The 143813-nt window shown below is 40.6% G+C and overlaps 5 protein-coding genes and 1 long non-coding RNA gene across 11 annotated transcripts in view; 2 read left to right on the forward strand and 4 right to left on the reverse strand.

The window, feature by feature from the left end:
* Positions 1-13892: 13892 nt before the first annotated feature.
* ACADSB (acyl-CoA dehydrogenase short/branched chain) lies at positions 13893-52129 on the reverse strand. The gene is made up of 11 exons (XM_036827912.1): positions 52006-52129; positions 30805-30964; positions 30490-30590; positions 27780-27986; positions 27057-27227; positions 25556-25681; positions 24260-24352; positions 21021-21110; positions 19961-20098; positions 17817-17916; positions 13893-16737 (listed from the first exon to the last, which is right to left on the reverse strand). The coding sequence occupies exons 1-11, from the start codon at positions 52045-52047 to the stop codon at positions 16667-16669; spliced, it is 1299 nt and encodes a 432-aa protein (XP_036683807.1). The 5' UTR covers positions 52048-52129; the 3' UTR covers positions 13893-16666.
* Positions 52130-52258: 129 nt separating this feature from the next.
* On the forward strand, positions 52259-67442 carry IKZF5 (IKAROS family zinc finger 5). Of its 2 annotated transcripts, XM_036827913.1 has the most exons (5): positions 52259-52379; positions 53894-54042; positions 60384-60566; positions 62574-62756; positions 63363-67442. In XM_036827913.1, the coding sequence occupies exons 3-5, from the start codon at positions 60434-60436 to the stop codon at positions 64304-64306; spliced, it is 1260 nt and encodes a 419-aa protein (XP_036683808.1). In that variant the 5' UTR covers positions 52259-52379; positions 53894-54042; positions 60384-60433; the 3' UTR covers positions 64307-67442. The 2 variants fall into 2 exon arrangements, with proteins under 2 accessions (XP_036683808.1, XP_036683809.1); XM_036827914.1 differs by lacking the exon at positions 53894-54042 and having other exon boundaries at positions 52268-52379; positions 63363-65784.
* On the reverse strand, positions 64452-91301 carry PSTK (phosphoseryl-tRNA kinase). 2 transcript variants are annotated; one of them, XM_036827909.1, is made up of 7 exons: positions 91134-91300; positions 78461-78946; positions 75791-76082; positions 75341-75539; positions 71612-71687; positions 70981-71074; positions 64452-68141 (listed from the first exon to the last, which is right to left on the reverse strand). In XM_036827909.1, exons 1-7 carry the CDS (start codon positions 91188-91190, stop codon positions 67942-67944), a joined length of 1404 nt encoding a protein of 467 aa, XP_036683804.1. In that variant the 5' UTR covers positions 91191-91300; the 3' UTR covers positions 64452-67941. The 2 variants fall into 2 exon arrangements, with proteins under 2 accessions (XP_036683804.1, XP_036683805.1); XM_036827910.1 differs by lacking the exon at positions 70981-71074 and having other exon boundaries at positions 67926-68141; positions 91134-91301.
* On the reverse strand, positions 86934-91085 carry LOC118882337. The gene is made up of 2 exons (XR_005016763.1): positions 90936-91085; positions 86934-86981 (listed from the first exon to the last, which is right to left on the reverse strand). It is a non-coding gene; the product is annotated as an uncharacterized LOC118882337 (long non-coding RNA).
* An 82-nt stretch (positions 91302-91383) lies between the features above and the next one.
* C16H10orf88 (chromosome 16 C10orf88 homolog) lies at positions 91384-107896 on the forward strand. 2 transcript variants are annotated; one of them, XM_036829482.1, is made up of 6 exons: positions 91384-91703; positions 92482-92685; positions 93507-93579; positions 95692-95898; positions 102115-102569; positions 106329-107896. In XM_036829482.1, exons 1-6 carry the CDS (start codon positions 91540-91542, stop codon positions 106561-106563), a joined length of 1338 nt encoding a protein of 445 aa, XP_036685377.1. In that variant the 5' UTR covers positions 91384-91539; the 3' UTR covers positions 106564-107896. The 2 variants fall into 2 exon arrangements, with proteins under 2 accessions (XP_036685377.1, XP_036685378.1); XM_036829483.1 differs by lacking the exon at positions 91384-91703 and adding an exon at positions 91956-92384.
* Positions 107897-132573: 24677 nt separating this feature from the next.
* Positions 132574-143813, reverse strand: part of LOC118882458 (ATPase PAAT-like) — a 16722-nt gene continuing 5482 nt past the window's right edge. For 2 of the 3 annotated variants that reach the window (XM_036828176.1, XM_036828175.1), the window contains 2 exons: positions 138496-138950; positions 132577-133721 (listed from right to left, as the gene is read on the reverse strand). In XM_036828176.1, the coding sequence (XP_036684071.1) occupies positions 133487-133721; positions 138496-138950 (690 nt within the window). In that variant the 3' untranslated portion in view covers positions 132577-133486. Of the gene's footprint in view, positions 133722-138495; positions 138951-143813 lie in introns of all 3 variants that reach the window. The other variant, XM_036828174.1, reaches the window with a different exon arrangement.

The following is a 143813-nucleotide window of genomic DNA, read 5'->3' on the forward strand; positions in this document are numbered from 1 at the left end:
CTTAAGACTTAGCCCTGCTCATTAAAAAACTGCAGTCTCATGTCCATTTTGAGGTTCGTGTGTCCCGAATCTCAGCAATGGCCCGGCCTGTCTCGTGTCTCTAACAGTCTGTGGCGTGTGTGTGTGTGTGTGTGTGTGTGTGTGTGCGCGTGTACAAGGGAGAGTGCAAGGTCTCTCTTGACTTTTTCCTTTTTCCCTCTGGTGCTGGGGGTGGTTATGAGTTGGGGATGAAGGAGGGGGAGGCCTGGGCAGGTGCTGTCTCTCCCCTCCTTGACTCTGTGCTCCTTCTCTATGTGCATGTTATGAATGAGGGCTGGCTGCCAAGGGGACTTGCTTCCTGGGCCTTGGGGGTCTCTTGCAAGAGTGGCTGCATTTTACTGCTGGCTCTTTGCATTTCCTCCTCCGTGCATACCTCTTTGTCCTCAAGGGAAAAGAGTCTATAGAAAGATGGTATAACACAATCTCATCTACCTCCCGTGCCAGCTCTCAGGCCTGTGGGCACAAGCAGGATCCATCTTCCTTAACTTTTTGGAACCAAGAACTCAAGATGGGGTGGTCCTGACCCTCTCTTGGGGGTTCCCCCATTGTGCCATGGTTTCCTGGGTCTCTTTTCTCCTGCTTTTATGGGGAAAATCAACAATCCGCTGGCTAAGTAAGGTGTCCAACTGGGAACAAAATGCCAGGCTGCCTTCCTTGTAGAATCCTCAACCTTGGATTTGGGGTGGTAAAACACCCCTTCCTCCACTCTGGTGGGTGGCCTCCCCTCATTTTGAAGGTGGTTTACTGAACTGGTGCCTCTCTGAGGCCCCGGGGGAAGGTGGCTGGTCCTACCCCTGGGGGTTTTCTGAACTCAGAATATGAGGTACTTAGGTATGGTGACCTTATAATTGATTGCCCAAATTGGAAGGCTCTTTTGAAAATGAAGCATGGCACTATTAATAATCATTCCGAGACAGCAGACATGACCTGGGACTGTCTGGGGAGACGGAGACGTATGGTCCCTGATCCTTGAGCACCTCTGGACTCTAGCTCCAGTTCTGGAAAAGGGAAAAATCACATCCTACACCCTCTATACCATCAATCAGTGTGATGTCGGCTCTGAGCCCCATCCCAACAAATTGACGGGTATCCAGCTTTGTTCAGGGCTCCTTTCTCAGGAGCTCTGTCTGGGTTCTGGGGTCTCATGCAGGATCAAAGTGCCTCCGTCCTCTGCCATACCACCTGCCTCCACGAGACGTCTCTTCTCCTGGTCCCGGGCCCTTCCTTCCAGTTGGCTCCTCTGCCGCGTCTGGAACCTGCTTGTGGTTCAGCATCTTTTGTGAGGCCAGAGGGCTCTGCCCAACATCCAGCCTCTTGGTGTCCCGAATACCTTTCCCTCTGGCACACATTTCCAGGGTGCTAGTCTAGGCCACATGTGGGGCATGGAAGGCCTCTCTTTCCTCTTCCAATCTGAAGAAACCCCTCTTTAATTTGGGGCAGATTCATTTGGGGCAATTCCCTTCAAGACTTATTTTCCACATTGGATTTAGGTTTCTCCTTTCCTTCAAACCCCTTTTGTCCATTGAAAACAGGGACAAAAGTCGGGAAAGTGCTGCTACCAGCCTTGTGGGAGGTACAGAACATAGAACCTGCGTAAATGGGGAGAAGAGAAAGGAGAAAATGCCAAAAAAAAGAGCAATAGCTCCCCAAATTAATCTTTCCATACTGCTTCAAAGCCACAAGTTCTTGGAGACCAGTAAAGTGTGCTTGGCCAGGTGCCCTGGACGCCACTTGTTCTTCTGTGGAAGCAGCTGCTCCATCTTCTAGAGCCACAGGAACCTATAGAACTTTCTGCAATCACTGAAATGCCCTATATCCACATGGCCCAATATGGTAGCCACTAGCCAAATATGACTAATGAGCACCTGAAACAACTGAGGAATTGAATTTTTAATTTTATTTAATTTTTTTTTTTAATTTTATTTAATTTTAATTTAAATAGCCACATGTGGCTAGTGGCTCTCATACTGGACAGAATAGTTCTAGAGAAATCACTGAAGAGGAGTGATAATAACCCAACTTAACATTTAAAAGATTGTCTCAGGCTGCTATGGAAAATGGCTTGGATACTGGGGAAAGTAGAAGCTGGAAGCCAATTAGGAGGTGACTACACTGAACCCAGAGAGAGATCACGCTTCAGATTGGACTAAGGTACTAGTAGAGGTAGAAAGATCTAGAGGTATTAAGAATTATTTTGGAGGTAGAACTGGTGGAGGAGGCCCACTGGTTACTGGGTTTCTGCATGCCACTCTGAAGACCCCGTTTGCAGTTAAACAGATCCACTCTCGATGGTCATTTCTGAACCACTCATTAATCGTCACAGAGCCCTTGAAAGAGGACATGTCTTCTCTCAGAGGGGGATGCAGCTGGTTGCCATATGTACTGGGTTGAATAGTGTCTCCCATAATTCATGTCCACCGGGAACCTATGAATGTGACCTTACTTGGAAATAAGATCTTTGCAGATGTAATCAAGTTAAAGCGAGGTCATACGGGATTAGGGTGTGCCCTAAATACAACATGACTGGTGTCTTTGAAAGAAGAGGAACGTTCGCATAGAGCAAGGAAGGCCATGTGATGATGGAGGCAGGGATGGAAGTTGTGCGGCCACGAGCCAAGGAGCTCCTACGATTGCTGGCAACAACCAGAAGCTCAAAGAGGCAAGGAAGTGTTCTTCCCTAGAGCCTCCAGAGGGGATATGGACCTGCTGACACCTTGACTCCAGACTCCTGGCCTCCAGAACTGTGAGAGGATGTATTTCTGTTGTTTTAAGCCACCCAGTTTACGGTGTTTTGTTGCGGCAGCCCCGGGAGACAGTCACGCAGCCAGCCTCCACTCCCTGTTCCTGCCTAGCAGACCAAGATTCTGCTCTGGTAACTACCCTCCTCCAGTATCCATGTACCTAAGGAAGTGGACCTTTCCTGGGTGGGTACTTCTTTGCCCTAAAGGTAATACTACTTTCTTGCCAGGGATGATTTTGGAATGAGTATGGGACTCAAAATTGGCCCGGAGGATAAGAAGAGAAATCTGTGGAGGACAGTTCTTCCATCATTCCTAGAAGCTCTTCTTCCCCTGGACATTATTGTGTTAAAGGGTAACACCTGCAGCTGCGGCAGCACCCTGGCTACCTGCCTGAGGATGATGTCCGTGGAAGGGCGGCAGAGTATAGAGATGGGAAGACCCTGGGCCTGATAACTTTGCTGAGCTGCTGAATCAAAACAGCCCTGAGGCCCCCAGGTCTCTGGGGTTCCAAGCTCTGTGAGGTGACTTAGACAAGGCTCATACCTCCTCCATCCAAGTGGTTTATCAAACTCCAAACCCCCTAAGAGTGTTGGCAAATGCCATTGTCCCTATCTGGTTGACTTTCCAAAGGATGTTTTAGTGTCCCCAGCAACTCCCAGCTGGCCCCCACTTGAATGAAGACAGTGAGTAAAAGAAAGGAGATACATTTACTAAGCAGCTACTCTCTCAAGAAAAAACACTAACCAAAGAGCGCTTCCTATCTGGCCATCCATCCTGCAGATACGTTTTCTCAGCATCTGGCCTCAGCTTTTTTGGAGGCTGGGGCAGGGGTGATGCCTTAGTCTGTTCAGGCTAAACTGGGTGGCTTATAAACAACAAACATTTATTTCTCAGTTCTGAAGGCTCGGAAGTTCAAGATTATGACGGCATCGGATTCGGTGTCTGGTGAGGACCTGCTTCCTCATTGACAGCCGTCTTCTCACTGTAACTTCACGTGGCTGGAGGGGCAAGGGGTCTCAGCCGGGTCCTTTCATAAGGGCAGTAATCCCATTCAAAGCACCTTCTAGAGGCCCCACCTCCTAATACTTTAACCCACTTTGTGGGTTAAGATTTCAATATATGAACACAAACATTCAGTCCATAGCAGATGGGAAAGATTCTTTCTCTCTTACCCCCAATTAGGTAATTCCACCAAAACTTTTCATGGTTTCTTGCTTCTCCCTTCTGTCCCTGGCTGTCTCAAAAGTTCCTCTCATCCAGAAAAAAAAGTGTATCTCCTAATTTCAGAAGTCCTCACAACCCACCTGACTTTTAATTCCCTAAACTTATTTTGACATATTTCTCCTCCTTTTTTCCTCCCTAATAGGAGTAACTGAGTCCTCCTTTGGTCTAAATGTACTCAGCGCCCATGAACTCAGGCTCAGCTGCAGGCAAACCTTCAGTTCAGTGCCTGGAGTATCCTATCCCACAGATGTGCTCCCAAGTCCATTTTTCTTCTCCAGGGCCAGGACTGCTGGAGGCTCTCCCTTTGAATGTTCTTCTTCTTCCCTCCCACCCCCATAGTCAGCATCATGGGGCACTTCCTGACTCTTTCTAGCTTCCTGAGCTTGCCTCCTTGCTTGTTCTTAAGATTTTGATTCCCTTTTACCCCACATCTGAAAGCCAGTACCTAATGATCCTTGGCTCCAGGTCTCATCTCATCCTTCCCTTGTCAAGAATAAAAACGTTGGGGGGGGAATTCCCTGGCGGTCCAGTGGTTAGGACCCTGTGCTTCTACTGCAGGGGGCTCGGGTTTGATCCCCGGTCAGGGAACTAAGATCCCGCATGCTGCACAGCGTGGCTGAAAAAAAAAGAATAAAAGCACTGGACTCCTTTCCTCAGAGTACCTGCACCTCTACCCAAAGGCTATCAGCTGCTTTTAGGATAAAGCTGGATGGGAAAAGGGGGCAGAGCCTCCACTTTCTCTCTGGTCTTGAACCTGACCCCCCAGTCAAGGCTGAGAAGCAGAAGCTTTGCTTCAGATATCACATGCCTAGTTCATACACTGGGAATGGCCGTGGTGGTATCCAGCTCTGCTTTCCTTGTGTCAGGAACCAAATCTTAGAACTAACAACCTATATGAAGATGTGGCAACAGAAGCAATTTTTAAACTAGATAAAAGAGTTTAACTTATTTCATCACAGTTCCAAGAATTCGGCAAGGTGTCTCGGAGCATTTCAGAATGATGTATTCCGCAAGTATTGTACGGATATTCTCAATGTTAGTACTGCACTTAGACCTGGGCAAGGGGACCTGCTGCCCCAGGCCCTGCATTTCATAAACACACAACAGTCCCTGTATTCACGGGGATCTGGTGCTCATGCTGGCACATGGTGACCTGAGCCCTAAGCATCCACTCTCATGACTAACACCTTTCAAGTCATGGGGGACCGCATCTCCTCCGCCCAAAGTGCCTGAAACAAAAGGAGCCTGAATCCTGATGAGGACAATATCAGAGAGAGATACTGCTTTGGAGGTGAGGAGGATTTGCTTAGGGAAAAGACAAATTCACTAACTTGTCAAATCCTTCCTCTTGGAAAACAAGAGTGGCATAGATCCTTGCACAACCGATGGTCATTTCCCAAAGCACAGAGCTTCCCTTTTCTGGCTTCTCTGTGTTCCAATGGACAGTTCCAGAAGTTCCCATGAACTGGCATAGCTTTCCAACAGTTTTACATGGTGGCTGACAACATTTTGTAATACTAATAATTCACACGACTTTTATGTATGTATGTCTACATGTAACATGCATGGCATGTGACACCAATTCATTACATTAACTGATGGACACTGAACACTAGAATTGTGAATGGTCTTCTTTTCTATAAAAAGTATTTAAGGGCTTCCCTGGTGGCGCAGTGGTTAGGAATCCACCTGCCAATGCAGGGGACACGGGTTCGAGCCCTGGTCCAGGAAGATCCCACATGCCGTGGTGCAACTGGGCCCGTGTGCCACAACTACTGAGCCTGCGCTCTAGAGCCTGCGAGCCACAACTACTGAAGCCTGCGTGCCTAGAGCCCGTGTTCCACAACAAGAGAAGCCACCGCAATGAGAGGCTTGCGCACCTCAACAAAGAGGGGCCCCCGCTCACCTCAACTGGAGAAAGCCCGCGCGCAGCAACAAAGACCCAACGCAGCCAAAAATAAATAAAAATAAAATAAATTTATAAAAAAAAGTATTTAATAACTAATTGAAATTTCAAAAATCAAAATTAAAAATTAAGTTTTATTTAAATAACAAAAGATTTATATAAGTTGGAATTTTATTTGGCCTGTAAAATTTATTTATTTATTTTTTATTTTTGGCTGTGTTGGCTCTTCGTTGCTGCGCATGGGCTTTCCCTAGTTGCGGTGAGCGGGGGCTACTCTTCATTGCGGTGCGCAGGCTTCTCATTGCTGTGGCTTCTCTTGTTGCGGAGCACGGGCTCTAGGCGTGTGGCCTCAGTAGTTGTGGCTCGTGGGCTCAGTAGCTGTGGCGCGAGGGCTTAGTAGTTGCAGCACACGGGCTTAGTTGCTCCACAGCATGTGGGATCTTCCCAGACCTGGGATTGAACCCGAGTCCCCTGCATTGGCAGGCAGATTCCCAACCACTGCACCACCAGGGAAGTCCCTGGCCTTTTAATATTAATAATTTTGAGGGCTTCCCTGGTGGCGCAGCGGTTGAGAATCTGCCTGCCAATGCAGGGGGACACGGGTTCGAGCCCTGGTCTGGGAAGATCCCACATGCCGTGGAGCAGCTAGGCCCGTAAGCCACAACTACTGAGCCTGCGCGTCTGGAGCCTGTGCTCCGCAACAAGGGGGGCCGCGACAGTGAGAGGCCCGCGCACCGCGATGAAGAGTGGCCCCCGCTTGCCGCGGCTGGAGAAAGCCCTCACACAGCAACGAAGACCCAACACAGCCAAAAAAATATATATATAAATACATAAAAATTAAAAAAATAATAATAATTTTGAGTACTTTAAAAGAAAAATAACTTTTGGAAACAGATGAAAAAGAATTTAAATTTTAAATTTTGCATTAACTTCAATTTACATTTTTTATGAAGGTACAGTCTTTAATTAATTAATTAATTTCACCCTCTTTATTAATTAAAAAAGTAATTACTGATTAAAACAATAAGACTAGGGGAGTTCCCTGGTGGCCTAGTGGTTAGGATTCTGGACTTTCACTGCTGTGGCCCAGGGTTCAATCCCTGGTCGGGGAACTGAGATCCTGCAAGCCATGTGGTACAGCCAAAACTTAATTAATTAATTAATTTTTAAAAACCCAGCAAGACCATAGCTGGGCCTCCGGTGGTAGGCTCGCCCCAGGCCCAGGGACATCAGGGCCTGGCCTCCTCACCTTCAGAGAACACTTGCAGAAATGCTGGTGGGGGAGATGTTCCCTCTTACACAGGGCATGCTGAAATTACTGTGGGAAACCCATAAAGTGAGGTAGTAAAAATGCGAGAGGAACTAGGGGCTGGAAAAATGTTAGAAGTTAAGGGCATAGGACAATTTCAGAAGAACATAAGAGAAAAATGAGTCTTGAGAGAAATTACAGAAAAGCCTCAAAATCAACCCACCTACCTGAGAGCACTCTCTTCTGGATGGTACCAAGGAAGCATGAGGATTTTCTTTCAAGAGATATTCCTTTTAGATGCCTGTGGACTATTCTGACTTTTGCATAATCACATGAAGCTCTTTCCTCTAAGGGGCCAGTGGTGAACACTACAGTATTTGATTTGGATTCAGCTTCTTCTTCATCTATATTATTAGTCAGAGATGATGAAATAAACTTGTTTTGAAATTTTTACTCTTCTGGTGATTGCCCTGGATTGCTGAAGCCCAGTAGAAATTTCAGACCAAAAAACCTGCTGGAATGAGGCAAACATTTGTATAAACTTAGGGTCAACTGAGGTGAGAAGTGTACTAACCCCAAGACAGCAGGAATGTCCACCAAATGATGCCTTCTTAGAACACGACAGTAGATGAATGGAGCCTACATTTTTTAATGCTGAAAAAACAACATCCATGCCTTTCTATATCTAGCCAGTTTTTTTTTTCGTATAAATTTTTTTAAAATTGGGGTATAGTTGCTTTACAACGTTGTGTTAGTTTTTGCTTTACAACGAAGTGAATCAGCTATATGTATACATATATCCCCTCCCTCTTGGACCTCCCTCCCACTACCACCCCCCCAATCCCACCCATCTAGGTCATCACAGGGCACTGAGCTGAGCTCCCTGCACTATACAGTTTCCCACTAGCTATCTGTTTTACACATGGCAGTGTATATATGTCAATCCCAATCTCCCAATTCATCCCACTCCCCCTCCCCCTCCCCCTCCCATGTCCACACGTCCATTCTCTACGTCTGCATCTCTATTCCTGCTCTACAAATAAGTCAGAAAGAGAAAAACAAATACCGTACATTAGCACATATATGTGGAACCTAGAAAAATGGTACAGATGAATCTAGCCAGCTTTTAATGTTGGTACGTTTCAACCTGAGTAATTCCCAAGACTTCTTGCCCATTGGACAAGTGCAGGGTTGTTTCAGTCTCAAAAATGCCCTTTATTACAAAATATACTTAAAATGAGCTTAGCAGCAATCAATAAGTATATCCTTAGCCTTTGTCTACTTGGAAAAATCAATTGGGTTGAAAAGATGGAGTATTAATGTGCAAAGGAACTGTACATACATCATACAGTGATAGGTTTCTGTTGTATGACTGAGTGCAAAATAATGCAAGGGATTCACAGAAGCTGTCCACTCAACCAGATGTGCTCCCCCCAGACTCCCCAACCCTGCAAAGGTGCAAAACCTTACAACTCTGGTATTACTTTATTGTGTTTATATCTCCAAGAGGAAAAAATCCATTTCTCTCTAAGAGAAATTATTAGATTTAAAAACACCGAATCTAAGGTGATTTATCTCATCAGTAGTTTCTTCATTAACTCTCTTGCTAACAAAGGTAAGGTCTCATTAACGCAAGCCCCACTGAGTCTCCTATTTTGGGGTGGGAGAATTGCAATGAACACATTGCCCAAAATTGCTTTTGGTTCCACAGAACTAGGTGCACAGCTTCTAGCTGGAGCAAGGCTTCTCACTAGCGCCCTAGACTGGTCACCTGCAATAAGCAAGTCACCTCTGGACTTGGTAGAAGGGAGGGGGTGGTGCCCTGCCCGCTTCTTCCACTCTGCCCCTCTAAGCAAGTGGGGTGTCTGGGGAGTTCTGCGTTTGCTTAGTCGTTCCTGCTATATTGGGGCGCTGCAGAAGTTGAAAAGGAACATGGACTCTGGGGCTGGAATCCCTTGAACACTACTCAAGTTTTAGTATGTGATGAAAATGCTCTGGGGGATTCTGACATAGGCAGATTCCAGGCCCAGTGATCTGACCGGTAAATCAGGAAATCTTCCTTTTTACAAGGAGCTCTGGTGCTATGGGGGAAGAAGGCCCAGGAGAAGGCTGTTTCACTGTTCCCAAGACCTTCACCTGTCTTTATACCACTAGTAACTATTTACATTGTCTCCTAGACCTCAACCTCCTACCTTAATCCTCCTGCAATTTAGACATAAATTTCCCAGAGGCGGCTGGACATCTTTCTGGAGGAGATCTGAAAATAAACATCATACCTAATGACGAGGAAGTTCTGGGACTGGTAGTCCCTGGTCTGCACTTTTAAGACTAGAAGTTATTCTAAAACACAGTGAGGACGTTAGTATGGAGGATAGAAGAGGTGCAATGGTAGAAACTTGATAAATGGTAGAATTTCCACTTATGGGAAAAGAACCCAAGAGTCAGCCAAAAGTAGACATTTTGTCAAAAAGCAAAGGAAGCAGCATCTTAGAAGTGGGGTATCCAAAGCTACGTTCGGAATGGATATAATCAGCCACGAGTTAAGGGTAAAAAGATAACTTTAAGAACATGGTTTAAACTCAGACAAAAGTGAACGCCAAGCAAAAAGGGATTAAAGGATCAGGCGATGAGTAGGAGGGGTTGGTGCAGGGAGAATGCAGCAGCGGCTCACGGAAGCTTATCCTTTAAGGATGGGGAGACCCGAGCACTTCTGTAGATGGAAGCAAGGAGCCAATCAGGCTAGATAGGCTACAAATGAAATTCAGAGAGAATAATAGTAACCCGAGTTCCTAGGGGAGGTCTTCTTTTCTTTTTTTTTTTGGTGTGACACCCAGACTGACCAACTTGAGTAAAATCGGACTTAGGAGGCACTACTTTCATCATGGGCTGGCAAACTTTTCTTTACGCCTCGTGGGCAAGAGGCAAAATTAAGGAGATTATGCATATATTTATATACCATTTAAAATGTTAAAAAAAAAAATCTAGTTTGGAGGTCATAGGCCCTAGTTTTGCCCACCCAATTTAAACCTGGGTCCTTGAGATGTTTTGAAATTTTTTTTTCTTGTCCAAGAAAATATTATGTTTGAATACCTCAGATTGAATCACATAAAATCAAATTACAACTAAAGACAAGATGCTAATCCCAAGGCCAGTGCGGATGGTCCAGTTCATACCCGAGTGTGAGAAGTGCACCCAACCCAACCCGGGGAAGTCCCCGCTCAGCAAAGCAAGACACACCCTGCTTTTCGTGGGAGGGTCTTTCAACGTGGTCAGTGCTATTTACCCGCAGAGGTCAAACCTTCATGGGATTAGGTGTCAGACCCCTTTTCTGTCCTCTCTGTGTCAGAGTCTTGTCTCCCGTGTGGCCGAATGGAGCTGCCTACGTGGCTGTGGCCATTTGAGAAAAGCAGAAAAATTGGTTAAAGGGGAATTGATGCACAAGAGTGAAAAATTTCATAACCCTATACACAGTTTTAATTTATTTTCAATTACGCAAGATTATATTTACTTTATTACAATTGCACAATATTATAAAATTATAAAAATTCAAACAATCTAGATGATGCCAACGATTCTCATGCCATCTTCTTGGCCCCCACTCCCAGCGCAGACCTCAGTGTGACGATTGTATTTTCCCATTTATTCTAAGAATTTATATACATGCTTCGACTTACAGAAACATATAGATTTGTACTGTTCTCCACAAATCTTATGTGATTTGTTATTTTCTTAAACAATATAAGCTGGTGATGATTTAACCTCAGAACATGGGTCTTATTCTTTTAAACTGCTGCACAGGATTGCGTAGTGTGTATGTCCATGATTTATATATTCTCCTACCTAGCCATTTCTAATTTTTCACTACTACAAACTACGCTGTCCTTAAAGTCCCTGACGTGCCTTCTTGCCCATCCTCCCAGAAGCACTGACTAAAACAGCTCAGTTTCCCATACTTTTATCGACAATTTGTAATTTATATCTTTATTTTCCAATTAACCAAGGTTACTTAAAGTTATGATGAGCTTTTTTGCATCCTATATTTTGGTTATTTACTTCTCATTGTGTACAGTCAATGTTGCCTGTAAGTCTGTCTTTTTGGAATTTGTAGAAGTTTCCTTTGTGGCAAAATTCTGAATTAGACAATTCATTTGCATTTGAAAAGAAAGTTTTCTCTCTCTCTCTCTATATATATATATCAAACTTGTTAATTATGCTACCCAATCCCTCTCTATCTGTTATTACCATTTCCTACTTGACTTGTTGATTTCTAAGTCAGAGGCTGTGATTATGGCTTTGTCAATGTTTTCACTGTATTTTTATTTTTTTTGTTGTATATAGTTCCTAACTATGTTGCTAGAGATATAAACTTCATGACTATTGGACCTTCTTGGTGAAGTCTTCCTGTTTTATTATGAGATATACTTTTTTTGTCCTTTAAAATTATTTTTGCCTTTAATTCAGTTTTTTAAAAAAATAAATTATTTATTTATTTATTTTTGACTGCGTTGGGTCTTCGTTGCTGCGTCCTGGCTTTCTTTAGTTGTGGCGAGCGGGGGCTACTCATCGTTGTGGTGCGCGGGCTTCTCCTTGCAGTGGCTTCTCTTGTTGCGGAGCACAGGCTCTAGGCACGCGGGCTTCAGTAGTTGTGGCTCACAGGCTCGGTAGTTGTGGCTCATGGGCTCTAGTGTGCAGGCTCAGTAGTTGCAGCACACAGGCTTAGTTGCTTCGTGGCAATGTGTTCCCTGCATTGGCAGGCGGATTCTTAACCACTGCGCCACCAGGGAAGCCCCTAATTCAGTTCTGATTGCTGTTCCTGCTTTCCTTTTAGTAGCATTTGTATGGTCTTTTTCCTTCTCTTTATTTCAACTTTCCTGTGCTGCTTTTTTTTAGGTGTTTCTAACGTTATGTAGCTGGGATTTAAATTTTCCTTTTGTGCCATCTTGACATCTTTTATTTATAACAGGTGAGTTTTACTCATTTATACTTATAAGTCCTACTATGTTTGGCTATATTCCTGCCTTATTTTTACACTTACCATGATTTCTTTGAAGAAAAAAAAAAGTTTTGTAAAGTTGGGTTTTTTCTCCTTTATAATGTGAGCTGTCCATACGAGCGATGGCAAAGCAAACATCCTACAGCCACCCACTCAGACCTGCATCCCGCTTGTCTTTCTTCCTGCCTCAGGGCGGCTTTTTGATGGCCGTGATGGAGATGATTTTTTTTTGGTGGGGGGGTATTTCCGTAGTTCCCTTTTCAGTACTTTTCTCATCCCTCTACTGCAGCGGTCCCCAGCCTTTTTGGCACCAGGGACTGGTTTCGTGGAAGACAATTTTTCCATGGACGGGGGGGTGGGGGCATGGTTTCGGGATGATTCGAGTGCATTACGTTTATTGTGCACTTTATTTCTATTATTATTACATTGTAATAATATATAATGAAATAATTATACAACTCACCATAATACTGACAGGAGGTGGAGTTCAGGCGGTAATGTGAGCAATGGGGAGTGGCTATAAATACAGATGAAGCTTTGCTCGCTCACCTGCCACTCACCCCCTGACGTGTGGCCCTGTTCCTAACAGACCAAGGACCGGTATCGGTCCATGGCCCAGGGGTTGGGGACCCCTGCTCTACTGCATCTTCCTACTGCCCTATCCACCTACTCTCCCATTCTTTCTCTGAGAACACAGATGTTCCCACCACACCTATTTATTTCTTTTACAGGCCATGTTCTCAGCTAGCTTCTCTGCTTGAAAAGATCTGAAACAATCCCTGAAGAATTGTTAGCTAATAAAGGGCTAGTTGGCAGTGGCATTTTACCGGAAGACTCCTGAAAATTAACAAACCTTAAAGACCCAAAGGAATGAATCTGGGAGGGCCTTCATCAGCCAGACTGCCCAAGTTTGAATCATTTCTGTCGTGTATCAATAAGCAATTTATTTCTCTCTTCATGCCTCAGACTCCTTGCCTTTACAATAGGCTAACAAGAGCACCTACTCTATAGGGCTGTGAGTTACTATGTGCCAAGAGCATAGAATAATGGCTGGCACATGATAATAGCTCAAGAGAGCTTAGTGCTATTTTTATCATTCTAACAGATCTAAAGAAATACTTTTGCATAGGGTTGCCCTTGGTGGTTTTCTATGTGTGAGGAGACACCAATGAGAACAGAAAAAAGACACCTGACATAAATACATTTCGATAAGAATCTGGTCTTACTCATCTTTGCATGGCAGCTTGGAGTCCATAGCACCTTGGGCCCTTGGTCACAGTGACTGCTCAGCACAGGTCACTGAATGACAAATGAAAACAGGGACTAATATCTAGATTTCTAAAATAATGTAGGAAATAATGGGGAAGAGATAGGCTGAAATCTCCTATAAGGTTAGACAATAGCATATTACTGAGTAAAAGGTTCAACAATAAAAAATTTCCAGAAGCACTACTATAAACATGGGCAATAAATATCAGCTAGATAAGAGCTATACTGTGAAGACGTGCTCAAAAGAGGTGACCTCTGTATTGAAGAGTTGCTTATTTTGTTTTTTAAAAAAAGGGAGTCCCTCTGGTAAAATTTTATTTAGCATCAAGAATTTAAAGTTAAATTATAAGACCTCTTCCCTGAAAACAAACAAAATTGGTTTACATGAGAGTCAAGCTATCAGCTTGGTAAACAGAGGTGTTGTGTCTATCTTGCAGGAAGGTTACATTATTTTCTTACTTCTTCTGTATGTATAACAAACAATTTTGCTTTATTAGAGTAGCAAAAGTCTCCAGTTAGTGCTTTATTTTTTCATTCTCCATAGAATACTGATTTTGTAACACTGATTACAGTCTGATACGTACCATTACAACAAAAGTTTCACTTTATGAAAGATCAGCAAAAATACATCAGCAAGGATATAACTAGTGCATTTACTAAAACACATCATAATCATAAAACCAAGTGATCACACACAATAATCTTTACATTTGACATACCAGCTACATCCTAGGAGAGCCAGTGTGTTTGGCAGGTGATTAATATATGTAAGTAACGACACTGATCAATCTGAACACTTCCGAAATGTTAATTCTTTATCAGTTAAATCTAAAATAAATCAATAGAGTATTGAAACATAACAAGGATGAAATCCAAAATCTGTTGAACAGAGACAGTACTAAACAGTAGGAAGAGCACTGAATTGGGACCTAGTACATTTGGATCCTTGTCTTATCTTTGGCCCTGGATGGATGACCTTGGGCAAGTATTCTGGGCTATATGAATCCTTCACTCTTAAATGAGAGAGTTGGCTGGATGGTTCTCTAAACTCTTTCTAGATTTAGCTTTCCATAATTCTAAAATCTTTGACACCAATTCATTTTTGTGTTGTAAAGTGAAATGTCTAACAATACTAAGTTGGCAGTTGGGTTGAGTCCAGCTCTGCCACACAAATACAACTTGTTGCTTGTGTTCAAGTCTCTTCCTTCTGAGCCCCATGACAGCCCTATCCTCAAATTAACAAACAGTAATGACAGGCTTCAGGAGGTAAACAAGCTTGTCCTCCACTAGACACAAACTCAAGACCGCCAAAGTCATGGTTATTAAGAAAAGCTATAATGGAAGAACTATGGGGAAAACCCACAACACCCTCTTTGGTAAATGGTACAATAACACAATTCACTAACAGAAGAAGGCAGGTACGGATATTAATTACAATACATAATTAATTTTCAACTATTTGTGAACCTGTACAAAAAATATACACACAATTAGAACTGTATCAATATGAACTATAAATTCAAGGTCTAGATGTACACGGGAGCCTCTCCCATGCTGCTAATGTGAAGGAGGCTTACTGTAGTTTCACGTGTTTGTAACTCTACGGGAGGAAGCTGGGATTCTTTTTACTAACGTTGGCTTCTTTTCCGTTATCTGAAAAGTCCACCTCTCTCACATAATCACAGAAATTAAAGATGTCCAAGCCCCCTTTTAGGGCATTTCCTCCATCCCCTACTTTCCTTATCAGATTACTGTCTTTTTGTTCTAAAACACTGAACAACTGGCTTCCATCAGCCCTATCTGAAAATCAAGTAGACTTTCTCTCTTTTGATCTAAGGTCTAAATTTGCCCGTATTTCTTCCTAATATTTTAATGTAATTCCTATCTCAATTGTATTTACACAATTCTGAATATTTAACTATGGTATCCATTATAGAAATTAACCCAATTCAATGAACATGAATGCGCAAAGCAAAATTACTTTGAAAATGTCAAGTTTTCTTAATAAACATTATCCTTTCATTAAAGTACTAAAGTGCTTCCCTTTTGACAGCAGTGATTACTTTAAGCAACTGTATGAGCCTTGAAACATTTTCCAACATCTCTAACCCGTGCCCCCTTCCGGAAAATATAAAACACTCACCCTTCACTGTCCTCCTCCCTCCTGAGGGGACTGAGGACCTGTACTCTACAAGGTCTCTTCTGATTGAGAATCCCTGATACTGAAGAAATGGCATCGCCAGCCGTATATTATGTTGAGCTTTGCCTTTCCATAATTTGACTGTAAAACAACAGATTTATTTTTGCCTTCCCAGAAATGTCATTTTTTATATTACCAAATATGCTTTTCGAACTCTACAGCTCCCTTCTATCCCTCATTCCTTACAAGATTTTAATACACTTCTTTATGGGGACAAGACATCTCCTCTTGAGAATCACTGAACCAAAATATAATTTCTGAATTACTATTCATGATAAAGCTCAATAACTAACTTTGAGAAAACAGTATTCAATTTAAAGACAGAAAAAAATGAATATTACAATATTGAGTATATTCTAATTATTAAACCAAATTATTTAAACTTCATACTTGAAAACTAACGTAGAGACTTGTTTTTAAAATGATCTACTGAAACCATAATGAAATGCACCTTTCATACTGGTCAATTATAGTAACAAATTATATTGCTTTCCTTTGTTGAAATGCTTTCTTCGATTACATAAACTACAGGGTTATACCCTCATTTTCCACTCATTTTCAGATATTCAGAACTAAAACTTTTAGATTTTTCTAAATAAATTTTTATCAGTTGCTACCTAGTTTAGCAACTTAGAATCGAATCTATTTCTTCTATAGAATTGCCAACTACCACAAACGTCTCTCTGACTGATGCACAATGACAGGGATATAAAATACCCATGTCTGCAAGAAATACTTATATTGTCTTTATTTTTCCAAATTCTAACAGAGTGAAATTCTGTATACCCTGAAGCTAAAATGATAATGCATATAGAGTTTTAAAAATAGTTTTGGAGAAAATATGGATGCATTTCTTCCCAAAATGATTTAAAAATGATTTTCTGCGCCTAAGTTAAGCAGATTGGAAAGAGGAGACAGGAAAGGTCTACCTCCAGATCCAAGGTGAAGGGCCTAAATAAAATCATTCAATGCAGCCCCCAACAAGGCACAATAGTTTAAAATTTTACACCAGTGACACCAGGGAGGGGTCTCCCTCCCGTGGCTGTCAGTATTCTGAATCTATGCGCTTTGCAATGGTGTTCAGCTGGATATTTGAAGTTCCTTCATATATTGTACCTTAATAAACAAAGGGGAGAAAAGGAACAATTAGGAGTGGAGGCATGGTTAAGAGTCTATACAAGAAACAGCTCTGCAAACATTACCTCTGCATTTACTGTAAAACTTTACCAGGAACACTGTCCAATGTCCCCTGAATATGGTACTACTTGACAAGGTAATTCTGCCTAAGAGATAACAATTTTCTATTTGGTTTACAGATTTCCAGAATCAGTATTAAACAGTTGAAGTTTTTTGTTCCTAAACTCTCAACACACAAGCCTGGATGGCTCCTCAGGAACAGGCAGCTTTCATAGCTGCTGTTTCTATTTTCCCACCTGGCAGTGGCGCAGCGGAACGCTCAGGCTTGGGTAGGCACTTAGCGTCTAAAATTAGAACTGAGCGTCAAACAACAGCATTAAACTAATAGAAAATATTAACATTTTTAGTAAAAGAAAAATTAAGACAGTAGATTTTGTTGTGGTTTTACTGAAAGGCCTTCAGAGGCCTTGAGGCATTTAAAAAGGTAATTTGATGTTTTAAAAAAATATATATAAAAATCTATTTTTTTGAAGGAAGAAGTAGGGGAAAAAAACCCAGCCACAGGGCTTCCCTGGTGGCGCAGTGGATAGGAGTCCGCCTGCCAATGCAGGGGACACGGGTTCAAGCCCTGGTCCGGGAAGATCCCACGTGCCATGGAGCAACTAAGCCCGTGCGCCACAACTGCTGAGCCTGTGCTCTAGAGCCCGCGAGCCACAACTACTGAAGCCCGCGTGCCTAGAGCCCGTGCTCCGCAACGAGAGAAGCCACCGCAATGAGAAGCCCGTGCACCTCAACGAAGAGTAGCCCCGCTCGCCACAACTAGAGAAAGCCCACATGCAGCAACGAAGACCCAACACAGCCAAAAATAAATAAAATTAAAAATTAAAAAAAAAAAAAAACCCAGCCACAAGAAAAGGAGAGCCAATAAACATAATAACTGAAGAGATTAATATTGCCTTTGCTTACGTACCAGTAATAAAAAAAAATCAAACAGATACAACAGCCTAAAACACCTACAGAGTCAAATAAAACAAAATAAAGGTAAAAACTCTATTTACCAATCTTCGCATCTCGGAAGTATTTTTCCACAGGGTAATTTTTGGTGTAGCCTACTCCCCCCATCCACTCGATACATTTGCCAGTTATTCGGCCCGCAATCTACCAAAAAGCAGCAGTAAATCACATGTTGAAGCCACATAACTTATGCATTACAAACACTCTTGTAGAATATTCTTAGTAACATGGATTCACTGTTATTGGCAGTTGGAAGGATTGACGTCATTTTATAAATTAGCATTTCTCCTTAGTCCCATTCTCTATACATACCATTTATGTAAAATATCCTATTAATTCACAAAATTCTTACTTTCTTAAGAAAATTAGGGTATTTGTTTAGACTCATACTTGTCGACAGGTATCATTTACTCAGCAAATGTTAATCAAGGGCCTTCTTATGTCACCCACTCTGCCCGCCACAATGGTGAGGCGTGGTCAGTCACTCACTGCCCTTTCGGTCCTGCTGGTCATTCAGAGAGACAGACATGGAATCGCGATCACCGAAACTGAAAAACTGTATGGGGCAAGAGAAGAACCTGCTAGGGAAGCCGCCATGACTTAGATGGGGGATAGGTGAGGAAATTCCAGCCTCGCTGAGAACTAAAGGATGAGTTAGGGGACATTTCAAGCTGAGGAATGACACGTGGCAAGGCTCCAAGGGGAAAATGGGTTCGTCAGCCTCAAGGGCCTGAGGACCAATGGGCTGGGATCAGGGTGACCTGTAAAAAGGGAATGGGGGGCAGGCGGGCCGCACATGATGGTGAACAACGTACTGGCCCCCAAAGATGTCCACAGGAGAATCCCCAGAAAGTGTAAATGTTCATCACCTACATGGCACAGAGACTTGCAGGTGTGATTAAGTTAAGAACCTTGAGATGGGGTGATGATCCCAGACTATCTGGGCGGGTCTCATGTAATCCCAAGGGTCCTTATAAAGGAAAGAGGGAGGCAGAGAAGACGATGTGACCACGGAAACAGAAAGCAGTCAGATCTGAACACGCTACACTGTTGGCTCTGAAGACGGAGGGAGGGGCTATGAGTCCAAGAAACAGAGTTGGCTCTAGAAGCTGGAAAAGAAAATGAAATGGATTCTCCCCTAGAGCTTCCAGAAAGGCAGCTCTGCTGACACGTTAATTTTATCCCAGTGAGACTCATTTCAGACGTCTCACCTCCAGAGCTGTGAGATAATAGAATTGTACTGTCTTAGGCCACTAAATTTTTGGTAATTTGTTAAAAGTAGCAATAGGAAACGAATAAAAAGGTCCCATTTGTTGTGAGGAGACACTGAAGGGTTTAAAGCTGGAGAGTGGCATGGCCTCCTGGACACCTTGAAAAGGGACACTGGATGGGAGAAAGCAACAGGGGAAAACGAGAGGTTAGAAGGTGACTCCAGTGGTTTGGTAAAGAAACGGCACAGCTTGGACTAGACAGGTGGCAGTACGAAGGGAGAGAAAAACAAATTCAAGAAATATTTAGGGGGTTGAATCCTCAAAACTGAGGATGGATTCAACTGGGGGATGAGGGAAAGGAGGGCGTCAAGTGGACTCAGGTGTGCGACTGGGGTCGGGGGGAGGTGGGGAGGTAAAGCGGAAGTGGGATCTATTCGTCTGGGACTCAGAAGGGAGGCTGAGGCAGAAGATTAAATCTGGGGGCTGAAGAGGGTAAATAAATATCTGAAGCCAGGGAATGACTAAGACACACTGCCGCAGCTGGGAGAGAGCAGCCCGGTGACGAGGCTAAGTTTCCACCAAAGTCCAGTGTGTTACGTGTAGGATGCATATGCATGAGCGGGAAGCATCAACACATGGACAGTCCCTTCTTGGGCATTTTTATTTCACATTATCTCCAGGGCACTCACTTCGTCCCAACCATCGTCCAGCTGAGGCTCATCCAGGGATTTACGGTGGGCCTTCTACCTGAACTGGGTGACTGGGTTTCCACCTAAGAGCCTATGAAAACATGGAGGCCTCACAGAATCAGAGCACCTCCCTACGGCAGCTTTACTTTTTTGCATTTCTGGTGTAGGAACTAGAAAGTTCATGTTATTTTACTTGAGAAACAAATGCGTAACCAACATTTCTAAATGAAGAGGTTAATAAATAAATATCTTTAAAAAAATAAAGACTTTTTTTTTTTTTTTTTTTACCTCTGATGCATAGTACTTGGCCATAGATGATTCTTTAATGAATGGCCTTCCAGCTTCTAAAAGCCTTGCAGCGTTGTATGTGAGTAATCTTGCAGCTTCTAGCTGGGTGGCCATGTGCGCCACTTGGTGTTGGAGCCCCTGTAACATTCAGGCCCAAGGTAGAGAACTGTGATTTCCGAAAACAGCTCATTGTCAAAGTCCTGCCTAGATGTGGAACACTGACAGATTCAAAATATACCCGTTCAAAAACTCACATTCATTTTGCAAAAACTGTTTAAAATCTGCAATCTAAAATAAACCACTACAGGGACCTCCCTGGCGGTCCAGTGGTTAAGACTCTGTGCTCCCAATGCAGGGGGCCTGGGTTCGATCCCTGGTCGGGGAACTAAGATCCCACATGCCGCAACTTCTGAGCCGGCGCGCCGCAACAAAGACCCAGCACAGCCACGATAAATGAGTGAATGAATGAATGAATAAATAAATAAATAATAAAATAAACCACCACGTGTATTGCTTCTTTAAAAAATTTCAAAGTTCAGGTAATTGTTAACAACTGCCAAGATTTAAAAAATAAATGATCACAAAATTAGGTTTAAAAATTTGACTTATTTTTAATAATGTGCCAAACACTTAAAACATTTACCTGATTCTGAATCACCCTAGATGGTACAGAGTGTTATCTTTATTTTACAGATGAGGCAGTTGAGGTTTGGAGAGGTGAGGTAACTTGCTCAAGGACTAAAGCTAGTAAGACAAAGAACCAGGATTTGAACCCAGGAAGTCTGACTACAGACCCCATGCCCTGGAACTCTGAAGCAGTGAGGAGGCAGCTCCTAAGTGCTCACCAAGGGATCCTGCATCATGCCATAGCCAGGCCTCAAGGACTCCTGCTCTGTCCCTGGAGAAGGTCAAAGCAGTCACAAGTATATGCACCAAGATCTATTCCTTCCTCTCCCATTAAAATCCCCGAGGGGATTCCCTTACAGCTTTGTAACGAAACCCTTCATTAATGGGGAGAGGGAGAGCACAGCACTGTAGAAAGATGGTAATAATTATATACCTGAAAATCAAATATTCTTTTGCCAAATTGCTCCCTTTCTTTAATATATGGAATAGTGTAGTCAAAACATCCTTGAGCCAGTCCCAGCATCTGTTTGAAAAAAAATCAGAATTTCTTATTTTTTATAAGTTTATGCTCTTAATTATTCAAGTTATGAATGCTTTTTACAGGCAAATTGAAAAGTTGGGGTAGGGAAAGGACTAGAGATACCGAGATGGTGAGGTCTAACGTTAATGACCTTCATCCACTGTATTTATAGAACTTAAGTTCTAGTAATTGGGAGAAAATTTGAGTAACTTCCTGTGAAGAAGAGCACATTTGATTCCAGGAGCTAAATCTCCTGGCGTGGCTGTGCTCATGCACCCAAGGTTACTTTTTGGGATTCTTCTCCCTTAAGCTTGAGGCTCCAGGCACAAAGTGAGCCTCAGAAATTCTGCTCAAAGACTGGCCTCAAAGACCATAGAGTAGCTGCCTCTAGTCCTTCTAGAAGTCAAGTGTGCAAGGTCACTTCTGGTCTTCTTTTGTATATGATCAGGATTAACAAGAGCTTTGGTGGGTAGGGCATCAGAACGTAAGAGAGCAGCGTTTCTCAACCCTGGCAGCACATGAGAATCATCTCGGGGAGCTCAATAATGGGGGGGGTGGGGGGTGGGTGCGTGGGTGGTGGTGAGTGTGGCTTAAACACCAGCATTCTAAACACTCTTTAATGTTTTAATGCACAGCCAGAGTTGAGGACAACTGCACAGAGGAGCTGGTAAAAACATCAGTTTATACATTTCAAGAACTAATCATGATGTGGTGACAGTTTTTGCTGGACTGTCTCATTGCAAACTAATCTCCGTAACAACTGAATGACTCAAGCTTAGAAATTGTTTCTAAATTCTAACATTAGGTAGCCATTAAATCACTATCTAAATACAGATGGCCAAGAGGCACATGAAAAGCTGCTCAACATCACTAATGCAAATCAAAACTACAATGAGATATCACCTCACACCGGTTAGAATGGGCATCATCAGAAAATCTACAAACAACAAATGCTGGAGAGGGTGTGGAGAAAAGGGAACCCTCTTGCACTGTTGGTGGGAATGTAAATTGATACAGCCACTATGGAGAACAGTATGGAAGTTCCTTAGAAAACTAAAAATAGAATTACCATATGACCCAGCAATCCCACTACTGGGCATATACCCAGAGAAAACGATAATTCAAAAAGACACATGCACCCCATGTTCATTGCAGCACTATTTACAATAGCCAGGTCATGGAAGCAACCTAAATGCCGATCGACAGACGAATGGATAAAGAAGATGTGGTACATATATACAATGGAATATTACTCAGCTATAAAAAGGAACGAAATTGGGTCAATTGTAGAGAGGTGGATGGACCCTGAAACTGTCATACAGAGTGAAGTAAGTCAGAAAGAGAAAAACAAATATTGTATATTAACACATATATGTGGAATCTAGAAAAATGGTACTGATGAACTGGTTTGCAAGGCAGAAACAGAGACACAGATGTAGAGAACAAATGTAAGGACACCAAGGGTGGAAAGGGGAGGGTGGTGGTGGGATGAATTGGGAGATTGGGATTGACATGTATATACTAATATGTATAAAATAGATAACTAATAAAAAAAATCACTATCTAATTATGTCAAACCATGTGGGTTTTAGAAAAAGGAAAAGAAAAATCAATAGTTAAAGCTTTTGGGGAAAATGCCCACAAACTTATCAATATTTCATTAGTATTCATTCAAATTTTCCTTTAGCCTTTTATTTTGAACTTTCTGGAGACTGGAATATTACACTAAAAATTAAAGGACAAAACCCAAACCAAACCAAAACAAAACCCCAAAAGTAAATTAAAGTGAGACAGCGACTCACTGCACTTTTGGCTATGAGAGAAGATGATGTCATTAAACCCTTATAACTAAAGTTTACAATATGCCAACAATATGGTATATTGACACAAAAATTGTAATTATCAGTTGTCAGTCAAAACAGGCTTTTCCAAAACAGTGTAAAATGTTTTCACTATAAATACTGAAAAACTAAATTCTTTACAACTACAGAGTCTTGAGGTTGGATGCCTCCAGTTCACTGTTACATGTGCCTCTTTCTCCAAAAAGCATCCACAGTATTAACCAAGAAATAATAACTATCAGACCTTACCTTTTTCTCTCTTTTTCTGACCTTAACTTTTAATTAGGTTATAAGATAACTTGGAGTAATTAGACTAAAGCCCAGGCTGTGCATTTACTGCCAGACATCTATATTATTTACAGGTCTGGGAACAAGGAAATCCAGTGTTGTAGTTTTTAATGTCATATCTGATGAAGTTGAATCACAGAAAAACTTTAAAAAGAACAGATAAGTCAGATCTCTTTACTGACCCATTATCTAGTTTTGTGTGAAACATGGGTTAAGTTTTGATCTGAGAATACTTTGTTAGCAAATTAACAGCAGCAAAAACAAAACACTAGAGTACAATTACAATTTAAATACTCCAAAGAGCTAATATATGCAACATCTGCAAAATCTAAAAGCTGTAAGTTTTTGAATTTTGGATACTCATTGATTAAAAATAAATACATTACAAAAATGAAATAATTCATAATAAAACCAAAGACTTTATTCATTTTGTGATTCTAGAAAATAACTGATATCACCTAATAGAAAAATTTAATATGCTATAAGGGCAAATTTGGTAAAAAATTGAATAGTTTTCATCATACGTATGTGTTTAATTGTTGCCATTTTAAGTGCCATATCAAAAAAATTGTCTGATTTTCACATGCAAAACACTAAGCAACAAATCTTTTATTATCTATAGAGACTCTTACTACACAATAGAATGTTACTTATTCTTAATTTGAAAAATTTCAGAATGAATCACATACTTTGAAAAGCTGATTTAAAAAAATACCACATTTAATCTATAATGTACTTAAGAAGTTATCGATCCAGGTATTAGATAATACTTTAATGCTCTCAAAGCAGAAAAACTGTTACCACTAAGCCATTGTTTGGTTCTCAGGACATTATATAATTGACCAAAGTGGAATTTTAAAGAAATCACAGCCAGAAGCTATTCTTTTACCTCATGGAAGGGAAGGGTGCCATCTTGTGTTCACAAGCTTCCAAATACTCATTGGTTTTCCTGCATTTTTTCTTTTTACATTTTAATTGACTGTGTGTGGAAGAGTCAAGTTAAAGGGATAAAATTTGACTCACCTGTGCAGCAATTCCTATTCTACTTTCATTAAGACCCCCGATGGCATACTTATAGCCATGTCCAATTTGTCCCAGGATATTGGCTTCTGGAACCTGAAAAGAAAAACATGCAGTTATTTCTCAATTTAATTTAACATAATTCATTTTGGTAATATATTTTTTAATGCACATATATTCCCAATTTCTGTGATAATTCTCTAGCATGCTACTTATTAAACTCCAAGGAAATTATCTGCTATGTCTCTGTCTCCCTCTAAACTGTTTCCCACATGCTCTCAGAAGGATAGGACTCAAGTCCATGCTGTTCACTACTGCATCCTCCAGAGCCCAGCACAGACATTCGGTGAATCTAGAAAAATGAAATCTCATACAATTAATCAATAACATAAATGAGTAACAATTTTCCCCGAACTCTTATCTGTATGCTACAATGTAAGATAAAATATTAGGAATAACAGAAAACATATAAGGGTAGTAAACCTTTCTTCTGTTGAGACTATTATCACAACAAAAATCAACTGAGGGCCGTGTGTGTGTGTGTGTGTGTGTGTGTGTGTGTGTGTGTACACAGGCATGTGTACCAAACAGAAAGGAGGAGAGAAGAAATACATAAAACTATTCAACCGTTTACTTGAAAAAAGATCTAGACTAGGTAATTTTAGAAAATACACTTAGCTTCTTAATATGGGCAGTTAGGAGAGAGAGTGGGCAGAATGGAGAAAGAAAAGGGAAATTAGGAGAAGAGAGACAGTTGGGGTGCAGTGGTGAGGCTCACATGACATCCATAAGGACACCCCGTGGGCACACACACAATCACCAGTGAGCAAAAAGGTCACATTCTAATGAGCGGTAGAAAATCCATCACATCCTGTCCGACCTATGTAAAGTTCTAAAACACAGCATTCTAGTTATCTCTTCCTCATTTTTTTTAAGACTTGACTCTAAGCTGTGGGCGCTGCCTGGCTGTTTCCCACTCTCACTGAGCAACACCCCCATCTTGTGGCCTTGCTGGGCCGACACCACACTCCTCGGAAGCTATGTGTGATGCGCAAGTACCAGGTTTATGAAGTATAAATGAGATTAATCCTCGGGCTGGCTCTTGAGGCCAGCTGCTGGGCAGACAGGTTTCCACCTTTGGCCTAAACTCTCGTGGGAAGTACATTTAGGTCATAACCGAACCTAAGATCATCGTTCAAGAGTTTTACAAAGTGCTCTCCTACGCACGCCTAATAGCGCGACGCCTTTCTCACGCAGCTATACTTCCAGGCAAAGCCATTCCACATCTAGGATACCCACCTTGACATTTTCAAACGTTAATGGGCAGGTAGAAGAAGCTCTGATTCCCATTTTGTTCTCTGGTTTCCCTATATGAAGGCCCTCAGTATCACGATCTACCAAGAAGCAGGTAATTCCTTTGTATCCCTGAAATGAAGATTTAAAATGCTATAAACACTTTGACTGATAAGATCCCTTGTTTCCAGAGTTCAAAGTAAACAGAAAACGAAAAACAAACCTTAGGGACTTCCCTGGTGGTCCAGTGCTTAAGAATCCGCCTGTCAATGCAGGGGACACGGGTTCCAGCCCTGGTCTGGGAAGATCCCACATGCCGCAGAGCAACTAAGCCCATACACCACAACTACCGAGCCCGCGTTCTAGAGCCCGTAAGCTGCAACTACTGAAGCCCGCGCGCCTAGAGCCCATGCTCCACAACAAGAGAAGCCACCGCAATGAGAAGCCCACTCACCACAACAAAGAGTAGCCCCCGCTTGCTGCAACTAGAGAAAGCCCGCGCGCAGCGACAAAGACCCAGTGCAGCAAAAAAAACAAAAAACAAAACAAAACAGACTTTAGGAGTAAATACTAATGGACTCAGAATTGCAACATGTGTATTATGAAACAAGAAGGATGGGAGGGCATTAGGTTCAAAATCAAGAACCTTAATATTTATTTTACTCTTTCAGAAACCATTGTGGCTATTAAAATTATTAAGTGGGGGCTTCCCTGGTGGCGCAGTGGTTAAGAATCTGCCTGCCAATGCAGGGGACACGGGTTCGAGCCCTGGTCTGGGAAGATCCCACATGCCGTCGAGCAACTAAGCCCATGAGCCACAGCTACTGAGCCTGCGCGTCTGGAGCCTGTGCTCCGCAGTGGGAGAGGCCGCGACAGTGAGAGGCCCGCGCACTGCGATGAAGAGTGGCCCCCACTTGCCGCAACTAGAGAAAGCCCTCGCACAGAAACAAAGACCCAACACAGCCAAAAATAAATAAATAAATTAATTAATTTTTTAAAAAATTAAGTGACACTAAAGTATTACATGATGAATTCCACATTTTAAATTTAATTTTATTACATATTTTAGTTTTAAAATTTAATTCAATTAAATGCTACACTAGACAAAAAACACAAGATATCTTTATCATTTTGCTATATGTCTATTTTCCAATTGAATAAAACATTCTTAAAAATAAATGTACTATTAAATAGGTACTTAAATTCTTCATTATTAAATAGAAAATCTGAAATTCTACAAAATTTAAGATTAGCCTCCTATATAACAGATTAGGAGATTAATTAAATGGTCCTCCATGTAGCTAATGTTTATTAATGTTAATTGTAGTATTTATTTTAGGATATTAGTAAATCAGAGGATGAAAAGATGTCAGTTGTTTAATCTTTTCAGTACTGAGGAGAATGAAGAATTTAAGACTAAGTCCTAAAAAGGAAATGGAAGTAGGAAAAAGAAATGAAGAGATAAGATTAGGACGGAAATGGGGAGCAGCTTTGTTTTCAAACTTACAAGAGTAAGGTCTACATTTGCCATCACCACGAAGAGCCCGGCATCCTTGGCGTTGCTAATCCACATCTTTGACCCGTTGATGACATAATAATTTCCCTTTTTATCAGCTTTGGTCTTCAAAGCAAATGAATCGCTACCTGCTCCAGTCTCTGAAAGGCAGAAACTGCCCATCTACACATGCAAAGAAAAAAATGCCAAATTGATACCTATATTTATACTTCACATAACAAATACCCACTTATAGCAAAATAAACATTTGAAAATCAAACTTTTAGCTACTTCTAAAAGCCTGTACGTATCAAAATAGTAATGGTATTCTGACAGTATTATTTTCCAAACTATACCCCACTATTTGCCTAAGGCAGATTTAAAGACCTAAGCACACATATTCAATGTTAAGTTTAATTAAATTGGTTTTCATAATTACAGGAGAAAGACATCTCAATGTAAATGAAACTACCAACAAAGGTGTTAGACAATATAATTGGGACCAAAAAAGAAATAATTTTATTGTCCAATGATAATTCCCTAAATTTCCAAGTGGCAAATGAGAGGCAGAGTGTATTTTTCTAGTAGCATTAATTTATTGAGCATTGCTTGAGTTATTAATGGTGCTGTGTTGTGGTCCTGAATAGAAAAGCCAACACTGCGGCTGCTTTTCTCCTGAAAATATCCTATATTTAGAAAAGATCAGATCCATTTCAATAACTCATCTCAACTCACTTGTTCTGTAGCTAGCTTGGGCAAATAGATAGCCTTCTGTTCTTCTGTTCCGTATTTTCCAATTAGCCTGTTAATTACTGTGTTCTGGATGTCACATACCAGAGCCACAGATGCATCAACTTTGGCTAATTCCTCTATCACTAGGATAGAGGAAAAAAATGAAGCTCCTGTTCCTCCATATTTTGTGTCAATTTCAATACCCATCAACTAAAGGAAAAATAAGGAAACATAGATTAAGAAAGCTATTTTTATATGGGACAATTGCTTGCAAGAACAAGTTCAAAAATAATTTGTAACCACATCAGCTTAATTTTAAAATTCTGTATGTATATCTTAATTTGGTATGGCTCTTTCACTCTAAGTAACAAAAAAATCTATAACAGAAACTAAATATATTTGCAAAGGATAAAATTACATGCTAGAACTCATTTGTTTCCTTTTGCGATCTAAAAAACAAAAATAAGAGAGGTAAAATGTTTTGAAGGATACTGGAATGGAATAGTGAGAAAATATATAATTAGGAAACTGAAGAAAGCAGTGGAATATCTAGTTTCATTTAGCGTAATCTCTTCGAGTCAGCCCCCCACCTTGACTCTTTCATCCGAGATAATAAATGAATGACCATTCCTTTTGGGCCATTTTAGCAAGTCCAGATGGTTAGCAGACCACATGTGGTGGTGTTTCCTAGAACCACACTAGACAAGGCCCAGGTACCTGGTAAACATGGCCAAATACTGGGCAAGGCTTTCCAGTAGCTGCCTGACTGTTCAGTAACCAGTCCTAAGTCTGGAACATGAAACGTCCATAACACTCCGTTTTTAAGTGTCCTCATTTCAGAAAGAGAATGTGTGCACACGTAATTCAAGACCCAAAGCTGTGAACAGGTAAAAGGGCAATGCTTCTTTCTATCCTCTCCACTCTATAGAGTTACACGCGCTGCAGCCTGGGTGTGGCTGCTATACTCTAAGCTGATGGGAAACTTAGCTGATATGAAGTTAGAACCACATGGGGGAGGATAGAAAGGCTGAGAGAACCAGAAATGATGTTCTATGAGGAAGAATTCAAGGATTGGGGTGTGCCTGAAGACTGGGGCCAGCATGAGAATATCGGACTATCATATCTTTAACAGCTGTCAGAGACACTGCTTCTCTAAAAAGGTCACCAATTTCCCCTACACTGGAAATATTTGTCAGTTATTATGGCAGGTGACCTCTGTAGAAGTGGGACAACAGAAGCCAGGAGTCACACGAGGCCGAGAATAGCTGGTGCAGGATGTGCAACGCAGACCCTCCAGGGGGTACGACATCCAGGCAAGAGCAGCTGTGGAGGTGGCAGGCAACTCGTCGCTGCGTGTGACCCTGCCTGCGAGAACTGCCCCTCGGGAGAGTGTGGCTCAAGACCTCTCAGAGAAGCCTAGACGTTCTGCGAACAATGAAGATGAAATCTGGCTGAGAAGCGGACTCACAGATGCTCTTTGACCTACTGTGGCTCCACATAAGATTCCATCTTCCCAAGTCCCATTGCTAAAAGAAAGCTGGACAAATCACTACAATACATGGTATTAAAAAAAAAAAAAAAAAGCTGGTATCTTTTAAACAGTAAGAAATAAAACAGGGGGGCTTCCCTGGTGGTGCAGTGGTTAAGAATCCGCCTGCCAATGCAGGGGACACGGGTTCGAGCCCTGGTCTGGGAAGATCCCACATGCCACGGAGCAACTGAGCCCGTGAGCCACAACTACTGAGGCTGCGCTCCAGAGCCTGTGAGCCACAACTACTGAGCCCATGTGCCACAACTACTGAAGCCCGTGCTCCACAGCAAGAGAAGCCACCACAATGAGAAGCCTGCGCACCGCAACAAAGAGTAGCCCCCGCTCACCGCAACTAGAGAAAGCCGGCACGCAGCAATGAAGACGCAGCCAAAAATAAATAAATAAATAAATAAATAATTTAAAAAAGAAATAAAACAGTTACGTGGAAAAGGCTAATTTTCAAACAGGATAACAGGATAAGATTTAAGCCAATGGCTCTGAGTAGGAGCTACTAGTTCTGGGATAGCCTTGGTATTCCAAATACAAAATCTTCACACCTATAGAGAAGGGAGAGATGAAGAGTGCAGTGGTTCTGAAATGTTCTCCTTGGGGCTCCCATGCTGATAACCTCTCCCTTAGAAATCGGCTGCCCTGGTTAATGTGGAATTCAGATACCACCTCTTGCTCTTAAGTTTTCCACATACATAGGGATTCAGGTAGATGTTCTGGTACGAAGTTTAAAGTAGGGTTTCTTAACCTTGGCATTATTAAGCTGGATAATTCGGTCTTGGCAGGCTGTCCTGTGCACTGTGGGATCTTTAGCAGCATCTCCAGCCTCTATCTCACTAGATGCCAGCAGCACACCCACTTGTGAAAACCAGTGTCTCCAGACATTGCCAAATGTCCTTTGGGGGACAAAAATAGCCCCCGGTTGAATACCACTGGTCTAAAGAAATCACTCTTGCTTCTAGCCTTTTACTTAAAAAGCACAGTATTTCTAATTTAAAATGTTAATTCAATTAAAAATTTTTAACTAGGATCTCAATCTAAAAGAGATCTCAGATAATTCTGATTAGGAAATTATGCTATCATTACAATTCCTAAATTTAAAAGTATGCATACATTTTAACACTGGAAGGTATTTATGAAAGTCTGAAATTGGAAGAATCATTAATTATATACCCCTTGTTGAAATAATCCTCGTATTACTGATTTTTCCATTTTTGAATTTTCATCCATTTTTGAAACCAAAGGAGCAATTTGTTCCTGGGCAAATTTTTTAACTGTAGGAGAAAAAAAATACCGGTAAGTCTTTATTTTATTAATATGACATGTATCACTTTTTTCAAAATAATTTTTTAAAATTAACGTCAAAAATTCCATTCACAAACTTAGATGAACACCTCTGCCAATCATGTCACATGTCATGTGATCTCACATTGTAGGCCCAAGTCACGACCAGAGGAATACCGTGGGGAAACTGAGAAGCTCACTCACCTGTGCTCTTTATCATCATCTCCTCATCTGTAAATGTTTGCAGAGGGGCATAGGGTAGGCCCTTATTTGTTGTTTTGAGTCCAGCTTCTGACTGGGAAGATTTTAGGACATGAGGAGGATTTTTCCAGGAAGACAGGCAAATTGGGAAGTTTCTTCTTAGCTGTAGGAACAGTCCCCATTGAATAAGGAACACACACACAAAAGGGAAGAAAAGTACTGGAACATCAGTTTCTTTGGGAATAACTTTATAACCCATTCTTATAACTTCTTTCAGCAAAATAAGGGAGATTGGGACTTCCCTGGTGGTGCAGTGGTTAAGAATCCGCCTGTAATGCAGGGGACATGGGTTCGAGCCCTGGTCCGGGAAGATCCCACAGGCCGTGGAGCGACTGAGCCCATGCGCCACAACTACCGAGCCTGCGCTCTTCCCATGAGCCACAACTACTGAAGACCGCATGCCCTAGAGCTCATGCTCTGCAACAAGAGAAGCCACCGCAGTGAGAAGTCCGCACACTGCAGCAAGAACCCAACACAGCCAAAAATAAATAAATAAAATAAATTTATAAAAAATCATAATAATAAGGGAGATTAACCAGGCACATTAAGATTCACCGCCTTGTAACCAAAATCGCAAATTGGTTTGTTAACATATATCTCCTTTATCTGGCAATGAGCTGTTCTGAATAAACACATTTCCCAGATAATTAACTTCTACCTTCAAGGAAACAGAACTTTCGAGGTGGAACTCATTCTTAAAATGTCACATTTCTCTAACTTCTTGGATAAGGAAACCAGACTTCTAAGAGTACTGACTGGCCACTGTGAAGAGAATTCTCTCGTGGGGCAGGAATGAGTGAGGGCAGAGGGGCAACTGAGGGAGCAGAGCGCCCCAGCCCACCCTGCCTGGCTGCAAGCAGCTGTGCTTGTTTGGTTTCCATGGCCAGTTTTGTTTTTTCAGCTTCTCATTAGTAAGAGAGCATACGGGTTAAGAAGAAAATGGGCTCTGGAGCCTGAAAGAACTAGTTTCAGTCTGATACTTACTATGTGACCTTGGGCAAGTGGTTTTTAAACTCTCAGTTAAAATCTCTCAGTCTTAGTTTCCTTCCCTGTAAAACGTGGATAATAACCTTTTGGAAAGTTTTGTAAGGATTAATGAAGCAATCCACAACAAGGGTTTAGTGTGGTACCCACCTTACAGTAAGAGCTCAGCAAACGGTAATGACTAATTCTACTCTGATCCCTAAGAATATCGTAGTGATGGTCATAACAGAAGGAGTCATGGTTGTAACTTAGTTAAACTGCAAGGCTAGCTCTTCCTGTCATTAGTGTGTCCCCCTGTTGCAGGGCCCCAAATCCTTCAAGTCAGCAAAGGATTTGCTACAATTTTGTTGAAAAAAGAGACCATCCAATTTCGAATGCTTGTTATACCTTCCCAATATTATTCTGTAGAATTCTAGTACAGGGGAAACAAATGAGGAATTAGTCTTTCCCTGAACATAAAACAAAACAAAAACATGCCAAGTGAAAGAAGCCAGCCACAAAAGATCATATATTATATGAGTCAATTTATAAGAAATTTCCGGAACAGGCAAATCCATAGAGACACAAAGTAGAGTGGTGGTTGCCTGGGGCTCAGGGTAAGAATGACAAGGGACTGCAAAAGGGCACAATGATCTTTTTGGGGTGATGGAAATGTTCCAAAACTGGATTGTGGTGATGGTTGCACAGCTCTGTATATTTACTGAAAATCATTGTATTATACTCTTAAAAACAGTGAATTATATTGCTCTGTAAATTATGTATCAATAAAGCTGTTTAAAAAACTAGTGTTTTCCTTTCATTCACCAAAAAAAAACCCAGAATACACTGAGCATCTGTCAAATGCCTAAGAGTACATGTAGGGATGAAGTTCACCAGCTTCTGAGAAGCTTAGGATCTAGTTAGGACAAGACACAGTTCATGGAACAGGCAAGAAACAAAGCCAAGCTTTGCAGATTAAAGCAAATGTAGTAATATGCTGCAATATATTTTCTCAATAGTTCTGAGTGTACGCTGAAAAGCTTATTGATAAAAAGAGAAAAAAAGAAGCAAGAGTCACCATATTTGAAACCATTGTTAATCTCTCCTACATATCAGTCAATCTTTGCAGGTCTGTGCCTTAGATATATCCTGCTTTGGATTCACCTGGGAAAAAGGAACACTGGCCAGTCAGAAAAAAAAAAGTGTCTGTCTCAATTTTTCTAGCTAATTTTGTTTTGAGAATAAGGAGACAGATAATTCAGGGCAAAGTTGCATGGAACATTTTTTTCTCATTAAAAGACAGAGCTGGGACACGAAAACTTTGGACTAGTTAAAAGGAAGCGGGGGGGACTTCCCTGGAGGTGCAGTGGATGAGACTCCGTGCTCTAAATGCCAGGGGCCTGGGTTCGATCCCTGGTCAGGGAACTAGATCCCACATGCCTGCCACAACTAAGGAGCCCACCTGCCGCAACTAAGATCCTGTGCAACCAAAATAAATAAATAAATATTAAAAAAAAAAGGAAGGGGGAGACATGAGATACTGTCCTCTTCCTGATGAAACAGATGACATGAATGAAAAAGCAGGGTAAGGAGAAGCGAGGTAAGAAATGCAAGTGTGAAGGGGCCTAGGTGAGGGGGCGTGCAGGGGAGTGGTGCCAAGTAGCAGAGGGAGAGAGTGATCAGTAGCAGCAAGCACAAAGAGAAGAAGAATGCGAGAACGGATGCAACTAAGTGTGGGTGCGATTTTGCTCAATGGCTGGATGGGGCCCTCAATACGTATCCAAATGAATGAAAGAATGGGCCAGGCCATCTTCTCCACAAAATGCTCATGAAACTTGCCTATTACATTTCAAAAGCTGCAATACATTGCGCACATTTCTTATTTCTAGGGGAGATTTACTTCCCTAAACTCACTACAGAATTCGTTGTGTCTCTTTGTCAATATATCCCCTTTCTACCGAAGTTTATCTTTAGCAGAATGCCCAGCACTGAGAAACAAGCCAGTGGGTCTCACTACACCCATTTTTCCCTGCTGACACAATTGTGACCCCCTTAGTCTCAATATTGCTACTGACAAAGTAGATGACTGTTCAACACATAGCAATTACTTTAGACATAAGAGAAGCAAATGTACTTTAAAAAGTGGTATACAAGTGAAGGGGGAGATTATTGAAGATACTTATCATAAAATACAGTGGCTATATATGCTAAGTGAATGGAATCCATTTTTAACCGAAGCATTGAAAGATAACACCTATCCTTTTTGGCAGAAAAAAAATTTCCTTTTAACATGACAGTTTCTAATAAAGGAGATGTTTCCTTGCCTTGCCTTTAACCGCTCAGCCCAAGGTTTCCACGATGATTTTCAACTGTCCCCTGCCCTTCAGTGTTGACCTCAGCCTCTGCAGATTTGGTGCCCACTCCATCAAAATGATTTTCCACAGTTATAAGCCATTGTACCACATCATCACATTTTTTTGTATAGAGCAGCAATTGCTACTTGAATGGAATAATGGTTATTTATGCCTTGCCAAATACTTTTCGAAGCTTGAGTCTGATCTGTTTCCTACTCAACTGCCTAGAGTTCTGTTGCACTTAGAAGTCCTGATGATCAAATCTGGGGTCTGCAGACTCCTCAAGGCAGGACAACAAAGTCCACGAACTTGGATGGGGGAAAAACTATATTTTATTTCACGAACCTCTAACTGAAATGTAGCATTCCCTTTGATTATGAATGTAGGCAAAAAGTCACAGTAGTACTGAGTTATCTGTGACTGTCACCAAAAGAAGTTACAGATCTTTTTATATCAAATAACAGTTGAAATATTGTTGGTGCTCATCACTACTGCAAAATTATAGTAGTTATTCAAACTGCTGTCAGGTCTTATTTAAGAAGCACATAGTCCTATATCGCAATGTAAAATATTTTTATCACTTTTATTGTAACTGATTTCCTTTGTGATCCTATATATTTAACTTTATGCATTTTAAAACATTTTGAGAAAAGGTCTATAAACTCGACTACACTGCTGTCTACTTTCCACAGATGGCACAAAAAAAGGTTAAGAACAACTGACTGCTGAGCGTCCTGGTGAAACTTTTGCTAAACTCATTGAGTGAATCACAATCCTTCTCCATTACGTTCCAGCTGACAAAGTACTGTCCGAAACATCCTTAAAGTGCTTCAAGTCAAGAAGCTTCCGCATGTCTGAATGGTAAAAAGAAGACACAGGAGAGGTGCTGCGATCAACTGCGAAGACCCACCTCGGCTTTTCCAAAGGACAAGTTCTGATATAACAAGAGGGCTTAACCTTAAACCCCGATAGTCATTGGTTCCCACCACATGTGCCCTCCTGGCTCTCCTCACTGCATGTGTGCATGAATGTGTATTCTTTTTTTCATATTTTGATGCCATTCTAGTACCAGAGTTCACAGGGTTCATTCTAGCCAGATTTTCTTATGGTAACTTCTGACAGTGAGAAAGCTGGCTATGACTCATGATCTAGGATGAATTTGCTTATTCAAACCTAGTCCACACATAAAATCGTCTCAGAACTGCTACACACCACTGTGAGAATCAAATTAATCAGAGTGCTTGTGTCCAGTTCTGTCTTTAGCCTCATGGCTCCCAGTCAAAACATTGTTTCTGAAAGTTCTTTCTCCCTGTATCTCAGCGTGGTTGTGTGATTCACTTGTAATGATTCTGGGACCAATTCCAACATTCGAGAGGCTTCCCCACACCAACAAGCGGTTTTCCAGCGCCAGCTGAGTGTCCTACTATTCAACTCAATTCTGACACTATCTACCTGTGAAAGCAGCTCTTTTGCCCCATTCCTGTCCCCCTCTAACCTTCAAAAACCTAAATACAGGAATGAGAGCACTAGTCAATTTAACCAAACTCCTGGCTTGTGCTCTCCTGAATGCATACCATGCCTTGCCTAACCTGCTGATTCTTTCCTAGAAAGAATAACTAGCTCTCTACCCCCAACATCCCCCATAGCAATCCTGCAGGCAGATCACTGGGCAAGATAACATGTGAAGAGAACCAGACAGCCTGCATACAATGGAGAATGATGCAGAATCCAACCTCCTGCCTCAATGATTCACTGAGATTCTTCCCCCTTTTTTCCCTTTAAAAACTGTCATGGCTGAGCAGAATCTTCAGAGCTGGTCTCGGGACATGAGCCCACCTTTTCCCCAGATTCCAGCTTTTCTGACTAAAGCATCTTTCCTTTCTTCTGACACTTGCCTCTCAATTATTGGCTTTTAAGTGGCGAGCAGCCGAACCCGAGTTCAGTAACAGATTTTAGCACCCAACGTGGGGCTGCGCTCTTGGGGCGTCTAGTTGCTTCTGGCAATCCTGAGTTGGAGCTGCCAGCTGCAGTGACTTGCAGGGTTGACCTCAGTGAACCTGCTGCTCCTGGCTAGCCAGCCCTGAGAGGGGATTCTCAAGTAAGTTCCAGCAGCTGCTGGAAGGAACTATTCATGCCAGGGATTCTCCCTGCCTCTCCCCGCCCCTGCTTGGCCAGCTGCCAATTTTCACTTTCGGTCAGTGGAAATGGAAATGTGCACTTGGATGAGCTTATAAGCTCTGGGAGCAGTAAGTAAAGACTGGACTTGGTTTTCTCTGCCTGTTAAGAGAATAAAGTTTTCTTGGATAGCTGCTTTTGATAACAGATTGTGTGAGTTTCTTTGCCTTAAGTGATCTGTATTTGCTTTGACATCTTTTACAGACTTCTCAAATATCTACTTAAAGATCCTTTGCCCTCCAGCTAACTTGGGAGGGGCCTTTCAGAGGGGCCTTGAGGCATTTCAGAGAGAACTATTTAATAGTTATCATTTGGTATGTTAAATTACATGGAGAGCATTATCACATGAGTGATAAAACTATTTAGAATATACTGTATGGATAAATGCTATTATACAGACATTCTAAAAATTATATAAAATTTCTGAAATCTGTATATGTCCTGGTATAATATTATAATTCTAGTTGTTATCTTAAAATGTCGTATGTCACAGCAACTTGGTTAAGCTTCTTTGTCAAAAACACTGTAATCAGATCTTTAACCTTGCCTTTTTAAGTCCCTTATCATTCAAAGACACTTAAACTGATGCTTTGCAAAACTGCTTCATCTTCAAGAAGATTCATAGAAAGGACTTTTTGACAAGTACGGGTTTTTGATAACTTTTAAGTCATACTGCTGAACTGGGTAAGATATTCAAAAAGTCTAATGGAAACTCTGATTTCATAAAACTGTTAACAAAAAAGGATTAGTTACATAAACTTTGAGTAAACTGATATGGTTATAATTTTTTGGTTTTGTCTGAAATACTACTGCTTTTTAATCTGTATTTTTCCAGATATAAGGAAACCTTTCCCTTAAGCTCATTATGACCTTACCAGCAATTTGGTTAACTTATCCATTTGTAAGCAGAATGGAAACATTTACTTTTTCTCTCTGTCTGATCCCTCCAGAGACTGGAAACTCTTAGGTCCCAGCAGCTTTATCAGGGAAATTAGGAAGGCCCACCCTCCTTTACAGGTGCAAAATCTCAAGGTATCTTGGGAACCTCAGAAAGCGAGGAATTCATCACAATCTGTAAGGCAAACCTATGCCCCTAGTTGGTGACACCTGGAGACCACAGTGTCAGATCAGACAGGTTAAGGGCTCAGCCCCCCGACGGCCCACACTCCACATCCCCACACACCAACTGCAAGCCCAGGTTATCACCTGGGCTTCAGACCCACTAGCTATACATGGGAAGTCCCCAGTCCACCTCCTTGGGTTCATTTGATTTGCTAAAGCAGCTCTAGAGAATTTAGAAGAGCATTTTACTTATGGGATTACTGGTTTATTATAAAAGGATACTACTCAGGAACAGCCAGATTGTAAGCAGATAGTGTAGGGGGTCCCCAGAGAGAGAGAACCAGGCATGGCTTTCTTGACATAAGAAGCCACTTTTGGCCTAAGCCATTTTGTGATCTAAGCTTGGCCACAATGCTTGCACTAAAACATGTCTCAGTAACTAATGATCTTAAGGAAAGTGAGTGAATGTAGGAAAAAAGGAAAAGAAGTCAAGAATCCATAGATCTGTGATAAAATAGTCCCAAGGTCCTCTTCAAGGGATATACATAACAAACTGACACGTATCTTTGAGTTCTGCAGGAACTAAGGGCCCCATCCAAGAAGAGGATGATGTTGACCTTTTCTGACCCTTCAGTCAACTAAAGCTTGGACTCTATCAACCTTTGCCCCAATTCTATGCTAATTCTCCTCTGCTCCAGCCTCCTCATGAATATGCAGGTACCCTTAACATAAAACTTCCCCAATTTTGCTGTTGGGAAAGATCTCCTTACTTAGCAGCAAATAATAAATCCTTCTTCCCTGATCTTTGGCTTGGTTGTGAGAAATGGAATATTTCCTGCCATATCAGTAAACAAAGATATCAGTCATCAGCGCCTGCAGCCCTCCAAGTGAGCTGGTGAGCCCTGAGGGAACTCAGGAAAAAAGATACCTGCCACCTAGCAGTCATCAGACTGCAGCCACTCCTACGGTGAGCCCTGAGGAGACTCAGGATGTGAAATACAGGATACTGGTCCCAGCTAGCTGAGGTGCATATCAAAGGAATGATTTCAGTGAGCCCAGACTCTTGCAATCTTCCCATACAGTCCACAATTGTGTCTTCTGGCTCGACACCCACGAAGAGGTGAACACAGTTTTTCGGGTAACAGGATAAAGAGATGTATAGGGCGCAAGTATATGGGGACAGGTATCAGAGCTTCCATGCTCTTTCCAAGAGAACCACACTCACAGCACCTCAATGTACTCACCAACTGGGAAACTCAGAACCCTGTCCTTTTGGATTTCTATGGGGGTTTCACGTGACCCTGATTCAACCTCTAGCCCTCTTTCCTCCCAGGAGGTTGAGTGGGACTGAAAGTTCCAACTCTCCAAGCCTGTGGTTCATTCCCCTGGCAACCAGCCCCCATTCTTGGGTGTTCCCAAGTCGCCTCATTAACATAAACTCTGGAGTGGTTGAAAGGAGCTTGTTTTGAATAACAAGACACCCATTTAACCTTTATGGCTCTGAAGTGATTTCAGGAACTGAGGACAAGAGACCAAACATTATAACAAAAGATGCTCCCATTGCTCTTGTTACCTAAGAATCCCAAAGTTTTGGGAGCTGTGAGCCAGGAACCGTGGAGAAAGACCAAAACATACATTTATTGTTACAGAGAAAAAACCACAGGTCCAAAATGGCATCAACTTGTGCTAAAGTGCAAGATATCAAACCTAGATTAATACGTGACCTAACTGCAGTTTTGGCCTTCCCCGGAAGTATAATCTTAATCAACCAATTGGAATTTTTGGTCAGTACCAATGAGACTGTCTGTCACTTGGGCCCTCTCCATCCCCCTCACCAAGAGGAAGCAGCAGCAATGTACCTGATAAAAGAAAAAAAACACCTGGGTGCACACCTTCTCCCAGATGTCCTGACCCCAAACAGCCCTTTCTTTTCTTTTGCCCAACCCTCCTGTTTATATAAAATCCTTCCATTTTGAACAGCTCTTAAGAATGACCTTCTAGGGAATTCCCTGGTGGCGCAGTGGTTGAGAGTCTGCCTACCAATGCAGGGACACGGGTTCGAGCCCTGGTCTGGGAAGATCCCACATGCCGCGGAGAGACTAAGCCCGTGAGCCACAACTACTGAGCCTGCACGTCTGGAGCCTGTGCTCTGCAACAGGAGAGGCCGCGACGGTGAGAGGCCCCTGCTCGCCGCAACTGGAGAAAGCCCTCGCACAGCAACGAAGACCCAACACAGCCAAAAATAAAATATAAAATAAATAAATAAATTTTATATATATATATATATATATATATATTAAGCACAAAAAGTAATTTGCAAAAGGATTTATTCAGGGAGACAGCATTTATGTACACTTTAAAAACACACCAAATGCTAGTATATATTCTCATTGATACACAGATATAGTCTAAAAACATAAACAGGAAGCATACACATCAGCCTCAGGAGTGTCGTTATGTTGATTTCTCTTGTGTTAGGATTCCCACTCACCTTGTGTGAACCTCACAGGAGTTGAGGTATGTTCAGTAAGTCAAGATTGAGTCATGGCAGAAAATGTGGAGTCCCAACGTCTTAGTGTGATAAATTAAGAGTGTTGAGGAATTTGTCTGGTAAAGCCTGAGGAAAGACATCACTGAAACAGAAGGAGCAACTGCTGGAGACAAGACCCCTTGGGCACCGTGACCATGACACCTACTGGCCGACTCCTTAGAAAGAACACTGAGATGACTTGAAGGCTCTTGGTTGGAGGACCCGACTCCTCGCTGCTGGGCTGTTGCAGATGGACGCTGCCAGAAGGCCCTGCTGGATAAGGCGACTTTGCCTCCATGCTTGTCTCCACACCCGCTGCTGGACCAGGACTGCCACTCATGCTGAGACATCTCCTTTCGGACTTCTCCTGGGAGGGCTTGTTATCCCCTTGCCTAGTTTCCCTACTTGACTAACTCGTGTGTGTGCTAATTGTGTGCAATAAACTGAGTGAGATCAGCTACCTTTGTCTGATCTCCGGTCCTGTGATCCAAACTGGCCTCACTGCTGGGCCCCGGTTACAAGTTACTTCTGTGGAGAGGGTGGAAGTGCAGGGTTTATGTCAGAATTGTTTTATTTCTTAAAAAAAAAAAGACAGCAAAAGCACGTTGTGTGGAAATGGGTGCCAGTTATATTATTTCCCACACTTACCTGTGTTATGAGAAATATTTAATAATAAAAATTTTGATGTTAAGATGTTTTAAAATGAATAAATACCTGAACCACGTATTCTTTGGGCTTTCAAAGTAGGCTTGTTTTTAAAAATGCTAGCTGTAGGTCTTAAATAATATGTTCAGCATCACACTACAGAACAATTTTATGGACTTCTTAAGAACCTAACTGCAAAATATAGTTATACATAATTAAACTAAAGAAACTAGTTTATCCTGGGAACTTTTACCAATGACTCTGTTAGTGTCTTTGAAACAAGTCCCCCTGAGATTTAAATCAGGGGTGCCACTCTTGGCTACATACCCAGATCACCTGGGAGAGCTTAGAGTAAAAGATTTCAGCCCCACCAATTCGGACTCTGATCTAACAGACTCAGGATGAAGCCTGGGCTTCTGCATTTCTAAAATGCTCCCTGAGGTGTGTGAGTGAAAAAAAAAAAAAAGTTGCCTGCCAAATCAGTAAACAAAGGACGTTGCAGCCATCAAGCCATCACATTACAGCCGCCCCACCGGTGAGCCCTGAGGAAACTCAGGAGAGAGCACAGGATACTGGCCCCAGATAGCTGAGGCGCGTATCAAAGGAATGATTTCAGTGTGCCCAAAACTCTTCCATCTTTCCATACATAGAAAAGTGATAAATTCATTAACTTGAGATGTCTGGTTTTCTTTTAATTATCAGCAATCTTTTGATGTTCCTACCACCCGGTCTTTGTTGCAAAAATCCCTATAGATCTTGGCTCGTCCCTTACCTCTTTGGAGCAGTCCCTCAGAGTGATGAGAGGCTGTCTCCCCAGCTTGAAGTCCTCAGAATGTCCGATGAATAAAACAGAATTCCCATCTTTTACGCTGTGCATTTTTTCAGTTGACAGGTGACTCTCATATGTAGCATGAGCTGGAATCTGTGTTTACATGCTTGACTCATGTCCACCCCTTATAACTTTCAAAAGCCAAAGTATTCGCTTGTTGTCCAAGGTAAATGATCCACGACTGCGCCTTCCCTGCTCCCCCTCCACCATGCCCACAGTTGTCTTACTTCAAACGTTTTGGTTTGAACAGGTAACTGTGTTCAAAAACTGTTGCCCTATTCACATCCAGCCCACTTTCAACATCCTCCATAGGGGATAGGGGAGATTCTTATGTATCCTTCTGGTATTCTTCATATACAAACATAAGCAAGTAGAAATATAGTTGCTTATTTTCCTCCTGGTCCTTCTAAGAGAGCATACTACGTACCATATTCTGGTCCTTTTATTTATTTATTTATTTATTTCCCCATGTAGCAATATATTCTGGAGATGTTTCTAACATGTAACACAATTCCCTTTGTTATTATAAGTAATGCTGTAACAAGGGAGCTCTTTGTTGTGAATGTCAATCTGTATCTTGATTGTGGACTTGGTTACACAAATCTACAGGTCATAAAATACCATAGAACTATATGTACACATTTCTTGGGAAGAAAACTTCTCTATTGGCTTAGGTTCTAATGGTAGAGGTTGGGTGGGGGGATAGGAAATGACTGACAATAAATGGATTTATAGGAGAAAAGACAGTTTCTTTATATCTACAGATGTACTTTCAGGAGGCTTTGTTTAAATTTAGATAATGTTTCTTTCTTGTGGCTGCTGAATGGTCAAATGTTTTAGGTTTAGAGTAATCTTCATGCCACTTTGGTGGGCTATCATTTCCTTGGCATTACAATAATATCAATTTCCTGGTTTCAATAATTGTACTACTGAGATACAACCATGGGAGAATCTGAGTGATGGATAGGGGGGACCTCTCTCTACTATTTGTATTTATGCAACTTCCTATGAATCTAATTACATAATGCATAGTAAAAAGTTTCTAAAAAAAATGCTGCAATGAATAACTTTTGATGTACATTATTTCACATCTGTAGCACAAGCTAGAAGAGGGAAATCTGTCAATGTTAAAAATAAATTCAAAATACTGACAAATTTTCTCTAATTGTCCTTTGTAGCAGTTAAACCATTCTCACGCCCACTAGCAAATATATAATGGTGCCTGTTTCCCTAGAATCTTGCCAAAACAGCTTGTAGGCCAATTTTTTGATTTCTGCATCCATCTCATAGGTAAAAAAACATTGTATCACAAAGTGTTCTTATAGCTGTCTTTCATTTACGAGTTTGCACCCCTTTGCATACATTTAAGAACCATTTCTAATTCTGTTTTTGTTTATTCATGTCCTGTGCTCATTTTCCTATTCAGTTTTTCTTTTTTTTTCCTATTGATTTCTAGGAGCTCAATATAAATTAAGGAAATTAGCTCTTTGGTGACAGGTGTGAGCAAAACACAAAGAGCTTCCCTCATCATCCAGTTATACGAGGGTAAAGTCGCAACCCACTGTAGTCTCCCACCAAGAGTGCACCCTAAACGTAATTCAGACTTTTTTTTAAACCTGCAGGTTCAATGAAGCACTCTGTGCTTTCTACAAAAGGGTCCCTAGATGGATATATTATCTCAGGAAGAATTTCAATGACCCCAGATTCTTCCTGTGCATTACAAAAAAGCACTAAAATCATTAACTTGAGATATTTGTTCCTTGTGATTAGTATTAGTCTTTTATCAAGATGTATGTTTGACTGCATGTCTTTCCCAGCTGAAACCTTCGTATATATGCTGGCTCCTCCCCTACCTTTTTGGCAGTTTGTTTTGAGCTACTTACTGAGAGGCTATCTCCCAGGTTTAGTCCTCAGTAAGTCCCTGAACTCACAACTCTCATGTTGTGCATTTTTCTTTAAGTTGACAGAGGAGTTGCAAATTTTTTTCAACCACTTTGTCATTTGTCTTTTGATTTTGCGTATGGTTTGTTTTGTCATGCAAAAGGTTTTGATGTTTATGTTGTCAAAATTATTAACCTTTCTTTGATGGCCTCCAGCTTTAAATTAGGATGACTTCCTTACTCTAATAAAGGGATTTACCCATGTTTATTTTTAGAATTTTATGCACTCTATTTTTACATTTAATCTGAGTTTTTATATAGGCTAAAGATAACAGATGCATGAACAAAATTTTTCTTCTAAGTCCTTTTTGACTTAAGAAGTCCAAAAAGCTCATATGATGATTCCAGAGCTAGATAATTAGAGTGCTCACTCTTGGTAAGCACATTTTGATGGTATTTTTAATGTCCTCTTACAATGAAGCAACTTTACAGATCAAGAAAAGGTAAAATAATATTACGTTATAATTAAATGTGAAATGTTAAAAAAAAGACAACAGGCCCCAAATGAAATCACTTGTGCTAAGCCCACATCACCAAACTAGACTTAATACCTAAATTAATTAGTTTCAACTCCTCCCAGGAGTGGACTCTTAGACCAGTCAATCTGGAATTACCCGGTCGGCACTAGTGAGGTCATCTGCTTGACAGACCCTGCCGTCCCCTAAAGGAAGGTGACTTTGCCGCAATCATCTCTCTGCTAGCAACTTCCTAGTCCCACCCACTCCTGCCTATAAGTCTTTTATTTTGTATAGCTCTTTGGAGCTTCCTTCTGTTTACTAGACGGAATGCTGCCCAATTCATGAACTGTGGAATAAAGCCAATAAAATCTTTTAAAATTTATTCAGCTGAATTTGTTGTTTTAACCGTAAGATACTCAAAGAAGGATCTTTTAGCTTAATAACCATTCTCCAAGTTGCTGGAAACTAAAGAATATTTTAAAATTAAATTAACACAGTGAGATATAATTACACACCTATCAGAATGGCTGAAATAAAAAAATTACTGACAATGCCAACTGCCGGCAAGGATGAGGAGAAAACTGGATCTCTCATACACTGCTGATAGGAATGTAAAATGGTAGGGGGTCATGTTGGAAAACAGTTTCGTGGTTTCCTACAAAAATGCAGTTATTAGGGCTTCCCTGGTGGCGCAGTGGTTGAGAATCTGCCTGCCAATGCAGGGGACACGGGTTCGAGCCCTGGTCTGGAAGATCCACATGCCGTCGAGCAACTAAGCCCGTGAGCACAACTACTGAGCCTGTGCGTCTGGAGCCTGTGCTCCGCAGCGATAGTGAGAGGCCCGCGCACCACGATGAAGAGTGACCCCCACTCGCTGCAACTAGAGAAAGCCTCGCACAGAAACGAGGACCCAACACAGCCAATAAATAAATAAATAAATTTATTTTTTAAAAAAATGCAGTTATCATATGACCCAGTAATTGTACTCTTGGGTATTATCCTAGAGAAATGAAAGCTTAAGTTCAAATAAAAACCTGCACACAAATGTTCATAGCAGCTTTATTCACAATAGTCAAAAACTGGAAACAATCTGGATGTCTTTCAATAGGTGAATGGTTAAGCAACCATGGCATGTCCCTATCATGGTATGGGGACCCACATGGAACCTCAGATTCCAATAAAGATTATTCCAAGCCGAAGACATTTGAGATTCAACAGATGCAGAAAAAAGTCTTCTTATCTGACTAAAAGGAGCAACGACTGGGAAATGAGGCTACTGTAAATCCCCTTTTGGGGGGTTTTATGGAAAAGACCAGTCATACTTAAACACTGTTATCAACTTTCTTACCTCCTATCTTTCAAAAATCTGTTAGGTCTTCCTAAAGAACCCTATTTGTTTTTCCCATAGAATCAATTTCTCCCCCCTCCCATTTCCCTACTAAGTATATAAACCTTTAACTTTATTTAATGAGGCTACTTCTTTTGTTGACTTCCCTATGCATATCAAATAAACCTTCCTCGGGTTAATCTGTCTTGTCATTTTAATTTGCAGGCTCCACACACTAAACCCAAGAGAGTAGAAGTTTTCCCCTCCTTTACAATGGAATACTAGTCAGCAATAAAAAGGAACCAGTATGATTCAGGCAACAACTTGTTTGAATGTCATATAATTATGTTGAATGTAAAAAGCCAATTCCAAAAGGTTACAAATACATGAGTCCATTTACCTAATAATCTTGAAATGATACCCTATACAGGTGGGAATAGATCAGTGGTTATCAAAGGGTTAGAACAGGTGGGGTGGCGGAGTAGGGCTGTTGTGTAGTTATAAAAGGGTGAAACAAGGGCTACTTGTGCTGACGGAACTGTCCTGTAGTTTGACCTGTAGTGGTGCATACATGTGATAAAACCGCACAGAACTAAGTGTATAAATTTATGTGTAAAACTGGAGATACCTGAAGAAGATTGATGGTTTGCATCAATGTCAATGTCCTGGTTGTGATACGTACTATAGTTTTGTACGATTTACATTTGGGGCAAACTGGATAAAGGGTGTGCAGGATCTCTTTGTATTAGTTCTTATAACTGCATGAGATTCTACAATTATCTACTGAAAATAAATAGTTTTAAAGAATTGTATCACTCCTCCCCCACACCCAAAAAAGTAAATTAAATTCCTTTAAAATTAGAGAAACCAAATGTTGTAGCTTTAAAATTATAGGAATTGGTATGGCTTATGAGAATTATATCAATGATTTAGAAGAATTAATGAATACTTAAACATTTTATTTCTTATGCCAAATACTGTGTACTGGTTGTTTAAAAGACATATATTTAGGAGGTATTCAAAAAGGAAGTAGTAGTAGAAAGAAGGTCCTTCATGCCAAGTTTTATATATAAATACGAGATTAAACACCAATGTGCTTAATTATGCTCATTGCTTGTTACTGCTTGGGGTAATTAACCTAAGCAAAATGAGAACAGTGATTTTCTGATGTTTTATGCTCCGTGGATGTAAGGGTTAACATTGCATATAAAAAGTTCTGCAATAGGCCAATATTTAATACAGAACTTAGATTTGACAGCTGTGGCTCATTGTGTAATCAGTAGATGTCAGAACTACACTGGCACACTTTCTCCTACTGCCTTAGGTGCTGAGATAGGCAGAGTCATGCCGAGTCATTTCCCTTATAGCAAAGAATGAGGAGGAGGAGGAGGTGTGATGAGGATTTGCCTATAAAGGGGAGCAGAATATGCCACCCCTAAATATGCCACTTTGGCACACTGATCATTTTTTAAAATTAATTATTTATTTTTGGCTGCGTTGGGTCTTCGTTGCTGTGAGCGGGCTTTCTCTCTAGTTGCAGCGAGCGGGGGCTACTCTTCATTGCAGTTGTGAGGGCTTCTCATTGTGGTGGTTTCTCTTGTTGCAGAGCACGGGCTCTAGGCACGCAGGCTTTGGTAGCTGTGGCGCACGGGCTTAGTTGCTCCGTGGCACGTGGGATCTTCCTGGACCAGGGCTCGAACCCGAGTCCCTGCATTGGCAGGCGGATTCTTAAACACTGCGCCACCAGGGAAGTCCCTACACTGATCGTTTTGAATTAAAGATACTTAAGAAATAGCAGTGCAAGAAGGATACTGACCTCCTCTGTCCCCCCTGAAAACAGGAAATAATCTCCCCTGTGAAAGGTACTCTCCCTGTACCAGGAGGGTAGAAGGCATCCTCATCACCAGAGACAAGGAATTGAGGGCAGAAAAGGCTGTATAAACAAAGCTTGTTACTTCTTCACTAATTAGCTACCCCAAGCCCAAACCTCTTTTTCTTGTCAATTCTTCACAAATGTACTGTTTCTTTGTCTAAAGAGCATAAAAGCTGCAGGTTTTGGTCACTTCTTTGAGTCTCTATTTTTTATGGGCTCCTTTAAGTACAAAATTTGTTTTTCTCCTGTTAATCTGTCATGCCAATTTAATTATTAGACCAGCTAAAGAACCTAGAAGGGAAAAGGGGAACAGTTTTCCTCCCCTATACTTATTAATGCTGTTTTATCCTTCAGGGTTTATATGTTCTTTTGTTCAGTAAATTACACAATGCTTATTTCTCTATGCCCTAATAGTTCAGGGACTCCCAGTCTTCTACTAAGCAAAACTTTACTGAATTCTGACTAAACCTGGGATGTCCATTTTAAGATCTGACTTAAGTACTGCATACCTGACTTTAGATTTTAAAAGTTGATCCTGGGACTTCCCTGGTGACGCAGTGGTTAAGAATCCGCCTGCCAATTCAGGGGACACGGGTTCAAGCCCTGGTCCAGAAGATCCCATATGACGCGGAGCAACTAAGCCTGTGCACCACAACTACTGAGCCTGTGCTCTACAGCCCGCGAGCCACAACTACTGAAGCCCACGTGCCTAGAGCCCGTGCTCCGCAACAAGAGAAGCCCCCGCAATAAGATCGTGCACCACAACCAAGAGTAGCCCCCGCTCGCTGCAACTAGAGAAAGCCCGCGTGCAGCAACGAAGACCCAATGCAGCCCACCCCCCCCCCCCAAAAAAAGGTTGATCGTTTGTTTTCATATGCCCGAGCCAAAACTTTGGCACCAGAATCTCTCTAATCCCTGCTTCCTTTCTCCCGAAACAGTAGCTTCTGTTCTCAGGTGTTCTCGAAAACTACTAAACAGGTAACCTTTCCCTTCCATTAGTCTCAGGCTCCTCATTCCAGCCACTAGTAGTTCCTAACAATATCACCACCTTCTAGAAGAATAGTAGACTGCCTCAGGAGTGGGCTACATAAACCAAGACAGGGCACAGTGCCAGGAACCAGCATAAAGGAGACCTGTTTGCCATCCGTGTGACCTTAGCCAAGTCAGCAAGTTCTCTTTCCCAAACTACCAGTGTACAAAAACGAAACCAGAGACTAACTTCTCTTCATTTCCAAAGGAATCTTAAAAGATGGGATTATTAATGAACTTTTTTTTTTTTTTAATTGTGCAATTAACTTGGGTCCAATACCTTACCAGGTACTGGGGATTTCTTTGACCCACCCTCCTTTTCAGGGAAACCAGGCTGGTAGCAGAAAGAACAGTTAAGATAGAAGTAAGGACACCTGAGTTCCAGACCAGGTGTGGCGTATTCCAGTGCCCCCAGGTGAATACCAAACTGAGTCAAGGGAGCCCTAGAACCTCAAGCTGTTCTTCACGCCTCAATGGACCAAGTTCACACGCTGCCTCAGTTTTCAATCCGTATCTCCATAAAGTGACCCTGGGTTAGGGGGCTGTATTTTGAACTTCTCAAAAAACACCTGCCTCTGCTTTCCTTGGGTTGTTTCCTTTACACGGCACAAACTCTGCTTGTACTTTTGCTCTTAAGAAAGGACTGAAATATCCTTCTCCTTCTTTTGCTCCAATTCTGAATAAAGCATGTTTGTCACAAAGCCTCCTCTGATATCCTACATTTATTCTCCTTTTGCTTTGCCTTTCTTCAACATTTACCCAGAATGGTCTGTAATGTACTCCAAAGGTTCAGACTTGTACCCTCTTGTGCTTTCATTCCCTCAGATGCCCCATCACTCATCTGTGGCTTTGCCTGTCTCCTACTTCTCTAGCTCTTATTTTTCTGCTGGTCTCCAGATCCTCCTCCTGCCCAGCTTCCAAAACTCTCCAGGGGTACATGTTACTGACACTTTTTAAAGTGTAAAAGAGAATTAATTAATTTTCCTTCTGTTCCCCCTAAACTACATTTCCTCCAGACATCCCAATCTTTGCCCATCACTTAGCCACTCCATTTAGAAAATGTGGAGTCCATCTAATTCCTCCATCTCAAGGTAATTATCAACTCTTCTCAAGTCTTTCTTTACTAATGTATCTCCCTCGCTAACCGTCAGTGGTATCGCCCTAGCTGAGGGCCTCATTACACCACAGGTGAACTTTTGAAATGGGTCTAAGTGGTATCTGTGCTTTTGAGCTCCTTCTGCAAGCTACTGACCATTTAGCTTGTAAAACTCTTTGGCAAACAGCACCTCAGAATCTCAACCGCTCCTGCTGGAATCTTGAAGATCAATTCGTATAGTCCACAAACTGGGTACAGCAAATAGGTTGAGAGTTTTTTACCAGGTTGTAAGGAGAATGGTCCCTTCTTCCCACCCTTCTGGAGCACACAATAGTACAGGTCTACACCAGCGGTACTCAATCAGGGGCAATTTTGCCTTTGGTTGTCACAACTCCGGGGTGCTAAACATCCTACAATGCACAAGACAGCCTCCCACAATTGAGAATTATTTGGCCTCAAATGTCAATAGTGCCAAAATTGAGAAACCCTGGTCTAGCACTTAGGAAAAAAGGAATCAAGACAAATGGAGCCCAAGATAGGGTGAGTATTCGAGGATCCTGAGAGAAAGGAGAGAGAATCTTACAGCTGCCAGATAAGATCTTTATGGTAGTCTTCCTGGCACCAGAGAGAAAGAAGGATGGTAAACAAATTATAAAGAAACACTGTCATTTCTGTACTGATGAGTAATAACATTATAAATGATTGTGTTTTAGTAAACAAAAGGTCTGTTATGCATGACTGTGGGCAACCCTGTTTGGGCTACACGCACTGTTATAAGAACAAGTACGGACCTAACCCCTGAACATGATAGGGTCTTGCCAGCTGAATTCATTCCAACCCTCTGCAAACGTATCACATCAGCTATCCTGGCATAATTATTCCTCAAACAAGCAGAGTATACTCCTACCTCTACACCTTTGCTTATACAACCCTTAGCCTGGCATCTTCATTCCTCTGCGGCTTTACCTAAACCTAAGACATCCCTTCTTTTGACGCTCAGTTCAAGCCCCACCTCCTGTAAGCATACCTGTCCAAGCTATTTATTTAGCACTGGCAATATCTCTTGCATGGCAATAATAAGCTAACGTTTAATGACAGCTGACTCTATGCTAGGCACTATTTTAAGTGATTCATACCTACATATGAATTAATTTAATCTTCACAACGACCCCATGGTATATGTACTATTATTCTCCCCATTTTACAGATCAAGAAACTAAGACCCAAAGTGGTTAAGTAAGCTGCCCATGATTATACTAGTAGGAAGTGACAGCCTGGGTTCACAACTAAGCAATTAGCCTGCAGAACTCATGTTCTAAACCACTATGCTACAGGCAACATGCCATCAATCACATTTGCTAACTTATGCAAAAGAGCTCTAAAAGCTAAGCAAGACTGAAAGCCACAATAAAACCAAAAATTCCCAACAACAGGTCTTTGATATCTCTGAGGAAGGGGACGCAGGAGTGCATGAATGTGAAATTTAGAAACAGACCAGAGTTAGAACACCAGCTTTAACACTTTCTAGTTGAGTGACTTTGAGCAAGTCACTTAATCTTTTTCAGCATGAGCCTCTGTGTCTGAAAGATTAAACCACTTTTTAGAATGGTTGTGAGAATTAAATGAGATGATACAGGTGGGGCACCGAGCACATGCCTGCCACACAGTATGTGGTCAATAAATGATGGCTCTAGAACAAGAAGGACTCAAATTGTGAAATACAGAGAACGTTCTTTGCTAAACTATTACACAACAGTTATAAAATAGTATTAAACAGTAATCATAAAAACGTATTTCTTTGCAACAATACACTAATATGATTTTACTAATTTCCTTAATACCCCAAGCCTGTAAAAGTCAAACAACATTATCTCTAATGAAACAAAAAGAACCTTGCCGCTGGGCATCAGACTAAAACAGCAAAGAGCCTTTAACTCATCAAAGAGAAATGCAAATAAATATAAAAAGCAAACAACCAGCAGTGGGAAAATTCCCATAAAGTGTACCGATAAAGGGGAATGTATTCAAATGTGTGACAGTTCTGGAAAGCATGCCATAAGATGAAGGGCTGAATGTTCAGTGTAATGAGAACCCGACGCCAAGAGCTGTTCAAGAATCAACAGTTTTTGCAGGTCCGGAGAGCAGAATTAGGTACAACTGGATATTCCCGGGAGGCAGGTTTCAGTTCAAGTTCTAAGAAGTGAGACAGGAAAGGGTTCCCCAGTGCTACGGTGAGCCTAACCATGCAAGATGTAATGTCCCAGCTGTGAGATGAGGGGCAGAGGAAACTGTCTTTCTGGCCGGTAACTCCGACCAAGTCCGAGGTCCCTTCCTAACTTTGGAGCAAGGCGGAGGAAAGGAGGACGAGCGAACACTGCACAGAATGAGACTGTGCTCATATTTCAACAATCTTTTTGGGGAAGGGTTGGGCGGTGAAATGTAACCATTGGGGAAAAGCGACATCAGCGAAATAACATCTCTACAAAATGCCTCGAAAGATTCAAGACTCGGTAGCTTTCAGGACCCAATGGCCTGCAAAAGATATCTTGCAGCTGCGTCTCTCCGACTCCATGCAAGGTGATTGCTCCGTCAAAGAAGCTTCTAGACCAGCCCCTAGCCCCCTTCTCACCAGCTGCCACTCTCAGTCCTCCTTACAGAAACTAAGGCCGGCTCGGCTAGAGGCCTGGAGAGAGGTCAGGGTCGGGGCCGGCCCGCGGTGAGGGGTCTGAGAGAGACCCGGAGGAGGGAGGGAAGCGCGGGCCCGGGACGTGGACCGAGCGCCCCAGTCCCATCAGGGGAAGACCCCGCTGCCGAGGCCAAGGTCATCCGGGGCCCCCAAGACGCCCGCTGCGAGCGCACTCACCAGCGCGCCGCCGCGCAGCAGCCGAACCGTGGCTCCCTCCATCTGCGCCCCAGGACAAGCACCGTCAAGGATCCCGGGAAGCGGCTGTGGCCGGCCTCCGGGCCGTACACCAATGCCTGGGGGCGGGTGGAGCCAGAGCCCCGCCCACACACACTCCCTTGTCCCGCCCCCGAGCCCTTACGGAAGGCCGAGATAGACAAACAGCTTCCTCTCCGCTTTCGCCCTGCTCACGCGAGAGTTAGGAAAGGCCGTGGGGCGGGAAGGGAACAGGAGACACAACAAACATGGCGGCGGTGACGAAGACGGCGGAGGCGACGGCGACAGCAGCGGCGTTGAACAAGGCGGTAGGGGTTACTCGGTGCGGCTGTCAGGAGGTAAGTAGCTGGTTACCGGCTCGGACGACGGTGACACGGCTGAGGAGAGCGGTTAAGGAGGAGAGCGGTTAAGAAGGAGCGGCGCGAGGAGAGAGCAGGGTGTTCGCGACGGGCTGACTCCGCCCTGAAGTCAGCCTCAGCGAAGGGGCGGGCGTGGTCGGTTGGTCTGCGGGGGTCACGCTCCAGGACCTTCCTGGCCCGAGGGCGGAGGTTGCGGTGTCTGGCCGCGGGAGCCCCGAGGAAACGAACGGTCCCTGCGGTGGCGTCGCCGTCTGGCAGGGGCTTGGCGGCTCCTGGGTAGGGAGCTACCTCTCGCTCTGACAGGTGGTCGTGGCGGGGGGCCGCCCCGAAATTTGCGTCTTCACCGGGTCCCGGGGCCAGGGGATCAGCCGAGGTGCGGGTCTCCTAGGTGTTCCGAATCCTGGTGAGGATGCCGCCCCGACGCCAGTTCCGGGCTGCTCGTTGGGACGACTTTTTAAAGCCTCCTTCTTTTATCTGACGGTCCTTCCTAGATGCGTTTCTACTGCTTGTGCACTCTAATTTTGGGGAGATGTGAGGTTTGGGGAGGATTTTGCAGCGAAGAACTGTTCAGGTTCGTGCAGGATTTAAGTCTTTTAATAAACTGTCCGGCGTGCGAGTAGTCAAGCCATGCATCTAGTAAGTGCTCGGTAAATTGAATCTAAATAGAAGTTAAACCGGTTCCAGCTGCCACTAACCACGTGGCCCATTTAGTGTCCCCTTAGTGTGCTGTTTAGGCCCGAAGAGGAGTGACAAGTGGAAGAAGTAAAGCCGTTTTAAATTGTGAGCTCTACAGAACTTCAGTTTGGAAGAAACACAACTTCCTTAGAACAACTTTTTAAACGTCTGGACTAACAATTTTACAAATCCCGTTTAATTTTGACTTTATGTTGTGCATTCAACACAGCTACAGGTTAATACAAGTTTGGGAGTTCGTTACAGCGAACTGAGACGTTTTGTGTTTTTTGCCCCCAGGGGTCCCAAGTGTTTCCCAAGAAAACCCTAAGTGTTTTGAGTTGCGATAGAGAGGATAATAACGATGGGAATCAGATGTGCTGTTATTGGGCGTGCCTGGTGGGTTTTCTTTTTTAAACCTTTTCTCACAAATGTTTCCCTGTGGGGCTAGGCTAGTACCTTGTTTTTATGCAATTGTAGCTGTTCAGCAGTACTAAGCCTGAGCCCCTGAGCCTTTTAGAAGTGTACTACGAACAAATGAAGTTAATAACTTAATTTGGAAAGACAGTGACATTTTTTGCCAAAAAATGAAATCCACCAGTGGAAAAAAAAAAGATAGTCGTACTGATGCAAGTTACTCTTTGGTGATTATTTGGAGCTTTTGCTGAAGTGAACCTGCTGCTTTGTTGTTTATCTGTTAGCTTAGTTTTCTTTTCTGGTAGTGGTAAAATTGGCACAAGTTATTTTGTTAGCTTATTAAACCCGTAGATCCTAATTTTTTGTCACAAAGGTTTTGATTTATGGTGTATTTTTCTTTGCAGACCTCTGTATGGCTTTTCAATTTTAGTTGAAATTCCCTCCATGGCCTTTTGGAGTCCTTTGGTGTATCTCCAGAGTAAATTTCGATTACTCTACATTTCATCCATGTTGGAGTGGCAAGAAAAAGGAGGAACTGATTTGGGGTGAAAAGGTTAGATGGTGTAACTCTTCTTTTTTATTTTTCCCAGCTTCTATTTATTTGTTTTTACTTTTATATTATGTTTTCTGATTTCTCAGCACCTCATAATGTCCCTTTTTGCCTTCAGAGAATTGTTTTTGATGGTTATGTATGTAATCAGAGGAAATGTGTTCTAATTCTTTTTGAAGTCTATGTTATTCTCTGTACAAACGAAACCTCATTTGTTAGACTTCTCCATTGATGTGTATTCTGTGGCAGAGTAAATCTTTCAGTGACCATAATTATTAAGCTATAAAAGTAAACACATTCAATAGAACTGCAGTCACTTAATGTGTATAGGCCTGCCTAAACCCCAAATTAAGTTACTGTATAAGGAAGTTAGTTGTTAGTTACCTTATGTTTAATAACCCTACCAGAAATGGTAGATGAATAAAATAGATCCTACTATTGCCTAATCATGTTGTTCTCAAAATCTAGAGTTTGGGAGGAGGGTAGGTTAAAGAGCCCTTTCGGGTTCTTACATCACCTCTATTTCATAGTTGTGGTTGTCTTCTAATTTGCATCATGATGCCTCTGTTTTACGTTGTTTGCTCCTGGTTAAGAGGGGTTGGTTGTGTGTGTATTGATGGACAACTTCCCTTTTATGAGACTGAAGATCAGAGGACTTGAATATCAGAACCCAAGGAGGGTTAAGAATAGTTTAAGTTACCTGCTTAAAGATAAAGACGTTTTTGTGTTCTTTGGGGATATCAAAGCTTATTTCTCAAATGCTTCTTTCCTTCACTAGCATGGGTAGTCTCTGGTTGTTTTCTAAGAACCTTATTTGTGAGGTTTGAATGGATAGTTTGGGAGAGCTATTGGCATAAAAATAATTTAGGTGCATTCTAGCCAGTTTCTTTATAGACATGTATCTATACCCCATGGAATACCATACCAACTTAACTTTAATCAGAGGGATCACAGGGAGGACTCAGAAATTATGCTGTATCATAAGAAATGATAATCATAAAGTATGGGAATGAGAGCATTATAGTTTGCTGATTCCTAACGTAGATTTTTATGTTACATTCACAAAGATTTTAAAATTTATCACTGTCTTAGATGCATCTCTAGATACCAGTTAATTTATGGAGTTCTTAGATTAAACATTTGGTCCTAAGACTGATGATTACTTTATTAAAGACAGGAAGATGGTTTGGATACAAAACTTTTTTTTTTTTTTGATATCAAGAAGTCTTCTGTAGTTTCACAATTATTCTTTTTCTATTTATTGTCCTTAGAATACTGACTTGAGATGGAGAAAGCTGGGATTTGAACCATAGAGTCCATCTGGATTTAGGCATCTTTCATGCCTACTCGTCTGTTCTGCAGGCTAGAGCTCTGCAAGGGCCTGTAATGCTGCATGGCGGGGAGGTGATGTAGGTCACGTGGGCACAAAAATGCTCAGGGATGGAAAGACAAATTTTAAATCGTTGCAGAATGTCTACAACTATAAACCATATCAGTATATTTAAAATTCTTAAGAATAGAGTTCCTTTCAAGTTTACAACGTTATCTTCCCTTTTTTCATTGGCATCCTTTATTGTTGTTGTTTTTTTAAGTCCATCATGCATTTTGATTGAAAATCGGCATACAGTTTTTGGCGGGGAACACGGTGAAACTTATAATGTGACAATGTGATAATAGCCAAGACTCAAAATATGCCAGTCGTTCTCTGTGATTAGGCTTACTTGAGTTCTTAAAACTTGAGATGCATGTATAAAAATATCATTTTCTTCTTGCTTAATGGCAGTCCTGTGCCTTTTTTTCCTGCATTATCACATGTACCTTAGCAGTGTTATGCTTTCTAATCAGGATTTGGTAAGATTTATCTTGCTTATTGAAGCCTATCAAAGTATGTTCAGATATTTTCCAATGGCAACATCAGTTTTCATGTGAACTGATTGGCAAGAGGTGATGCAAAGTTGCAATGAAATACCAGGATTTCTTTCTAAATTACAGCTTTTATAATTAGAACACAGACAATCTATAGGGCCTTACAGCTTTTACAATTTAAAAAACAACTTCCCAGATCTTATTCTTTTCTTTTTTGGGGGGGCGGGGGGAGAGGTATCGCCCTGTCCTTACACCTTTTATTACTTTTTTCCTTTTTATATTGTGGGGTCTTTACCTGCTGCAGTACCGTGTAGAATGGTTGTTGTGATGCAAGCATGCTTGCCTTGATTCTAAAGGGAATGCATCTAAATTTTCTCCATTAATTGTGATGTAGATTTTTGGAAGCTAGCCTTTAGCAGCTTGAGGAAGTGAAAACATTCTAAGTTGGAGTAAATAATTGCTGTGTTGTTTCCTTGCACCCAGTGTTGCCATTGATACTCAATATCTGATTGTTTTTCCTATGTGGGTGGGCTGTTCTTCCTCACTAGAAAGTTTCATATTATTCTCTTTGTCCTTGAGATTTTAAATTTTCACAATAATGTGTCTAAGTGTTATTTATTGTTATTTATTCTATTTTGCACTCTATGAACCCTTTCAGATTGAATTGAAAGGAATCTTTAATTCTGGAAATTTCTTGATCATTTTTTTAAAAAGCATTTCTCTTCTTTATTTTCTCTGTCTTTTCGAAACTCATTCTCCATCTTTATCTGCTATATTTCTTACCTTTTTATGTATACTTTTACATTGCTTCCCATCCCTGTATGTTTTGAGGTGTGGGTTTTCTTTTTCAGTTTTATTGAGATATAATCTTATTATAGATTATTTTTTAATCTTATTCTTGATAATCTTTTTCATTGGAGCCGACTGGCCCACTGTTTTTCCTTCTAACCAGAGGGCAAATTTTAAAGGACAAATAATCAGCAGAATCAAGTATAGTCATAAAACAAATACTAATCAGTGATTAGGAAACAGAGGAGCAGTTCAAGTCAACAAGGTAAGATGGGAAAAAAGCAACTGAAACAGACTTGTTCAGAAACCAGCAGTAATCCTGAAGATTGAGAAAGCAGAGCCAGACTAAAGCAAGTGATTTAAAGAGGTGGCCTAAAAGAGTAAAATAAGAAGAGATGAGTTTGGGAAATTGTAAATTGATTTGGGAAATTGCAAATTGGGATATATGAATAATTGAAACTAAGGTGGACCGTGTTTGTTTTATTGTAACTAAAGAGGAGGTATATACAATGGTAACATAAGACACTTGGAATCTGGGACAGTGAGGAATTTCATAATCCAAGGTGTAACCATTTTTGGCTGCAGAAATAGCTACTGTCGTCTGAGAACATGCCATAAACTCCACATCTTGCGAGATACTTTACAGTTATCTGTAAAACTTAAAACAGCACTGCAAATTGGTATTATTATCTCATTTTACAAAGTAGGAAACTAAGGCTAGAGAAGACCCTGTTCAGAGTCTTTAAGCTAGTAAGTTTGACCTAATACCATAATATTCTGTTGATCCAGAGGACAGATTTTCAGTAGCTTCAACTTTCTAGAAAACAGTGAAAAGAGATAGTAGTAATAATAAACCCCTAGGCATCTTCTAAGAAGGGAGGAAAGGAACTATTCATACATGTTGCATCAAGAAAAGTGAGAATTTGGTCACCTGCAGGTTCTTATTTGGCTAAATGTGTTCAGAGTAAAGAACAAATTAAATGTAAGGAGACAAGAAATACAAAAGTAAAATATATTAGTCTGGGGCTAGTAAACAAGGGAAACCAAAACTAGTCCTATGTTCCTTATTAGTTCCTAATAAGGAACTAATTGTTATACAGTTCAATGATCTATAGTAGCAACACAGTCAAGGTAGTCTGTTTCCAGTAGATTTCTAGTTAAGTCAATTAAAATAGAAGTCTTAGTTCTTAAAATGTTGATCAAGCTTTTGTTAATTAGAAAATGTGCTTTTATCTCATTTCCACAACCCCACATTTCTTGCCACTGAAAAACTTAGGCTGAAAAGGACCCAGAGTAGTCCAGATATTCTTGAAGAAGAAAAACAACTGGTGGACTTAAATTACTGAGATATTAAGATTTTTATTATTAAGACTGTGTGGTGTTAGTGTGAGGATAGACAAAAATAGACCAGTGGAACAGAATAGAGAATCCAGAAGTAGAATCACATATATAATCACCTGATTTAGAAAGGTGATAAAAGAGTCTAGTGGAGAAAGGCTGGTCTATTAAATGCATGTTTTTAGGACAGTTGGATGTCTCCTTGGGGAAAAAAGTATATTTTGATTCTTACTTCACCATACACAAAGCTCAATTCCAGATAAAAATATGCAAGGTAAAAAAATAATAAAATTTTTAGAAGAAAATACAGGAGAACATCTTCATGTAAAATATAGGCAAGGACACCAACAACTAACTGTAAAGGGCGGGGCAGGGGGGGAATGGGTAAATTGGACTATATTAAGAACGTCTGTTCATCAAAAGTTACCATTAAGAAAATGAAAAGGAGGCAACCACAGAGTGGGAGAAGTACTTAACATATACATATCTAATAAAGAACCCATATCCAGAATATTTGACGAACTCTTACATATTACTTAGAAAAAGATGGACAACCTGATAGAAAAATGAACGGGAACAGATACTTCACTGGGTATGAAATAGAGGTTATCTAAGTGGGTAATTGAAGTACACAGCTTAATTAATTGTCAAGCCATACAAATTAAAACCAGTGCGATACCACTGTACACCCACCAGCGTGGCTAAAATGAAAAAGGCAAAAAATACCTGAGTGTTGGTGAGGACGTGTAGCAACAGAACTCTTGTCCCCCACTGGTGGGAGTGTAAATGGTACAGTCACTTTGAAAAACTATGTGGCATTATCTGAAGCTGAATATATGCATACCTGGTGGCCCAGCAATTTCAGAAGTCAGGGTTGTGGAGCCCTTGCTGGTGCACGGTGTGGGCGGGGGTGGGGATTAGTACTGGAAGGGTGCACGGTGTGGGGGGGGAGGGAGCTCCTGGGATGCTGGTAGCCTTCTGTTTCTTGACACTGGTGCTGATTTTAGGGATGTGTTCATTTTGTGATGATTCACTGAGCTCTACCTTTAGGATTGATGTGCTTTTCTGTGTGTATGTTATGCTTTGAGAAAAAGTTAAGCATATATACAGAGAAGTGACTAATCTTTAGCTTTAAATGCCTACTACTGGCTGTTAAAGATGAGAACTTTTTTAGATAGTAAATTACTCATTAAACAGTTGGGTTTAGGGAAAGAAATTTTTAGCATATGGCATGTTTAAGAAGACCATATACATTTACATAAATATATTTTTATTGGAAGAAAAAGACCTGTTGTCTCCTAGGTGCTAGACTTCCTCATCTTGTTCTTACTAGAAAACTTTTTGGTTATTTGATTTGCGAATTTGGGCTATAAACCTATGTGAGGACCAGTTTAGTTTATGACTACAAAATCTGACATGAGGCTTATTCTCTGTACATCAGCATCAGGGATTTTTTTCTTTTCTTTAAATTTTTTTTTTTTTTCTCAGAATGAGTAGGATGATGGGTGGTGGTAGAGGTGGTGATTTGGATTTCTAGGGCAGGGGTCAGGAAACTGTAGCCCATAGGCCAAACCTGGCTCTGTTCCTGTTTTTGTAAAGCTTTATTGGAACACGGTCACACTTATTCCTTTACATACTGTCTGTGGCTGCTTTTAACTATAATGACAGCTGAGTGGTTGCAGCGGAGACCGCATGACCTGCAAAGGCTAAAATATTTACTGTCTGGTCTTTTACAGAAAGTTTGCCACCCCCTGTTGTAGATCACCTACTTCTCGAGCACTCATTCGTGGGAACCTTATGTTTTAAGAGCCTTTGCTGTCTGATATGATAGTCACTAGCCACATGCAGCTATTTCACTTTTAAATTAATAAAATAAGAAACTCAAGTCGTTTGTATTAGCGACATTGAAGCCCTCAGTAGCTGCACGTGGCCAGTAGCGACTGGATTGGACACGCAGGCATGCTCCATGTCCATCATCCACAAATTCTCTGCAACAGCCCTGATTGAGCTACTTGGTTTCTCTACTGTCTCATTCATGGATAATCCCTGCTGATGTGCCTGTTTCTTTCCTCTGAATTTATTTTCTCTTTTTTCCTCTCTTTGTAATTTCTTTCTATCCTCTAAAAACTACGTTTGAATCCCAGTTTATTTAAATATTAAATATATTAATTGTTCACCATTTTGTGTTTCTGTAGTTCACCAGGAAGATTATAAGATATTTAAAGGCGGGGATTATGTTCTCTGTTGCTTTGAAGTGCCTGGCACATAATAATCTCTGTCACTGTTGTTGTTTTAATACATACTGTATCTCCCTAAATAATGTAAAATTATTTCATTTTTTCCCCCTGTAGGTATAACGAACTGTAAACTGAAAAAAAAAAAAAAAAAATCAAAAACAAAGATGGGTGAAAAGAAACCAGAGCCTTTGGACTTCGTGAAAGATTTCCAGGAATACCTGACTCAGCAGACCCATCATGTCAACATGATTTCTGGATCAGTTAGTGGGGACAAGGAAGCAGAGGCTCTTCAGGGAGGTAGACTCATCTTAATACTACTAAATAATTCACTCTTTATAAATATGTTAGTGTTAGTGTGTCATTACCCGTAGTATGAAGCCCACTACTGTTCACTAATGTGAATCATTCCATTTTTCCTAGAAAGATGTGGGCAATTTTTTTCCCCTTCTTTAAACATGTCAAGTTTTTGCTGAGGGAAAGTAAAGCTCCAGCAGGGCTTACCGTGGCCCAGAGATGCATTATGGTCTTGTGGGAAGGTTAGGGGTTCTAAATTCCCTTCCCATTCTCCCGGTTCTATTAGCTAACAGCAGACACAAGGAACCAAAAGGGGGTCCAGCTTCATTACACAAGGGGTTTGGCCATTAGGAAATCTGGGTTAGACCTGAGACAAAATAGGGGTTTCTGTTTCTTCTCTTAAAATGAAGAGAAGGCCAACCATGTATACCCACCTAGGAGGAGAAACCAGAGTAGAGAAAGCAGTGACCTACTTGAGCCTGTTCTACCTGACCTACAGATAGACTGTCTGGTTTGCTTACCACGCGAAGACTGGAGTCTATTTCTGAACTTAGCTCAGGACGTAGCAAACTACAGGCAGTGGGCCCCATCTGGACTGCTGTTTTTACATGACCTGCAAGCTAAGAGTGGTTTCTCCATTTTTAAATGGTTGGGGTTGGGGGGAAACAAAAGAAAAATAATGTCATGACGTGAAAATTATATGAAATTCCAACTTTAGCATCCATAAATAAAGTCTTATTGAAACATAGCCATGCTTGCTTGTTTACCTGTTTTCTATAGCTGTTTTTGAGTTACGACAGCAGAGTTGAGTAGCTGGGATAGAGACCATGTGGCCCACAAAGCCTAAAGTATTTGCTATCTGACCTTTACAGGAAAAACTTGCTAACCCTTGACCTAGGTGGTCTAGGGCCTTGTAATCCAGGGGCCAGCAACAGCAGAGACCAGGCATCACCTGGGAGCTTGTGAGAGGTGCAAAACGTCAGGTGCCACCCCAAATCTACTGAATCAGAAGCTGTATTTTAGTACGATCCCCAAGTGATTTCGTATACACATTCTGTTTCGGGAGTTACTGGCTTGGGAAAGCAATGGGAGAAGGGGGGACACTGAGCTTTGCTGTCCCTCCAGTGCAACGGGCCTGTTGGATGTTGGACTTGCACCAACCAGCAAAGTCACTTCTCTTCTCCTAGTGAAGGATAGAGGAAACAGTAGAGCAAAGGGCTTGAATTGTCTGCACCTGCCCTGCTGCCTCCTGCAGATGGAGCAGAAGTGCTTTTCCCGTGAAGCTGTAGGAGTAAACATTTCCCTCTTAATGCTTCAGTGGACAGTTCCTGGACTGAGACCCGAGGGCAGGGTTGTGGTCCCCCGCCCGTTGGTTTTCCAGATGATGAGCACTTGCCCCTTCAGTTTCTTTATCTATACAAAGAAGTAGTTTGATTAGGTTAAAAGCAAACAGCCGAACATCTCTAACTCTGAAATTCTTACAGTTCATAACATTCAGAGGTATCAGATACAATATTTCCCTATATGTGCTTAATTAGAATTTTAAGATCCTAAATGCAACCCAGAATCTAGAACATATGTGTAATCTGAGCGGAACTGCAAAACTCAACATTTAATTGTTTTAGATTAAATAGATTAGGATTTGGGGAGATGATCATGACTGCCCATTGTATCTGTAGAAGTGGCTAGAATCTTAAACATGTGTAACTGCCATGACTGTTTATCCCCCTCTGTCTCCTTACCTGTCAAATGAATACCATACCCTGTTACCTTCCTCAAAAGTATGTTGAGGACTGATATAACTTATGTGTTAGTAATTTGAAATCCCCCTAATAGAATACTGCTTTTGTATAAAGTTAACCTCAGTTCAGAAAGACTGATTTTTGTGAATTTAACTTTTGTGCTAAGCAAACTGTCAATTTGTGAAAGATTTTCTACCACTCAACACTAAATTGCTAAATTGAGTTGATTCTGAGACGCATAATTTCTCTTGCTATACTTTGTTTATAGCTGGAACAGATGGTGATCAAAATGGACTTGATCACCCATCTGTTGAAGTTTCCCTGGATGAAAACTCAGGAATGTTAGTAGACGGGTTTGAAAGGACCTTTGATGGGAAGCTCAAGTGTCGGTACTGCAACTATGCCAGCAAAGGCACCGCACGACTCATTGAACACATTAGAATCCACACAGGTAACGGAGAAGTGGCTGGAGAGGGCATTTCTTTACGGGCAGGTTGATCTATCATATAAATAGTTGTGATAGTTTGAAAATGAAGGTGGATGTAAGGTTTGAATAAATGGAGAAGTGACTCCATTTTTACACAGCAATAGCATACAGCATACAAGGAAGTGAGGCCCCTTGTACAGCTTCCCCTTCCTTAGCCATCTTCCTTCTTAATCTAAATAATCTCAGCATCTGTCTGCTTCTCAGGTTGGGCAGGTTAATGCTGAAGACAGCATGAAGTGATAAAATGTTTTTATCTTTATCCTTACTAAGTACGTTTCCTTTGCAGACCAGGGAAAAGGTTTCTGTACGGTTGCAGGCTACACTGCTAACCCTCAGATGTCACCTTAGCCACCCCTTCTGTGAAAGGGATTCATTCCACTAGTCAGTATAGTATAAAGGCTGTTATATGCAGGTTTCTTAATAAATTTTAATAATTTTTTTGCAAATGTGTTATTCTGAAAAGCATTTTATTTTTTGATCAATTTCTAAATCTAATGAATGGACAAAATACGAAACTTTTCATAAATGAGCTACTCTTGCAGTTTCTCCCCCATTTTTCTTTTTAAACAGGTGAGAAACCTCATAGATGTCACTTGTGTCCATTTGCATCTGCTTATGAGCGTCATCTGGAAGCCCATATGCGTTCCCATACAGGAGAAAAACCATATAAATGTGAATTGTGTTCCTTCCGCTGCAGTGATCGAAGTAACCTGTCCCATCATCGAAGGCGCAAGCATAAAATGGTACCAATGAAAGGTACTAGGTCTTCCTTAAGCAGCAAGAAAATGTGGGGGGTTTTACAGAAGAAAACAAGCAATCTGGGCTATAGCAGACGAGCACTAATCAACTTAAGCCCACCTTCCATGGTGGTCCAGAAGCCAGACTACCTTAATGACTTTACCCATGAGATCCCGAATATCCAGACTGACTCCTACGAAAGTATGGCAAAAACCACACCAGCTGGTGGCTTGCCAAGGGACCCCCAGGAACTCATGGTTGACAACCCTTTAAACCAGCTGTCAACTCTAGCAGGACAGTTGTCCAGTTTGCCGCCTGAAAACCAAAACCCCGCATCCCCTGATGTGGTTCCCTGCCCCGACGAGAAGCCTTTCATGATGCAGCAGGCCTCTGCTCAAGCAGTGGTTTCTGCCGTGTCAGCCAGTGTTCCTCAGAGCTCCTCGCCCACTAGCCCCGAAGCTCGGCCGCCACATAGTCACAGGAACTATAGTCCGGTGGCAGGTCCGAGCAGTGAACCAAGTGCTCACACGAGTACTCCCAGCATGGGAAACAGTCAGCCAAGCACTCCAGCTCCGACCCTGCCGGTCCAGGACCCTCAGCTTCTACACCACTGCCAGCACTGTGACATGTACTTTGCCGACAACATCCTTTACACTATTCATATGGGATGTCATGGGTATGAAAATCCTTTTCAGTGTAACATATGTGGATGCAAATGTAAAAACAAGTATGATTTTGCCTGTCATTTTGCAAGAGGGCAACATAACCAACACTGATGGAAAACAATCACGTTATGCTTTACTTGGTTTGCCTTTTTGTGTTTTGTAGTTTACTGTTGTTTTCTGCAGGGGAGGGGTGGGGGTGTCGTCCCTATTAAGGTGTTTGCTAATTTAAAGTCTATACATACAGAGTATAAATTTGACAGTGGAAACAAAATTTCTTTTTTCTTTTTTTTTTTTTTCCATAAAAACCTTGTCAGGGTCATTTATGTATTAGAACAGTTGGACATGTTGGTGTCTGTTTTTTCGTTTCATTTAGACATTTGAGAATTTGAGTGCAATGATAATCTTACAAGTGGTCATTTAAATTTCTCACATTTATGATCCATAAAAACTTCAAGGCTGATAGATACCCTTGGTATTTCAACATCTACACTGCAGCTAGATGTTATTTCTGCCATAATTTCAAAATGGTAAATTACTTTCTCTTACAAAATCTGTTACAACTTATTTCAATGTTTAGTGGAGGAATTGCCTTTGAAATTGCCCTTAATTAAAAACTATTTAGTTAACATAGCTTAGTTGAATCAGTAGTTTAATTTCAACTGATAATAGTAAAGCAATTTCAGTGTAGTAAATCTTTCTTTTTTCCATAAGGGAAAATATAAAACATTGAATTCTTTTAAAATTAAAGTTATAAAAATATGAGGTAAAAGTTCTGAAAAGAAATGAAACTTAAGACTTTAAATTGAAAATGGAGTTTAATAGTTAAAATACCTGCCTGTTCAACTTGTAGTTTAAACACACAGCAATTTTCCATTGGATTCTTTTTATTATACTTGTAATTTATTTTAAAAACTACAGGTAAATACATGAGAACACTAGAAATATCAGAGGATTATCTATGAAGATGCCTTTTTTCCTTTTAATCTGAACTGTTCATTTAAATCTTCATTCTGATGTTACACGTGAGGTTGATAACTATACTGAGAATCTGCTATTCCTTCTATTCCTTTGATGACCAAAGAGGTACAGTGGAAGTCATCCATCTTATTCCTAGGAAATGCGGTCCTTCCCCCCAAAATCTGAAGTTTCCTTTTCCTGCCTTCTATCCATTTATTGCCCATAATTTTCAAGAAAAGGTAGGTATAGAAACACATGGGAAAATGTGATGGTGAAGTGATATTTACAAAAATGAGAACATATGTCCAAAACGAATTCTGGACTCCTCTTCAGAATTGGCCATTTAAGATATTTTCTGTGAATTCAAGTTGTAATGCTTATTTGCAGTTTTACCAGTCTTTAATGTACAGCAAGAAAACTATATAAAACTGTGAATTGAATCATCATTAGTAGAAGAGGATAAAAAAAGTGTGGAAATGGATATAAAAATGCATTTAAACATATTTGTTTACAAAAATAAAACTTGCTATATAAATCCACAGTAAGTAATTTTGATTAGGAGGCTGTTTTTGTGTAATAACTAGCGGACTCTGAGGACAGCTTGGTCAAACAATAAAATATATTGTTACTAACTGTTGGTTTCTGTGTACTTTGCAAAATTTTTATTTTTAATTTGGTTCAAATCTTGAAAGTTACTAATTGGCCGTTTAAGCAAGTATTCTAACTATTAAGCATTAACTAAGAAGGACTTCTACACTTAATAGTAAGTGAAAGGGTAATGTTGATGGTGTAAGTCCACAAAAACCCCCAAGTGCCAAGTTAATACATCTTCTGCCCTCCCTTCCAAATGCTAGAAAGCCATTAAAATGAGTTCTGTGGTTTAATATCCAATCTAAACTAATCTCCATCGCATTGTTGAAAAAGCTGCATCAAGGAGTTTCTGCAAACAAACCTTGTCAATCTGAGGCTTGTGAATCTAAAGTCTGCAGCCTGTTCTGCTCTGTTGCTTGGAGCGCTCGCTGCTCAGATCAGTTTTAGTGCAGCCATTTCCAAATGTGTAACTTGGCCCTCGTATGTATATATTGTCAGAAACAAGTTGCTGTCATTTGGAAGCTTTTGTGGTTATTTTTTTCTTCTATTTTATTCTTCATATAAAAGCAATACCACAAAATAGAAAATGAAAGTTTTCATTAAACAAAAAGGAAGAGCTCTCATGTTAAAATCACTTTATTAACTGTATATTCTGGGCCAAATAGTGACAAATACATTTTTTTCTGACAACTAAGGAGAGATGTTTTGAAAGTACATTTTAGTTCAAACAGATTTTTTTTCACAATTGCAAACTAGAATGTATAATTTTAAAATTCCTAGGACTTAAAGAGCACAGTTGTATTCCAAAGGTACCGATGCTTGAAAGCTGTAGTTAATTCTAAATGCACTAAAGTTTTTGAAGCAAATCTACCTTAGACACTTTTTTAGTATTGTATTTTTAAAAATATTTAGGATTTTATTTAAGTTTTTTGTGAGTTAAATTCTGTATTGGAAAGATGTTAGTATCTTCTATTAAGTATTGAATATGTTTCTCCCATTTTATTTTTAATCAAATATTTTATAGAAATGAGTTCAGAAAAGTTTAACATGCACTATTTATAATACTTTGCTGTTAACAGGCAATGTTCTGAAACTAAATTTATTTTTGTTCAGTGAACATAAGTTTAGATTTTTAAAGTTGGTAGATACTTTATCTCCACTAATATTTTTTTAAGAAACTGTGAAGAGATTAACAGGGAGTAACTTTATTTCAGATTTTATGAATATAGTATGTAGCTACAACTTCTTGAAATTCAAGTAAAGGCTAGACTTTTACTTTGAAAAAATTTCACTGGATATTTTCCAGTGCTATTTCATTTTAGAAATAAGTGTTTGCCATTCATCTGCAGAACTGTTTGACAAAGGGAATATTACTAAAAATTCAGAGATAAACTTCATTTAAGTTCTACAAAAATATTTATCAAATGGATATATTATTTTTTAAAAAATTCCCTGCTAAGGACTTTGCATTAAGTAGTCTTAGAGGGTATATGGTTTCTAGAACTTGGTTTTGTTAATATGTACTTTGATGTCAAGAACATATTTTGTATGTAAAACATAAAACTTGAGTATGGTTGCAAAACACACTATTGTTTAGGGATTCCAGAAAGCAGTTTAATGCTGAAATAACTCTATCTAGTATGTAGTTCATATTGTGAATGAAGCTTTGCTTTTGTAATATATGAATAAAAAATAACACTTTCTAATGATCTCGATTTTTCTTTTTTGAAAACTAGGATCCAATTAGTTTTTTAAATAATTTTCCAGTGTGTAAAATGTTCATTTTTTTTTTTTTTTTTTGAAGATTTTATGGCTACCTTGGTTTGGATTTGTAGAGTGCCTTACCCATGAGAAGATGTTGCATGAGTTAAAAGCAAAAAAAACAGTTCCGTGATGAGCATCTTGTCTCCTTCCTAATTTCTTCTCTTTATTTAAGGTGTGACCCCTGCCCCCCCACAACTGTTCTGGCACATAAATTGAGGAAGTCTTCCTCTGATGCTTAATTATCCATGTCACATCTGACAAGTGACTGACTGAAGTAGTTTCTGTTATGACAAATGGATCTTTTAGAATGGACTGATTTTTTTTCCCCCCTTTGGCAATTCACATCATTGGCCTAGAAAACATCCAGTAATACAGACTTGTTTAAATTAGTTTGCAGAATCGTAACCAAAATGGGTTTGATTGGAAATCAAGTTTTAATGCTGCTTTGAAAAATACTTCCGTACAATGTTATCTTTCTCATAATGAAAAAAAGAAATAACATCTGATAAGTCCATGGTTTGTTGAAAGCACAGGTATTTTTTGTTTCCTTGTCTTAGGTCTTCCAAAAACTCTGCTTTGAGCTTGTTAAGTTCTTCGGCTAGAAGTTTCAAGTTGTACGGAAACACCTGTTCACCTAAAATAAAGATATTCTCAAATTATTTGTGTAAATTAAATCAAGCTGGACTGATGACAGCAGGAAATTAATTTGATTACTTCAGACAAACCATTCAGATTCTTCTATAAATCATAATTGAGTTGGTGTAATATACAGACAAAGGTCACATTAATGTGATACAGGCAGATCATTTAAATAACTTGCTATGACATGCACAAGCAGAAAAGATAAACCTGAAAGGGACTTTGTGTTGACAAAATAAGTTGACTGAATTCTTACTGAATTAACAGGTAGTGAGGCAAAAAAGCAGAGCTAGAAAATGACAATTTGGCTTTGAAGCTCTGATAGACAATACCTAGAACAGTTATCCAATATAATTTTCTACAATGATGGAAATATTCTATATCTGCCCTATTCAGTCCAGCAGCCACTAGCCATGTGGGTAGTGTGACTGAGAACTGATTTTTTTTTTGAACAGCTTTACAGAGATATAAATCACATAACATACAGTTTACCCATTTAAACTACAATTTCGTGGTTTTAGTATATTCACAGATATAAGCAACTATCACCACAGTCAATCTTTGAATATTTTTATCATCTGTACTCTAGCTATCACCCTCTTAACTCCATTCCCCTTGTCTCTGCCCTCAGTCCCTAAGCAACCGTTAATCTACTTGGGGTCTCTAGATTTCCCCATTGTGGACATTTCACATGACTGGACTCATAACGTGTGGCCTTTTGTGACTGGCTTCTTGCACTTTGCATAATGTTTTTAAGGTTCATCCATGTTGTTCATTCCTTTTTATGGCTGAATAATCCATTGTATGGATAGACCACATTTTGTTTGTCAGCTGATGGACATTTGGGTTGCTTCTACCTTTTGGCTATTAGGAATAATGCTGCTATAAGCACTTGTGTACAAATTTTTATAGGAACATATGTTTTCATTTCTAGGTCCCGTGGTAATTACATTCAATTGTCTGAGGAACCGCTAGGCTGTTTTCCAAAGCAGCTGCACCACTTTACATTGCCACCAGTGGTGTATGTGGGTTCTGAGTTCTCCACATCCTAACAAACACTTGGACTTTTGGATTCTAGCTGTCCTAGTGGGTGTGCAGTGGTATCTCATTGTGGTTTTGATTAGCATTTCCCTGATGACTAGTGATGTTTTCATGTGGTTACTGGTCATTTGTATATCTTCCCTGAAGAAATTTCTATTCAGATTCTTTGCCCATTTAAAAAATTGGGTTATTTGTCTTTATTGTTGAGTTGTGAGAGTCCTTTATGTATTTCGGATATAAGTCCCTTATGAGATGTGATTTGCAAATATTTTCTCCCATTCTGTGGGTTGTCCCTTCACTTCCTTGATGGAAGGAGAACTGAATTTTTAAATTTTATTTAAGCACAGTTCTGGAAGCTAGTACCACCTCCTTCATACACACAAAAAATTAATGGGTAGGAAAAGAGTCAAGAGTAATTTGGGCATAACCCTATTCCCCCCTTCCCTTCATTTTATGGACAGGCAAATAGTTGAAAGAACTCCTACAACACCTTTTTGTTTTCATTCTGATCTGATGCCATTTTTGTTCCAGCTCTCTTTTTCAAACTTTGGATTACAACGCATAAATGGGTTGCAAGTTGCAACCAGTGTTTTTCTAAGATGGAATCAAATAGAACACAGTTCATTAAACATGTGAGGGTTTTGTGAAACTTGTTTCTATGCAGGAGTGTGTCTGTACTGGGCTACACACTAGGTTACAGTATTAAAACCTGCTTACGGATCATGGTTCAAAAAAGTCTGGAAAACAATATGGTTAGTATATTGTTTCTTTTTCCAATGTTCTAAGTTTTTGTAAAGGTATTAATAATAAATGTTGGTGATGTAGGGGAACATAACAGAAAGCATAAACTAGAATCAGACTTAGCTCAGCATCAGGTTGCGCAGGTACAATATTTAGCAGGTGTTAAGTTCAGCCTTGGACAAGTTACTTATCCTCTCAGACCTTCCATTTCCCCATTTGTAAAATTACACTTACCTGATAGGATTCTAAAGACTAGAAACAATATTTATAAGGCACTTAGCATATAAAAGGAGTTCAAGAAATGTTAAGCTGCTGTTATTTTTTAAATCAAATTTTAAATATAGCAAAGAGTTCAATATTTAAAACCTGAAGGAATTATTTTATAAAACTATAATTATCACATATTTCATCTAAGTTCAGACTGACAATGCACTAAGCCTGTTCAAACTCCATGCTGATTTTACACCTGGCCCCTGACTACCTCTCCCCATCCCTTACTTCACCCCAGACTCAATGGCTTCTTTTCTGTTCTAGAGCAATACCAACTTTACCTGTGGACTTTTGCACTTGATTTGTCTACTGCCTGAAATGATCCTGCAAGCATCAGCATGGCTTGCTGTTTCCTTTCATTCACATCTTTGCTTCAATGCCATTTCCTCTGAGAAGCCTTCCTGATTACCCTCTTAAAAATAAATCCTCCCATCACTACCTTGCCTTACCCTACTTTACTTTTCTTCAGAGCACCGGCATATATTCATATATTTATTTATTTTTTGTCTGTCTCCTCACTATGACGTTCTGCTCCCTCACAACTCCCCAGTATCCAAAATAAAGCCTAGTACAGAGTAGCCACTCAACAAAAACCTACTGGATGGATGAATGCCTGGTTCCAGAGGTAGAAGTTTTAGCTTAATATAACCAAGTTGCATATTTAAACTGAAAACGTGATGTAAACTTTATGAATGAAAGCAAATAAACTACCCACGTCCAGGGAACAAGAGTAGCAGGAAAGAACAGTCTCAACTAAATAGAATCTTAACTACTCAACACACCTTTCGCTTCCTTCATTGTCTGAGAGACAATTCTTCGGAGGGTCTGATCAGCTTGATGAAGAATGTTAGTTGAACAGATAATTCTGTCTGTTTCCTAGGTAATAGACATTGTTATTGGAACAGTTATCTAGTTTTACAAAAGAAGTAACTAAAGTGTAGGGGATGCACAGGTGAAGAGACAAAGAAAAGGAAACGTGACTTTTCTGTTCCAGTTATTCTTCCCTAGGAGAGGGTCTAAACGAAATACATCCAGTTGTAAACTGGGTTCCACATGGGCAGTATGCTGGTAAATGTCTAAGAATGGGCTCTCAAAGAGAAAAACACAAACCTATCCATAGTATTTTGTCTATTTCTACGGTGTAAATATTCCCATCCACGCCTACTTCGAGCTACCAACATAATGTCAACAGGCTCCAACGTTTCTGAAAATTTAACAGTCGTCTTTGACCAGGCAGTGCGAGCTCCCTCCAGAGTACCACTGCATCCAGGTGTCAGGAGCTGAATGCTGGTAAGATGCCAAGGCAGGGACAAAGTGTCTTTCACATGTTACTCATATTTTACACTCAGGTCAAAAAGATCTTCCTACAAAAGTTCCTTCTCATTTATACTAAATCTAAACTGGAAGACTTACCTTTTGTTCCACGTTCTCCTCCACGTATTTTATTGGATTTTCCAAAGCCGTAAGCAGTAAATCAGTCAATTTCAGTCTATAAGACAAGGTGGGATAAAATAAATCCTTATATCAAACACCTGTTTTTAAAGAACTTGTGTTTATGGGTACTAAGCTGAATTCTAGAGGAATGAAAGTGGTATATCCAAACTCCTGAACAAAAGGGGAAAAGCAAAGTGATTTGGGAGCTACCTTCTACTTGCAAAATTAAAATGTAGAAGCTCAAAACAAGTGATAGGCCCCCCAAATCCCCTCATGTAAAAAATACTAATTTCCTAAGACTCATATTAATAAGGTTTTAAAAGACAGTCTCTCTTTTCCCTCATTAACTGCTGAACTTTAGGCTCCTAGAACTTTATATTCCCTAAAGAAGGAGGCTTAGTCTTTACTTTCTGGCTTCTGCTCATTCACTGGATGTGAATTTGCAAAGTTCCCCACAGGACAAGAGGTCATCGAGGGTTGCAGTAGAATTCATTTATTCATTTAACAAATATTTATTGAGCATCTTCATATATGAAAAATGTTGTACAACTATGTATGTGAAACTATGTGCTAAGCTGGGGTTGTAGCAAGATCCCTACCCTCTCTAAGCCTGATAACATAATGGAGAGAGACAGAGAATAAATAAATAAGCAAAAAATAATAGTTTCAGACAGTGACAAGTGGATAAGTGAGTGAAGATAATGAACAAAGTGATCATAAGAGAGTGACTGGCTAGCCTATTTAACACCCTTCACGCTGGGTAGGATGGTCAGGGAAGCCAGTGAAGCTTACGTACGTGGGAAGGGTAGAGGGGACGGCAAGCACTATGGCCCCAAGACAAGAACAAGCTTCTCGTGTTCATGGGACAGAAAAGGCCAGTTTGGTTGAAAAGGAGCAAGGGGAGAGTCGTGGGCTATGAGGCTGGGGAGTTAATCAGGATTAGAGCTGGGGGGCGGGGAGGATAAACTGGGAGGTTGGAATTGACATGTACACATTACCATATATAAAATAGGTAACTAACAAGGACCTACTGTAGAGCACAGGGAACTCTACTCAATACTCTGTAATAGCCCATGTCCGAAAAGAATCTAAAAAAGAGTGGATATAGGTATAGGTATAACTGACTCACTTTGCTGTCACCTGAAACTAACACAACATTGTAAAGCAACTATACTCCAATAAAAATTAAAAACAAAGAAATTTAGGGATCAGATTTAAAATTCCAAAAAAGGAAAAGAAAAGTACTGAATGTCATGTCTCTGAGAATATAAATTATGAAGTCTGTCACTCAAACATCATGTGCATGACAGGCAGATTTTCGTCTGATGAGATTTTTAATTATACGAAGTGAAAACTTTTAATGCAATCATGAGAGAGTTACATGTCAAAGTAAAGCTCTAATTTAAGTTTTCCAGAATAGTCTCATCTTAAAAAACAAGATTCTTTTCCCCCCAGCGTTCCACTCTCTCTGTTTTTGCTGACCTAAACTTTTCCCCCTATGAGTCACCAAGCTAGAAAAACAAAACATCTTCCTTGAATGGACATATTTTTAGTAGAAGAATAGAACGTTAGGGCTTCCCTGGTGGCGCAGTGGTTGAGAATCTGCCTGCCAATGCAGGGGACACGGGTTCGAGCCCTGGTCTGGGAAGATCCCACATGCCACGGAGCAACTGGGCCCGTGAGCCACAGTTACTGAGCCTGCGCGTCTGGAGCCTGTGCTCCGCAACAAGAGAGGCCGCAACAGTGAGAGGCCCACGCACCACGATGAAGAGTGGCCCCCGCTCGCCGCAACTAGAGAAAGCCCTCGTACAGAAACGAATACCCAACACAGCCAAAAAAAAAAACCAAAAGAATAGAACATTAAAAAAAAAAAAAATCAGGGTTAGAGTGTGCAAGTTATGGTAAGGAGTTTAAACTTTGCTCAGATACAAGGAGTAGCACTGAAAAAACATAAGCCAGTGAAGTCACTGAATTAAACCTTCACCTCAACGTGATCTTTCTCACGAAGAAAAGAGCCCAGGTTCTGGAATGAGTGAGACTGCAATGGGTCCAAATCTTGGCTCTGCTATTTACTATCTGGATATGTTACTTTACTTACCTGGGCCTCAGTTGTCCCATCATGAAAGGGGGATAATTGTATCTGCCCTCAAAGGGTTGTTGTGAGGACTGAATCAGATTATACATATAAAGTGTTCAGAACTTGCCCAGGACATAGTATCTGCTCAATAGCTGTTGCTGCTAATAGTAGTACTAGTAGTAGCATTAGTAGTGGTAATAGTAGTGGTAGTGGTAACAGTAATAGTAGTGGTAATAGCAGTAGTGGTGATAGTAGTGTAGTAGTAGTAGTAGTAGTAGTAGTAGTAGTAGTAGTAGTATTTCACAGAAGCCTGGGAAAGGTATATTTGTCACATCATCTTTCAACTTCCAATACAGGGCCACCAGACTTCAGACTTCAGTCATAGCCATGCTATGACTATTTTGGACCATATTCTTAAGACCCAAGACAAAACTGCAGATTATGTTCAGGGTGGGTACTGACACTGGCAAAGCTCACACTCCTCCTTGCTTCTAGCAAGAACTGGCCCCCAGAGCAGAGATGCTAACCTTAGGCTGCTCTCACGGGGCAGAATGGGGCATCTCAACGCCTCAACCAGCCATTCACTTGCGAAGGAAAACATTTTCAGTATTCCAGAAAGAGGAGCCATCAGTTGGCTACATGCTCGCCTTCTCAAAGTTTCAAGATATTATGAGAAGTTAAAATTAGAAATCTCAGCCATAGCTTATTTCATTAACCCTATAAACAACAGTTACTTAAATCGAATTTTTTCTTTTTTTCTTAGAATGTTAGAGTATTACAAAATCCATGGAAACTGTATCCTGGGAACAAAACATTTTGAGGAATGAGTTTAAAAAATTAGCCTTTTAAAAACTGCTGATCCCCTCTGGAAAACAGTCAAGCAGGAACTAAGGAACTGTGGGCAATATACCTCTCGAACTGCGCTGTCCCATGCAGCAGCCGCGGGCCACATGCAGCCAGTTAAGTTTAAAGTGATTAAGATAACATTTAAAATTCAGGTAGTAAGTTGCACTGGCTATACTTCTCAAGTGCTCAATGGTCAGTCGCATGTGGCTAGCAGCTACCATACTGGGCAGGGCAGATAGAGAACATTTCTATCATCAGTGAGACTTCTATCAGAAAGGTGCTGAACTAGAACTCTCCAGAACTCTAGAATTCTCAAGACCTATTTTAGGAATGAAATGCATTAGCCACCACAGCCACAAGCCTCACATCTACACAAGCAGTGTAACTGGAGTGAGGGTTAAGGCAAATTAGGATTTAGTACCAGTTCCACTCCTTTTCTCTCTATAAGAAAACTACTGGGCAATCTGTTTAGACTACGCTACTTCAGCAAGAGTATCAGAGATGTGCCCTACTCTGAACTCCCTGCCCTGACCTCTGGGAAACAGTATAACTTTAACAAGAGTACACATTTGCAAACACACCTGGGTTCACGTCTCAGCTGTAACAATCTCAGTGACTCTGGGCAAACTAAACTTCCTCACTCAGTTTCCTCTTCTAAAGAAAGGGGAAACAATGTCCCTCTCCAAGGCTTGTGTGAAGAGTAACCAGGTGGATACAGGGAAAGCATTCAGCACAGGGCCTGGCTCAGCAAAGCAGCTAGTGAAGGACACCTTTGAGTAGGCTACCTGGCCTCTGAAGCACATGCTGGGCTCTGAATTGTGAGGCTGTTGTGTTCCCAAGCATTTTTCTCAGGGTTGGGCTTTTCTATCTTGCTTCCCATCAGGTGGATGGTCTCGGCAGGCACTGGAAGTGGTCTCTGGCCATTCCTCTGTAGACAGGTCTCGAGAGAACACTCTAAAAAGAGCTGGCAAAAGCCTAATGAATCTGAAAACCATTCAAAAACCACAAAATTACTAGGGTACTATTTTTCCAAAATGTGAAATATACGTAGACACGTTAGACACGTTACCCCACCTGCAGCAGGAAAGACCGTTTGCAATACTGAACATGTAGCTTTGAAAATTAAGTAAATCCATATAAACCTCCTAATCCAATCAAGCTCTCACTAAAGACAGTAGTGATTTTGATATGCGAATAAATGTCTCTGAGTGTAAGAAAAAAAATGTGTTAATTACATTTCCGAGCCAGCTGATAGACTTGATATCTCATACTTTGATAATAAAAGTTGTCATCTAAAATCAAAAGCAGAGGTCTAGAAACAGCAGTCTTCGTTAAGAGATAGTGAGACTGGGCCTCAAGTGCTGAAGAAGATATCAGATCTTGATCCTTCAAGCAGGTTAGAAAATCCTCCCACATGGCTTCAGTCCTGCTGGGTGGGGCAGACATCTGACACCCATTAATGACAGCCAGAAAGAAGTATTCAAGGTACTTCAACAGTTCCTGGCGAAGCGATTTCCACTGGGATGGCTGCAAAATACCATAGAATTGCAATTTATATTAGGCTTTGGCCAGTAGGGTGGTCATGCCTCAACAACCCCCTGCTCCATATGATAATTTCTGAACCATCTGGAGTTCTCTAGACACAACTTGCTTTCTCATCCTCATGTCTTCATATACGCTGTTCCTCTGCCTGAAAAACTACTCAGTGATGTTAGTTCTCTGTGAACTCTTCTCAGACTCAGCCATGCGGAAGGCAGCTCAGATCGTCCCTTGCCTATCATGACGCCCTGTTCTGTGTATATTGGGTCTCCACTCTAACAGGGTTTACATTGTTTAGGTATCTCTATGTCCCTGCTAGATCAATAGTCTACTGTATACCCAGGCTTCAGCAGAGGGTCAGACATCTAATAGATGCTCCAGAAATGTATATGAAATGACTGAATGAATAAGTGAATAAATGAAAGAATGAAAAGCTGTTACCATCCAGGAGAAAGGAGGAACCAAAATCAATACCCTGGGACTTCCCTGGTGGCACAGTGGTTAAGAATCCGCCCGCCAATGCAAGGGACACGTGTTAGATCCCTAGTCCAGGAAGATCCCACATGTTGTGGAGCAACTAAGCCCGTGCACCATAACTACTGAGCCTGCGCTCTAGGGCCCGTGAGCCACAACTACTGAAGCCCACGCGCCTCGAGTCTGTGCTCCGCAACAAGAGAAGCCACCGCAATAAGAAGCTCCCGCACCGCAACAAAGAGTAGCCCCCGCTCGCGGCAACTAGAGAAAGCCCGCGTGCAGCAACGAAGACCCAACGCAGCCAAAAATTAAAAAAAAACAATATCCTGCCAAAATAAAATAGTTTGGCTAAGATATAGCAATGCTCATTTGCCCTTGAAATAAGAAAAGTTGTAGATAGAAAGAGGATCAGCTGAAAGGTCCCTGGGTCCAGATGAAAAGACCTCAGGCTAACAACAGGATTGGAATGGGATAGGGAAAGATAGAGGAAGGAGATTGAGGAGAAGAGAATAAATAGCTTGAAAATATAAGCAGTCTTGCGCTGCTCAAAGGCTCTGGTGAACACTGACATAGTTATGAGGTCAAGGCTGGAGGGAAAACACAAGGACAGGAGATCAGGATCCCTCTCCTGTCTGTCCATGCTCTACCACGTCACTGAGATTATGGCACATAAAACAAATACATCAGCAAAACCCGCTCAAAAGGAAGCAGAAACACGATCACTTCCTAAAAGGTGAGATATCCTACTCGTGGTGACTGGATGAGCCCCATGGCCTTGGTCTGTAGGGGGAGAGTGGAAAAAATATAATAAGAAAAGTGAGGGAAAACCCCAGCAGATACCACAATCCCTATCAACAACTTCCAGCTTTCTCCATAGCGGTAAAAATACTATTACTTAAGTAAATCCGGTGTTACCAGGGGCCTGATACTGTATTTACCTCACAGTTAACCAAGAATGGGGAAGTATATAGCTTTTGTGGAGAAGTTCAAAATTCTTCCATGTGCCAAATGTACTGTATTTTTGCATATATACTTACAGAGTGGAATCACACCATATTTGCATTTTATTTATGTGAATTCATCTACATTCGGCACTAAATGACAAAAATAACTTTAAATTTTTCAGAATATGTTAATCAAAAAGTATTTTCTCTAGAGTGAGCATGAGATGGGTGACGTGACTCTACTCTTCCCCGCGGAAGTCTCAGTTTTCACATGCTTCTCAGGGGGATGCATCTCACAGCGCTGAGGGTGATCTCAGGGCTTAAAGAGAAGTATGTACTGGGAACCCAAGTTGACCCCTAAATACAAGCCTATTACTTCATCTGGTGGTCAACTAAGAAACAGCCATCTTTTCCTACTCTGGCAAAAGCAGGTTTACCCTCAGTTGAATGAAGATCCAGCTTCAGAGGCCAAGTCCTTCATTTGAACAGAATCTATTGTCACAGGAGGGGCCCTAATAAGTACCCTGTCACTTATAATTTTGTATCCTTTTTCTTTAAAAGGGTTTCCCCAAACCGCATAACTTAAAGCCCCACAATACCTGGATTCGCCTGGCTGAATGTTAAATTGGCTGTGTTGGAATTTTTGAGAGATTCTGTCCTTCTTTTCAGAACAACCTTCCCAAAGGATTTTCAGGGGGATACTTGATTATGGGGGACTTCCACCTTGCACGCTGACTTCAGACCCTAACCTTATGCTGGTGGCTGTTTGCATCGTTTTCTATTTCTAGTCAACTCATTGTGTCAAACCAGCTCCCCTTTCCTCGAACTCCAGTCTCTCCTCTATCAGGGACCCACCTCCCACACCAGGTATTACCCAGTACAAGAATCGTGGAGTTTGTAGATTTCCCTCCGCGACAGCAGTCTAGGCCCCGCCCCCTCCGTACTGACCAACGGGCGAGCGCTCGCCTCCTCTAGGAACGCGTCTGGCATGACGTCATCATAGGCGACGACGCCCACGGCCCAGCTCCTCTCTTGCCGTAGACTGTGGCTGAGGGCACGCGCAAAGGTCGACTTTCCTGCTGCGGGCAGTCCACAGAGGACGCAGAGACCTAGCCTCTTCGGCTTCTCGCTGCGGGCTCCTCTGGCGTCCTCACCTGCCTTCATGCTGTCGCGAGAGACCCGAGGTAGTTGCCAGCGTTGTTTGCGGCAATGTCCGCCAACTGCGCATGCACAGTCTCCCACCGCCCTATTGCGCCGCCTATTGGCGCAATGGAGGAATGGGCGAGCCTTCGGCTCCAAACACCATGCGTGGTCGCGGTTGTATCCGAGGTCGTCCCCTTGGTCCCCTGAACCCCTGGTACTGAGCTTTCTGTGAGGCGAGTCCTCTAGTCTGGGAAGTCCACGGGGATGCGTTTCGTAAAACCTGGACGTTTCCTAAAGGGTCAGAAAGTTAGACAATCTTCAGTTAGAATCATCCGTCCTTCCGGAAACTTGCAAACCATTAGGATCTGCGCCTCGGGTTTTTGTTTGTTGGTTTTTACGATGAAGTCCGTTGCCCAGGAAAATCGCAGAAGAGACTTCGAGTCTTTTCCTCCAGCAGTCTTTGGAAGGTCAATTACTGGAAATCAAAAAATAGGAGTCGAATCTGAGTCCGACGACTGTGCTCCGCTGCCCTCACAGTTGTGATAGGTGGAAGGGCAGAGTAAATAGTAGTCATTGCACCCTAACGCCGCCAGTCGGCAGCAAGTGTGAGGAAATAAAGGCAGGAAAGGAACATCCCCAGACTTCAAGTCCAGTGCATTCATGCAGAGCACACTAGGTATTTTAGTGTTAAAAAAGAAACGCTAGGGCTTCCCTTGTGGCGCAGTGGTTGAGAATCTGCCTGCCAATAGAGGGGACACGGGTTCGAGCCCTGGTCTGGGAAGATCCCTACATGCCGCGGAGGAACTGGGCCCGTGAGCCACAACTACTGAGCCTGCGCATCTGGAGCCTGTGCTCCGCAACAAGAGGCCGCGATAGTGAGAGGCCTGCGCACCGCGATGAAGAGTGGCCCCCACTCGCCGCAACTAGAGAAAGCCCTCGCACAGAAACGAAGACCCAACACAGCCATAAATAAATAAATAAATAAATAAAATTAAAAAAAAAAAAAAAAATTCCAACTATAAAAAAAAAAAAAAAAAAAAAAAGAAACGCTAGGGCTTCCCTTGTGGCGCAGTGGTTGAGAATCTGCCTGCCAATAGAGGGGACACGGGTTCGAGCCCTGGTCTGGGAAGATCCCTACATGCCGCGGAGGAACTGGGCCCGTGAGCCACAACTACTGAGCCTGCGCATCTGGAGCCTGTGCTCCGCAACAAGAGGCCGCGATAGTGAGAAACCCGCGCACCGCGATGAAGAGCGGCCCCTGCTTGCCGCAACTAGAGAAAGCCCTTGCATAGAAACGAAGACCCAACACAGCCAAAAATAAATGAATAAATAAATAAATAATAAAAATAAAAGGAATTCTTAAAAAAAAAAAAGAAATGCTAAGCTGTGAAGAAGTATAAAACAAATTCCCTCTGTGGGGATGTGGTGTAGAAAAATTGAATTCATTTTCTATCTTTCACCTTATTTTAGGAGATTACTTCTTAGTCATATGAAGTTATGTTTAAAATGTGAACGAGTGAAAATCAGTGTATACTGGGACAAAATATAATCAATAACCCAGTGCTAAATCTGATATATTTGTGATTACAGAGCATGTACACATACATTATCTCATTTTCTTTCTCTTGGATTGAAGGTGAGCATTGAATTAAACATACTTTTCATTTCATGACATTATTGTCATAGGCCCAGTGCAAGATCCCTCTCCTTAATTTATTATTTTTCATCACTTATCCACACTCACACTCATTTCCTCCCCTTTTCCTAGGCAACCTTTTTTTTTTCTCGTTTAAACATGGTTATTGTTTGTTTACTTATTTTAAGATAGACTTTTTAAAGAGCAGTTTTAGGTTCATAGCAAAATTGAGCAGAAAGTACAGAGAGTTCACATATACCTCCCCCCACCCCCAGTCTCTCTGGCTATCAACATCCAGTGTGGTACATTTGTTACAATCGATGAACCTACACATCACTATCGCCCGAAGTCCACAGTTTACACAGGGTTTACTCTTGGTGTTATACATTCCATGAGTTTTGGCAAATGTATGATGATATGTATCCATTATTATAGTGTCATACAGAATAGGTTCACTGCCCTAAAAATCCTCTGTGCTCTACCTATTCATCTCTCCCTACCCCAGCAGCTGCTTATCTTTTTGCTGCCTCCATAGTTTTGCCTTTTCCAAAAGGTTATATAGTTGGAATCATACAGCCTTTTCATATTTGCTTCTTTCACGTCTTTCATGGCTTGATTGCTTGTATCTTTTTAAGCACTGAATGATACTCGACTGTCCGGATGAATCACAGTTTATCCATTCACCTACAAAGGTTATCTTGGTTGCTTCCAAGTTTTGGCAATTGTGAATAAAGCTACTATAAACATCTGTGCATTTATGGACGTAAATGGACGTAAATTTTCAACTTATGTTATTTGGGTAAATACCAAGGAGCGTGATTACTGGATCTTGTGGTAAGAGTATGTTAGTTTTGTAAGAAAGTGACAGACTGTCTTCCAAAGTGGCTGTATCATTTTGCATTCCCACTGCAATGAATGAGAGTTCTTGTTGCTTCATATCTTTGTCAGCACTTGGTGTTGTCAGGGTTTAAAATATTCTAATAGGTGGGCAGTGTAACCAAACAGGACCCTGTGGGGCCTTCCCAGAACAGACCCCCCCCTCATCATGTCCTCCGCCTGCCTCTTGTCTGTAGAAAAACTTTAGCCTCCTAGGCCTTCCCCAGGTTCCAAACAGTAAATTTAATCAGAGAAGTGAGAAAATGCAGAAAGAAAGGAAAACAGTCAAGCAAGACAAAATAATAATAGTTTAGTCATTAAACAAAGTCAAGGACCTTTAGTTCCTCCTCAAGGGTTATAGATAATATTCTGAGCCAAGTCCTTTGAGCTCTTTTGCAGATACTGAAACCCCCACCAGGTGGAAGAAGTTAACTCTATGCTGCTAACAAGCACATATGCATGGGGGTCCTGGAATCAATCTCCAGCGGATACTGAGGGATGACTATCTTCTCTGGTGAGGTTTTTGTTCAGATCTTTTACCCATTTTTAAACTGGGTTGTTCATTTTCTTACTGTTGAGTTGTAAGTGCTGTTTGTATCTTTCGGATAACAGTCCTTTTGCAAATATTTTCTCCCAGTCTGTGGCTTGTCTTCTTGTTCTCTTGACACTATCTTTGGCAGAGTGGAAGTTTTTCATTTTAATGAATTCCAGCTTACCAATTACTTCTTTCATGGATCGTGTCTTTAAAGTTGTATCTAAAATGTCATCACCAAACCCAAAGTCATCTAGATCTTTTTCCTATGTTATCTTCTATAAGTTTTATAGTTTTGCATTTAGCATATAGGTCTATGATTACATTTGAATTAATTTTTGTGGAAGATAAAAATCCTGTATCACATTTTTTTTTTTTTTTTTACATGTGGTTAGCTGTTTGTTCCACCTCCATTTTGCTGAAGACCTTTTTTTCCTCCATTGCATTGTCTTTGCTTCTTTGTCAAAGATCAATTGACTATACTTGTGTGAGTCTATTTCTGGGCTCTGTATTCTGCCCACTGATCTGTCTATTCTTTTTGCCAATACCACACTGTCTTGATTACTGTAGCAGTACAGTTAAGTTGGGTACTGTCAGTCCTCTGACTTGGTTCTTCTCCTTCAATACTGTGTTGGCTATTCTAAGTTTGCCTCACCATATAAACTTTAGAATAATTTTGTTGATATCCACAAAAGAACTTACTGGACTTTTGATTGAGATTGTGTTGAATCTATAGATGAAATTGGGAAGAATTGACATCTTGACAACATTAAGGCTTTCTATCCATGAACATGGAATATCTCCTTTCATTTAATCCTTCTTTGATTTCTGTCATCAGAGTTTTGTAGTTTTCCTCACATAGACCTTGCACAAATGTTGTTAGGTTCATACCAAGTATTTCATTTTTAGGGTGTAATGTAAATCATATTGTTTTAAATTTGAAATTCTACTTGTTCGTTGCTAGTGTTAAGAAAGCAGTTGACTTTTGTATGTTAATCTTGTGTCCTGCAACCTTTCCATAATCACTTATTAGTTCCAGGAGTTTTTGGTTGATTCTTTGGGATTTTCTACAGACAGGTCATCAAAGACAGTTTTCTTTCTTCCTTCTCAATCTGTATACTTTTCATTTCCTTTTTCTTATTACATTAGCTAGAGCTTCCAGTATGATGTTGAATAGGAGTGGTGAGGCATTCTTGCTTCGTTCCTGATCTTTGTGGGAAAGCATCTAGTTTCTCACCATTAAGTATGATGTTAGCTGTAGGTTTTTTTGTAGATGTTCTTTTTTTAAAAATTTATTTATTTATTTTTGGCTGTGTTGGGTCTTCGTTGCTGCACATGGGCTTTCTTTAGTTGCAGCGAGCGGGGGCTACTCCTCGTTGCGGTGCACGGGCTTCTCACTGTGGTGGCTTCTCTTGTTACAGAGCACAGGCTCTAGGCACGTGGGCTTCAGTAGTTGTGGCACACGGGCTCAGTAGTTGTGGCCCACGGGCTTAGTTGCTCTGTGGAATGTGGGATCTTCCTGGACCAGGGCTCGAACCTGTGTCCCCTGCATTGGCAGGCGGATTCTTAACCACTGCTCCACCAGGGAAGTCCCTGTAGATGTTCTTTATCAAGTTGTAGTTCCCCTCTATTCCTAGTTTGCTGAGAGTTTTTTTTTTTTTTATCATGATGAAAATGTTGGATTTTGTCAAATGCTTTTTCTGCATCTACTGATATGATTGTGACTTTTCTTCTTTAACTTGTTGATATATTACATTACTCAATTTTCAAATGTTGAGCCAGCTTTGCATGCCTAGAATAAACCCCACTTGGTCATGGTGTCTAATCCTTTCTACACATCGCTGGATTTAATTTGCTAATATTTGGTTGAGGATTTTTGCATATGTATTCATGAGAGATACTGGTCTTTGGTGTTCTTTTCTTGTAATATCTTGTAATGTCTGGTTTTGGTATTAGGGTAATGCTGGTCTCATAGAATGAGTTAGGAAGTATTCCCTCTGTTTCTATCTTCTCAAAGAGATTGAAAAGAACCGATATAATTTCCTCTTTGAATGTTTGGTAGAATTCACCAGTTATTTTGGACCAGTTATCTTTTTTAACAACCTGTTTGGAACAAAATGATTTTTTAAAATTTTTATAAAAATTGTTTTATATTTCAGAACATCAAAACGAACTATTATGACTGCAAGTTTAGGTGTCCACTATCTAAAAAGACATGCTCTTCAAGGACAGGTTCAAAAATAAGCATGTGATGTTGGCATACAGCCATAATTAGAGTACAACCCTGAATTTATAAAGCTTTCTTCACAGACCTCACTCTCACCTGAGACCTAGAAAAGGACAATAATGTGATGAGATACTTACTGAATATGTGGTCTCTTAAATTAGCAGGGTGCCAACATGGTAACATTGCATTTAGTACCAGAGACAGAATATTTGAGAGTCCAGGTGGGTGAATTTTTGGGTCAAATAATGGGGCCCAGACCACTTGGGTATGTGAACTATGTCCGGCTCCACACACTCCCTTCTTCCCTCAGCCCCAGGGCTGACCACTTGGCCCTAGGGAAGGGAGCTACTCTTGGCTGTACTTCAGTGGAGGAAATACTACACACCTCTGAGAGTGTAAAGGTGTGCCACAAAATCATTCTCTTCTTGAGAATGATCTTAAGAATGTACTATCTCCTTATCAAAGAAAGCAAGTGATAACTCACATATATCTAACTCAGAGTTTCTCCCTTTCCTCCAGAATTTATATAGTCAAGTGGGCCATCCTCAAGAGACATTTGTGACCCATTTTCCCTCACATATTAACACATAACCTGAAGGCACACAGATCACTCCTGTTTAGGATTTATTGTTAAACTTGATTTAAATCACTATTAGATTGATTACATCACACGGGCAGTGTTAGTTGTCATCATTCTGTTCCTTCTGATACTCAGCAGAGAATGGAGGTTGGTCAGTAATCCTTCATGCTGGAGCAGTCACTCTGCTTTGAACTTGGGGTGAGACTGCTTGACTGACCTTACTTTGCTGGTTCTGTTCTATCAGTTCTGCCACTCACAGCCACAGGCATTGCATGGGACTCTTGCCTCACCTAGACTACCACATGGGCTGTAGGAGGTACCCAGCACCCAGTTCCAATTTTAGCTTTAGCTAAATCTTCCCATGTTGGGGGTGTTCATTCTGTTCTTCTCATGAGAGCTTTCAATTCACTGTGATCCAGCTGCCTGTTCCAAACATGTTAGTTGACCTTAAGGGGAACTGTATTCATCTGAGAGCAAGTGAGCAGAAAAAGCAATGTGTGACAACTCTGGGTTTAAGTTTCTGATCTGTATAATGAATGAAGTCCTCTTAAGGGGACTTAGAAAATCTGAGATTCCACCTTTTGACATCCCCAGTATCTTCAGAAGCAGATTTTCTCCTCTAGTTACTTTTAACACTGTTTTCCACCAACTCAGCACTCAAGTTCTTTAATCACTAACAGAAATTGCTAACAGTCTAACTGCCAAAGCCCAGGTTTATTTAAACATAGCAAGAGCCATAAGACCTCATCCCTCACCACTTTTGTCCATCTTCTCTTTTCTTTACTGATCCCTAGAGCTAAGCCTTCTGGAACCCCTTTCTAGTCACGAACAGATTTTTACTTTTAAAAAGACCTTGAACTGCTTTACCTTAACCTCCAAATGACTCTGATAGCATGGCATTGTTCACAACCTCTCCAAAATCTCACTTGTAGTTGCTGAGAAGATTAACTAATACATGTTTACTTTGTGGCCTAGTAGACACTTAGTAAATGCTGGTCTCCTTGGCTGCCACCCACTTATAGGTCCATGAAAATGAACTTCCTTACTTTACTCTCCAATGAGGTATTGCTCATACCCATTTCAATAACTCCTCCTCTAAAGTTTTTATGACAAAGTAAAAATTATAAGCTTATTCGCTCCTTTTCTATAATCACCATCAATGTCATTTCCAGCTGAATCATGTCACCAGTCTTATCTTCCTTCTTAGCTTCTTTAAAAAAACCTAATAAAGATAGCCTAAAGTGTGAGCCAGATACTCAAATGTTACCAAATCTTGAACTAACACTAGTATCTAGTGTTTTTCTGATTTCCCAAAGACCACTTTGCTCCTGGTATTGTTAGGATGAAAGCAAAGTAAATGACCTAATATGCTGAAAGTGGGTACTTAGACCCAGAATAATCATCAATCTCACTAACCCTAAGAACCACCAAAGTGTGTGAGGAAAGATCAAAGGTACAAGAAGCAGTTCTGCTAAGAAGAATCTGAATGCTACCAACCTCTGGCTCACAGATGAAACCGATGTCAATTCCTTGGTTTCTTAAGCTTCCAAAACAATTTTCTCAGAAGAAAGCAATTCCTAGAGATTTCCAACAGAGATTTTCACTGTTTCCTTACTTCCATCATGGTGTCATATGTTTAAAATTATTATAAAGATGTTTAAAACAATCAACCCCCTCGAAAGCCTAATAAATGAGCCTCGTATTTTAACAATGCGAAAGTTAACCATTCAATGTTCACTTGGTATTTGTGTACCAAATACTGCCTTAAATGCTGGGGATTCACACATAAATAAAGACATCGTCTGGTGTTAAAAAAAGCTCATAATTTATTTGAGGAGAGAAAGTGAGAAAAATAAAATGTGCACAGCACAGAGATAAATATAACTACAAATTTTAAAAATTTACATTGGCTGTTCACATTATGTTGTATATAAAAGCACAACTATCAAAGGTAAAACTGGTAAAAAGGATTCTATAGCTTCCCCTTAACCTGCAATCTAATAGTACAACATATCCCTGGAAGGACTTTAATAAACATACCTCAAAATTCTACAATTATACATAAAGACAGGTAATTTTTATAAAAAACACACAATATTCAAAATGAGTTGTGAACATACTATGTAGAATTTTTGCTCAGTTACTTCTTCACCATGTACAAGTGTCACAAAAACATAACAAAAAATAATAAAACACATCCAATAGTTGATTTAGCTTGGATACTATTTTATTTCATTATTAACTTACCAAAAGAAGAGTTAGTTCACATAGATCTTAAAACTCTAGGTAAGCAGTCTAAGACCCCAAGAATGCAGGATAAAACAATCCCATGAAATGGGTCCATTATGAAAGTTCTTTTTAAGCCAGGTATTCTGAAGCTGGAGTGGATTTTTCCGTAGATGATACCATGTTATTCATGCTGGTTACTTTTCAAGCCACTCTTTTTACTGGATTCGTTCACATTAGTGTATATTACTGTAGATCCAAGCAGAATAAGGTTGTTAATTTTTTTTAATGTAGAAGATAAAACCCACATAAACAAAAGCTCTTTGCAGTTTTCAACAGTTTAAGGGTATAAAGAGGTTCTGAAACCCAGAGTGTTTAAGAATCTGTTATAAGGCATGTACAGTTAGCAGTAAAACATGGTTATGTGATTACTACCTACCTTACCCCCAATACCTATATTTGTATCTTTAAAGAAATCTTTTCCCCAATTTTAATTCTTCTCTTTACTAAGACTCTAGGGTAGTGACAGTGGGCAGAGACAGGGAAGCAAGAAAAGCATGTAACAGTAGTGCAGGGTTCTTTTTTAAAGCTGCACACACTATCTCCTAATAAAACTCTACTACTTCCCCCACTTAGAATTAACTGCTGTTACTAATGGAAGAATGCACAATTCTTCAAGTCTTGTTGCTGTTTGTGCCTTGTAACAGATTCTTAAACACGAAAGGATACAGACTAAAGTTAGCAAAGCAAAGGCACATGGAGCAGAGTCCAAGAGAAACCAGGTGCAAGCATCCAGCAATGATGTGTGACAGCATGTGCAGAGTATTGCCAACCAAGGAAGCTCACCTGAGTCTTGGTGTTCAAGGTTTTTATTGGGGGTCAATCAGGTAGGCATGGAGCACCAATGTGCTGACATTAGTTTCTTAGTCTTCAGCCTCTTCAGAGGCCAAACTAAAAGAGTATAGCCCTGGGGGCTTCCCTGGTGGCGCAGTGGCTAAGAATCCACCTGCCCATGCAGGGGACATGGGTTCGAGCCCAGGGCCGGGAAGTTGCCACATGCTGCAGAGCAACTAAGCCCATGCGCCACAACTACTGAGCCTGCGCTCTAGGGTCTGCGAGCCACAACTACTGAGCCCGTGTGCCACAACTACTGAAGCCCATGTGCCCTAGAGCCCGTGCTCCGCAACAAGAGAAGCCACCGCAATGAGAAGCCCACATGCCACAATGAAGAGTAGCCCCCACTCGCCGCAACTAGAGAAAGCCCGTGCCCAGCAACAAAGACCCAAAGCAGCCAAAAATAAGTAAATAAATTTATATTAAAAAAAAAAAAGAGTATAGCCCTCACCACACATCACACTGTTAGCATAACCTAGCTGGCGGGGCTGAGGCCCATAGTTAAAAAGACAATTTTATTAAGCAGATATTCCAGCAGCTTAGAGGATAAGACAGGAGTTGGTCCGGAACCAGGTCTTTCTTTGGAATGTGGGCAAGTTTTGAACATCCCACGCTTAACAAGTTAACCCTTTACTACAAAAACAGCTTTAGGATAAGAAGGTGTCATACAGGTGATAATCATGGATGTAGGCAGATTCAGCTACACATCAAGAGCTTCCCCATAATTCCTATATGTCTTCAGAAAGGCTGAAGCCAGGCTGTACTGAAAACTGTATACAGTCCAGCAATATTGGACTAACCAGAACAGAGGTTATAAATGACGTGGCGGTGGCGAGCAGCTATAAATGAAGTTGGGGAAAAAGGGGTAGGAAGGTTACTCTTTCTTTCCCGCTTCTAACTTAACTGCAGGTCCAGCACTGAGGCAGGGTGAGAAGAAGGAACTCCAGGCAACCATAGGGCCTGCAGGGACCAGAAAGAACGGGAAGGGAGAAGAGGCACAACTCAAGTGGTACCAGCTGGGAGGAAAGTTAAGTTCCTATAACCACCTTGCTGGGAAGTATACTCCTGGGTAAAAGGCAGGGCAAATACAGTAAGAACTCATTCTACTTAAAATTAAGATGGTCAACACCTCAATTGTCATATTACTAAATGAATGGGCCCAAAAAAATTAATACCACAAGTCACTTCTTTCTAAAATGTACCTTTCAAATATGCATTGGTTCATATTCTGAAAACAGATTGGAAATATGCCTCTAAAGAGCATATTGAGTTCTTACACATTAAGCTGTAATAAACTTTAAGTGAGTGAAAGAATTGCATAGTACATCCTAGTAATATTGGTGGTAAGTTTCCAACATATATTTTATGATTTATTTCAAGGGGAAAAATAGGGCAAAAATATCAGTTGCAATTCATGACGAGAGTAATTTATCATATTAAGAGTGAGGTCAGTTCTGAACAACCACCACCCTGCCTTTGAGGAAAAAAGCATAAGCTTGAATTTACTATTTTTGCCTTTTTCTGCATCTCTTATTTTGTGATAAAGCTGCCAGCCAACTCTCACCAATCTATCAATTCCATACAACAAACCTGTACTCAACACCTTTACCAGGCATAAAATAATTATTAATCTCAGCAAGCCTACATAGTAGGGAACACAAATATGTAAACTGATAAAGTTTGAAACCATAAGAGAATCATAGTACCTGACAAAGATTCTTGCTTGGCCAAACTTTATTCAGGCTCCTGAACCTTCTCCTAGGCTCATCTGGGCATTTCCTTGTAAAATCTAGTTTTAGCAAGAACACTGCTAAGTCAATTTAGCAAGATCCCCCATCCTCCATATCTGACCACCCTTGATAGCTAATCAGGTTCCTCATCTTCCATCATCCCCTGGGTGATGTCTAATAACCCTGGCCTCTCACCAGCAAGAATTCTGTTAGGTAGGTTCAGGCACAATCATCTAGACCCTTGAGGTTTCTCATTAGTAATTTTCTATCCACTGACCCCCCTACCCTGCTCCTTGGCTTTAAATTCTCACTTGTCCATGCTGTATTCAGAATTGAGCCTGGTCCTACACTGAGGTCTTTTCCCCTATTATATAGTTCTGAATAAAATCTGCTTTTACTGTCCAGTTTGGGTTTTTCTCTAACATAAATTAAAAGTATAAGAGTCGTACAGAGGAATGAGTTTAATTCTATAGCAGAGTGGAGATCTGCTTCATTTTGAACGATGAACAGGATTTTCCCTGTTCCAAAAGAACAGGCATTCCAGAGGGAAAAGTCTGCGCAAAGGTGGGGGAGACGGGAGGGCAGGGAGGCAGGCGGGAGTCAAGGTACAAAGGCTGTACTCGGTCAAGAGCAACAAGCACCAGAGGGCAGTGCAGAGGATGGAGTGGAAGTGGTTGAGAAGGAAGGCTAATGACAGTAAAGAAGCTCCTGGAACTGTTCAAATGAAAGCTAGTGCTTGAAAACAGAAGAAGCAGAGATGAAGAAAGAATAGGTTTCCTCTAAGAAAACCAAGATTTGGTAATTTACTGGCTGTGCGAAAAAAAAAGGGGAGACCATAGGAGTCTAATTTCCTGACTCTTGGTCATTCAGCCTTATTCAAGAAAGTCAAAGTCCACTTGACAGTATTGACCTGGCTCCTTAAAGTGGAGATGGGTGTTTCTGAAGAAGAGCCTATTTTCTTTGGGCTGTCCAAAGCTGGTACTGTGAATTAAGGTTAATATACAGGAAGCAGGAACTATAAGACAAAAATACTGATGAAGACAACCGAGAATGCGTCTGGAGTATTAAAACACCTTTGCAAATTAGGCCCTTTACACTCAAGGCCTTTGGAACTCTGACATCCCACTTTTCTATGTTCTAGCTCCCTTTTTTTCTTTCAAAAGGTGGAAAACTCATCTGCACAGGCCTCTTCAGGAAGGGGACAGAGAGCGGTGGTGGGGAGGGACCATCTACCTTCCTATCCCGGGGGCATCGGGAAAGAGCCACCCGCTCCCACTTCTCCGGACCCAAAGCTTCAGGGTCCTTCAGGTCCAGCTCGCATTCTGCTCCACCGCAGACCCGAGGCCGCCGTCCTGCTCGCTCTGCCCGGGGCCGGGAGGGCAGACCCCACCCCCCTTCGGGCCCAGGCCTTTCTCCACCTTCCACCCGGCCCGGGGGACACGAGGGCGGCCCGCGCCACCTGACAGGGCGAAGCCCCAGGGCCACAGACCTTCCTCACACGCCACCCGCCCCGGCCCCACACCAAGGGGAACACCGTCCCAACCTCCTCCTCAGCTAAAGCCGAACGACCGGCACCCACCTGACACCCTCGGAGGAGAGAGCGCGTCTGCGGCGCGGGCTGAGGGCTTCCTGAAAAGCCGACTCCACCGCCCGGCCGCCGCGTCCCCAGCCCCCCGCACCTCACCGCACTCCGCGGAAAGGCTCGGCGTCCGCGCCACAGACAGACAGGGTCGGGACAAGGTCCTGCAGGTCTCGAGAGCCACGACACCACACCTACCTCACGACGTACTCTCCTCACCGGACCAATCCTGAGGGTCAGCCCAGCCACCTTCATCCACACATTTCTGAGGCCAACGTCAAACCACCACTGGGTTCCCACGGGCGCCGCACCGCGCCTGCGCACAGCCCAGCAGCTGGACCAGGCAGTCAGTGCGCATGCGCCGGACTCCAGCTCTCCACCCTCCCCCCCACCCGCATATTTTGAACGCTCCGCCCAAACCGGCCGGCGCGCGCATGCGTGTTTACAGTAGCTGGTCTCCTCCGACCCCGGCGAGAAGCGGCGGCTCTGGGGTTTGCGCCGGACGAGGCGGAAGTTGCTCTGTTCCTTTACAGTCCCTCAGTCTGGCGGAAATTAAAGAGCTGTAAGAGAGGTTCCGGAGCTGGCCTGGCGTGTAGGTGGCCAGATGGAGACCGAGACCGTAGAGCCGCCACTGACCCGCCGCCCGACGCTGGCCTCTTCCTGGGATGCCGCGTGCGGAGCCCTGGCCCAGAGTCTCAATCTCACCCGGTCTGGTCTCGGCGCCCGGGACGCCGACTGGGAGGAGCTGCTGGCGCCGCCTGCCACCGGGTGCGCCGGGCCGGCGGGGACTGGGGTTGTGCTCGGTGCCAGCCACGCTCCTAGGGGAGCCGGGAGGGGAGGCGGGGGCCGTGAGGGGAGGGGGTCTGGGCCCAGAGCCGAGCCGGTGACGGGTCTGTGCGGGCGGCGAGGGCGAGGGGGTAGGTCCCGGGTAGCGGGAGGGTGGGGGCGGGCCCGCGGGAAACAGGAGGCGACTCCGGCGTGAGCGTCGGACGCAGGGGACGGGGGGCAGGTGACCTGAAGACTCGGCATTTCACCCCCTTCCCCCTTGTGTCCGTCGCGTCGGCTCCTGAGGCCCCCTGTCGGGACCAGAACCGCCTTTCTATCCCGAAACAAAAACCTCCTGTCGGCCAAAATAGGCATTAAAAACAAAATCCAGATGTCGAAAATCTTCATCAGCTTAGTTTTGAAAATGGCACACTTTGGTCCTTTATTCTATTCTGCACCCCGCCCCACCCCCACTTCTGAACTGTTTTTTAACTTACACTAGCTGCCCAGTCCATATATTTCATTAACTGGACAGGCAATTATAGGAAGTCGCTTAGAATGTATTACAGAAGTCAAGGGAAAAGAGAGTGGAGAGCCCTCACGTCTAAAGCATCATTTCCTTATGAATTCTGTATTGAGCATTTCGTCAGTGCTTTGCAAGGCGCTTGGACTGCAAATGCAAATGTAAATGAATAGGATAACATGTCAACCCCTGTGGCCCATTAAGTGGGTTAATGACAGTGTTCAGAGAACTGTATAATAGTCTTCATTTTCTTTTCAGCCAGGATCTGGTGATGTTGCAAAGGAACGTGAACAGCCAAGATGAAAACCCCTGCTTCCTTTACCTGAGATGTGACCCTCCTGGAGGTGAAGAAATCGTTTCTATTGGCATTTTAAGTTCAGCAAGAAATATGGAAGTATACTCAGGAGAGGAGTACTGTGGAACCAGTAGGGGCAAGAATGTTTGTAATGTTCTGGATAACAGGTTTGTGACGTATGCGTGTGGAAGTGTTCTTCTGAAGTAGTGTTTTATTTTCTTGACCTTTTGTGATATTTATTGATTCTCTGACATTGGTGCCAGATACTAGGGGAGAGAAGATAAAAACATACCAGCAGACATAGAAGTTTAGACCTTTAGGGATCTTAAAGACAGTCTAGATCAGCCTAGTTGTTTTTATAAACGTGGAAATTGAGAGCTAGTGGAAGAGAGAGAAGTTGGTAAAAGATCATAGCTAGTTAGTGGAAGACTATGATCAGATGAAGTTCTGGTAAGTGTTTCTTGTCTGTTTTCTTTAACTCACAATGATCTGTTTTCCAAAAATTAAGTTGTCTATCAGTCTGGAACTTTGAACATTTTCCTGTAGGAAACTCTTTACACATAGTGTGTGAGTCCAACACTGTGCCATACCAGCATACTTAACCCATTTTTATACTTCTTGATTTTTTTTTTCTGATTTCTTACAAAGATTCTGACCTAATCTCTCCTTAATACGAATCAAAATACGAAGTGTTTTATATACCACGCATGTTGGATATAACGGGTATGTTATTGAGCTTTACAGTGTGCTCTGTGCTGCATGAGCATACATTTGATATCTAATTTCATTTTCTCATATAGCTAGTAAGCGGCAGATGTTGTCTTTGTAGCCAGTGCACTTCAGTAGGAAGTCCCAGCTATTTATGCCTCACCAGGAAAACTGAATCCAAGGATTTAAATATTGTCCTGGAAACTTTTATTTTTAAATGTAACTGTTAAAAGTGATAATGTGTGAAATTTTTTATAAATTAAATCTTTTTTATTTTTAGTGAACTTGAAAAGATTATTTTGTACAAAAAATATCTAAAATTGGAGTCTTCCACACATGCTTGTAAAATAAAGGTAAGTCATTCCTAAATTTTAACTAATTTGAAAACTACAGTTGTTTTTCTACTATATATACTTATTTTCTGTAGGTTTAGTAATGTAGTTAGTCCAACTTGGTCCCTGGTTTTAGTTCAGAAATACTTAGTAAACATGTAAAAAGAATTCTTTTCTAAAAAATTGTCAACCTCTTTTAAAATTTGAACATTTATTATTTATAGCAATGTCATTACATGTACTATTGATAATACAGTAGTATTTTACTTTTAAGCCTTGAAAAACTGTGATGAAAAAATTTTTTTTAAATCGAGGTATAGTTTATTTACAATAATACGTAAGTTTAAAAGATTTTTTATCTTTATATAATACTTAGGTGCCAAAAAAAAAGCACAGGCAGTTTTGTTCCCAAAATATGTAGAAAGATAGAATATAATTAGAGACGTTTCGGACAAGGGCACCACAAAGTTAAAGGGATTTGGACTGCTGTCTTCAGCATGAAAAATATTGTTAAGGTGAACTTTACTGATGTCATCAGATCTAGGGAAGGGGTACGGAGCTGGAAGTCATAAGCCCTGACTATTAAGTGAGCTCTCTTGCTGACTAGCAGAATAACCTTGGGCAAGTTTCTTCACCTGTTTGGACCTACTTCATGGGTAATATTAGGGGACTAAGGAAAATAAATCTTGGATTAATTATTTTTATCTCTAAAATTCTATGCTGATTATTACTTACAGAAGAGCACAGAACTGATTATCCCATGATGTTGTTTTAGGTGTATATACTAATAGCTTCTAAAGTCATTTAAATAAGGTGATTCATTCATCCAACAAATGTTGGAGTGCGTATTGATGCCAGATACTGTACTTGGCATTTAGGAATTGGCAGTTATGAAATAAATTGGAATGGAGCCCTCACATTGCTAATATTATAGTGGGAAAGACATACAATAGGTTGACTCAGTGTGTAAAATAGGTACTACATTCGCTAGTGAGAAGGGCTTGGGGGTTAAAAAGCAGAATAGGGATAATATGGAGGTTGGAATGGGTGTTTACATTTCATGAGGTATTTACTTACTTGTTGATGACAGTCACATCTTTGGTGCCGCACTGAGTTTTTAGATCATGGGTCTGTATTCGCCTGTGTCTTTGTGTGAGGTATGGGTTTGTTGTGTCTGTGAAGGTGAATGGTATTTAAAACTGTGCTTTGGAAGTACCAGGGAGTGAAAGAGTGTTTCATTTAGGGAAATCCTTGGGTTTGTATGAAAGCTTCTTCTGGGCCAATAGTATATGTAAGTTAAAAGTAATAGTTACTGATGCATATGTTTGAGCACTTACTCAGTGATATACACTGGAAATTTTAACACATAATCCTCATAACAACCATGTGAACTCATTTTACTCCTGACTCAAGTTTGGCATTTGCCCATGGTCACCCAGGCAGAGCCATCACTGAACTCAGGTCTCTCTGATTCTAAATGCTGTTTTCGTTCCACTTTGCTACTTTGTTGTCCTACACCATATGTGAAATGTCTTTTGCTCTAGAAGCGTGGACAACATGAAGAAGCATAAAGCATTGAAAGAGCTTCTGGGGTAGAAGCCAGAAGAGCTAGGGTCAAAGCTTGACCTTTATTTACTCTTTTCACAAGTTAGAAAATCATCGTGAACTCATCTTTTCTATATGTAAACTATTGCGCTCTCTTAAGTCATCTGGACATTCTCTTAGAATTCCTTTGGAATTCATTCTAAATTCTAAAATACTGACTTATATTTAGTATTTCAGCAAACACTTTGCATGGGTTTCTAGAGAGTCTTATTTTGTATTAAATAATATTATAGCAAGTTTCAGTATGTTAAGGTTTCAGATTGGTATAGTTTATCCTTAATTCCTTAAACTATTAAGTAAAACATTATTTACACTTAATTTTTTAGTTGCAGTAAGACTTTTTAAATTCATGTAGTACTTTTTAGCCTTTTTCTGACTATGACTAGAGAAAACTTAAAAATGTACTTGAAGTTAATTTTCAGATTCTTGAATGCTTCAGTCTTACTTCAGTATTAACAAGAAGTGACCTTAAATAACGGTTGTTTTTATTATCATTATTAATTTTCCTGAACTTTTGTTTTATAATAGTTGCTCTCCTTTGGTGAAAAGCAGTGTGTGTTCATCAGTAAAGTTGTGGTACACATGAGGCCAGTTTCGGCAAATTCTTCAGCAGGCTGTCCTGCTCTAGGATCAAGGATAGACCTGGAAAGGGTCCAAACCATCATGGAGTCCTTGGGGTCAAAGTTATCACCTGGAGCTCAGCAACTGATGAATATGGTTAGATTCCAGCAGCAGGTGAGTAGAAATGGATTTCTTTCCACATGCCATTAAAATTCTTTAAATAATGGATTCGTACAAAGACATGTGGTGACATAAATTTTTTCCTTTCAACTTTTATTATTTTTTTTTAACAATTTATTTTGGTTCGGAATTCTTATTTTTTTTTTTTTAGTTTTTAAATTTTTAATTATTTTTTAATAAGTTATTTAATTAATTAATTAATTTATTTAATTTTGGCTGCGTTGGGTCTTCACTGCTGTGCGTGGGCTTTCTCTAGTTGCAGCGAGCAGGGGCCACTCTTCATTGCGGTGCTCGGCCTCTCATTGTGGTAGCCTCTCTTGTTGCAGAGTGCAGGCTCTAGGCATGGGGGCTTCAGTAGTTGTGGCATGCGGGCTCAGTAGTTGTGGTTTGTGGGCTGTAGAGCATAGGCTTAGTAGTTGTGGCGCACGGGCTTAGTTGCTCCTTGGCATGTGGGATCTTCCCGGACCAGAACTCGAACCTGTGTCCCCGGCATTGGCAGGCGGATTCTTAACCACTGCACCACTAGGGAAGTCCCTCAACTTTTATTACTGATTTGACTGTTACCTTTAGTGACTTACGTAAAAATAGCATCTTGCAAAAAAAATGTTTTTGGTACAGACTTCACAGTTTTCTATGAATTCTCTTGCTCATTCATTCAGCAAGCATTTATTAAGCTCCTTCTCGAAGAATAAGACACTGTTTTGGTTACTTTCGAAGATTCAAAAATCAGCCTGTCTTTAAGGATCTTTATTTATAGTCTTATTAGGGGAGTCAGGGTATCTAAGTGGGGAATGATGAGGAATGCTAAGAAAGGCTTATTAAAGGAAGTAGCGTTTTATCTAGGCCTTTAAAGAGTAAGGGTGGGATTAGGCAAGTAAATTTGGAGGGATGCAACTTGAGAGATAGAGAACAGTATGGATTAAATCTTCAGTGCTGGAAGGAATAGGATGTAGCTAGGAAATGAATAGAAGTTCATTTCTCTGGAGTGAAGAAGTGACAGGGGAAGTTTCAAGTAGATTGGGGCTGGATCTTAGAGGATTTTGAATGATGTTATAGAGTTTGTGGGTATTTTTTAGCTCTGTTTTAATAAATTTAATCCGCTATTATGTGTAAGATGAGTCAGTAGGAAAGATGCATCGGCAGAAAGTGAGGCTACAAGAAGGAAAGCAGCTCTGTTATTTCCGTCATCCAGAGGAGAGTTAATGAGAGTCTAAATTTGGAAGGAGTAACCTGATGCTGGATTGTGAGAGGCTACAACAGTGGGGCCATTGGCACTTGACAACTAACTTAATATGGGTTCTGTGGGAGAAAAACAGAATCAAACGTGAAACTAAAGTTTTGAAAATGGTGATACCATAATATACATGGAACCCCAGGGAGGAAGCGACTTGGGGGAAAAAGGAGTTTAATTTGGGAGTGTTGAGTTCTAGATGTGAATAACACTTGCCCTGGGGTGATGATGTGAGGCTTTGGAAGCACAGGTGGGGCTGGGGGAGTGGAGGGAGGTTTGGGAGGAGCATGCCTAGTAGATGATGGGGAAGGGGGTGAGGGGAGAGACCGGAGCCAGGAAGGAAGACCCTGGGAGAGTAGGTGCGTTTGCTAAGAATACGGGGAGAGGAAAAAGGAACCAGAAGAGCAGGACACAGCAGTGCTTAAGAGTCGCAAGAGATCTGATGTCAGGAGACCTGGATTCAAAGCTATTAGTTCTGTGTTATTTGGCATTGCTTCCTCTCTTTGAGGATAAATTTCTTCGTGTTTGCAATCTAAACGATAATACTGGTAAGATCACAGGATGAAAGTTTAAAACCAATAATATGAATTTTAAAACTTATATAACTTTCTTGAGATTTGCCAATATTAATTTAGGACGAGTATTGTTGGATCAACAGGCAGACATAGGAGAACAGGAGAGTTGATGATGATCTTGGAAAGCATGGAAAGGAGAGCTTTAAAGTGAACAGGGTCCATACTCTTCTTCCGCTGGCACTATTACCTCACCTCCACACCTCAGGAGGTTCCTACCTGGCCCTCCTGCTCCAGTGCTCCCTCTCCGCAGTGCAGCCAGAATGATCTCAGAGGGTAAAGCAGACTCGACTTCCCCTGTGCAAAGCCCCCTGACTGCTCCCCTTGACACTCAGAACTAATCCAGATTCCGTACGCTCTCACCTAAGATCTGGGCCCTCGTTACCTCCTCAGCCTCATCTCCTGCTGCATCTCCTCAGATGCCTTACTCTAGACATTCTGATGTGGGTGTTCCACAAATATCCAGACGTGCTCCCACCGCAGGACCTTTGCCCCCTTAACTGCTCTCTTTGGGCAGAATCCTCTCTTCCTGATCTCAGCAAGTCTGCCTTTTTCTTGTTATTTCAACCTCATCTTAAACGTTCCATCTTGAATGACACCTTCCCTAACCACCCTGATTGAAATATTAGCCTTTTCCTCCAAATCTGTATCATATTTTCATCAGCGCTTTCTTGCCTGTTTTTGTTTATGAGTTGTTCTGTGTCTCTCTTTAAAATATAAGCTTTGTGCAAAGAGGACCTGTCTGTCTAGTTTATGGCTCCGAGTAAATTTTATATAATATATATGCCCTTTGGATGATCAACTAAGTACTCCTTGGAGATCTTCAGGGGGTCAGTTTGAATAGTGATGAGATGGAAACCAGATTTTGAGGGATTAGTTAGTAAATGGGTGTTAGAATGTGGAGGTAGCCAGGGTTAAGTGGGTTGTTTGAAAAATCAGAGAGATAAGGAACCTGCCAGTATCAGAATCCCTTGGAATGTTTATAAAGTGCAGAATCCTGGCCCTCACCAGTGACCTGAAACACTGAGGATGTGATCCAGGACTCACCTGTTTTATACAGGCAATGCCAGATGAGTCTTATGCATAGCATATTTTAAGAACAGATGTTTGAGGGGAAGGATCCAGTGGCCATAGAGATTAAACATTTAAAAACAGAAGAAATTTTTTGTGTGTGGAAAATTTTGCAAACATTGGAGAGGGTTAATAAATTAAGTAAAATCAGTTCATGGACTGATTTTTATGTTTTAAAACCTTGACTCTGGAAAAGAAATGACATGAACAGTAGTTTGTGGGGTTTTTTGCCCATGTCTTTAGGGTTTTTTGTTTAATTCCCAAAACAATACATTTTCTTTGCTGTGTAATTTCTGTCCATTCACAAGTGCATAAGGTGTATTGTAAGCGTGCTCTCCCAGCTCTCATCCTAGTCCTAAGTGTGGTGTGTGTCCTTGTCGCATCTTCTGTCGTATAGAAACACAAGTCCTCCAACCAACAGCACGTGTGTTGTAACCCCCCAACACACGTGCTAAATCATTATCTATGGGGACATTTGGGAAACCCCCTGGGGAAGAAAGGAGGTGATCCTGTTAAATCGTCTCTGAAACATATTAATTAAAGTCTTTCTCGTGGGGAGGCTATATTTATGGAATGATTCTCACAGGATATACCTGGTTCTCTAGGATTGCTTTTGTCCACAAACAAGGAATCCATGGAATGTCTTCCTGGAAAGTGTCACATAAGCTCTGTAACTATCTGTTAAGAATAAAGTAGGGATGTTTCATGATCAGAGCCTCTCCTTCTATGGAAGGGGTGTAACCACACACTGTTTGGAACCTTCATATGTTAATTGGGGCAGGGCCTGTCCTGATGAGGAAAGAAAGGACCTGGGGAACAGCTTTCTAGACTCCCTGCTTCACCTTTGCCTTGTGGTTCCTTGTTTTCTGGAAAGTTTCTTAAAGTGATTTCTTATTTCCTTGTATTTGAAGTTCACATGTGCTGACTTTGATTTGTTTTTGCTTTAGCAATTTAGAATAATTGAGTAGGAATTCTGAATCAAAGTGCCTGGCATATAGTTGTCATTTAGTGTTATCTGAGGGAAAGCTGTGCCCCATTTTCTCAAAGAAAATATATCCAGTTATTCAAGGTTTTCACTGTTTACCTTTTTCATCTTAAAAAAATAAGATCTTTTTTCTTGCATTTTCAAGGTGATACTTGTTCAAATTCTTTATAATTAAAAAAGTTAAAGACAGTCTCTTCAGAAATCCTACAAGATGTTCAGAGATAAACAATTTTTCAAAAATCTGGAGTATATGTGTACATATATGAAATTAAGTATACACATGTACAAGTATGTGGACACAATTCTACATAAATGCTTTCCTGTTTTTTTTAGGCTGCTCTGTAATTTTTTTTTTTCACATAAAATATGACATGGACCCTAAACAGTAAGTACATATGAATTATTTTATACATATTCTTCTGCCTACTTTTAAAAGGGTTTGAGGTGCCTTGCAAGGCAACATATGACAGCTCAAGAAAATTAAGAATTGAATAAAGTCAAACAAAAGAAGTAGAAGAATAGTCATCAGCAACTAAGGTTGGGTCATTTACTGCACTGCCATATAGATTAACCTGTGAATTTCTTAACATTTAATTCAAAGTGAAAAATAATCACTTTAAGAGCTTTTATCTGAGAAAAATATGACTAATTTTTATAATCAGTGAATTTCTTATAATAATCAAAATATTACTGTATATCAAAATAGAAAAACTCATATAGCAAATGTCTTAATTGCATTTGGATTTTTCTAATTAAAATTTCTGCCAAATTAATTGTCGTGTACAATTTTGACTTTGATTCCACTATTTATGTGATTGCTGTTTTGTAGAATTTTCAATATTCTATCATAAAGGTTTTTTGCAGTACCAAAATTTTGCCACTACCAAAAATAATTGAGTTTTTCCTTTATGACTGAGTAAAGCTCCTTTTCACCTAAGGAGAGTTGTCTAATTTTTAAATTTTATAAATACAATTGTGTATAATCCTCGTTTTTAGGAATAATTTAAGATTTTTTCAAAACTTGCATTCAATAGAAGGTAAGATTTCTTTATAGAGTTTCTCCAACAGGCAGTTCAGTAGAAGTTCCGTGGGGACTTTGTTGTTCCCAACCTACCAACGTCCCTGCTCCCGTCATTCCCCTTTCCTGCTATATTTTCCCTAAGGTATTTATCACCGTCTCTATTCACAGGATGTATTGTCTTTCTTTCTTTTTTTCTTTGTTGTTTGTCTCTCCCTGCTCCCTAGATTGTAGTGTCCACAGAGAGGCGATTTTCATTTGTTTTGTTCACTGGCTTATTACCAGTGCCTGAGACAGTACCTAACACAGAGCAGATTTCTGGTAAATATTTGTTGAATGAATGAGTTTGGGGCTGGCTTAATCCAAGAATCATTTTTTAGAATATCCAGAAAATATATGGACTGAGTGTCTTCACCTAACCTTGTGTAATATTTTTCTCAGTCTCTCTCACTAGATACTGAGCAACAGTAAGTATGAGATGATATTCCCTATAAGAATCCCTGGTAGAGTTCTGTGTTTAGAATTTAGGATGGAGGTGTATAACGTAACAGTTAGATAGGCTAGAGGTAGTTTTGCTTTTCTCTTGTGGAAAAATAGAAGAGCATAGCAAGAACATGGCCCTGGATAGGAGACAGTGTAACCTGCTCTCAAAGGTGAACCTGAGTCTTCTCAGGAAATAATATAGCATAGCCGGTTGAGTTGAGGCCACAAAACATAATCATTACCCTACAAATTATTAAGGCAGACTTAGCCAAAAGGTAGCTCGTTTTAGTCATTGAAAATGTCACAGAAGTACTCATATAACATCATACTTTAAGGATGTAACTATCTGGTCTATCTTCCAATGAAAATAAGTTGCATATCCTTAGGTTGGCTTACCATATGTGACAATGGGCAGATGATTTTTAATTCTATGAAAGTTATCAATTACTGTGACTCAGCTGAGAATACTACATTTTATTACCATATATTAAGGAGGCCTTGGTAGTGGAAACATTAAAATACGCCCATGCAATTTTACTAAGTATGCTTGTGTTTATTTGAATATTTTCCTTAGCAAAACTAGTGAAATGATGAGAAGTCCTGACTCTGGAGTTCGATGGCCTGGGTTCCAGTCCTGCTTCTGCCACTGACCAGCTGTGTTACCTTGGCCGAGTTAACTTTAGTCTTGGTCTCCTAACTTAATATTGGGATAGTAGCTATAGCCTACTCCATGTGAAAGCTTTGAGGATCAGATGAAAGAAGGCACGTTGCCTGACTCTGAGTTACTCCAGAGGTTACCTGTCATTATCATTCATGTTAATAATAACATTTTCTTATTTACCTTGCTTAGAATTGTGTTCCCATTGGAGAGCAGCTTCAGTCAGTTTTGGGGAGCGCTGGATACAAGCACATGATGGGACTGCAGTCATCATCTGCTTCAGGCACCTTCAACAAGTCATCCTCCACACCTTTCCCTTCCAGAACTGGATTGACATCTGGAAACATGACTGAAGACTTAAAAGCTTACGTTGATAAAAGTACACAGCCAGCTGGTGGAGGAAATGTGACAAGCCTCCAAGAGTGTAAAATTGTGCCACAAAACCATTCTCTTCCTGAGAATGATCTTAAGAATGCAGTATCTTCTTTCTTACCAAAGAAAGCAAGTGACAACTCACATATACCTAACTCTGAGTTGCTGCCTTTTCTGCAGAATCTGTGTAGTCAAGTGAACCATCTCCGTGTGGGACCCAACACCAAGTGGCAGGAAAGCATCACCAAGCCCGGCGAAGGCACTGTTGGTGTTACGTAAGTATTTAAGACAAGTGTGGTTTAGATTAGGGGCAGGAGGGGGGAGGCAGGTGGAGGAACTCAGGTTTGTTTCAATAACTACTGCCTGAAAATGTTTCCAGAGAGGATTTTAGCAGCTTTTACATTTCACCATTAACACACTGTAGGAAAGAAATACTCAGCAGAGTAGGATGGATTGCTTTGAAAGAAGTGTGTAAAACTGGAGGTGTCGAGCACTTCTCAGGCATCTGATGGAAGGGGTACAAGCAGCAGATAGGGTCAGAGTAGAGAGTTGTCCGCATGAATTGAGAGGAGCTGTGGTGACCATGATATGTACATTTTTTGCCTGATTGTATGAATTGAGCCATTGTAACAGATTTCCTTTGTAGATCATGTGTGACCTAGGCTAATTTTGGAGTCATCCAAACATTTTTCAGCTCTAAATTACTTCTAGTGTACAGGCCCTTATCCCCTGATCTCATAATTCCAATTTTTTCCAGTCCTGCTTTGATTGAGGGGTGGCTAAGTGTTTAGTATGTTCCCCATCCTTTATATAGATGTAATGTGTCCAAATTTTGCACTAGACTGGAATTCAGGACTCTAATCATAGTTCTAGCTTAACTATTTTGCCTTACTGTTTAAATTTTTTGGTTTAGACTTTATTCCCATGTAAAATGAGGTAGTTGTATTGGTTGAAATTTTCTTAATGTCTCTAATAGCGTTGAAATTTGAGGAGTTTAATAAGTTATTGAAAAAAAAGTGGTTCTTACTTGGGCAGGACAAGGAAAGATAACAATAGTCTTTAATAGTTGATAGTCTACATCAGTGTCAACTTGTGATGTGGCAAAACAAAACAAACAAACAATAAAACCCAAAGAAAAAAACCTAAACATTTAAAAACTGCTTCTGGGTCCAGCTGAGATGGAATGTCCCTATTTCTCTTAGATCCCCCACTTTACCAATATAATCCCTGGACATAATACAGCAAACATACAAAGACTATAAAAGGTGGAAAGAAGTCAGATTGCTCAGGGACCGTGAGGCTTAGTGTTCCTTGGTTCCTAGTTACCTGAGAGTTTCTTTCATCATAGATGGGTATAGGATTTTGTCACATATTTCTCCTATGGCCATTCATATGATCCTGAATTTTCTTCTGTAGTCTGTTCATATAGTGAATTACATTAATTTCAAAAACTGAACCTGCCTTGTATACCTAGAATAAATCCCACTTAGTTGTGGGCTGTAATTCTTTTTTACACAATGCTGGATCTGATTTGCTAATATTTTTTTGAGTATTCTTGTGTCTAATTCATTAAAGATACTGGTCTGTATTTTTCCTGTACTGTCTTTGCCTGGTTTTCTATGAGGGTAATACTGGCCTCATAAAATGAGTTCCATGTCTTAGAAGAGATTGTGTAAAATTAGTATTATTTCTTCTTAAACTGTTTGGTAGAAGTCTCTAAGGAAACCAGCTGGGCCTGGATATTTCTTTCCTGGGAACTTTTAAATTACAAATTCAATTTCATACATAGTAAAGTTGTCAATTCTCCCCATTGATATGAAGACTTAATGTAATGCATACTGAAGTTCCACCACAATACTTTGTAGACATAGACAGGATTATTTTAAAAATTATATGAAAAGCAAAAGAGGTAGAATAGCTAAAACAGCTTTGAAAAAGAAGAATGAGGGCTTCCCTGGTAGCACAGTGGTTAAGAATCCACCTGCCAATGCAGGGGACACGGGCTCGAGCCCTGGTCCGGGAAAATCCCACATGCCGCAGAGCAACTAAGCCCGTGTGCTGCAACTACTGAAGCCCATGTGCCTAGAGCCCGTGCTCCGCAACAAGAGAAGCCACCGCAATGAGAAGCCTGCGCACCGTGACGAAGAGTAGCCCCTGCTTGCCACAACCAGAGAAAAGCCCATGCGCAGCAACAAAGACCCAACGCAGCCAAAAATAAATAAAATAAAATAAATTTATTAAAAAAAATAAAAGAATGAAGTGGGAGGAATCAGTCTTCCCAGTGTCAAGTCTTATGTAGTGAGAGTATTCAAGATGATGTAGTGATGGCAGAGGGACAGACACATAGGTCAATGGGACGTAATAGAGAGCTCAGAAATAGACCCACACATGGACTTCCCTGGTGGCACAGTCGTTTAGAATCTGCCTGCCGATGCAGGGGACACGGATTCAAGCCCTGGTCCGGGACTATCCCACATGCCATGGAGCAACTAAGCCCGTGCGCCACAACTACTGAGCCTGCGCTCTATAGCCTGCAAGCCACAACTACTGAGCCTGTGTGCCACAACTACTGAAGCCCACACGCCTAGAGCCCATGCTCTGCGACAAGAAAAGCCATCGCAATGAGAAGCCCACGCACCACAACAAAGAGTAGCCCCCACTCACCACAATTAGAGAAAGCCCGCGTGCAGCAATGAAGACCCAACTCAGCCAAAAATAAAAATAAATAATTAAATGAAATGAAAAGAAATAGACCCACATGAATATGCTCAACTGATTTTTGACAGAGGTGCAACAGCAATTCAATAAAGGAAGAATAGTCTTTTTAACACATGGTGCTGGAGCAATTGGATATCCAAAGGGTAAAAAGTGAACCATGACCCAAACCTCATACCTTATACAAAAATTAACTCAAAATGGATCGTAGACTTAAATGTAAAACATAAAGCTATAAAACTTTTCTAATAATACATAGGGGACAATCTTTGGTGACCTAAGACAAGACTTCTTAGATATGACACCAAAAGCAAGGTAATAGAAAATTTGATATATTGGATGCCATGAAAATGTAAAACTTTTGCCCTGTGAACGACTCTGTTAAGAGGAATAAAATACAAATTACAAAGTGGGGGAAAATATTTGCAAATTATGTATCCAACAAATGACATATCTAAAATATAGAAAGAACTGTCAAAACTCAACATTAAAAAAATCCAATTAGAACATGGGCAAAAGACCTAAAGAGACATTTTATCAGAGAGGATGTACAAAAAGCAAATAAGCACATGAAAAGATGTGCGATTGACCTCATGGCTATTAAGGAAATGCATATTAAAACCACAATATACCACTATACAGTTATGGCTAAAATAAAAAGTTTAAAAGTGGTAACGATAGCAAATACTGATGAGGATGTGGAGAAACTGGATCTCTCATTTTAAATCCTGTGAGGTTTTAAAATGGTACAGCCACTCTAAAAACTATTTCGGCAGTTTCTAATAACTGAACGTACAGTTGTGCTCCTGGGCATTCATCCCAGAGGAATGAAAACATCTGTCCACACAAAAGCCTGTACACAGTTGTTCATAGAAGCTTCCAGTAATTTAATAAAGTTGTATGGATTAAAAAAGAAAAAAACTATTTAAATTGTACAGTTGCTGGGGGAAGTACTTGGAAAACCTTAAAAAAATTTTGCAAGATTACTTTAGATTTGGAGCTCAAAATCAAAAGGACCCTTTCTAAAGAGCCATTCTTTGAGGGTAGAAATTCCATCATCTTCATTTTTATATTCTCATTTCAATTGTATGCTTAAATGTTTAAAGAATTGAAGAAGTAAGAATGCTTTGGGCATTCAGGATCGTGGTCACCTGTTGAGTGTGTATTTTAGAACCTGGAAATATATTGTAAGGAGACAGTATAGTTGTGGAGACAGATTTCAGCAATGTGTGTTGGCTGCTTTATCGTACTAGTTTGGTTGTTTTTGTTATAATATTAGGGAAAATTGTTACATTATTATTTTTTAAATTTACTTTTAGAATGGAAGAGCAATCCATTTGTTCCTACTTGGAAAAGATTCTTTCTAAAAATATGGAACTGATGGAAAAGAAACTTGTGGACTACATTGATCAGCGAATATATAAACTCCAGGAGCACATAGATAATAAGATTGCTTTGTTAGTGGACTTGCTGCAAAGTCCCAACTCCCCACCCTCTGGCATGCCTCTAAGACATTATGACTCTGGAGAAAGACTTTCAAATGGAGAAAGATAGCACTGAACATGTTCAAAGTACTACAGATATTTATTACATATTTATTACAAATCCAAACCCCAAAAGTCAAAGCAACTATTTAATGTCATTTGAGGATCACCGTTTACTTACATAAAGCAACCTCAGTGTTCATTTTAACTGTACTGTTAACTGTAAATCTCGTCCTGTACACTAAGAGTTAACATGATAGGGTCAGAAATTATTTTTGTTTTTCATATTTTTCACTTTTATAAGAAATTCAGATATACCTCTGGGTTGCTTAAAGTTTTCAAATTTTTTAAGGATTTCTAATGCTTTTCATCAGTTGGTAGTTTATATGTGTTTGATTGGAATACTCTTAATTTTTAGAAAGACCTTATGTTTTACGGGTATAAAAAATGCTTAGAATACTTCATTGATATTTTTTCTTTTTCTAATTGATCGTTCTTAGAAAACTGGGTACTTAAGGCTTGCACCCTTTAATTTCAGATCACCATATTACCTTTTTTATTATTTCAGATAAAAAATTAGATGTGATATTTGGCATGTGTAAAATTGGTTTACATTGGGGCCATTTTGTGTTCTGTTACACTGTAGTTATGGATAGAAAAGTAAAAATTAGAACTGACCTATTCTTTGTTAGGATTATTACTTTAGATTTTATGTTTGATGTAAAATGAGAGAAGTCATCTTGTTTGATCTCCATCAACTCAGAAAGTAGAAGGAATTCTCTCCTTTTCTGAGCTGATACAGGTTCTTCTTTCCAGAGCCCTTTTCTGATTGAAGTGTGAAATGCTGAGGTTCTGCATTGAAGGATTAAGGCATATAAATCAAGGAGATTGCAGTTCTCTCTGGCAGACATGATTTTCAGAAATTATACCTATTGTATATGTGTTGTAAGGTGATATATTTGCATCTAAAAAATAAATGCATCCACTCTGGAAAGTACTTATCTTAAACAAATAAAAATATTTTTTTTCATCTAATATTTAAGATGAAAAAGGATGGTTTACACTCATTTAGTATGTTGTATTTTGATGAATTTAGTTCTTTGAAGTGAAAACTAATATAAAGTGTGTTCATTTATTAATCATTCTGACCTTAGGGACATGAGGACTTGTATATTACTTTTATCAGTCTTTTCCTAATGTATTAACAACATATGTAGCCATTAGGTAGCATTTCTTTCAGCACTCAGGAGAAATGTGTCTCATTTAAAGCTGAACCCTTTCATTAATAGTTTATACAATTTCTGATTATTGTGGTCTGTTCTTTGATTCACAAATTGCTTTAATATAATTATAACTAGAACACCTATGCTATGTTTTCTAAAGTAATTAAAATAAATACAATATTCATGATTATAGTAGTAGAATAATTCAGATGAGCTTTAATTCCTGATCATCCATTTCTTAATTTCTCCATGTTAATAAAAACCTAAATTACATTTTATATATATTAGAGATTCATAGGTATTGATTTTCTTATACTTACAAATTGCTATACGTATGTATATATAATTGCTTTATTAAAATTATTATCACCTAAGAAAGTACTGCCTGAATTTGCTCAGATAGGAGGAGCAGACCACAGTATGTACAAAATCTCTATTAAGTCTTTTTTTTCTTGTAACTTTTCTCCCCTTGTATGTGGCACACCCAGTAAGTCAAGTCTGGGAAATCAGGGCTGGCAAATGCACCTTCAGAGGTGTCAGGGTAACCACTGCAGTTTGAGGTGGCTGCAAGGGGTGTGTGGGTGATCAAAAATTAAATCAAGATACAGGTTACGGGGGGCTTCCCTGGTGGCGCAGTGGTAAAGAATCCGCCTGCCAGTGCAGGGGACACAGGTTCCAGCCCTGGTCCGGGAAGATCCCACATGCCGTGGACAACTAAGCCCGTGCGCTATAACTACTGATCCTGCGCTCTAGAACCCGCGAGCCACAACTACTGAGCCCGCACGCCTATAGCCCGTGCTCCACAGCAAGAGAAGCCACTGCAATAAGAAGCCTGCGCACTGCAATGAAGAGTAGCCCCCGCTCTCTGCAACTAGAGAAAGCCCGCGCGCAGCAACGAAGATGCAACGCAGCCAAAAATAAATAAATAAATAAATTTATAAAAATAAAAAAAGATACAGGTTACGTATTTTAATTTCCACATTGCCTCCCCTTTGAGTATTAATTCATCTCTGTCTTTCCTGTGGTAGCATATTAAGGTTTTCATCCCTCTATCATCACTGGACTTTGATCCTTTTAGGTTCAGGGCAAGGAGTGCGTTTGCGTGCTGCTGCCACGAGGCTCATAAACAGAGACGACCACCGGAGGCTCTTCCTCACTTAGCCCCAGCCTAGCTTTCCAGGCTCACTGGCCACCACCACGTGACCTGCGTTGCAGCCCGTCCTTTCTTCCCAAGTCTCCTCAAGCTGTTGCTTCCGGCAGACGAGAGTCCTCCTGCACTGATCCCCACCTCTTCCTGCCCTAAATCACACTACTGTTCAAAGCTTAGCTGAGGTGCAGCCTTCATGAGCTGCCCTTGGTCTCTCCGTTCCTCAGCAAGCGACTGGACACATGAAACATGAAAAAACAACACAGAAGGCTCTTTTTAGGGGCAAGTAAAACAGTTTAGATTGGCTCAAGCATATGACGCATGTCAGGTAGAGGAAAGGCTTGAAAAGGTAGCCTGGGTCTGGCCTGAGAAAACCATCACTGCTCCACTTGGGATTTGTTAGCACCAAATAATCAGTGGCTTGTCAAGCAGGAGGGTGACATGATTCGCTCTGGGCCTCAGAAAGGAGTGGAGCTTTGCTCGTGACCTCACGTGCAGAATTTCTTGGCATTCTGCTTTGGGTGCTGTGAATGTACAGCCATGTAACATCTGATTGCCTGACAAAGTAAGTCGGTGTTGCTCTTCATTTGCTCTCCAGTCTCTGTCAGAATCACCTGGGGAACTTGTTAAACATGAAGGTTTAACAAATCACAATCTAACAAATCACACCAGAGGGAGAAGTGGTCCCTGAATAGGCATTTCAAAAGATCTCGGGGTTATTATTATTTAGATAACAGGCTGAGCTTGGGAAGTTGGCTCTGGTCTCTATCATAGCACACCTCGACACAGAGCCGTCTGATCAGCCCCTCCCATCTGCCTTACCTGGGAGCTGGTTAGAAAGGCAAACTCATGAGCTTTACCCCAAAACCAATGAATCAATCTTTGGTGGGGCCCAGCAGAGACCCCTTGGTGAAGGTTCCATCAAAAACTTAATGTTTTCACTTTCACACTTTCCATCTGGATCAAGCCTGTGAACGGAACACATCTGTGGTTGGAGAAGAGGCACCATCAAAGGGATCAACTGCTCACATTGGCATCACAGTTTACAAAGTGGTGACACCTCTGTTCTCACTGAAACCTCTCAGACACTAATAGCCACCACTGCCATTGTCACACCACACATTATTCATTATCTTTTCACTTTCGAGAAGAAGCAACAGGCTCAGGGAGCTGAACTGCTTTGCCAGCCATTCTATCAAGTAAGTGGGGAAGATGGGCCTGGAATCCAGGACTCCTTTCCTTCCCCTTACTTCCATTCTCTGTTCCCCGTGCCCATGTGGGTTTTGGTATAGAACCTTCTTACTTGGAACTGATCCCCTTTGACATTTGAAATCCAAGGCTGTTGAAAGGAGAAGTGACTCCTCTTCCATGGCCACCTCTCTCAAGGTAAAGCAACTACAGCATCTTCCTAGTTGTCCCTTCCTTTCCTCACATCACTACTTCCTCCTTCTTTTTTTTTTTTTTTTGGCTGTGCCATGCACAGCATGTGCGGCTTGTGGGATCTTATTTCCCTGACCAGGGATTGAACCCACGCCCCCCTGCAGTGGAAGTGCAAAATCTTAACCACTGGACCACCAGGGAAGTCCCACTACTTTCTCCTTAAGGACAGTCCCATGCCCTGCATTGGACAGCAGCCCAGGATTTCAGTTTTTTACCATTTTGACATTTTCTCTCCAAGTGCCCTCAGAGACCATATTTCCAAGATGACTTAGAGAAAAAAACGCAAGGATAGAAAAACCTGAATTCTCTTTCCATCTTAGTTATTCCTGCTGTGTAACTTTGGATGAGTGGCTTTTACCTTTCTTGGCCTCAGTTTTCTCTTCTGTAAGATTGGAGATATCACAGCCTACTTCATTCTCTTGTATGAAGTTTATATGACTTGCCTAGCACAGGCCTAGTATATAGGAGATATCCAGTAAATGTTAAATTTTTCCCTCCCTCTTTCTACTCTTCTGTTCTCTATCTTCTTAAGTAGCAAGAGTGGGACTTCCCTGGTGGCCCAGTGGTTAAGAATCCATCTTGCAATGCAGGAGACGCCCGTTCGATCCCTGGTCAGGGAACTAAGATCCCACATGCCGCGGGGCAACTAAGCCCGAGTGCTGCGACTACTGGGCCCGTGCACTCTGGAGCCCATTGGCCCCAACTAGAGAGAAGCTTGCCCACTGCAACGAAAGATCCCATGTGCCGCAACTGAGACCTGACACAGCCAATAAATAAATAAATAAATAAATATTTAATAAGTAAATAGCAAGAGTGACATACGTGGTTCTTAATATCATTACTATTCCAGTACATTTGAAAGTCCCTCCTCTCTTCCATCTTAGGTGCTATAGGGAAGTCACATTCAAAGTCAATTATATTGAGCAGTCATTCTTGAGTCTGGTTCCGGAAGCAGCAGCAGCAGCATACCCAGGGAACCTACTTGAAATGCAGATTTTCAGGCCCTACCTCACAATACTGACTCAGAAGCTCTGGGGCTGGGCCCAGCCATCCATGGTTCATCAAGCCCTCCAGCTGATGTGGATGCGTGCTCAGTTTGAGAACCGCTGGTCTATGTTTAAAAGCACAGGCTCTGCAGCCAGATTGCATGGGTTCCTTGCTAAAACCCCACTGACACCCTCCAAAGGTGTTCTATAACAGGCAGGAAAAAAATCTAGACTTTCTACTAAGAGCTTTAAACCCCCATAAGATTTTGTCCTTGGCTAATTTTTCCAACTCCATCTCCTGCCACCTCTCCCCTGGATGCATCCCACTAGCCACAGTGGCCCTTTTCTTGTCCCTTGAACACACCAAACCCGTTGCAGCCTTGGGATTCTGTTACTATTTTCTTTGCCTGGAATACACCTCCTCGCTTTGCTCCCCCGTTTTTCTAGGCCTCTGCTGGAATGTCACCTGTTCAGAAAGGTATGTCAGCTATTTTTACTTTCTTTTCCTTTAACCGTCCTTTAAGGGGTAGATCTTTTCAGGACAAATTCTTTTAGTTTTTCTTCATCCGAGAATGTCCTTTTTCCTCCATTCCTGAATGATAGTTTTGCCAGATACAGAATTTAACAGTTGTTTTCATTCAGCACTTGGAAAAATGTCATGTACTACTTTCTTCTGGCCTCCATGGTTACAAACAAGAAAGAAGTCCGTTGTCATGTGAATTGGTGTTCCTCTGTAGGTAATGCGTTGTTTCTAGCTGCTTTCAAGTTTGTTTCTTTGTCTTTAGTTTTCAGAAGTTTAATTTAGAATGTGTCTTGCCGTGGATTTTCTTGGCTTTATCCTGTTCAGGATTTTCTCAGCTTGAATCTGTCTTTTGCCAAATTTGGGAAGTTTTTAGCTATTATTTCTTCAAAACCTCATCCCCATTCTCTCTCTTCTTTCCTAAGACTCTGATAACATAAATGTTGGATCTTTTGTTATGGTCCCAAAGGTCCCTGAGGCTTTGTTAATTTTTGTTCAGATTATTAAATTCTCTTGTTCTGTCCTCAAGTTCGCTGATTTGGTCCTGTCATTTCCATCTGCTACTGAACCCTTCCAGTGAGGTGTTTTTCTTTTGTTTTGTTTTTTAATTTCTGTTAATGTACTTCTTAGTTGTATCATATCTATTTGGTTCTTTTGTTGTAGTTTCCCTTTCTTTGCTGAAATTTCAATATTGTCATTATTTCAGGAAGATTTGGTATTGATTACCGAAGGCTTTGTAGGATGCTGTCTTCAATTCTTTTTGGATAAATTCCAGCATTTGATTCATCTTGCTGTTAGCATCAATTCATGGTCTCTTCTCATTCAGGTGTTACTTCTCTGGTTCTTGGTCTGCCAGGTGATTTTCCATTGAATCCTGAATCTTTTGGCTATTATGTTAGGAGACTCTAGGTCCTATTTAAATCTTTTTTATCAGGTAGTCACCTGGCTTAGGTTTAGAATGCAGATCCTGGCCTATTTTCGTGGGATGAGGTCCCGATGACAATTTAATGTTCAGAGGCTTTTCAGTGCTACTTTGATCTGCTTAGTTTTTTTGGTGCCACTGGGGCTCCCAAACCCCCAGCAGTGCTGCCTGAAGGAGCAGGAGATTCTCCAGGCTAGAGCCATTTGGTGCATCTAGGTGTGAGAAGGGAATCTTGGGCCCACTTCCACTAGCCACTGACTGTCAGGGGGCTCCCACACTGTCCGCCTTGCCACTGGGCTAGCCTGGGCTTGTCAGCAGGGCTCGCATTAAATCCAGGGAGAATGAACCCTCCAGAGCCACCCTCTGTTGCTGGATTCAGAGTTGGAGAACATCGGGCCTGGGCTACCTTCTTCTGTCCTGAGGCTATATTGCTCATCCAGGCCTAGGGTCCCTAACCAGTTTGCTTTCCTCTTTCCAGCTTTCACAGTTCTCCTTCGTTTGACCTTTGTTGTGTTTTCTTTTGTTTTTTACCTCAGGTATTACAGTTATTCTTTGCAGAGAGGAGCAGGGAGAAACAAATCTAAGCTTTCTTGTCTGTATCTGGAGTCTCCTCATTTAATGTTACTAGATTGGCTGGGTATGAGTACCTTAAATCATATACACTTGACTTAGAACAGGTATCCTATTCAACTTTCATTTTTGTAACCCTTTTAACTATAAAGTATGAAAATCTTGCAATGTCAATGAGCATATATGCTTGAATCCTAGTAAATGGCTCTGTATTATTTCATTGTGTAGCTAACATAAAGTCGTCTATAATTGAACTCTTAAGTGTAAGACTATTTTTAATCTCCCCATTTCTATCTTTTTCTTTTATTTTTTAAATTGAAATTTTAAATCCTTAAAATTATCGTGAGGGAAATAAGACCTGGAAAGTTAAAGACTTAAAATTAAGTGATTCAAAATAGTATATCTGTTTCATGGGGGCTAAAATATACCTACACATGGAACAGAATTCAGAACTCCATGAAAGGGCTGGTGTCCAGAGAGTTGATGTCACACAGCCTATGGCCTGATAGGCATAGTAGTTGGAGCTGGACAGAGGCTGTGCTTCTAGAGTGAGCTCTTCAACCTTGGATCTTAATTCCTCCTAACAGGGATGATTCGATCCCTGTTTCTCAAATTACAGGTTTGATAAAATATCCTGTTCCTTAAAGTTTTTTTGTTTTTTGTTAAATTTTTTTCCAGTTGGCCTTCATCCGGATCTGGATGGTTTAACTGTAGTAAGTATGTTTAGCAGTAGAATTGTTTATGCTTCTTTCCTGGCTCACGTTCCCCAATTTCATTGTGTTAGATTAGGCAAATTGCTTATTCCAGACAAACTGGATTTCCTGGGAGGATTTAGGGGGGAAAATGGCAGAAAGGCCTCTGGTCTCCTGTTGAGACAGAATGAGGGACAAAGTCTCCTAGAATCTCCTTAAACCATGAGATGGCATGACAGCTGTCAGTGGGAGAATTAAAAACTTTTTTTCCTTAAAACATAATCACTTATGAAATGGGTTTGTGTATTCTATTACACAGCATGATATTTTATAAAAAGTCTTTCCCTTAGTCATTCCCATAAAACAGTATTTTAAAATTTGCTGAACAGCAAGGGGTCAATCCTGACTCTATCAGTAAATATATTTCATGAGACCCAGGTGTTTGGGAATAAAACCATTTGCTCAAGTGCAGGCCTGTTTTTCACTGACAGTTGCACATTACTGTCAGTGAAAGGGAAAAGATTCTTGTCAATTTTTCTATTAATTTCCTTCTCTCTGGACTTTGTATTTCAGTCCTTTTTCATCCATGAATAAACCTTTACCCAACCTGGCCAGCTTAGGATTCTAGGCTTCTCTGGGAAGATCCATTCATGTTTTAGATGCATAAAGAGGGCTCTGTGGCTTAGGTTCATTCTTCCTCCACTGAAGGAAGCATACTGAGGTTGCTAAGTGACTGTGGGCAGGGGGAACTCACACTCACTGCTTGCCTGCACTTCTCTGCCCAGGTGTGTGTAAGATGTTTGACCTCAAGATTATGATTGCCATTTGTGGCGGCTTACTGACGACCGCATTTGTGCTGATAGGTGTTGTCATCTGTCTTTACTTCAAAGTAGCTGACACATTAAAGTGAGTGATGTGGGTAAGAGTGTCTAACACCCCCCCAAAGGGGATCCTGGGGCTCTGTGCTCAGCGGGGTCATCCCTTGCCCTGTGGCCGCACCCTGGGTGAGCTCAGGAACAGCGGGAGGGTTTGAGACGACAAAGGCAGTGCGTGTAGAATCTTGGCTTCTTCCCCTTCTGGTTTGGGGCTGTGAGCTCATAAGTAGAGTGTTCTCAGCCAGGTGGCTCTGTGCTGCCTTGTCACTTAACCTCATTGAGTTTACCCTCAGCTGGTTGATTGCACACTGGCTGGCCCCGCTCTGTTCAGGCTCTGCAGACTGGGGACTGTCGGGGAGACTGTGTGAATGAGTCTCTGCCTCTGTTCACCCAGAGGACGGGCTGAGCTGACCTCCTCTTGCCTGAGTTGGGGAGCCCTCAGGGTGTCCTCTCACTCATGGCCTTGGGGACGGTGAGGGGGGCCTACAGGACTCTGGGGAAGTGCCTGGGGAAGCTGACAAGGGAGTGTAGATCAGACAAGAGAGCATTAAATTGGGGGGAAAGAAACCTTCAAACATGGGAGAGATTGGTTGTCAGAAGCAGCGGTGTTCCCATTCTAGGGAAGTTAGGCCTGTGTGCTGGAAGGTGAATCCCAGCACCCAGGGGACGGCTGACTTTGGCACCTCCTCATGCTCTGCACTTGGAGGACTTGCAGCGATCATCTCGTGACCCACACTTGCAATTCACTCTCCCTTATTTGCTGTAACCTGATTTTACATTTCTGGCAATCTTAGGAGAGAAAGGGATTAGACAGGAACTTGGGACGGGGGCAGAGCACTTTAATCTTGGGCTGGTGTCATGTGTTTGATTGGCTCCAGCCCCAAACTTTCCAGACACCTCTGACAATTGTAACAGATGGACTGAAATGAAAAATTCTAATTCCATGCTTTGTGTATGTTTTTCTTAAGTGCTGCAAAGGCCCCTGTTGCTATGGCCATAACCAAGAGTAATCAAGACAAGGTCGCCGAGGCTACAATCTCCGAGTCTTACCCTAGCCTCCGGTGCTGTGAAGAATGTAGCTTGCCTGCCAACTTTGACCCCCTGCCATCGTGCTTCTGTGGCATAAACAAGGGACTCTGGATACAGAATGAGTAGTAGAAGGTGTTTATAAATACCAACTGCTACCATCTGACCAGTTACAGAAACAAGGATTCTGTCATATTTCCTCCTTATTTGTTATGAATATATTATGTGTGTATTTACATATATTAAGCAAATATCTTTGTTTTCTTTCCTCTCTTATTTCCATATCATGTAACATAAGATATATTGACTTTATATCAGCATTTAGTATTTAATTTTACATCATAGTATTTAAGTTACAGGATATCAGGAAAATAGTGAACATCACTCAAGGACTTCCCTACTCTTCTGGAGAAGGAACTAGTGTGTTTTGGGTTGCACGCAGAATAGTTGTATCATGTTAGGTGGAATTATGACCTTATTATTGCCTTTATCTGGAGATTAAGTGTGCTTTAAGAAGATGCGTACGAGTGCCACGTTGACTAAGGGTGGACTTGTGGTGGTTAATTTTATGGGTCAACTTTACTGAGCTAAGGGATGCCCAGATTGCTACTAAACCATTATTTATGGGTGTGTTTGTGTGGGTGTTTTCAGAAGATATTAGCATTTGAATCAGTAGACTGAGTGAAGATCTGTCCTCACCCGTGTGGGTGGGCGTTGTCCAATCCCTTGAGGAACTGAATAGAACAAAAGGCAGAGGAAGAGCAAATTCATTCTCTCTCTTCTTGAGCTGGGACATCAATCTTCTGCCCTCAGACATTGGAGCTCCTCTTGGACTCTAGGACTCACTCTAGCAACCCCACCACCTCATCCCCCCTCCCCTGGTTCTTAGTGGCCTTGGACTGGGAGTTACACCACTGGCTCCCCTGGTTCTCAGGCCTTCAGACTCAGACTGAATTACACCACGGGCTTTCCTGGTTCTCCAGCTTGCAGCAGGCATATTGTGTCATAGCTCATTCTCCATAATTGGGTGAGGCAATTCCATTATACGTGTCCTCTTATATATCTGTATATATCCTATTAGTTCTGTTTCTCTGGAGAACCCTGACTGATAGAGTTGGATAGGACATGAAAAGCACTTGCAAACTAAAGCATTTTTAAGTAATATGAAAAGCAAACAAACAAAATCCCCTTAATTCTTCTCAGTGTATATTTTCTCGAGCACCTCCTGCGTCTAAAATAGTGGGTTCAGCAAGACAAAGTACAGACACAGAAGCTTTGGTTCCTGAACTCAAGTATCTGTCCACAGTGTAAAATCATACCCTGGAAACCTGTAGGTCAAACAAAATTCAGATTTCATTAGAGGCACAAGCAATGGGCATGGAGATCCAGTGGAAGGAATAATTAATGGGGGGAGGGGGGACAGGTGAGAGCCTCAGGGGAGGCTTCCTGGAGAGAAGACATTAGGATTTGAGCAAGTGGAGGAGGAGATGGAGGGCAGGCCCAGGCTCAGAGGTTTGAACACATGTGGGCTGTGGGATGTACAGTGGGAGGTGAGGCTGGATAATAAGCTAGGCTGAGACAGAGATGGTGTTGGAGGCCATGCTAAGGGGTGTGCCTTCCATCCTGCCCTGTGGAGCTCCAGCTTCAAGCTCCTGGGGGCTCCCCACTGAGATGAGGGTGGATCTGTTAGGGGAACCACAAACCGAAACCGCCCGCCCTGGCCAGACGCAGTAGTAACCGCTTGCATGAGTTATCTTACAACAGGAGGTCCTGGTAAGAAATGTGGAACTAACATTCCTTACCCACCCACCCACAGGAAGAATTCGGGAAAGGTCAAAAGGAGAGAGGAGACGCCAGTCCATATGTCCTACCAGCCTCCCAGAATCCTTCTCGCTGGAATCCATCTCGGTTGAGCAATGTGCGCACCACCAGGAAGGACCCTGAGTCAGACCAGATACGGGCCAAGCAAAATGATTGGCCAGAGACCACTCAGAAACTAACCCCATCACCATAAACCCTGAGACTGCGAGCCACGTGGCAGAGCAGTTCTCCTGGGTTCCCTTACCCTGCCGCTCTCCTCCCGGGTGCCCCTTCCCAATCAAGTCTCCTGCTTTGTCAGCACGTGTGTCTCCTCGGACTATCCATTTCCGAGTGTTAGACAAGACCCCACTCTCGGGCCCTGGAAGGGGTCTCCCTTCCTGCAACAGATCCAGCACTCCCACACGAACATTCCTCCATCTAAATCTTCTGCAGCTCCGAGTTAGCAGGTCTGGATTTGGCTCCACTCGCTTACCCTTGTGTGTGGCATATAATTCCTCCAAGCCCCATTTTCCTTGTCTGTAAAATGGAGGTAATAGGACCCACTTGATAGGGTTGTTCTGAAGATTCAATGGGATGCTGAAGAGGAAAGATCTTAATTTAGAGACAAATATGGTAAAAATATAAGTTTCTCCTGAGAGGATAAGCCTCCAAGCAATACAGTGCTTACCACTAAGACCGAATTTGCAATAACTTTCAGAGCAGTCTTTTTCTCAGGCTTCTAAAGTATATTTTCTTGAAAATAAGAATTCTTCTAGTAGTCTGCATGACATTAAAATCGTTTGTCATTTTAGTGTTTGCTTTTGAATCACATCACATAATTGTATACATAAAATTAAAGTGAATATGAAAATTCGTTAAAGTTGCACTTTTGATATAAAAGATTCAGGAGTGTCTAAAGCCTTTCTTAAGAAGACATTTTCTTCAAACCTTGTAAAAGCTCGGTTTTTCTTTTCCATGTTATGTTGAACAAACCACTTGACTATTTTATCACTTAAGATTAGGTGTGATTATAACAAAATCTCAAAATAACAGTGGCTTGAATAAGTAAGAGTTTGATTTTTCTCCTCTTCAAGATGCCCTAGCAGCAGACAGTCATGCTGGTTGCCTTTCCCATGTCAGGGGCCATGGTGCTCTACTGTGGTGTGTTGTTTGTTTTTTTTTCCCCAAAGTCATATCATGGTCCAAGATGACTGCTGGCTCTCTAACCTTCATGTCCAAATTCTAGACAAAGAGGAAGGAGGTTGAAAAAAGCTGTGCATTCCATTTCTCTTTAAATCCCCTGTGCTAGATAGAACTGAATCACATAGTCTCACCTAGCTGCAACGGAAGCTCATAAATGTAGTTTTTATTCCGGTTGTGAATGTGCCCGGTAAACATCAACGTAGTAATAGACATTGCATGTAATGAGCTATCTTCACCTCAATCATGAAGTGATTTCTGACAGTTTATCTTCTAAATATTCATATAAAACACGTTTTGATTATGTTAATTCACATCTTTGCAGTAATGCATTAACATTTAATATAACCCTTATCATCAGAGTCATTATTTTTCCCCATTAGTGAGTTATTACTTCTCATAAATGAGTGAAAGCATGTAACACTTAGAACAGTGCCTGAGAATGTGTTCCATAAATGTTAGCCTGACTAACACACATTCTGTGTGATTGCACAGAAATGGGCAGCAAGATGCACCCTTGACTGTTCTGGCGCCTTCCACTGAGCCTCTAGCACCCCTTTCTAAGCACAGACTCCCCATCTGTAACCACAATTTGTACTTCCTGTGATAACAGAATGTTTGCTTTATAAGCATCACATGTTTACTTAGAGTTAACTAGTGACAGGTGATTACCTACTAAAAGGGGCTTCCCTGGTGGCGCAGTGGTTGAGAATCTGCCTGCCAATGCAGGGGGACACGGGTTCGAGCCCTGGTCTGGGAAGATCCCACATGCCGCGGAGCAACTAGGCCCGTGAGCCAAAATTGCTGAGCCTGTGCGTCTGGAGCCTGTGCTCCGCAACAAGAGAGGCCGCGATAATGAGAGGCCCGCGCACCGCGATGAAGAGTGGCCCCCACTTGCTGCAACTAGAGAAAGCCCTCGCACAGAAACGAAGACCCAACACAGCCATAAATAAATAAATAAATAAATAAATAAATAAATAAACCCAAAGTTTAAAAAAGAAAACAAAAAACAAGCAACAACAACAACAACAAAAAAGGGGTAAAAAAGATAACTTGGAAATGAAGGAAACAGCTACTCCCTCTGGGATGAACATAGAACTCAGCATCTTCCGAAGGCCCCCTCCCTGCTGAGCTTCAGTCCTCTCAGCACAGGGCTTGGCTGATGGAATAGTCAGCATTTCAGTGATGCTGAAATTTGCCAGAAGGGCTGATGGGGACAAACTTCCTAGAGGGTGAGTGCTCCCAGCCCCAGTACAAGTTTTAAGAAGCAAATTTAGAATTGCATCTTCCCTGGAGGCTGCTCTGAAACCCTCCACTTTGAAATGACCTGTCCATCTTGAGTTCCAGGACACTTTCTCTGCTCCTCTCTTGGCATCTATTCCCAGGTTCATCTTAGGTGTTCATATGCCTTCCAATTTTCTCTTGCCACCAGGAAGTTCCATATCAGACATGAAGGCAGGACTGTGTCTCTCATATTCAATTCTGTATTCCCAGGCCATAAAACAGTAACTAATGGATATTTTTTGAATGAATGAAAGAAAGAAAAAGAAGAAGGCAACACCACACACACACTTGCTCTTTTTAGTCTCACCTTGGACACCAGGATTCCTTTCTATCATCTGCAAAATGTAGTGCCTGAGGGACTTTAATGTGCCTTCTTCAGGCTCTCTGGACATAGTAGTTTGAAATTCCTCCAAACTGAACCTGGATCTGCACTTTCTTTTTCCTCCTGATCCTGTGCCACCTCCCCACCCCCTCCCCCTCAGGGTCAGCACCCTGGCAGGCTCAGAGGAACCCAGCTGGACCCAGAGTTTGCCCAGGTGCCACACTACCTGCCTCACATGGCTAATCCCTTAGACTCCAAAGGCTTTAATTTTGCAGAAGAGAAGTGAAGGCTTAAGAGGTCAATGGTGCTACCCCCTTCATGATCTGAACAAACAGTAAGGCAAAGGCACAGTCCCAAGTCAGTGCCACAAGGAATTAGTTGTGCCTACTGTGTGCCAGGTGTTGGAGATCCCCTGTGAAGAGCTTTAGCTGGGCACCTCCTGCAAACCTTCCAGGAAAAAAATTGGGGAGAGCAGACACTCACTGTTTGGGATCGCTGATAATAAACCAGTCACACAGCAGCTATATTCTCACATAAATCTACCCTTTGCATAGTCAAACTGACACATTTCCCTAGAGGTGGCCAGGAGGCTTATGAAACTAGATAGTTATGAAATGCAGAAAAGTATAAAAGTCTGCTCACCCTCAAGGCTGCCTCCTCACAAAGATGGAGGCTGTGAGAAGGGTCATCCCTTTGGCCCTTTTAACTGAATCATGTTTGGCGGAGTTGGATTTGACCAAGTCTGAAGGTAAGAAAATTGAACCAGGTTTTTCAAACAAAACAGGGCCATTCAAGAGGCACCTGCCAGAGACTTAAAAAAATTTTAAACGTTCTGCTGCCCTCAGTGTGGAAAAATTTACCCTTATATATACTTAGTGAAAGATTAATTTAGTACCAGCTTTATTCAAGGTGATATAACAATATTTATAAAAATATAAAAAGCACAAGGAATTTTACCAGGTATATTACTTCTAAAAGTTTAATCTTTAAAGAATTAATACCAATCCTTCTCAAACTCTTCCAGAAAACAGAAAAGGAAAGAACACTTCCAAACTCATTTTACAAGGCTAGCATTACCCTGATCCCAGAGGTAGACAACACAAGAAGAAAAAGTAACAGGCCAATATCCCAGATGAACATAGATGCAAAAATCCTCAATAAAAAATACTAGCAAACTGAATTCAACAGTACGTAAAAAGGATCATGCACCATGTTCAAGTGGAATTTATCCTTCAGATGCAAGGATGGTTCAGCATACGTAAATCAATCTATGTGAGACAACACATTAACAGAATGAAGGATAAAAATCATATGGTTATCTCAATAAATGCAGAAAAAACATTTGACAAAATACAACATCCTTTCATGACAAAAGCTCTCAACAAATTGGGTATAGAAGGAACATATCTCAACCTAATAAAGGCTATATATGACAAGCCCACAGCTAACATCATACTCAATATGAAAAGCTGAAGGTTTTTCCTCTAAGATCAGGAACAATACAAGTATGCCCACTCTTGCCACTTTTATTCAACATAGTACTGGAAGTCTTAGCTAGAGCAATTAGGCAAGAAAAGGAAATAAAAGGCATCCAAATCAGAAAGGAAGAAATAAACTTGTCTCTGTTTGCAGATTATATGATGTAATATATAGAAATCTCTCAAGACTCCACAAAAAACTGTTAGAACTAATAAATTCAGTAAAGTTGCAGGATACAAAATCAACATACAAAATCATTTGCATTCCTTATACACAAACTACCACAGAAATTAAGAAAACCCATTTATAATAGCATCGAAAAGAACAAAATATTTAGGAATAAATTTAACAAAGGAGATGAAAAATCTGTACACTGAAACCTATAAAACACTAATGAAAGAGACTGAAGAAGACACAAATAAATGGAAAGATATTCCCATGTTCATGGACTCAAAGAATTAATTATGTTAAAATGTCTATACTATCTCCAAGCAATATACAGATTCAATTCAATCCCTTAAAATCCCTTTAATTTTAGAATTAAAACTCTAACGGCATTTTTCACAACAATAGAAAAAAGAATTCTAAAGTCCATGTGGAACCCCAAAAGACCCCAAATAGTCAAGGCAATCTAGAGAGGAACAAAGCTGGAGGCATCATGCTTCCTGAGTTCAAACTGTATTACAAAGCTGTTGTAATCAAAACAGTAAAGTATTAGCATAAAAACCAATGAAACTAATAGATAGCCCAGAAATAAACATATATATATTTAATTAATTTTTGACAAAAGAGCCAAGAATAAACAATGTGGAATGTATAATCTCTTCAATAAATGGTTTTGGGAAAACTGGATATCCACTTTCAAAAGAATGAAACTGGACCCCTATCTTACACCATATACAGAAATCAACTCAAAATGTAGTAAAGAGTTGAACATAAGACCTGAAACTATAAAGGCCTAGAAGAAAACACAGGGGGTAAGCTCCTTGGCATTTGTCTTGACATTTTTTTTTGGATTTGACACCTAAAGCAACAGCAAAAAAGCAAAGTAAACAAGTAGGACTACATAAAACTAAAAAAAAATTATTCACATAAAACAAGTCAAAATGAAAAGGCAACCTATTAAATGGGAGAAAAATATTTGCAAACTACACACCCAATAAGGGATTAATATTCAAAATATACAAGGAACTCATACAACTCAATAGCACAAAAACAAACAACCCAATCAAAAAATGGGCAAGGGCCTGAATAGACATTTTCCTAAATACTGTATACAAATGGCCAACAGATATATGAAAAGGTGCTCAACATTACTAATCATTAGAGAAATGCAAATCAAAACCACAGTGAGATGTCACCTCACACCTGTTAGGATGGCTATTATCAAAAAGTCAAAAGAAAAAGAAAGAATCTTATTTAAAAAAAAGTCAAAAGATAACAAGTGTTGGCCAACATGTGGAGAACAGGGGACCCTTGGACAATGTCGGTGGGAATGTAAATTGGTACGACCATTAGGGAAAACTGTATAGATGTTCCTCAAAAAATTAAAAATAGAACTACCATATGATACAATAATCCCACTTTTGGGTATACATCCAAAGGAAATAAAACCTTAAACAGACATCTGTACTCTCATGTTCATTGCAGCATTATTCAGAGTAGTCAAGATATGGAAACAACGTACGTGTCTGTCAACAGATGAATGAATAAAACAATGTGAGATATATTTATATATATAAAATGGAATATTATCCAGCCTTAAATAGGCTATTTGTGACATGAATAAACTAGGATAACATTATGCTAAATGAAATAAGCCAGACACAGAATAACAAATACAGAATGATCTCACTTATGTGGAATACAAAAAAGTCAAATTCATTGCAACAGAGAGTAGAATGGTGGTTACTAGGGGTAGGTGTGGGGGAAATGGGGAGATATTAGTCAAAGGGTACAAACTTTCAGTTACAAGATGAATAAATTCTGGAAACCTAATATACAGCATGGTGATTACAATTAATAGTGCATAGTATGTACTTGAATTTTGCTAAGTGAGTAGATATCAAGTGTTCTTGCTACACACACACACACACACAAATGGTAGCTGTGTGAGTGGTAGATATGTTAATCAGCTTGATTTTGGTAATCATTTCATGATGTATATGTATATTAAAACATCTTGTTGTATGCCTTACATATATACAATTCTTATTTGTCAATCATACCTCAATGAATAAAATAATACTAGTAAAAGTGTTGTCTTTATTAAAAACTTATAAAATACTATTTTTATAAGGATATCACTCATCAGCCACAGAGAAGAAAAATAAGTTTTGTTCCTCTACAAGTGGAGTTACTAACCATTAGATTCCATTGTAAAGTATGTGTTTGTTCACATTCAATTAAAGTTTCTTTTTAAAACCATCGTTCTTCAGGTCCTAAGAGATTTTTACTTTTTATGAACGCTATGTAGAGAAGTCATACATGTTTTTCTCCCCAGAGCTTCACACTGGGACGTAAAGTCCTGGTAGCTAACCATGATGAGAGAAATACAGTTCACTTTTAACAACATGGCTGAGTGGGGCTCTCACGTGGGTAGGGCAGGCCCACAAAGCCCTGATCCTGAAACTCGGCCCCAGTGAGGATTGCACCTGAACACTAAAAGGCCAGAAAGCAAAGCATCAGAATCATCTTTGCCCACTTTCAGCAAGTAGAGACTTTGGTCTCCTAACAAGGGTGGTTGAAGTCTCTGGCCATATTGAAAACTGTTAGAAAGTTAGCTGCTTCTAGATGATGATGATAGTCACGGCTGATAGTCACTGACTGATGGCTGTACCCCCAGCTCGGGCTCACGGGGACATTGAGAACTTGTCTCAGATCATACAGTTTGTAAATGGAATGACTGGGGTTAGTACCCAACTAGTCTAGTTCCAGATTCTAGGCCCTAAGACACTAAACTTCTAGTTCGGGACTTTGCTACACATTATAATCAGCCAGGGAGCTTCCCCAAACCCAGATCTGCAGGCTAAACACAATAGAATTAGATCACAACCTCTGGGGGTGGGACCCAAGCATCAGTGGATTACTTTCAACTTTTTATTTTGAAATAAATATACACTCACAGGTGTTTTTGTTGTTGTTGTTTTGTAAGCACCCAGGTGATCTCAGTGTGAGGCCAAGCTGAGAACAGGGCACTGAACTGCAAGACTATCTCAGGGCCTCAAGAGAACTGCCCCAGTTAATCCTCTCAACAGCCCTTGGGGGTAGATGCAATCTAATCCCGTCAATGAATAAGAAAGTCCAGAGAAGTCACTTAACACGACCAAAATCACATACTAATGGAAGTGGGAGAGGATATCAGAAGCACCTGGAGAGTTTAAAAGTACAACTGCTGTGCCCTACCCCTCAATTCACTGATTCAAATAAGGTGGGTGGGGCCTGAGAACTTGCATAGGTTAACAACTTCCCAGGTGATACTGATGCTGCTGGTCGAAGAACCACACATTGAGAATCATGGCTCTACAGCACTGATATTGAATTCACTTTATCTCTCAAAGAAATAAAAGAAGGGGGACTTTCAAATTTCCTAGAATTCTAGGGTTATTAAGAATCATATACATTATTCCTGATGTGGAAAGAGAAAGAATAAAGCATGGAAAGAGTGAGGGGAGAGGAAGAAAAACAAGTAACATTTATTGGACACCTCCTGTGTGCCTGGCCTGTGCTAGCTGCTTCATGTTCAGAATATTATAAACCTCACACAAGATGGAAACTGTGATAGACCCATTTTACAGAAGGGAAAACTGAGGTTATAAAATATTAAATCACTCACCCAAAGTTATACAGCAGTTAAGTGACCAAGATGGAAGAATTCAGATTTACCTATCCTTGTGTTTTTTCCTCTAAGTCATCTTGGAAAAATGTTCTCCAAGAACATTTGGAGAGAAAATGTCAAAATGGTAAAAAACTTAAATCCTGGGCTGCTGTCCAATGCAGGGCATAGGACTGTCCTTAAGAAGGAGGAAGTAGTGATGTGAGGAAAGGAAGGGACAACTAGAAAGATGGTGTACTTGCTTTACCTTGAGAGAGGTGGCCATGGAAGAGAAGTCACTTCTCCTTTCAACAGCCTTGGATTTCAAATGTCAAAGGGGATCAGTTCCAAGTAAGAAGGTTCTATACCAAAACCCACATGGGCACGGGGAACAGAGAATGGAAGTAAGGGGAAGGAAAGGAGTCCTGGATTCCAGGCCCATCTTCCCCACTTACTTGATAGAATGGTTGGCAAAGCAGTTCAGCTCCCTGAGCCTGTTGCTTCTTCTCGAAAGTGAAAAGATAATGAATAATGTGTGGTTTGACAATGGCGGTGGTGGCTATTAGTGTCTGAGAGGTTTCAGTGAGAACAGAGATGTCACCACTTTGTAAACTGTGATGCCAATGTGAGCAGTTGATCCTTTTGATGGTGCCTCTTCTCCAACCACAGACGTGTTCCGTTCACAAGCTTGATCCAGATGGAAAGTGTGAAAGTGAAAACATTACGTTTTTGATAGAAACTCTACAAAGGGGTCTCTAGTTAGTGAAAATCTGCAGTAAAAATGACTGCATTCTGTTTGAATCATTTTGTTTCACCGTATTTCAAGAATTCTGACTCTGAAGAAGTCAAAGAATTGCCTTTGTCTTCTACTACTTCTCTTCTGGAACCCATAGTTCTTGTTTAAAATTAAAACTTCAGGAGATACAGAAGGACACAGGGTTTTTTTCCCCTCCCCCTCAATTTTTTTTTATTCTGTTAAAATAAACATAACCATCTTAACCATTTTTAAGTGTACAATTCAGTCGTATTAAATACACTCATAATATTGTGCAAACATTACCCTCATCTATCTCCGTAACTTTGACCTTGTGAAACTGAAACTGTATACCCATTAAACGGTGACTCCCATCACGCTCCCCCAAACCTCTGGCAACTACCATTCTACTTTCTGTCTCTGGGATTTTAACTCTAAGTACTTATAAGGTGTGGCTGGCTTCTTTTTCTTAGCATAATGTTCTCAAGGTTCATCCAGGTTGTAGCATGTGATAGAATTTCCTTTCTTTTCAAGGCTGACTAATCTTTCCTTCTCTGTATATACATTTTGCTTATCCATTCATCCATGGGTGGACACTTGGGTTGCTTTCACCTTTTGGCAATTGTGAACAATGCTGACATGAACATGGGTGCACAATATCTCTTTGAGACACTGCTTTCAATTCTTTTGGGTATATACCCAGAAGTGGAATTGCTAGATCATATGGTAAAATCTCTTTTTAATTTTGGGGGAAACCTCCATACTTTTTTTCACAGTGACTATACCATTTTACCATTTTACTGTGTACCAAAAGTGCACGAGGATTCCAATTTCTCCACATCCTCACCATTTTCTGTTTTTTCAATAGTAGCCATCCTAATCAGTGTGAGGTGGTATCTCATTGTAGTCTTGATTTGCATTTCTCTAATGATTAATGACATAGAGCATCTTTTCATGTGCTTATTGGTCATTTGTATATCTTTGGAGAAACATCTACTCAAGTCCTTTGCCCATTTTTGAATTGGGTTGTTTGTTTTGTACCGTTAGGTGTTCTCCATATATTCTGAATATTAATCCTTTATCACATGTATCATTTGAAAATATTATCTCCCATTGTGTGAGTTGCCTTTTCACTGTGGATAGTGTCTTTTGACGCACAAAATTTAAAAATTTTCATGAAGTCAAATTTGTCTATTTTTTCTTGTGTTACCCATGGGTTTCATGTCATATCAAAGAAACCACTGCCAAATCCAATGTCGTGAAGTTTTTGTCCTATGTTTTTTTCTGAGAGTTTTACTGTTTTAGGTTTACATTTAGGCCTTTGATCTATTTTTTAAAAAATGTCATGTTAGATAACAGTCCAACTTCATTCTTTTGCATGTGGATATCTAGTTTTCCCAGAACAATTTTTTGAAAAGATTGTCGTTTTCCCATTGAATAGTCTTGGCATCCTTGTCAAAATTCATTTGATCATATACTTGAATGTTTTTCTGGGCTCTCTATTCAATTCCATTGATTTCTGCATCTGTCTCTATAATAGTACCCCATTGCTTTGATTACTATAGCTTTATTTTTTTTCTTTAAATAAATTTATTTATTTATTTTTTGGCTGCATTGGGTCTTTGTTGCAGCATGTGGGCTTTTTCTAGTTGCGGTGAGAGGGGGCTACTCTTCATTGCGGTGTACGGGCTGCTCATTGTGGTGGCTTCTCTTGCTGCAGAGCACGGGCTCTAGGCGCGTGGGCTCAGTAGTTGTGGCTCGCGGGCTCCAGAGTATGGGCACAGTTGCTCCGCGGCATACGGGATCTTCCCAGACCAGAGCTGGAACCCGTGTCCCCTGCATTGGCAGGCGGATTCTTACCCCCTGAGCTACCAGAGAAGTCCTGCCATCAGGTCTTTTTCAACACACACACACACACAAAGACAGATACATAGGTGATAGATAGGCAGAAATAATGTAATTTAGATCTTCAGAACTTGGAAAGATTAACAAGATGAAAGAGAAATTAATGTTCATCTGAATTATTTTTAGTATTATAATCATAGAATGTTATAAAATTTACTTTTATTATTTTACAAAACATGTGTACAAATTACGATAAAACATTTCTATAACTATAGCCATAATTACTAGAATTTTAAAGTGTATTTTAATTTTTATAAAGAAGGCCCTATTTGTGTTTTCTGGTGGTTTCCTTTTTTAAACAAACATTTTCATTGTTTTCAACAGAAACCAGGACAATTAATTCATTTGCGCTATATTTTGGTAATAAACAGAATGTCATCAATCTACAAAATATATGTGGCATTCTAAAAAAAAAAAGAGGTGGAATATTTCTTCTAAAGTGGTTTCATTGTTTTCTAAAGCTAATGGATTTTTTTTTCTTTTTTTTTAATACATCTCGCTAGAGTGCAAGGGGAGCATTCAAATCTGGCCATTCACTCTATGTAATTAGGAATGGATCCTAGAAAAAAAAGTCAAATAATATGAGTTTAAAGAATTTTTCTTTTTGAATTTTATTTTATTTTTATACAGCAGGTCCTTATTAGTCATCAATTTTATACATATTAGTGTATACATGTCAATCCCAATCTCTCAATTCATCCCACCCCCACCCCTACCCCCCCGCCGCTTTCCCCCCTTGGTGTCCATACGTTTGTTCTCTACATCTGTGTCTCAACTTCTGCCCTGCAAACCGGTTCATCTGTACCATATTTTTAGGTTCCACATATATGCGTTAATATACGATATTTGTTTTTCTCTTTCTGACTTACTTCACTCTGTATAATAGTCTCTAGATCCATCCACGTCTCAACAAATGACCCAATTTCGTTCCTTTTTATGGCTGAGTAATATTCCATTGTAAATAGATACCACGACTTCTTTATCCATTCATCTGTTGATGGGCATTTAGGTTGCTTCCATGACCTGGCTATTGTAAATAGTGCTGCAATGAACATGGGGTGCATGTGTCTTTTTGAATTATGGTTTTCTCTGGGTATATGCCCAGTAGTGGGATTGCTGGGTCATATGGTAATTCTATTTTTAGTTTTTTAAGGAACCTCCATACAGTTCTCCATAGTGGCTGTATCAATTTACATTCCCACCAAAGGTGCAAGAGGGTTCCCTTTTCTCCACACCCTCTCCAGCATTTGTCGTTTGTAGATTTTCTGATGATGCCCATTCTAACTGGTGTGAAGTGATACCTCATTGTAGTTTTGATTTGCATTTCTCTAATAATTAGTGATGTTGAGCAGCTTTTCATGTGCTTCTTGGCCGTCTGTATGTCTTCTTTGGAGAAATGTCTATTTAGGTCTTCTGCCCATTTCTGGATTGGGTTGTTTGGTTTTTTAATATTGAGCTGCGTGAGCTGTTTATATATTTTGGAGATTAATCCTTTGTCCGTTGATTCGTTTGCAAATATTTTCTCCCATTCTGAGGGTTGTCTTTTCATCTTGTTTATCGTTTCTTTTGCTGTGCAAAAGCTTTGAAGTTTCATTAGGTCCCATTTGTTTATTTTTGTTTTTATTTCCATTACTCTAGGAGGTGGATCAAAAAAGATCTTGCTGTGATTTATGTCAAAGAGTGTTCTTCCTGTTTTCCTCTAAGAGTTTTATGGTGTCCGGTCTTACATTTAGGTCTCGAATCCATTTTGAGTTTATTTTCGTGTATGGTGTTAGGGAGTATTCTAATTTCATTCTTTTACATGTAGCTGTCCAGTTTTCCCAGCACCACTTATTGAAGAGACTGTCTTTTCTCCATTGTATATCTTTGCCTCCTTTGTCATAGATTAGTTGACCACAGGTGCATGGGTTTATCTCTGGGCTTTCTATCTTGTTCCATTGATCTACGTTTCTGTTTTTGTGCCAGTACCATATTGTCTTGATTACTGTAGCTTTGTAGTATAGTCTGAAGTCAGGGAGTCTGATTCCTCCAGCTCCGTTTTTTTCCCTCAAGACTGCTTTAGCTATTCGGGGTCTTTTGTGTCTCCATACAAATTTTAAGATTTTTTGTTCTAGTTCCATAAAAAATAACATTGGTAATTTGATAGGGATTGCACTGAATCTGTAGATTGCTTTGGGTAGTATAGTCATTTTCACAATATTGATTCTTCCAATCCAAGAATATGGTATATCTCTCCATCTGTTGGTATCATCTTTAATTTCTTTCATCAGTGTCTTATAGTTTTCTGCATACAGGTCTTTTGTCTCCCTACATAGGTTTATTCCTAGGTATTTTGTTCTTTTTGTTGCAATGGTAAATGGGAGTGTTTCCTTAATTTCTCTTTCAGATTTTTCATCATTAGTGTATAGGAATGCAAGAGATTTCTGTGCATTAATTTTGTATCCTGCAACTTAACCAAATTCACTGATTAGCTCTAGTAGTTTTCTGGTGGCATCTTTAGGATTCTCTATGTATAGTATCATGTCAGTGAATTCCACCATTCTGTCTTCCAGGTCACTTATCCATTCTTCTGCCTCAGTTATTCTGCTATTGATTCATTCTAGTGTAGTTTTCATTTCAGTTATTATATTGTTCATCTCTGTTTGTTTGTTCTTTAATTCTTCTAGGTTTTTGTTAAACATTTCTTGCATCTTCTGGATCTTTGCCTCCATTCTTTTTCTGAGGTCCTGGATCATCTTCAGTATCATTATTCTGAATTCTTTTTCTGGAAGGTTGCCTATCTCCACTTCATTTAGTTGTTTTTCTGGGGTTTTATCTTGTTCCTTCATCTGGTACATAGCCCTCTGCCTTTTCATCTTGTCTATCTTTCTGTGAAAGTGGTTTTTGTTCCACAGGCTGCAGGACTGTAGTTCTTCTTGCTTCTGCTGTCTGCCCTCTGGTGGATGAGGCTATCTAAGAGGCTTGTGCAAGTTTCCTCATGGGAGGGACTGGTGGTGGGTGGAGCTGATTGTTTAAACTAATGGATTTTAACTGGACCACCATACTGCACATTAATAATGGCAAGCAGGTGATGAAAAGTATTCAAATTCTAATATAGGTATCATTTTTTAAATTAATTCATGTGGACCCAGAAATTTAGGCCTAAGGGAATTTTGCTATCTTGCAATAAGAGCAAATCCAAAGTCGTAGCTTACATTAGTCTGAACTGAAGACTCTGTCTCTTTAGAGAGATTTTGGCTTCTACAAACTGGAAAATTCAATTGAAGAATATTTTGTATCATCTCTTTTCAATATTGTACCTGTATACATCTTTTTGACATGACCATATTTCTGTTTCAGATGTAATCAAGATGAGACTTGTAAGATGAATTATGTATCTGGAAGGAGGCATTTTGTAAATCAACAGACTATAACTACCAGAAGCTGTAAAACTTAACTAAAGGGTTCAGCTTGCAGTGAGACACATTTCTCCTGAACAACAAAGGAAATACTATCTTACAGCTATGTATGTTGTGAATGTCCCATAAATTAGAAAAGACTAGAAAAATATGCAAATTTTCAAGTGGCTGTAGTGAGGGTATGTTCTATATACTGTGTCACCTTTGTAGTATGATACAAATGAACAAAGAGTATATAAATTAGCCTTCATTTTAAAGAATTGACCAAAATATCAATTGTGAAACACCCCTTTTCATAAAAATACAGCATTTTTTTTTTTTTTTTTTATAGCTACTTTATTTATTTATTTTATTTTTTTTATTTTTGGCTGTGTTGGGTCTTCGGTTCATGCGAGGGCTTTCTCTAGTTGAGGCAAGTGGGGGCCACTCTTCATCGCGGTGCGGGGACCGCTCGTCATCGCGGTGCGCGGGCCTTTCACTATCGCGGCCCCTCCCGTCGCGGGGCACAGGCTCCAGACGCGCAGGCTCAGTAGTTGTGGCTCACGGGCCCAGCTGCTCCGTGGCATGTGGGATCTTCCCAGACCAGGGCTCGAACCCGTGTCCCCTGCATTAGCAGGCAGATTCTCAACCACTGCGCCACCAGGGAAGCCCAAAAATACAGCATTTTAAGCAAAGATTAGATGAAAATTAAAAATTTGTATTTACTTAGACAAGTAGTTTCCAGAGTGGATACATTTATTTTTTAAATGCAAATACATCACCCTTCAACACATATACAATAGTTATAATTTCCAAAAATTAAGTCTGCCTGAGAGAATTGCAACCTCCTTGATTCATATGTCTAACCCTTCAAAGCAGAACCTCAGAATTTCACACTTTAAACATATAGAAGAAGGTTCTGGAAAGAGGAACCTGTATCAGCTCAGAAAGGGAAATAGTTCCTTGTGTTTTCTGGGTTGACTGAGATAAAACAAGATGACTTCTCTCACTTTACATCAAACATTAAATCTAAAATAATATTCCTAACAAGGAGTAGGCTAGTTGTGATTTTTACTTCCCTATCTACTGCTACACTGTACTGAAACAAATAATATTAACCTCAGTGTAAACTAATTTTACACATGCCAAACACTGCACCTTGTTCATTATCTGAGATAAACAATACAAAATATAAACTAGTGATTTGAATTAAAGGTCTTAAGTATCCAATTTTCCAAAAACAATTGATTAGAAAAAGAAAAATTATCAAATACTCTAAGCATTATTTTTCAGACACCGAAGACTATATAGTCTTTGTATAAATAAAAAATATACTTCTATGAAACACATATACAATACGAACTAATGAACTGCTTTAGAAATCCTTAAAATCTTAAACAGTTAATCCAGAAGTATACATAAATTTCACTGAGAGTGAAAAATATTGCAAACAAAAATAACTTATGATCCTATTATGTTAACTCAGTGTACAGTACTGGATTCACGAGTGCAGTAAAAATGAACACTGAGGTCACTTTAAGTAAGTGGTAATATTTCAAAGGACATTAAATACCTGCTTTTCATAAACTTTTTTGGGGGGTTTGGCTTTGTAATAAATATGTAATAAATATCTGTAGTACTTTGAACATGTTCAGTGCTATCTTTCTCCATTTGAAAGTCTTTCTCCAGAGTCAAAATGTCTTAAAGGCATGCCAGAGGGTGGGGAGTTGGGACTTTGCAGTAAGTCCACTAACAAAGCAATCTTATTATCTATGTGCTCCTGGAGTTTATATATTCGCTGATCAATGTAGTCCATAAGTTTCTTTTCCATCAGTTCCATATTTTTAGAAAGAATCTTTTCCAAGTAGGAACAAATGGATTGCTCTTCCATTCTAAAAATAAATTAAAAAAATAATAATAGAACAATTTTCCCTAATATTATAACAAAAACAACCAAACTATAGTACAATAAGCAGCCAACACACATTGCTAAAATTTATCTCCACAACTATACTCTGTCACCTTACAACATATTTCCAGGTTCTAAAATACATATGCAACAGGCAACCACAATCCTGAATGCCTAAAGGATTCTTACTTCTTAAATTCTTTAAACATTTAAGCATAAATTGAAATGAGAATATAAAAATGAAGATGATAGAATTTCTACCCTCAAAGAACAAGTCTTTAGATAGAAAGGGTCTTTTTGGTTTTGAGCCTCAAATCAAAAGCGATCTTGCTGACTTTTTTTAAGGTCTCCATGTTTGTCTTCCAAGTGCTTCCCCAAGCAACCCTACAATTTAAACAGTTTTCTCTTTTTTCATCCAAACAACCTTACTAAAGCAGTGGAAGGACAAGGACAGTGAATTTCAGAGTGTGGTCCACAAAACCCTAGGGTCTCCATGACTTTTTCCAGGGGTTCCATGAGGTCAGAAGTATTTTTATAATAATAATAAAATACTATTTGAACATTAATCGTACAATGAATGTACAATGAATTATCCAGAGGCTATACCATGTATAATGTCATTACTCTGATAACTAATAGCATGTATGGTTGTATATTCTGTTTCCTAGAATTCCTTAAGGTAGTAGGTTTAGGGTACAGATAAATGTTTTTCTCAGAGGTAACTCAATTTGTTCTCAGTATTTCTACTGTGGTCTTACTAGCTATCTATGTTTATACATGCTATAATGCAACATATATGAGAATACAACCCAAAGCTAATAAAGTTTTACATAAATTTAAAACAATACCAAACTTTCCTGGTGGTGCAGTGTTTAAGAATCCGCCTGCCAATGTAGGGGACACGGGTTTGATCCCTGGTCTGGGGAGAGCCCACATGCCATGGAGCAACTAAGCCTGTGTGCCACAACTACTGAAGCCTGCGTGCTTTAGGGCCCGCGTGCTGCAACTACTGAAGCCCGCGCACCTAGAGCCCGTGCTCTGCAACAAGAGGTCACCACAGTGAGAAGCCCGCACACCGCAACGAAGAGGAGCCCCCACTCGCTGCAACTAGAGAAAGTTGGCGCACAGCAACAGAGACCCAATGCAGCCAAATAAATAAATAAAACTATACCATTCTCATTAAACTTTTTAAAAAGAAAATATGGTATTTTTTCATAAAAATGTTTATGTTACTATGTAATGAGTTTATTGTTATTTCTAAACTAATAAATATTTTTAAATAGCCTACATAAATAAAAGTTCTTTGGAGTGCTCAATTATTTTTAAGAGGGTAAAGACCAAAAAGTTTGAGAACCACTACTCTAGAATATACGAGGAGCTTTTTATTTTTCTCTTTATTTTCAAATAATTATAGATTCACAGGGGTTGTAAAGATACTATAATTCCCCAATGGTCCCAATCGTTACATCTTACCTAACTATGGTATACTATCACAACCAGGAATTTGATGTTAGTACAGTGTGTGTGTATGCCATTTTATCACATGTACACACATTCATTTAAACATCATGTTCTTGACAGAATCAAGTTCTGTCTCGATTGCAAAAACCACAATCGAGAGACAGAACTATTCCTTAACTACAAAGATCTCCCTCCTGCTACCCTTTTATTGTCACATCCACTCCCCTAATCTCCTCTATCCTTAACACCTGGTAATCACTAATACAGTCTTCAGCTCTATTATTTTGAGAATGTTACACAAACAGAATCATATAGTATGTGACCTCTTGAGATTCTCTTTTGTCAATCAGCATAATGACTTTGACAGACAACCAAGTTGTTGCATGTATCAACAGGTCATTCCTTTTTATTGCTGATAGCATCCCATGATATGGATATACCAGGGTTAATTTAACCACTCATCTATTTTAAGACATACTGGTAGTTTTTGGCTTTTACAAATAAAGCTTCTATGAACAATTGTGTACTGGTTTTTATGTGGAAAGAAGTTTTCATTTCTCTGGGATAAATGCTCAGGAGTATGATTGCTGAGTCACATGGTAACTATATGTTTAGCTATTAGAAACTGCCAAACTTATTTAGAGTGGCTGTACCACTTTAAATCACCACGAGCAATGTATGAGAGATCCAGTTTCTCCACGTCCTCATTGGTACTTGGTTTTGTTATCATTTTTAAACTTTTTATTTTAGCCATACTGTGTAGTGGTTTCTTGTGGTTTTAATGTGTGTTTCCTTAATAGCCATGAGGTCAACAGCACTTACATTCATGTGCTTATTTGCTTTTTGTACATTCTCTCTGGTATAATATCTCTTTATGTTTTTTGCCTATGTTCTAATTGGATTTTTTTTAATGTTGAGTTTTGAGAGTTCTTTCTATATTTTAGATATAAGTCATTTGTTGGATATGTATTTGCAAATATTTTCCCTCACTTTGTAATTTGTATTTTATTCCTTTTAACAGAGAAGAGTAAAAGTTTTACATTTTCATGGCATCTAATAAATCAAATTTTTGATTACCCTGCTTTTGGTGTCATATCTAAGAAGTCTTGTCTTGTCTTAGGTCCCCAAAGATTGTTTCCTATTTATTATTAGAAAAATTTTATAGCTTTATGTTTTACATGTAAGTCTATGATCCATTTTGAGCTAATTTTTATATAAGGTATGAGGTTTGGGTCATGGTTCACTTTTTGCCCTTCGGATATCCAATTGCTCCATCACCATGTGTTAAAAAGACTATTTTTCCTTTATTGAATTGCTGTTGCACCTTTGTCAAAAATCAGTTGAGCATAATTTTGTGGGTCAACTTCTGAGCCCTCTATTATGTTCCATTGACCTATGTGTCTGTCCCTCTGCCATCACTACATCATCTTGAATACTCTAACTACATAAGACTCGACACTGGGAAGAGTGATTCCTCCCACTTCATTCTTCTTTTTCAAAGTTGTTTTAGCTATTCTACCTCTTTTGTTTTTCATATAATTTTTAAAATGATCCTGCTTATGTCCGCCAAATATTGTGGTGGGATTTCAATACGCATAATATTAAGCCTGCATATCAATGGGGAGAATTGACAACTTTACTATGTTAGAAATTGAATTGGTAATTTAACAGTTTCCAGGAAAGGAATAACCAGGCCCAGCTGCTTTCCTTAGAGACTTCTACCAAACATCTTAAGAAGAGATAACACCAATTTTACACACTCTCTTCTAAGATGTAGAACTCATCTTATGAGGCCAGTATTACGCTCATGAAAACCAGACAAAGACAGTACAAGAAAAATATAGACCAGTATCTCTAATGAATTAGATGCAAGAATACTCAACAAAATATTAACAAATCAGATCCAGCATTGTATAAAAAAGAATTACAGTCCACAACCAAGTGAGATTTATTCTAGGTATATAAGGCAGGTTCAGTTTTTGAAACTAATGTAATTCACCATATGAACAGACTACAGAAGAAAATTCAGGATCGTATGAATGGCCATAGGAAAAATATTTGACAAAACCCTATACCCATCTATGATGAAAGAAACTCTCAGGTAAGTAGGAACTAAGGAACACTAAGCCTCATGGTCCCTGAGCAGTCTGACTTCTTTCCACCTTTTATAGTCTTTGTATGTTTGCTGTATTATGTCCAGGGATTTTTATTGGTAAAAAGGGGGATCTGAGAGAAATGGGGACATTACATCTCAGCTGGACCCAGGAGCAGTTTTTAAATCTGTTTAGGTTTTTTTTCTCCTTTGGGTTTTATTGTTTGTTTGTTTTGTTTTGCTATATCACAAGTTAACATTGATTAGACTATCAACAACTAAAGACTGGAACGTCCCTGGTGGTCCAGTGGTTAAGACTCTGCGCTTCCAGTGCAGGGGCACAGGTTCAATCCCTGGTCGGGAAACTAAGAACTAAGATCCCGCATGCCACGCAGCACGGCCAAAACAAAAAACAAAAAGAACAATTAAAGACTATTGTTATCTTTCCTTATCCTTCCCAAATAAGAACCACTTGTTCAATAATGTCAACTCCTCAAATTGAATGCTACTGGAGACATTAAGAAAGTTTCAACCAATACAACTCCCTCATTTTACATGGGAAAAAAGGCTAAGCCAAAAGATTTAAACAGTAAGGCAACAGTTAAGGTAGAACTATGATTAGAGTCCTGAATTCCAATCTAGTGCAAAATTTGGACATATTACATCTATATAAAGGATGGGGAACATACTAAACACTTAGCCACCCCTCAATCAAAGCAGGACTGGAAAAAATTGGAATTATGAGATCAGGGGATAAGGGCCTGTACACTAGAAATAATTTAGAGCTGAAAAATGTTTGGATGACTCCGAAATTAGCCTAGGTCACACATGATCTACAAAGGAAATCTTTTACAATGGCTCACTTCATACAATCTGGCAAAAAATGTACATATCATGGTCACCACAGCTCCTCTCCATTCATGCAGACAACTCTCTACTCTGACCCTATCTGTTGCCTGTACCCCTTCCATCAGATGCCTGAGAAGTGCTTGGCACCTCCAGTTTTACACGCTTCTTTCAAAGCAATCCATCCTACTCTGCTGAGTATTTCTTTCCTACAGTGTGTTAATGGTGAAATGTAAAAGCTGCTAAAATCCTCTCTGGAAACATTTTCAGGCAGTAGTTATTGAAACAAACCTGAGTTCCTCCACCTGCCTCCCCGCTCCTGCCCCCAATCTAAACCACACTTGTCTTAAATACTTACGTAACACCAACAGTGCCTTTGCCGGGCTTGGTGATGCTTTCCTGCCACTTGGCGTTGGGTCCCACACGGAGATGGTTCACTTGACTACACAGATTCTGCAGAAAAGGCAGCAACTCAGAGTTAGGTATATGTGAGTTGTCACTTGCTTTCTTTGGTAAGAAAGAAGATACTGCATTCTTAAGATCATTCTCAGGAAGAGAATGGTTTTGTGGCACAATTTTACACTCTTGGAGGCTTGTCACATTTCCTCCACCAGCTGGCTGTGTACTTTTATCAACGTAAGCTTTTAAGTCTTCAGTCATGTTTCCAGATGTCAATCCAGTTCTGGAAGGGAAAGGTGTGGAGGATGACTTGTCGAAAGCGCCTGAAGCAGATGATGATTGCAGTCCCATCATGTGCTTGTATCCAGCGCTCCCCAAAACTGACTGAAGCTGCTCTCCAATGGGAACACAATTCTAAGCAAGGTAAATAAGAAAATGTTATTATTAACATGAATGATAATGACAGGTAACCTCTGGAGTAACTCAGAGTCAGGCAATGTGCCTTCTTTCATCTGATCCTCAAAGCTTTCACATGGAGTAGGCTATAGCTACTATCCCAATATTAAGTTAGGAGACCAAGACTAAAGTTAACTTGGCCAAGGTAACACAGCTGGTCAGTGGCAGAAGCAGGACTGGAACCCAGGCCATCGAACTCCAGAGTCAGGACTTCTCATCATTTCACTAGTTTTGCTGAGGAAAATATTCAAATAAATACAAGCATACTTAGTAAAATTGCACGGGCTTATTTTAATGTTTCCACTACAAAGTCCTCCTTAATATATGGTAATAAAATGTAGTATTCTCAATTCAGTCACAGTAATTGATAACTTTCATAGAATTAAAAATCATCTGCCTTGGACAGGAATAAAGACGCAGATGTAGAGAATGGACTTGAGGACACGGGGAGGGGGAAGGATAAGCTGGGACGAAGTGAGAGAGTGGCATGGACATATATATACTACCAAATGTAAAACAGATGGCAAAGGGAGATCAGCTCGGTGCTTTGTGACCACCTAGAGGGGTGGGATACGGAGGGTGGGAGGGAGACGAAAGAGGGAGGAGATATGGGTATATATGTGTATGTATAGCTGATTCACACTGTTATGAAGTAGAAACTAACACACCATTGTAAAGCAATTATACTCCAATAAAGATGTTAAAAGAAAAAAAAAATACACAGGAAAAAAAAAATCATCTGCCCACCGTCACATATAGTAATTCAACCTAAGAATATGCAATTTATTTTCATTGAAAGATAGACCAGATAGTTACATACTTAAAGTATGATGTTATATGAGTACTTTTGTAACACTTTCAATGACTAAAATGAGCTACCTTTTGCCTAAGTCTGCCTTAATAATCTGTAGGGTAATGATTATGTTTTGTGGCCTCAACTCAACCGGCTATGCTATATTATTTCCTGAGAAGACTCAGGTTCACCTTTGAGAGCAGGTTACACTGTCTCCTATCCAGGGCCATGTTCTTGCTATGCTCTTCTATTTTTCCACAAGAGAAAAGCAAAACTACCTCTAGCCTATCTAACTGTTACATTATACACCTCCATCCTAAATTCTAAACACAGAACTCTACCAGGGATTCTTATAGGGAATATCATCTCATACTTACTGTTGCTCAGTATCTAGTGAGAGAGACTGAGAAAAATATTATACGAGATTAGCTGAAAACACTCAGTCCATATATTTTCTGAATATTCTAATAAATGATTCTTGGATAAAGCCAGCCCCAAACTCATTCATTCAACAAATATTTACCAGGAATCTACTCTGTGTTAGGTACTGTTTCAGGGACTGGAAATAAGACCGTGAACAAGACAAATACAAATTTGCAAACATACCCTCAGATTTCTGAAAAAAATAAGTATCTCTGAACATCTTGTAGGATTTCTGAAAGGTCTGTCTTTAACTTTTTTAATTACCATAAAATCCAAAAAGTATCACCTTGAAAAAGCAAGAAAAAAAGATATTTTTATCTTTTCAGATGAAAAAGGTAAACAGTGAAAATCCTGAATAACTGAATATATTTTTGTTGAGAAAATGGGGCACAGCTTTCCCTCAGGTAACGTTAAATGACAACTATATGCCAGGCACTTTGATTCAGAATTCCTACTCAATTATTCTAAATTGCTAAAGCAAAAACAAATCGAAGTCAGCACATGTGAACTTCAAATACAAGGAAATAAGAAATCACTTTAAGAAACTTTCCAGAAAACAAGGAACCACAAGGCAAAGGTGAAGCAGGGAGTCTAGAAAGCTGTTCCCCAGGTCCTTTCTTTCCTCATCAGAACAGGCCCTGCCCCAATTAACATATGAAAGTTCCAAACAGTGAGTGGTTACACCCCTTCCATAGAAGGAGAGGCTCTGATCATGAAACATCCCTACTTTATTCTTAACAGATAGTTACAGAGCTTATATGACACTTTCCAGGAAGACATTCCATGGATTCCTTGTTTGTGGACAAAAGCAATCCTACAGAACCAGGTATATCCTGTGAGAATCATTGCATAAATACAGCCTCCCCACAAGAAAGAAGACTTTTATTAGCATGTTTCAAAGACAATTTACCAGGATCACCTTCTTTCTTCCCCAGGGGGTTTACCAAATGTCCCCATAGATAATGATTTAGCACGTGTGTTGGGGGGTTACCACACACGTGCTGTTGGTTGGAGGACTTGTGTTTCTATACGACAGAAGATGCGACAAGGACACACACCACGCTTAGGACTAGGATGAGAGCTGGGAGAGCACGCTTACAATATACCTTATGTACTTGTGAATGGACGGAAATTACACAGCAAAGAAAATGTATTGTTTTGGGAATTAAACAAAAAACCCTGAAAACATGGGCAAAAAACCCCACAAACTACTATTCATGTCATTTCTTTTCCAGAGTCAAGGTTTTAAAACATAAAAATCAGTCCATGAACTGATTTTACTTAATTCATTAACCCTCTCTAATGTTTCCAAAATTTTCCACACACAAAAAATTTCTTCTGTTTTTAAATGTTTAATCTCTATGGCCACTGGATCCTTCCCCTCAAACATCTGTTCTTAAAATATGCTATGCATAAGACTCATCTGGCATTGCCTGTATAAAATAGGTGAGTCCTGGATCACATCCTCAGCGTTTCAGGTCACTGGTGAGGGCCAGGATTCTGCACTTTATAAACATTCCAAGGGATTCTGATACCGGCAGGTTCCTTATCTCTATCATTCTTGAAACAACCCACTTTACCCTGGCTACCTCCACATTCTAACTACCCATTTACTGTTTAATCCCTCAAAATCTGGTTTCCATCTCATCACTATTCAAACTGACCCCCTGAAGATCTCCAAGGAGTACTTAGTTGATAATCCAAAGGGCATATATATTATATAAAATTTACTCGGAGCCATAAACTAGACAGACAGGTCTTATCTGCACAAAGCTTATATTTTAATGAGATACACAGAACAACACATAAACAAAAACAGGCAAGAAAGCGCTGATGAAAATATGATACAGATTTGGAGGAAAAGGCTAATATTTCAATCAGGGTGGTTAGGGAAGGTGTCATTCAAGATGGAACGTTTAAGATGAGGTTGAAATAACAAGAAAAAGGCAGACTTGCTAAGATCAGGAAGAGAGGACTCTGGCCAAAGAGAGCAGTTAAGGGGGCAAAGGTCCTGCGGTGGGAGCACGTCTGGATATTTGTGGAACACCCACATCAGAATGTCTAGAGCAAGGCATCTGAGGAGATGCAGCAGGAGATGAGGCTGAGGAGGTAACGAGGGCCCAGATCTTAGGGGAGAGCGTACGGAATCTGGATTAGTTCTGAGTGTCAAGGGGAGCAGTCAGGGGGCTTTGCACAGGGGAAGTCGAGTCTGCTTTACCCTCTGAGATCATTCTGGCTGCACTGTGGAGAGGGAGCACTGGAGCAGGAGGGCCAGGTAGGAACCTCCTGAGGTGTGGAGGTGAGGTAATAGTGCCAGCGGAAGAAGAGTATGGACCCTGTTCACTTTAAAGCTCTCTTTTCCATGCTTTCCAAGATCATCATCAACTCTCCTGTTCTCCTATGTCTGCCTGTTGATCCAACGATACTCGTCCTAAATTAATATTGGCAAATCTCAAGAAAGTTATATAAGTTTTTAAATTCATATTATTGGTTTTAAACTTTCATCCTGTGATCTTACCAGTATTATCGTTTAGATTGTAAACACGAAGAAATTTGTCCTCAAAAAGAGGAACCAATGCCAAATAACACAGAACTAATAGCTTTGAATTCAGGTCTCCTGACATCAGATCTCTTGCGACTCTTAAGCACTGCTGTGTCCTGCTCTTGTGGTTCCTTTTTCCTCTCCCCGTATTCTTAGCAAACGCTCCTACTCTGCCAGGGTCTTCCTTCCTGGCTCCGGTCTCTCCCCTCACCCCCTTCCCCATCATCTACTAGGCATGCTCCTCCCAAACCCCCCTCCACTCCCCCAGCCCCACCTGTGTTTCCAAAGCCTCACAACATCATCCCAGGACATGTGTTATTCACATCTAAAACTCAACACTCCTAAATTAAACTCCTTTCCCCCAAGTCGCTTCCCACCTTGGGTTCCGTGTATATTATGGTATCACCGTTTTCAAAACTTTAGTTTCACATTTGATTCTGTTTTTCTCCCACAGAACCCATATTAAGTTAGTTGTCAAGTGCCAATGGCCCCACTGTTGTAGCCTCTCACAATCCAGCATCAGGTTACTCCTTCCAAGTTTAGACTCTCATTAACTCTCCTCTGGATGACGGAAATAACAGAGCTGCTTTCCTTCTCGTAGCCTCACTTTCTGCTGACGCATCTTTCCTACTGACTCATCTTACACATAATAGCCGATTAAATTTATTAAAACAGAGCTAAAAAATACCCACAAACTTTATAACATCAGTCAAAATCCTCTAAGATCCAGCCCCAGTCTACCTGAAACTTCCTGTCACTTCTTCACTCCAGAGAAATGAACTTCTATTCATTTCCTAGCTACATCCTATTCCTCTAGCACTTAAGATTTAATCCATACTTGTCTCTATCTCTTAAGTTGCATCCCTCCAAATTTACTTGCCTAATCCCACCCTTCCTCTTTAAAGGCGTAGATAAAATGCTACTTCCTTTAATAAGCCTTTCCTAGCATTCCTCATCATTCCCCACTTAGATGCCCTGACTCCCCTAACAAGACTACAGAGATCCTTAACAACAGGCTATCGACTAATTCATCTTTGAATCTTCTAAGGTAACCAAAACTGTG

The sequence above is a fragment of the Balaenoptera musculus genome, chromosome 16 (assembly GCF_009873245.2).
Source record: "Balaenoptera musculus isolate JJ_BM4_2016_0621 chromosome 16, mBalMus1.pri.v3, whole genome shotgun sequence".
In the NCBI taxonomy this organism is placed as follows: Eukaryota; Metazoa; Chordata; class Mammalia; order Artiodactyla; family Balaenopteridae; genus Balaenoptera; species Balaenoptera musculus.

What these genes read in the sequence shown, in the direction of transcription:
- ACADSB (XM_036827912.1), bottom strand. Translation starts at nt 52,047, where the DNA reads ATGGAGGGAGCCACGGTTCGGCTGCTGCGCGGCGGCGCGCTG. An exon ending in GAATAGGAATTGCTGCACAG is followed by an intron (nt 21,111 to 24,259) that starts GTGAGTCAAATT and finishes TTTTTCAAACAG; the next exon opens with ATGCTGGGACTGGCTCAAGG. An exon ending in AAAGAATATTTGATTTTCAG is followed by an intron (nt 20,099 to 21,020) that starts GTATATAATTAT and finishes TGAATGTTACAG; the next exon opens with GGGCTCCAACACCAAGTGGC.
- IKZF5 (XM_036827913.1), top strand. Translation starts at nt 60,434, where the DNA reads ATGGGTGAAAAGAAACCAGAGCCTTTGGACTTCGTGAAAGATTTCCAG. An exon ending in AGCAGAGGCTCTTCAGGGAG is followed by an intron (nt 60,567 to 62,573) that starts GTAGACTCATCT and finishes CTTTGTTTATAG; the next exon opens with CTGGAACAGATGGTGATCAA. An exon ending in ACACATTAGAATCCACACAG is followed by an intron (nt 62,757 to 63,362) that starts GTAACGGAGAAG and finishes CTTTTTAAACAG; the next exon opens with GTGAGAAACCTCATAGATGT.
- PSTK (XM_036827909.1), bottom strand. Translation starts at nt 91,190, where the DNA reads ATGAAGGTGGCTGGGCTGACCCTCAGGATTGGTCCGGTGAGGAGAGTA. An exon ending in AGGAGAACGTGGAACAAAAG is followed by an intron (nt 71,075 to 71,611) that starts GTAAGTCTTCCA and finishes TCTATTACCTAG; the next exon opens with GAAACAGACAGAATTATCTG. An exon ending in GACAATGAAGGAAGCGAAAG is followed by an intron (nt 68,142 to 70,980) that starts GTGTGTTGAGTA and finishes TCTTTATTTTAG; the next exon opens with GTGAACAGGTGTTTCCGTAC.
- C16H10orf88 (XM_036829482.1), top strand. Translation starts at nt 91,540, where the DNA reads ATGGAGACCGAGACCGTAGAGCCGCCACTGACCCGCCGCCCGACGCTG. An exon ending in CTGGCGCCGCCTGCCACCGG is followed by an intron (nt 91,704 to 92,481) that starts GTGCGCCGGGCC and finishes TTTTCTTTTCAG; the next exon opens with CCAGGATCTGGTGATGTTGC. An exon ending in CACATGCTTGTAAAATAAAG is followed by an intron (nt 93,580 to 95,691) that starts GTAAGTCATTCC and finishes GTTTTATAATAG; the next exon opens with TTGCTCTCCTTTGGTGAAAA.